We start from the raw sequence: 144,179 nt of genomic DNA, 5'->3' as shown, positions 1-144,179 counted from the left end.
AGGTCAACTGACCTCTGCAGGGTTCATGTCTCGTCCGCTGCAACTCCCGTGGCGGGTGTTACAGTATAATTCCTCCCCAGATGTGAGTCATTTGCTATCTTTTTTATATTTTGTGCTAATTTCTTTCATAATTTACTTTGCACAGATCCACAGCAATTGACTCTTAAATGCCCTCAGAGATGGGCAATAATGCTGGCCCAGCTAGTGATGCACACATGCCATGAACACATTTTAAAAAGCCCTGGGGTGGGACTCGAAGCTGGAGCTTCAGAGGCAGGGAGGCTACCAACTGCTCCATAAGACCTCCTTTCAGCCTTTATTGCCTATCCCTAATTGCTCTTGAGAAAGTGATGGTGAGTCACCTTTTTGAACCATTGTAGCCCAAGTGCTGTTAGGAAGGGATTCCAGCATTTTGACATTGTAACACTGAACAAGCAGTGATATATTTCTAGTGGTGTTTCCATACATCTGTTACTCTTGTTTTAGATGATAGAGGTCATGGCGTTAGAAGGTGCTGTTGAAGGAGGCTTGGCAAATTTCTGCAGTGCAACTTGTTGATGATATAAACACCTGCTGCTGTACACCAATGGTGTAACGAGTGAATTCTAACAGACAGAAGGGAGATTAATTTAAACAGTTCTGACTTCTCCTCTAATTACCTATCCGTAAACAGAAAGGTCCTTTTGATTTCTGATTTCCTACTTTATAAGTGGTGGTATATTTTCCCCAATCCTTCAGAATGCAGTGCTCCAAAATTCTATGAATAATCCCACAGCAAACTCAAAATAAGGTAAAATAAGAGGGTTTATTTATTTCGTACACACAAAAGCTGGGAAAGGGGTTTCACAATGTTGGTCTATCCCTTTTGCACTCAGACAATAAAAGGGATGAGGGAAGGAAAGGGAGACAAGGCAAGACCACAATAAAAATATGAGTTATGGTTTTATGTGAGTCCAGATTCCAGAATCAAAGTGTAATGGTGTATTCCTTCAGAGGGTAGTTGGCTGACTTTTACCGGATGATCATCTTTCCAGAAGTGAGGACTTTCATCATGGCAGAAAGCGCATAGAGTTAAATTAATCTCAAGGGCCAAGTTCTAATCCCAAACCAAAAGAGAAAATGCTGGAAAACCTCAGCAGGTCTGGCAGCATCTGTAAAGAGAGAAAAAAGCTAACATTTCAAGTCCAGATGAACCTTTTGTCCAAGTTCTAATGTTCCAGTAGTTCACAGTGTGGATGAGGGCGAGGTAATTGTATACCTGTGAGACGGTAAATGGTAAACAGAGACAGACTGCTGCCTATAATCCTGTTTCTCTTCTGAGGTCAAAAGGGTGACTGAAGATAATATCCAACAGCGTATTAATTAAAGGAGTTCAAACAACTCCATTCTCAGTCATGTGACGGGTTGACTAATGAGGCCCTTGGTTGAAACCCATTGTTTTTGGAACAGGTAACAGTTGGACAATCAAACACTGCATTGGAGATTAGGAGTCAGAAACAGCTGCCCTTGTCCATAGTTGGGTAGGGCAGACAGCTCATCTACTAATTTATTATGTTCGCTTGCCTGGAGTAATTATATGATGTAAGGAGTGTTATAATCCAGGGTGTTTGAGGTATTAAGCCTTTGTTCGCTTTCAAAATGCTCAGATACTTCCAGGAGCCAGCATGTGACCAGCCACAGCTATTTTATCAGCTCAACAATTGTCCATTTTGAAAAACAGAGAAATAAACTAATCTTATAAGGTAGCCAGGCTGACGGTGGTATATATATATTTTTTTCTTCCTGTTTCCTCTCCAGGACAGAATGTTTAGGGTGGAGTTATGGTGGGCTGCTTTGTCCTGGATGGTATTGAACTTCTTGAGTGATTTTGAAGCTACGCTCATCCAGGGTACTGGCAACTGTACGGTACAAATATGTTACTTGCTCCCCAAGATCTGGCTATGTTCTGAGCTGTTAATTCTCCAAGAGTATAAAAGACATATTTAGTGGAGATCACCTGATTTTCCATTTATGATTTTCCATCCATTTAAATTAGTGGATGAGTAATTGGGTATCCTCCAACACCAATGTGCAGTCTTCCCTGTCCAATTTTCCCACATGCAGTACATCTAATCTGCTATTTATCAGCTGGTGCAAAAATGTGAAATCTGCCCTGATTATCTGATGTATATTAGCTAGTTCAGTATAGAATCATTTAGCTGAGTTAGGTTGGAAGGGAGATTTCTTATTAACTGCATAATAAGTTTCATGTGAGTCAATTGGGACTTACCACAGTATATTCCTGTATTTCAATAAACCATTAAACCTATTGTTTTCAATGAGCCCTAATGCCCAACTACATGGTAATTGTATATTCAAAGAACTCCCACCATAGTTTCCCATTGTTCTACACTATAGCACTTGGCCCCTCATTTAGGTTTTACAACAAAAACCCCAATATTTTAATCTTCCTCTTGCTTTTTCACCATAATGACTTCTGATTACACATTGGTTTCATCCAGATAAATTGTAACCTGTCATGAACAAGGATGAAGATATATATATATATATATTGGGCTGAATAATATGCTCCTAAATCAGGAGTGTACTCCATCCCACCGCTGTATTATCGGGTGTGATGACTTCCAGTTACATTGCTGGCATTATTACACCAGTTTCAAATAATACGGTAAGCAATTGGGCTTAAAAAATGCGCGTCTATCCATGTTATCCAAATTTTATGTAAATAGGTATTTAAGGTCATTAACGACACAATTGACTGCAATAATATGTTGTGTCAGCAATACTACCTTTGCAGAGTCTATTTGACACCATGTGGGGTTTCCTTCTTTATGACGAAGTTTGTTAGTGTGGGTTTAAAATGTTCAGCTGAGCCCTCATCTTAGTAATTCAGAGTTCTGTAACTGCTGGAAGTGCTTCATTCAAGGAGCAGAATTTTATTCACAAGCATGCAATAATTTCTCACATTCACAGGAATAAGCCGTTCACCCATATGTCCCTCTTGGTGACTACTGTGGAGTTTTTTTGACATGTTTTTACGTGCTGTAGTGCAGTGCTCCCCTCTCACTTGCTACTGCACTGGGCAGAGGCAGCTGATCAGCCACCTCTTTCCCCCGAGTGGCTTTTGCGGGTATCCTCTGTGCAGCTGTTTCTTTGAGCAGCCCACCATGTTAGAATACTCCTGCTGAGAGTCAAGAGGATCTTCTGTCGCACTGCCTGTGCATGAGAACTTTGTTATTGGTGAATGGACGGAGGAGATGCGGCCACCATCAGAAGTGCCCTGAGAGGTTTTCCAGGTGGCAGCAGCTGCTGCTTATTCTCCTACCACTAGGCCCTTTGGTCAACAGTGCCAACTGGTGAGATGCCAGGCACTCGGTCTGTGCCCATGCTCCCAGTCCCCCTATCAGCTTGGCTATAAGCCCCTGAGCTCAGAATGAAGGAGATGGTTTGCAGGTTGGATCGCATCCCAATGATTGGTTTGCACCCCCCCCAGGACAGTCACTAGTCTGTCCTTGGAGGAAACTTGATACTCCGAAAAGTGGGTAATCACAGTGCACATGGTCTGGATGTACGCCTCCACAGTCTTGGTCAGAGTGCACAACTCTCCTGATGTATCTGACAAATCTCGACACATCTGGGGGTCCTTGTGCATGAATTGCAAAAACTCAGTTTGTAGGTGCAGCAGGTGATCAAGAAGGCAAATGGAATGTTGGCCTTTATCGCGAAGGGGATGGAGTATAAAAGCAGGGAGGTCTTGCTGCAATTGTACAAGGTACTGGTGAGGCCGCAACTAGAGTAGTGTGTGCAATTTTGGTCCCCTTATTTGCGGAAGGATATATTGGCCTTGGAGGGAGTACAGAGAAGGTTCACCAGGTTGATACCGGAGATGAGGGGGTTAGCTTATGAGGAGAGATTGAGTAGATTGGGCCTGTACTCGTTGGAGTTTAGAAGGCTGAGGGGAGATCTTATAGAGACATATAAGATAATGACGGGGCTAGACAGGGTAGAGGCAGAGAGATTCTTTCCACTTAGAAAGGAAACAAGAACTAGAGGACACAGCCTCAAAATAAGGGGGAGTCAGTTTAGAACAGAGTTGAGGAGGAACTTCTTCTCTCAGAGGGTAGTGAATCTCTGGAATTCTCTGCCCATTGAAGCAGTGGAGGCTACCTCGTTAAATATGTTTAAGTCACAGGTAGATAGATTTCTGATCAATAAGGGAATTAAGGGTTATGGGGAGCGGGCGGGTAAGTGGAACTAAACCACTATCAGATCAGCCATGATCTTATTGAATGGCGGGGCAGGCTCAAGGGGCTAGATGGCCTACTCCTGCTCCTATTTCTTATGTTCTTATGTTCTTGCATCAGACATCCAACATTTGCTGAGTTACGGATGACTCAAGAGGTTCATGATCCAATTTGGAATCAATCTCTGGATTACTCCAGACATTCCTCCGACTGCCTCCGGCCTGTTCCATCATTCTCCCCGGCAGTATCATACACAAATGTGAAGTGCCCTCACCAGACTGTGCATACCCCTGTTCCAATACACAAATCCCTGCCAGGTATCAGTATCTACAATGGTACTTGGGACAGAGAAAGGAGGTGACATTGTATCTTCTGAGGGGTCTTCCTCTTCCTCGGAGGGGGGGCCACGGAAGAGGCTTCAGCTGCGACAGAGACTTAAGTAAAGTGATTAGTTGATACCACAGAACTTGCCACATCAACACAAAGTCACTAAGCTCTGCAATATTATTTACTCATGTCCAACATGAGGGATGAGACTATGCAGGCACTATACTCACTGACACCAACATGTAAAGCTTCTAATTATGAAGCTCCAGGTGGTTTCAATGTCGGAATTTTATTAGCGAGTTTCATTGCATCATGCCAAACTTTCATCAACCTCCCACTTGCCCTCTACCTTTTTCTATCCATTTGTGTCCTTTGCCATGTCCCCAGTGTGGTGAACCATAGATGGTTACCACTATGGGTACTTGTACATATGTTACTCTTGTTACTGTTGGGGTTAGGATTTGGGTGTTCCACCTGTTATTATTGTTTATGTGGTACACTCCGTTCGGCTTCGCCTTCTTACAGGAGTATAAAAGTCACTGCTACTTCCTAGTAGTCTTTCGTCTGGGATAATATTGTTAAGTAGTGTGCTCCTATTTGTCATGAAAGCCTTTATTCCCGGGTACGTCCTAGCCTCCCGTGTGAGTCAAACGCGCATCAATTTTATTCACGACAAATACTGAAAATTTTGTTTGAACAAAATGGAGCAGATGCTAAAGCCCGATCGGCTAACCTTGGATCCGCGTGCCGCTGGGGCGTCGAACACTTTCCACATTGGTTGAAGTGCTTCGAGGATTACGTTGAGACCTCGGCAGCAGTCTAGTCCGACGCCGACAGATTGCGGGACCTCCACGCCAGGGTGAGCGACACTGTGTATGCAACAATTCGCGATTCCCAAAATTATAAAGATGCTATCGACTTGCTCAAGAGGCTGTATAACAAACAGCCGAACAAAATTCATGCTCGTCACCTATTAGCCACGCGACAGCGGCAGCCCGGCGAAACTACGGACAGTACCTGTGCGAACTTCAACAGTTAGCCAGAGCCTGCAACTGCAAGGCGGTGTCGGCTACTCAATACACCAACGACCTCATTCCGGACCCGTTTGTGGCGGGAATCGGCTCATCCTATATCCGCCTGCGGGTGCTAGAGCAGGGTAACCTGGACCTGGCTAAGACGGTAGAATTGGCCGACGCAATGGAAACGGCCTCCAGAAGTCTCGAAGCCTACCCCACCGACCACGTGGGAACAGCGTGGCAAGCACAGCCACCGCCTCAACTGTACTTGGCAGTTCCTCGGAACTGCGCGATCATGCTCCCAACTTCAGACCTGACGGCTGCGGCAGCTACTGGAGGCCCACGGTGCTATTTCTGCAGATTGGCGAAGCATCCTCGCCAAAGATGTCCGGCCAGGGCGGTGTTTTGCTCCGCCTGTGGAAAGAAAGGGCACTATGCAAAGGTGTGCCGAGCGAAGACCCCTTCTAGGCCCAGCAGTGCTGCGTGTGACTCCCCAGGATTCATCTCCTCAACTCCGGCCTCGTCGATGTCTTCAGCCACGTGCGATCCACGGGCGCCGCCATTTCCGATGACGACGACGCTAGCCACGTGCGACCTGCGGGTGCCGCCGTTTTCAACATCCTCGACCGTGTGCGATTCATGGGCGCAGCCACTTTGGTCGACACTGGCCGCAGGGGACCAGCAGGGGTCCTCGTCATCGGCTATCTCAACTGCCTGCAGTTACGCTCGGGATCCAACAGTGGCATCAATCATCCTGGACCAGGCCAAGCCTCACAGACTCGACAAGTCCATGATGGACATAGAGGTAAACGGGCGCCTGGCGTGTTGCCTGTTTGACAGCGGGAGCACGGAGAGCTTCATCCATCCGGATATAGTAAAACGGTGCGCTCTCCGTGTGCAAACTGTCAGGCTGACAATCTCCATGGCGTCGAGGTCCCGATCTGTCCTCCTTCTTGGGAGCTGTGTGGTAACCCTAACGGTGCGGGGCACAGTCTACGAGAACTTCAGGCTCCTCGTGCTACCGCACCTTTGCGCTCCGGTACTCCTGGGGCTAGACTTTATGGTCCACCTGAGGAGTGTGGCCCTGCAGTACGATGGGCCACTCCTTCCACTTTCACTGGGAGAACAGCAGCCTCCAAATTGTCCAGCGCGCTCCACATGCTGCCTCTCAACACTCAAAATTACCCCGCCTTCCCTATTCAAAAATCTCGTGCCAGGCTGCAAGCCCATCGCGACTAAAAGCAGGCGTTACAGCGCTGAGGATCGGATCTTTATTAGATCTGAGGTTCAGCGGCTCCTCAGAGAAGGGGTCATTCAACCTAGCACTAGCCCATGGAGAGCACAAGTCGTGGTGGTCAAAACTGGAGACAAGCCCCGGATGGTCATAGACTATAGTCAGACCATTAATAGGTATACGCAGCTGGACGCGTATCCTCTCCCACACATATCTGACATGGTCAACCAGATTGCGCAGTACCGGGTGTTCTCCACCATCGACTTGAAGTCAGCCTACCACCAGCTCCCCATTCGCCCAGAGGACCGCAAATACACGGCCTTTGAGGTGGATGGTCGTCTCTACCACTTTTTAAGAGTCCCTTTCGGCGTCACTAATGGGGTCTCGGTCTTCCAGCGTGAGATGGACCGAATGGTGGACCAAAACGGGCTACGGGCTGCCTTCCCGCACCTGGACAACTTCACTATCTGCGGCCATGACCAGCAGGACCACGACGCCAACCTCCAGAGGTTTTTACGCACTGCGACTCTCCTGAACCTGACCTATAACAAGGAGAAGTGCGTATTCAGCAAGCACCGCCTAGCAATCCTCGGATACGTGGTGGAAAACGGGGTCATCGGCTCCGATCCAGACCGTATGCGTCCCCTCCTTGAACTTCCCCTACCCACTAGCATCAAAGCACTGAGACGATGCTTAGGCTTCTTCTCGAACTATGCACAGTGGGTCCCCAATTACGCGGACAAAGCCCGTCCGCTCATAAAATCTACCTCTTTTCCCCTGACAGCAGAGGCTCGCCTCGCCTTTGCAGGGATAAAAGCCGACATCGCGAAAGCCACAATGCACGCTGTCGATGAGTCCATCCCCTTTCAGGTGGAGAGTGATGCATCTGATTTTGCCCTGGCCGCCACACTTAACCAGGCGGGCAGGCCCGTCGCCTTTTTCTCTCGCACGCTCCAAGGCCCTGAAATTCGGCACTCCTCTGTGGAGAAAGAGGCTCAGGCCATTGTGGAGGCCGTACGGCATTGGCGCCATTATTTGGCTGGCAAACGGTTTACCCTCCTCACGGACCAAAGGTCCGTGGCCTTTATGTTCAACAACACGTTAAAGGGCAAAATTAAGAATGATAAAATCTTGAGGTGGAGAATCGAACTCTCCACCTACAACTATGATATCATGTACCGTCCGGGGAAGCTCAATGAGCCCTCTGATGCCCTGTCGCGTGGAACATGTGCCAGTGTGCAGGAGGACCGGTTACAGGCCCTCCACAATGATCTCTGCCATCTGGGGATCACTCGGCTCTTCCATTTTGTAAAGGCTCGGAATCTGCCCTATTCCATAGAGGATGTCAGGTCGATAACTCGATGCTGCCAGGTTTGTGCAGAGTGCAAGCCGCACTTCTACTGGCCTGACAGGGCATACCTCATTAAGGCCACTCGCCCTTTTGAACGACTGAGTGTCGACTTCAAGGGGCCCCTCCCTTCGACGGATCGGAACGTGTATTTCCTCAACGTTGTTGACGAATACTCCCGATTCCCCTTTGCCATCCCCTGTTCTGACATGTCCTCTGCCACGGTCATCAAAGTCCTGCGGAGTCTTTTTACCCTGTTCGGCTACCCCAGTTATATCCACAGTGATAGGGGTTCGTCGTTTATGAGCGACGACTTGAGGCAATACCTGCTCTCTAAGGGAATTGCCTCAAGTAGGACTACAAGTTACAACCCATGGGGTAACGGACAGGTCGAGAGAGAAAACGCTACAGTCTGGAAGGCTGTTTTACTGGCGGTACGGTCTAGGGGTCTTCCAGTCACCCGTTGGCAAGAGGTACTTCCTGATGCGCTCCATTCGATCCGGTCCCTCCTGTCTACGGCAACCAACGCTACCCCACATGAGCGGATGTTTGTCTTCCCTAGGAAGTCTTCCTCTGGGACCTCACTGCCGTCTTGGTTGACGTACTCAGGACCTGTCCTCCTGCGGCGGCATGTTAGGACCCGCAAGTCCGACCCTTTGGTTGAACAGGTCCATCTCCTCCACGCCAACCCTCAATATGCCTATGTGGCATATCCTGACGGGCGAGAGGACATGGTCTCTATCAGAGATCTGGCGCCTGCAGGGGACATGGAAACCCCCGTCACTCCCGCACCCCTGGTTAGGATTCCTTTGCCCATTCTCTCCCCTCCTGACACGGCGCGGGCAGCATCGGGACCTCAACTTAATCCTCTTACTCCCGTGTGCAGCTTGCCTGAGTCCAGGGGATTGTCGCCATCTCGAGGTCGGCAGTCGGGAGAGGAACTGGAGGAGTCAGTGGACACCACCTCGGAGAGAGGGTCATCACCACGGTCACCAGAACCGGCACTGGAGCCAGTGCTGCGGAGGTCACAGAGACGGTGCGGACCCCCGAAACGGCTGAACTTGTGAACATGTGGACAGTTCGTATTGTCTCCTTACCCCACCGGCCTTTGTTTTTAAAGGAGGGGTGAATGTGGTGAACCATAGATGGTTACCACTATGGGTACTTGTACATATGTTACTCTTGTTACTGTTGGGGTTAGGGTTTAGGTGTTCCACCTGTTATTATTGTTTATGTGGTACACTCCGTTCGGCTCCGCCTTCTTACAGGAGTATAAAGGTCACTGCTACTTCCTAGTAGTCTTTAGTCTGGGATAATATTGTTAAGTAGTGTGCTCCTATTTGTCGTGAATAAAAGCCTTTATTCCTGGGTACGTCCTAGCCTCCCGTGTGAATCAATCGCGCATCACCCAGACTCAAGGCGTGGCACGGTGGCACAATGTTTAGCACTGCTGCCTCACAGTGCCAGGGACCCGGGTTCAATTCAGGCCTTGGGTGACTGTCTGTGTGGAGTTTGCACATTCTCTCCCTGTCTGCATGGGTTTTCCCCGGGTGCTCTGGTTTCCTCCCACAGTCCAAAGATGTGCAGGTTAGGTGGATTGGCCATGCTGAACTGCCCATTAATGTCCCAAGATGTGTAGGGTAGGAGGATTAGCAGGGTAAATAGGTGGGGTTACAGGGATAGGGCCTGGGTGGGATGCTCTGTCAGAGAGTTGGTGCAAACCCGATGAGCCGATTGGCCTCCTTCTGCACTGTAGGAATTCTATACCTTCCTCCAATCTCTCCTCTGCTAATAATCCTGGACAACTCTGTGTCAGTGAACATCAACACCTCCTTTTCAAATGGAGTCAGGACCACAAGGTTCAGCACAGCCTCACCTGTTTGGCTTCGCTCTTAGGCATAGTGGGCTCACTTCTCCTGAAAAGATGTGTAAGATTGCACTCACTAGCACCGTCAGATTATTCAATGCCACCAACGCATTATTGACAAAGTGCCTAGATGCTATGCCTTGCCTGCACATTCTGCCAACCCCCCACCCACCAACTGGACCAAAGCTGTAAGAACACACTGACTTTGGCACTGACAGCAATGTTACTTCATATTGCCTTGGAGCTCCAGCCAAACTCATTTTCCTCCTGCTTTCCCAATGGCACCCCGTAGCACACTGGCAAAAGATTGCACATACCGAGGACTTACTCACCCTGGCTGCCCTCATGAGGTTATTGAGCCGCTTCTGGCATCCAGACCAGCTTCTCCTCATTCACCCCAGTGTATTATTCAGCCCATCACCTCTATCTATTGATTCATCTAGCTAGCCAGAGTTTTGCAACTGTGCATATGAGCAGCTGAGGAAAAATACCTGTGGCAAAAAATTGCTCCAGTCAAAAATCACTATCTGTGTAAAAAGAAATTTGCATTTTTTAATAGAAATGTCCATTCACCGTTGAAAGGCTATCAGTGAGTCCTAAATGCTAATTGTTGCCAGTTGCTCTGGTAATACTGTGTACGGATGAAAAAAACAAATAATGAGAAAGACCGGCAATCACTAAAAAAATACAAATTTAGAGAAGTTATTTATAAGTAACTCTATTTGCCAACAAAAAGTTACAATAAATAAATGACAACTACCACAAAGCAAAATTAATTTCTCAAACAAAATCAAGGTTAGGTTTTCTGTACAGTGTGCCCTTTCTGTAAATCTTAACATCTTGTCATTTGTTGAATGATTCTATTTCCATCATGCTATTTCTATCAGACTATTAGCTTGCCTTACTTCTAACTGAGTCCTTCACATTAGTCTCCACAATAGTTGACACTGTTGCCTCCTTGCCTCGGAGATCTGCTAGCTGTGTTTATAGCCAGCTGGTACTGTAGTGATCAGCCTCTTTTACAACCTACAGGCAATTTGTGTTCAAAGAAACTTATATTTGAAAAAAAATGTTTTCTAACAAATTATTTATTTTTCTACAGGGCCACTGTCTGATCCCAAATCAATGGAGTCAGCTCCAGCTTACACTATTCTCCACTCATCCCCAACAAATTAGGAAGTTTGTAAGATGATTCTGTTTTGGAATGGTATCTTTATCTGAAAGTAAAATGCAGGGGATCATTTTATGAAGTCTGTTTGACAACAGGCCGAGGACAGTTATAGATCAAAGGGAGGTCCAGGTTGTGTTATGGGTGATGGTGTAAGTTGTTCACTTTTGAAAACAGTGGCAGCAGTCTCTGAATTCACAATGGGAAGTCCCAGAAAGGTGGTGAAATGTATAGGTTGCAAACTGTAAACTGTCCATTTACATCTAAGGTGAAAGAGAGTTGGAGTCAAGATTAGCTAATCAACATTTTTACTGAGATGCAAGTGTTTCATGTTGCCATGGGGACAAGTGCAGAGGAAGGCATTTTTGAGATCAGGTTACAGGCTTCCCTTCAAATCAATTAACATCACAGGCAGACAACAGCTTTGCAAACTACCGCAGCCAAATGTGGGAGCAAGACGGTCTCTCGTCAAAGAGACATATCTGGAAGCCATGCAAGGATCCTGGGAAATTTGTCCTGGCATTGTCAGAGGAGAAGAATCATCAGGACAGAATTTAGGAAACTCTCTGAAAAGTAAGGGGACTGCCTGTGGACGGTGACTTGTAGTCACTACTTTGCAAAGCAGGGAAATGCGAACCTGCTGGAAACTGGGAGCAATGGTAGACTGTTTGCTACAAGAACTGTAATTCCATGGAGAGTGCAATATGTGATAAATATAAAAGGAGAATGTTCCTTTCTGTAGTTTAAAGTATAAATTTCCTGCAAAACCAATAGGGTTTAGTCAATTTCAGTCATTTGTTACAGTAAAAGGTTAAAATTGAAGTCTTGTGTCATTCTTTCAGTTATTAACAGGAAGTTTGAACTTTTTTTAATTAAAGTTATCGGTCTCTATGGAAATCGTAATGGGGAGGGGAAATCTAAAATTTTGCTTTGACCCCTTTAGACAATCAAAATTAAATCAAGGATATTACTGTAACATTGATTACTGTCATATGGTACCTATATTTTGTACAAGGTGAACTTTACCCTAACTAGGAACAAGACCTACTCTCACCTAAAGAAATTCAATGAATTGTCATTTAACTGGCAGTTTGTTTTATAGGTTCACTATTCTCTGGGAAAAAAGCACCTCCTAACATCCAACTAGTTCCAGCCTTACAAAACTTGAAATTGTTACCTCTGGTCCTTGCTTAAGTTTACATAGCTTTCCACCACTGAGGTATTCCTTTTGTATTTTCTTGCACTATTTTTCCCTCTATTCACTGGGTGTGGGTGTTGCGAGCTGAACCAGCATTTGTGGCCCATCCCTAATGATGTGGAGATGCCGGCGTTGGACTGGGGTAAACACAGTAAGAAGTTTAACAACACCAGGTTAAAGTCCAACAGGTTTATTTGGTAGCAAAAGCCACACAAGCTTTCGAGGCTCTAAGCCCCTTCTTCAGGTGAGTGGGAATTCTGTTCACAAACAGAATTTATAAATTCTCTGATATTCGGGTAAGCGTTCTCCAAGGCGGCCTTCGCGACACAGGACAGCGCAGAGTCGCTGAGCAGAAACTGATAGCCAAGTTCCGCACACACAAGGACGGCCTCAACCGGGATATTGGGTTCATGTCACAATATTTGTAACTCCCACAGTTGCGTGGACCTGCAGAGTTTCACTGGCTGTCTTGTCTGGAGACAATACACATCTTTTTAGCCTGTCTTGATGCTCTCTCCACTCCCATTGTTTTGTTTCTTAAAGACTGGATTAGTTGTAAGTATTCGCATTCCAACCATTATTCATGTAAATTGAGTCTGTGTCTTTATAAATTCTGTTTGTGAACAGAATTCCCACTCACCTGAAGAAGGGGCTTAGAGCCTCGAAAGCTTGTGTGGCTTTTGCTACCAAATAAACCTGTTGGACTTTAACCTGGTGTTGTTAAACTTCTTACCATCCCTAATTACCATTGAACTGAGTGGTTTGCTCGGCCATTTCAGAGGGTGGGGCATTCCTTGTGTCTTGTCTAAGTCTGTTGTTGACTAATTGATAGAGATTAATAGTTATTAGTTAACGACGCCCTTACCATTGCATCATGTGATTATCAGAATGTTAGACTGCTAAGTCATGGGTACCAAATTCCTAATTGCCTATCACCCATAGGTAGCTATTTTTTTATTGAAGTTCAGCTAACTTTGTTTAGATTTGTTCTCTATCTGGTATTAGAAGGTGTGGACACTAATGCTAATAGCCTTATCCTTTTGGCTGTGGTTTATTCTTAGTAAAATTTTTGCTTTTGGCAGCAGGAGGAGATAACCTCTCCTGAAATCTCTTCATTATGCATGCCTCATTTATATAATCTGTGAATATTATAAAGATTTGTATTCATTCCGAGTCCTGTTCACTCATGTTGATGTGTACGTTTTTGCTATGTCAGTCTATGGCACCAAGAACCACATCTTGTCAATGGCAGCCTATTAAGGATGGCTGTCCATCCTCAGTGGGAGGGTTGGCCACTCAACAATCTCAACACCTAAAAGATGAAGATGCTTGATGCGCTATTCAGACACGAGGCTTGAAGCTCAGTAAATGAAAGGCTTTTATTTACTGTTAACGAAGCTACCAGAATTTATATACACTATCCCAGACTGAAGGGGTCCCGGCCAGAGCAGGGACTCTTATACCTCTCCCAGGAGGCGGAGCCCGACTGGGATGTGCCACAACACTACAGTACAAAGGTGTAACAACCCCACCCTAACCCCAACAGCAACAATAGCACAACCCAACAGTAACATATGTACATCCTTGTAGTACTGGCCAGCCCCAGGCTCAGCACTATCCAGTGGGAACCAACGATGGTTCACCACATTCACCCCTCCTTTGAGAACAAAGGCCGGCGGGGTACAAAAAAACAGAATAAAGTGTCAGCAGTCTATAAGTTCAGACGGTCAGGGGGACCGCACCGTCGTTGTGACCTCCTCAATACCGGCGGTGACACCGGAGTAGGCACTTGCGGTGGCGTTCTCCCCAGAGCGGCGTCCAGCTGTTCTTCCACGGACTCACAGGCCGGTTGACCCTGAGGTGACGGTAGTCCAGGGGATCCTGACACGCCCTGCGGTGGCGACCATCTTCTGGGCTCAGGCAAGCTGTACATGGGAGTAAAATGGTTAAGCAATGGTCCCGATGCTGCCCGCGCCGTTTCCGGGGAAGAAACAAGAGATAAAGGGTTTGTTACAGGGGGTATGGGAGTGACAGGGGTTGCTACGTCCCCTGCTGGCGCCAGGTCTCGGATCGAGACCGTGTCCTCTCGCCCGTCAGGGTATGCCACATAGGCATACTGAGGGTTGGCGTGGAGGAGATGGACCTGTTCGACCAACGGGTCGGACTTGCGGGCCCTTACATGTCGTGGCAGGAGGACGGGTCCTGAGTACGTCAACCAAGACGGTAATGAGATCCCCGAGGAAGACTTCTGAGGGAATGAGAACATCCTCTCGTGGGGAGTAGCATTGGTTGCCGTACACAGGAGGGAGCAAATAGAATGGAGCGCATCAGGAAGCACCTCTTGCCAACGGGAGACTGGAAGACCTTTTGACTTCAACGCCAGTAAGACAGCCTTCCAGACTGTAGCATTCTCGCGTTCCACCTGTCCATTACCCCTAGGGTTGTAGCTTGTGGTCCTACTAGAGGCAATCCCGTATGAGAGCAGGAATTGCATCAAGTCATCGCTCATGAACGACGAGCCCCTGTCGCTATGGATGTAGCTGGGGTACCCGAACAGGGTAAAGAGATCACGGAATGCCTTGATAACCGTGGCAGCGGATGTATCAGAGCAGGGAACAACAAAAGGGAACCGAGAGTACTCGTCAATGATATTGAGGAAGTACACATTCCGATCTGTTGAGAGAAGGGGGCCCTTAAAATCGACACTCAGTCTCTCGAAGGGACGAGTGGCCTTGACTAAATGTGCCCGGTCAGGTCGGTAAAAGTGCGGTTTGCATTCCGCGCAAACCCGACAGCTCCTTGTTACTGACCTGATGTCTTCCACCGAGTAAGGCAGGTTGCGGGCTTTTATAAAGTGGTAGAGCCGAGTGACCCCAGGATGGCACAGGTCATTATGGAGGGCGTGCAAACGGTCCTCCTGTATACTAGCGCATGTTCCACGCGAGAGGGCATCCGAGGGCTTATTGAGTTTCCCTGGACGATACATGATGTCGTAGTTATAGGTGGAGAGTTCAATTCTCCACCGCAAGATTTTGTCATTCTTGATCTTGCCCCTCTGCGTGTTGTTAAACATGAACGCCACGGACCACTAGTCCGTGATCAGGGTGAACCGTTTTCCCGCCAAGTAATGGCGCCAGTGCCTGACGGCCTCCACAATGGCCTGGGCCTCCTTTTCCACCGCTGAATGCTGAATTTCGGGGCCTTGGAGGGTGCGGGAAAAAAATGCGACGGGCCTGCCCGCCTGGTTAAGTGTGGCGGCCAGGGCAAAATCAGATGCATCGCTCTCCACCTGAAAGGGGATGGACTCGTCTACAGCGTGCATCGTGGCTTTCGCGATGTCGGCTTTCAATTTATCGAAGGCCAATCGGGCCTCTGGCGTTAAGGGAAAAGTCGTGGACTTAATGAGCGGACGGGCTTTATCCGCGTAGTTGGGAACCCACTGCGCATAATAAGAGAAGAAGCCTAAGCATCTTCTCAGTGCTTTTGCACTAGCAGGTAAGGGAAGTTCAGAAAGGGGGCGCATACGGTCTGGATCAGGGCCAATGACCCCGTTTTCCACCACGTATCCTAGGATGGCTAAACGGCACGTACGAAACACACACTTCTCCCTGTTGTAGGTCAAGTTCAGGCGAGATGCAGTCCGTAAGAAGTTCAGGAGGTTTGTGTCGTGGTCCTGCTGGTCATGGCCGCAGATGATGACATTATCCAGGTACGGGAAGGTAGCCCGCAGCCCGTTCTGGTCCACCATTCGGTCCATAGCACGCTGGAAGACCGAGACCCCATTGGTGACACCAAAGGGAACCCTGAGAAAGTGATACAAGCGACCATCTGCCTCAAAAGCCGTGTATTGTCGGTCCTCTGGGTGAATGGGGAGTTGGTGGTATGCAGACTTGAGGTCTATGGTGGAGAACACCCGGTACTGCGCAATCTGATTGACCATATCAGATATGCGCGGGAGGGGATACGCATCCAGCTGCGTATATCGGTTAATGGTCTGACTGTAGTCAATGACCATCCGGGGTTTGTTCCCGCTCTTGACCACCACGACCTGCGCCCTCCACGGACTAGCACTGGGTTGTATGATCCTTTCTTTGAGGAGCCGCTGAACCTCAGATCTAATGAAGATCCGATCCTCAGTGCTGTAACGCCTACTTTTAGTCACGATGGGCTTGCAGCCTGGCACAAGATTCTGGAACAAGGAGGGTGTGGTGATCCTCAGCGTCGAGAGGCTGCAGGCGGGGCGCGTTGGGCAATTTGGAGGCTGCTGCTGTTTTCCCACTGCCAGTGAAGGGAGTGGCCCACCGTACTGTAGGATTACACTCCTCAAGTGGACCATGAAGTTTAGTCCGAGGAGTATTGGCGCGCAAAGATACGGCAACACAAGGAGCTTGAAACGCTCGTAAACTGTGCCTTGCACCTTCAAGGTTACCACGCAACTCCCTAGCACGGCAACAGACCAGGACCTTGATGCCATAGAGATTGTCTGTTTGGCAGGTTGAATCTGGAGTCCACACCGCTTCACAGTGTCTGGGTGGATAAAGCTCTCAGTGCTCCCGCTGTCAAACAGACAATAAATCACGTGGTCATTTACCTGGATATTCATCATAGATTTGTCAAGTCTATGAGGCTTGGCCTAGTCCAGGATGATCGACGCCACCGTTGGTTCATGAGCGCCACTGCAGGCAGCTGAAGTCGATGAGGAGGACCCCTGCTGGTCGTTCGTGGTCAGTGTCGACCAACATGGCTGCCCCCATGAATCGCACGTGGGTGAGGGCGCCAAACTCAGCGACCCCTGGTCGTCATACTCCTCCGACTCCGTCGACCGTAATGGCGTCGTCCTGGTCTCGCACGTGGACGAACCCCGCGACGACTTCGACGACGAAGACCCGAGCTCTGAAGAATCGCAGGCCGCACTGCCGTTCCTGGGTTTAGATCGGCACACTTTTGAATAATGCCCTTTTTTACCGCATGCGGTGCACAACACAGCTTTAGCGGGACACTTTTGCCGGGTATGCTTCGCTCCTCCACAGAAATAGCACCGCGGGCCGCCCGGGGCTGCAGCCGTCGTCTGGCCCGAATGGGAGCACGCCATTACACAGCATTTCGAACCCGAGGGACGAGGAGGGATTAGCGACTGCTCCTGCCACGTTGTCTCCACATGGTCCTCCGGATATAAAACTAAGCTTTTGGAGGCCGACTCGAGCATCTCTGCTAACTCGATGGCCTGGGTAAGATTAAGGTTACCCTTCTCCAACAGTTTAAGTCGAATGTACGACGATCTGACCCCGGCCACAAACGCATCTCGGGCGAGGTCGTACATGCTCTGCTCAGCCGACACAGCTTTGCAGTTACAGCCCCTGGCTAGCTGTAGGAGCTCGTTCGCATATTCCTCCATCGTTTCGCCAGACTGCCGTCGTCGAGTGGCTAGGAGGTAACGAGCGTGTATCTCATTAGGTGGTTTGGTATAGCGCTTCTTTAGAAGCTTGAGGGCCTTAGGATAATTGGTGGCCGCACGGATCGCGAGGTAGACAGTGTCGCTTACCCTCGCATGGAGGACCCGGAGTCTGTCATCATCTGTGGTGACCGCTGCGGAGGCTGCTAGGTAGTCTTCGAAACACTTCAGCCAGTGGGCGAAGGTGTTAGAAGCGCCCACCGCACGTGGATCTAGCGTAAGGCGTTCCGGCTTCAGAATTTGCTCCATACTCTCTTTTTTTCGACGAGAGTTTAACGACAGTAAATAAAATTGATGCGCTATTCAGACATGAGGCTTGAAGCTCAGTAAATGAAAGGCTTTTATTTACTGTTAACGAAGCTACCAGAACTTATATACACTATCCCAGACTGAAGGGGTCCCGGCCAGAGCAGGGACTCTTATACCTCTCCCAGGAGGCGGAGCCCGACTGGGATGTGCCACAACACTACAGTACAAAGGTGTAACAACCCCACCCTAACCCCAACAGCAACAATAGCACAACCCAACAGTAACATATGTACATCCTTGTAGTACTGGCCAGCCCCAGGTTCAGCACTATCCAGTGGGAACAAACGATGGTTCACCACAATGCTATTGAAGGATGATGCCTTCCCAACCAGCTAATTGAGATCTGGGGCACAAGGGCCAAGCTGGCATGCCCCAGGGAGGCAGAGTTATTGGTGGTGGAAGGCTACTGCGGAAGTGGCCATTGCTGCTAAGATGCCTTCCAAATAGGCAGACACCAGTTGCCAGGCTTGCTGGGAGGCAACCAGGTTTCACCATGGTATAGGCCTCCAGTTCCCCCACCCCTAACACTGTTAAACTACCAATGACAGCAAGAAGAGGCTTCTCATTGGTGTCTAGGTGTGAGGTCATCTGCCACCTTCCCCACCACTAGCAAGATGGAGTACTGCTGGGAAGGTCATGGATGTGCTACCCTCACCTTTCTGCACCAGTTTACACCACCCACCGCGCCCCATGTACATCCCCCTCCCCCTATGCACATAGCAGTGCAATTGAGTCCATCGCTGGAATTCTATTGCCCCGCCTGCCACGGAATTGGAGCAGGCGAGGGATGAACAATGGAAATGTCCGTTGACCTTGGGCAGGATTTTCCGGTCTCGCTCGAGTGTAAAATCCTGTCCATTACCTGTTTCAGTATTTTTGCTGGAGGGGCTAAATATTGGTCAGCATAGCAAAAACAACTTCCCAATCTTCAGGTAATGGCATTAGATCTTTAATGTTCACTTGCTAGGGAAGTCAAAGACACAGTTTAAGATCCCTTCCCAAATACAACACTTCCTCAGTAGTCTGGAGTGTCAGCCTTGATTTTGTGATTAAATTTCTGGCATGGGAGTTGAACCCACAACTTTGTGACTCACAGGAAAGAGTGAAACCATTGAGTCACGACTGACACCATATAAAGGATTTCTAGTCTCCCAGCAACTACACAGAAACATTCTTTCCTTGGCTAGTACTTAATGATTCACAAATCCTGTATGTACCAGTTTCTTCTGTCTCACAGGAGAACTAGAAGCAATTATTTTTTGCACAAGGAGTACCAAAATCTTTAATGGCTGTGCACATGATATTACATAAAGATATTAATTCATCAAGGGTTGAGGAGCTTTCTGATTCTATATTTATTTTGTATTTTGTTTCTCTGATTGGGAAGATTACATATGTACACATACTTGCCTTCTTACAAATCACAGCAAAAATAGGTCAGCAGAGATGTCATCTGACAATAAACATTTTAATCAGACATCTGTGCACTGGGTGTTTCCAATGACTGGGACAACTGTTATTCCCTTTGCTGTGTTACTCATCTTTGAACTACTTTTAGACACAGCAGTGTTGTCAAATTTCTCTATGTTGTATCCGCAGGATTATATCAGATACATTAATAAAAAGTTTTTAAAAATAAAAATGAAATAGAAGCATTTATTGATGAGATGCTTTAGAATCAAAGGCGAGAATTTTGTGAATGATGTGTGCACACGGCGAGTGGGAGCAGAAGCAGTCACATTTTTCACTTCTGCCCGAGATCAATCAAAGAACACAATTAAGTGCTGACCACCATGACACGTGTCCGAATAGGGTTGGTGGTGATGGGCGATGGGTCCAATGGCAGCCTGCTAGGAAGTTTAGAGGCAGCTGCCAGAAACCACTGAAGATATTGGAGGAGGCAGAGGAAGGTCTGCAACATGGTGCCAGCAGCACCCGGGAGAGCACTTCAGATCACACCTCTGCCCATGTGCGTGAAGGCTGGAGAGAAGATCAGACACCCTGGGTGCACCAAAGGGTCAGGTGTGCAACAGCGTTAGGAACATCTGCATGGTTTGCAGGGGTGAAGAAGGGTGGTATGGTGCTGGAGGTGGAAGATTGAGTACTGAATGGAGCTTTGCACTCACAGGAGGAACGTAGCCATAACAACACCAAGAGATCTACCACTAGTGGTGGGGTGACAAACCTGGAAATCCTCACCACCCCTGAGCTGTGAGCCCCGGGACTCAAGTGTGAGTGAGTAATCTCCTCAGATCGGCGAGAGGCTGGTGTCTCTGAGGAATGTAAGAGCCCAGTGGGCAGACATGAGACAGGCGGAGAGTGAAAAGAATGTATGGTTGTCTCATCCCTCATAAGGACTTTAGTGAAACAATGTCAGTGATGCACCAAAGCCACTGTGATACAACTGATATCACTCACACCCGGCCACGTATCATGGACGTTGACTATGGGTGAAATGACTAATATTACTGACCAATTAATTTCCTCCCTCTGATGAGCCATCCTCCAGAGCCAGCCAGATGACACTGGAGGACTGTGCTGTGGCACACCCACTTTCTGCACCCAAACACCAGTGTAGATACCGGCACATTGATGGACAATAGTGTGTTGTCTCAATTGGTGGTGCACAGTGGTGAGGGCTTGCTCTCAGGCGGAAGGCAAGCCTTGGCAGCCCAGCTGAAGGAATGCTGAAACAAGGCCTCCCTGGTATCCCTACTTCCCAGAAGGTTCCTTATTTCAGCTTCTTCTTCCACACCATCCGCCTGCCCGGACTCTGTATCTGAGTCTTCATTGGATTCCTCCTCTGAGGCAGACACACCTGCATCAGTACCTCATTTTCAGCAGATCTATTGTCATCTCCACCACTGCCCTAGTGGAGTAATGGCAGCAATGGTATCTTTCCTCAGCTTCTGTCTTTAGGTGCCTGAGTGAAGTCATCAGTCACCTTTTCAAGGGATACCCCATGTTATCCAGTAACCACTGGTCAAGGTGAGCTAGAGCCGCAAACAGCCTTGGCACCTATGAGTGGCTCAGTATGTAGGCATTGTAGCAATTGCCAAGGTATCTTGTACAAACTTGCAGAATCTAGGTCCTGTGGTTGCACATGATTTGAACACTGATAGAGTGAAGCTCCTTCCTATTGACAAAGGCACCTGACTGGCGCCTCGATGGTCACATGGGTACAACCAATGTTACCCTGGATGTGGGGGAACCTTGTAATTGCAGCAAGTCCTCTGGCCCACTTGGTCTAGCTGGCTTGGAAAGTCCTGAAATGGATGAATGTGCTCACCTGCCGAAACAGAGCATCAGCAATCAGCTTGACATGGCTATGCACAGCTGACTGGGAGACTCCACAAAGATCACTGACCAACCCTGGAAAGATCCAGAGGCATAAAGGTTAAGAGTGACAGTGACCTTGAATGCCATGGACATTGGGTGTCCACTCACACAATTGGAGGCTATCTCTGGCCCAATCATCTGACAAATGGACGTCCCTGTGGCACTGGACATCTGTCATGTCCAGGTAGTTGGATCACTGCCTGTACACCCTTGGGTTGTGGCATCTTCAGCAGGCTGTCCCCCTTGCCCTCCCTGCTGGCCCTGAACACTCTGTACTTGCAGTTCTCCTCTGAGGTGACACTGCAACCATCTGGCTTCCTCACTCTTTGGCCGCTGTCTTCCTTAGAGGAAGTGCTCCCAGCTGAATAGACAAGACCCACCAGCAGAGATGCAAATGGAGCTAACTCATGCACTGAGGGTGCCAAAGGGTTGTAAATCTCAGAGAGATATCACAAGACTGAAATGTCCTAAAAACTCCAGGCAAAATGCACAAACCTCAAAAGAAAGCAATGAAAATGTTCACAATGCCCTAGTCTAAGCCCACATCAAACTCAATAACTCCTACCAACTAGTCTGCCTTTGCTCCTACCCCTTTTATCCCACCCTTGGATGACAATGGCAAAAACAGTTTGTCCGCCTGCCCATGTTGCTTGTGTAATGACCTAGAAATGGCACGGGTAATGTCAAATCCAGGTCAATGGAATTTTAGTCCTCTCGATTAACTTCTTAATTGTCAGTGGCCATGCATCTGATTCGCACTCATGCCCACCGACAGAAATATCGTGTGAGTGCGAGCAAATATTATGAAGCATAATATTCAAAAGAAGAGCCAATGGTTGCTTAATATTTACCATTTCTTGATCAATAAGGGGATCAAGGGTTGCAGGAAGAACAGGAGAATGAGGATGAGAATCATATCAGCATGAATGAATGGTGGTGCAGACCTGATGGTCAAATGGCCTAATTCTACTCCAATGTCTTATGGTCGTATATAAACACAATTGGTCTGATAAGTATATGTTGGTGTTTATGCCCCATGAGTTCCTTGCACCTTTCATTAAACCTCATCCTTTTCCTTAATTACATGCATACTTGTTTAGCTTCCCTTCAAATGCATATTTGTTTAGCTTCCCTTTCTCAGAATGCAAATTGAACATTGCCACACTCTTAGCATTGCTCATTGTCGACCCTATTTTGGTCTCAAGCATATTTTTCTGTCAAACTTGAAAAATAGCTCAATCTGGATCTAAATGACAAAATCCAATCCGCTCCAGTATTTCTTTTTTGAAAATAGTATCAAAGAGATTCTTGCTGTGGCACATTCTCTGATTTCATTAAATTCCTGACCAGTTCCCTCTCTCCTTGTTGCCCCACCATCACTTTCACACACATGACAGATATAGTGCAAGGTGGCTTCTGGGGAATTTGAATTCAGTTCATTAAATAAATCTAGAATCAGAATCTCATCGAACTATTGGATTATCATTATAAAATCTGGTTCACTTATACACTTTAGAGAAAGAAGTCAGCTATCCTTACCCCACCTGACCTATATGTGGCTCCAGACAAACAGCAAAGTGGTTGACAATTACCTGTCCTCTGAAAAGGCCAAGCAAGACGCTCAGTTGTACCAAATGACTACAACAAAGCTTAATAAAAATAAAACTAGACAGAGTACTAGCATCGATTTAGATACAGGAAATGATAGCGCATACCCTGCCCAGTTAACCCTACAAAATCCTCTGCATTAATTTCTGAGGATTTGTGTCAAAATTGGGCACACTATCCCACAGGCTAGTCAAACAACCTGACACAGGTATGATTCTGTGACGATGGCTTCCAGCCAACATCGCAGATTCCTCCATCACCATCCCTAGGAATGTCCTGTCCCATTTGCAGGACAGATCCAGCAGAGGTGGCAGCACAGTGGTAAACAGTCAGGATGAAATGGCCCTGAAAGTCTGAACATGGACTCCAGATCCCATGAGGTGTTATGGCATTAGGTCAAAAATGGACCAGGAAATCTCCTGATGATTACCATATCCACCCTGCCTCAGCTGATGAATCACTACTCCTCCGTGTTGAACACCATTTGGAGAAAGTTTAAGGTCCCCGATGATTACAACATCCAGTTTGTCTGTGCAAAAGATAAGGCTGAAATATTTTCAAGCATCTTTAGTCATTAGCGTCAAAAGGTGATCCATCTCAGTCTCCTCTTGAGGTCCCCACAAGAAGTTAGTCTTCAGCCAATTCAAATCACTCCATGTGATATCAAGAATCAGCTAAACACATTGGATGCAGCAAAGGTTGTGACCCCTGACAAAATCCTGACTACAGTACAGACTTTTTATTGGCTGAAGTCATATCTAGCCTAAAGAATGCTGGAGATCATTCAAATTAGCCCCAGTGGTTAGCACTGGTGCCTCACAGCACCAGGGACCTGGGTTTGATTCCCGGCTTGGGTCACTCGGTGTGGAGTTTGCACATTCTCCCTGTGTCTGACAAGTATCTTCCTCTGAGTGCTCCAGTTTCCTCCCACAGTCCAAAGATGCGTGGGTCAGGTGGATTGATCATGCTAAATTGCCTTAATGTCAGGCAGACTAGCTAGAGTAAATGCATGGGATTATGGATAAGGGCCTGGGTGGGATTGTGATCGGTGCAGACTTGATGGGCCGAATGGCCTTCTTCTGCACTGTAGGATTGCATGTATGTATTTATGACATCCCCACAGGAGTTCTTCAGAGCAATGTCCTAGTCCAAACATTTTCATCTGTTTCCCAAAGGTCAGAATTGAAGATGCTTGTTCATTATCATAGAGTATTCAGTTCCATTCACAATTAACACAGAGCCAGTGACTGTCTCCACCAAGGGAGAATCCAACCACTTCCCCTTAACATAGAAAGGATACAGGAACAGACATAGGCCTTTTAGCCCTTTGAATCTGTTCTGCCATTCAGTTAGATTATGGCTGACCTTTATCCTAACTCCATATACCTTCATTTACCCCATATCCCTCTGATCTTTTTGGCTAATAAAAATCTATCAGTTTTTAAATTAACAAATGATCCAGCATCAATTGTCGTTTGTGGAACAGAGTTCCAAAATTCTACCATCCCTTACATGAAGATAAGTTCCTAATTTCACTCCTGAAATCTAGCTCTAATTTTTAAACAATGCCTCCAGTTCTATAATCAGCAACTAGTGGAAATCTTTGATTCTATCCTATCAGTTCCTCTTAATAGCTCAAAAACTTCAACACCTGCAACCTTCAATATTCGAAGGAATACACTTTTAGTTTGTGCAAGCTATGCTTGTAGCTTAACCCTTGGAGTCCAAGTATCTGGTAAATCTGTTTCGTACCTACTCCGAGCCCTAGGTATCCTTTCTAAGATATGTTCTCAGAACTGCTCACAATGCTCCAGGTGTGTTGAAACAGACTTTATATAGCTGAAGCCTGACTTATATTCCCTTGTATTCTATTCCGCTAACTCTGAAGGTCTGCAATTCATTAGCCTTTTGATTAATTTCTTTCCTTTTTTTGACATTTTAATACTCTGTGTGCGTGAACCCCAAGTCTCTTTGGACCTTCACTATTTCTATCTTTTCATCATTGTTGAGTATTTATAGTGATTTCTTACCAGCAGCACTGAAGCTGTTTTAAGATAAGCTTTAAGATAATACATGCATGATGACATCAGAGGTGACATCATCGACCATTTGCGTGGGTAACTGCGCAGATTAAGATCATAACCTGTAGTGAACACATTGCCTTATTAAAGCTCTTAGTTTGTTGAATTTCCGTGGCCTCCAAGCCTCTCCTGCAAACACCACAATGGTTTAGAAAGTAAACCCTTTTATCCTTTCTAGGTCCAGAGTAGATAATTTCACATTAGCAGATAGTGAAATCCATTTATCACAGTTTGGGCCTCTCAATTAATCTATCAATATTTCTTTATAATTTTATCCTTCCTGGATGAGTACATGGAGCTTAATAGGATGGAGGGTTATAGGTAGGTCTAGAAGGTAGGGATGTGTTCGGCACAACTTGTGGGCCGAAGGGCCTGTTTGTGCTGTAGTTTTTCTATGTTTCTATGTTTCTATCTGCACTGCTTACAGAATTGTCTATCTTTGTGTCACCAGCAAATTTAGATCTGAAGTCTTCTACCCCATCATCTAAGTTGTTAAGAATACAGTGAACAGTTGAGGCCACAACACAGATCCTTGTCTTTTTAAGTCACAAAGAGTATAATTTATTAACCTGTACATTACTATAATCAGAACTACTTTAAACTGAATGTGCTACACATTATTGGCCAACCAGTTAAAAAATTTACAGTTGAATTTAAAATCTTCACATTTCCACAATGTGTGGATATTTGATGATCAACAGTTTTAAGATGACCGAGTACACTCACTATCTGTCCTGTGTGTAAAGATTCATGATGATGTGTCATAACTTGGTCAAGTTTCCAAAATGGTGACCCATTTTGCAGCCACTAAATCCAAAGTTCTTCCCATCTCCTTGGCTGCGACTGTAATGGCGGTGGAGATAGCTCCTCTCCGCTAGTTACATTGTGCCAATTAGAGTACCTTCCCACTATCCTGACTCTCCGTCTCCTTCTGCCCGGTCAATTTCCTAACCAGGTTATTGACATTCAATTACTGTTCCATCAACTCCTGAGAGTCCCTCTTGACCAAAAGCTTAATTATACCAGCTAGTTAAGAATCTGGATGCTCCACTGTAAGTGACTTACCTCCTGACTCCCAAAGCATGTCCACCATCTAGAAGGTACAACTTAAGAGTGTAATTGAATACTATCCACTTGTTTGGATAAGTGCAGCTCCAATAACGCTTGAGAAGCTCAACGCCATCTAAGGCAATGCATCTTGTTTGATTGACACCCTATCCTTCACCTTAAACATTCTCTCCCTCCACCGTTGGCAAGCAGCGGCTGCGTTGTGCACCATCAATAAGATACACCACAGCAATTTGCTAAGGTTCCTTCAACAAAAGGTCATAATGCACAAACTCTGCCACATCAAAAGACAATTGCAGGAGGTGCCTGAGAACATTTCACCCTGAAAGTGACCTTTCAAGTTACACACCATCCTGATCTGGAAACGTATCACTATTCCTTCATCACTGTTGTGTGAAAGTCCTGAATTTCCCTTCCTAACATCACTGTGGGAGTATTTTCGCTACAAGGACAGCAGCAGTTGAACAAGGCACCACACTAGTACTTTCTCAAGGGTAATTAGGGATGAACAGTAAATGTTGATCTTGCCAATGACGCGCATAACCCATGATCGAATAAAAAGTATTGCGCTATTATTCATGACTTTAGATCAATAAGTAAAACATTCTATTTTTCTTCAAACTTCTATCATTTGTTGTAAATAATATTGTGTCAGTCTGAAAAATGAACACTGTTTCTATCCACAGATGTTGCCTGATCTGTTGAGTTTTCCAGCTTTTTTTGTTCTTATTTTTGTTCTCTTATGTCCTACTTCTCATTTTCTTTGAGTAGGATTTGTACCTGGTTGACTCATTTGGTAACACTCTAAATTCTGAATCAAAAACTTGTATATTCAAGCCAATACTGCAGGACTTAAGTGCATAATCTAAATTAATACTTCAGCGAAGTCCTGAAAGAGTGCTACATTGTTGGAAGTGCAGTCCTTTGGTTGAGATATTAAATTGAAGCATTTTGGTCTTACTGTTCCATTGGTTCAAGTTAGATAGAAACATAGAAAATAGGAGCAGGAGTAGACCATTCGACCCTTTGAGCCTGCTCCACCATTCATTATGATCATAGTTGATCATCCAACTCAATAGCTTGTTCCCACTTTCCCCCATGTCCTTTGATCCACTTAGCTCCAAAAGCTATATCTAACTTCTTTTTGAAAACATACAATGTTTTGGCCTCAACTGCTTTCTCTGGTTGCGAATTTCACAGGCTCACCACACTCTGGGAGAAGAAATTTCTCCTTGTCTCAGTCCTAAATGGTCTACCCCTGTATCCTTAGACTATGACCCCTGGTTCTGGCACCCCCACCATTGGGAACACCTTTCCTGCATCTACCCTGACTAGTCCTGTTAGAATTTTATAGGTTTCTATGAGATCGCCCTCTCATTTTTCTGAACTCCAGCAGATATAATCCTAACCGACTCAATCTCTCCTCATCCATCCCAGGGGTGAGACTGTTAAACCTTCGCTGCACTCCCTCCAGAGCAAGAACACCCTTCTTCAGATAAGTTGACATTAATAATGCAATCAGGATCCTTCTATTAAAAAAAAAGTACAGCAAGTTCTCCAGTTCTTGTTTCCTGAACCAACATTACCCAAAGCAGAGTTGCTGGCCATTCATTGCATTGTTTTGCTTGTGGGATCTTGTTGTGCATAAATTGAGTTTTGCTTACATAACAACAGCAACTAAACAGCAAAAAGTACTCATTTTATGTGACATTCAGTATAAAGTTAGACAAATTGAAATTTTCTTTTTTTCTATTTATCTGTGTATATGTTTCTAATTTTAATTGAAAATGCCAATAAGGACATTTTCTTAGATGTTAATTGAAAGTTTTACAAACCATTAAGATTGTTTAAAAACATGCTTAAATCTTAGCTTGCTTCTTACATATTAATTCTTTCATCTATTAGAAAATAATATGTTTGTCTAGAGGTAACATAACAACAGTTACAATGAGCCCTTATGCATACATGAATTACAGAGGACACTAACGTTAACAAGCATCTTTTCATAATTAGTATTACAAACAATATTTCACCATGACAAAAATAGAACTATTCCAGATTTTGTTAGCATAATTTTATCCCTAATTAGCTCTTTTCAGTCTTCGCAGGGAAGCTCAGGAAGATGCGTGCACATAGGATGTGCAAAGATGAGTGTAGTCGGATGCTCCTCAGTAGTTAAGTGAGGAGTTGTTCTGGAATTGTAAAGAAAGGGACACAGTTCATAGAAAACCTACAGTGCAGAAGGAGGCCATTCGGCCCATTGAGTCTGCACCGACCACAATCCCTCCCAGGCCCTACCCCACATATTTGCCTGCTAATCCCTCTAACCTACGCATCTCAGGACTCTAAGGGGCAATTTTTAACCTGGCCAATCAACCTAACCCGCACATCTTTGGACTGTGGGAGGAAACCAGAGCACCCGGAGAAAACCCACGCAGACACGAGGAGAATGTGCAAACTCCACACAGACAGTGACCCGAGCCAGGAATCGAACCCAGGACCCTGGAGCTGTGAAGCAGCAGTGCTAACCACTGTGCTACCGTGCCGCAGTTCTTGCTTCTATGACGTACTTTCAGCTGTTGCTATAGGTATCAAGTTTTTAAAGCCTTGCAAGAATCTCTCAACCTCTCCACTTGGCCAATGGGTCAGTTTTGGATGTATGAAATCTAGATAGTTTGCAAATTTACTGAATTTATCATTGTTGAATGGGGGTCCATTGTCACTTCTCATCATTTGAGGGATTCCAAATCAGGCAAAAATCTGGTCAAGCTTTGGGTTGACAGCTTTTTTTGAAGTTGATGTAACTATTTCCTTGACTGGATATCTGCTGTAGTCAACAGTGGGCAAATCTGTAAAATCAACACTAATCTCGATGCATGGTCCTGGAAGTAGTTCAGACATAATGAGATAGTGTAAAGAACTTTGGTGAGGCCTAAGCTGGAGTGCTGTGTGCAGTTCTGGTCACCACATTATCAGAAGGATGTGATTGCACTGGAGGAGGGGCAGAAGAGATTCACCACGATGCTGCCTGGGATGGAAAATTTAAGTTATGAAGAGAGGTTGTGTAAGTTTGGGTTGTTTACATTGGGGCAGAGAGGACTGAGGGGCGACCTGATCGAGGTGTAGAGATTATGAGAGACATGGACAGAGTGGATAAGGAGCAGCTGTTCCCCAGAGTTGAAGGGTCAGTCACGAGGGGACATAGGTTCAAGGTGAGGGGCAGGAGGTTTAGGGGGGATGTGAGGAAAAACATTTTTACCCAGAGGGTGGTGACAGTCTGGAATGCGCTACCTGGGAGGGTGGTAGAGGCGGGTTGCCTCACACCCTTTAATAAGTATCTGGGTAAACACTTGGCACGTCAATACATTCAGGGCTATGGGCCAAGTGCTGGCAAATGGGATTAGGTGGGAGTTTCTAATGTGTCGGTACAGACTCAATGGGCCTAAGGGCCTCTTCTGCACTGTATGGTTCTATGATTCATATGATTCTATGAGAAGATCACAGAGATTTGACATTGTGGTTGCATGACATGACAAGCACTGTTTAATGTTGTGCTCTACCATATGGTCAATTCCTGGGAATTGTACCCTTTCCCTAAGGAGTTGTTTATTTTTGACAACTCCCTGATTGACAGCACATTCCCTCAGTGATTGTGGGATGAAAATGTAGTTGCTGCGTATCGTGAGAACAGATGTGGTCTAACAGCAAGCTCATTTCAAAAATTGTGAAGACAGTGTCATGTGTGAGCAATTTCATTTTTAGACGCTCTCTTGATGACGTTTTCCAGTTTTGTGACTCCATAGCAATCATATAGAGTTGTAATGCCTCATCTTGTTTTGTTGCCATTTTGATGTCAAGTTAGATTTAGCAACTTTAGCACTGCATTTAGGCTTTAGTAGTTAAGATGGAGTTTGGCATCCTTTTCCTCATTACAAAAAGAACTGACAATTAAAAATGGATGTCACAAAAGATAGCCTGCTGAGATGAGTTTGCCTGGCTGGTACTTAACCTGGAATTTGTACTTTTGTGGTTTGAGTATATAATGCTCTATTTGAGTAGGTGGTTTCCTTGTGGATTGTTGTACGATCTTACAAATTGTTTATGATCAGTTTTTACTTCAAACTCATTTCCAAACAAGTAGAGATGAACTGTAAGAAGCCCCATGTAATTGAGAGTGCTTTTCTTTCTCTTTGCAAATAACATTGCTCCACTGGTGTTATCAATCAGATCTCCATCACAACAATTGATATGTTCTTTGTCTTGTCTTTTTGCATGAGAACCGTGCCTAAGCCAACTGGGCTTACATCCACAACTACCCGGGCGATTTTCTCAGGGTCAAAATAGACATTTATGCAACTTGCTGAAAACCAGTGTTTGATCTGGTGTACACCCTGTTTGTGTGATGTAGTCCACTCCCAACTGGTAGTCTCTTTTGTTAGATCATGTTGGGAGACAGAAGCAAAATGAAGTCAGGAATGAAATGACTAGAGAATGTGGTGAGTCCTGGCAGACTCTGGTCTTTCTGTACAGTTAGAGGATCCACAGCATTTGCAATGGCATCAACTTTATGGATCAGTTGATACTCCTTCATCACTAAACACATGACCAAAGAATTTGATTCTGCTTTCATTGAACAAGCACTTGTCTTTGTTAATGGTGAGGTTACATTCTCTAAGATGTTGTAAGCATTCATGCATGTGTGCCTTGATCTCACTTTCAATGTGACTGTATTCATCATTGATGTTCAGTGTGCCTTCAAGTCCTTGGAGCACAAACTGAATCATGTGCTGAAATAGCTCAGTTGCATTTTCACTTCAAAGTTGAGCCTCTTACATCGAAAAAGTCTGATGTGAATGGAGAATACACTATGGTTTGGGAGGACATCATTTATGCGGCTGTATAGTAGACAATTTAATAGGACCCATGTAAGGATCTTTCCTACAATTGAGAGATGACTTATTCCTCATAGTTGCCACATACATTTTTGGATCCTTTCCACTTCCAAATGTTGAATGTGTTGGCATCCTTGATATCCTGTGGAACTTTTTCCTGATCCCAGATAGGTATTTAACAATCTCTGTTATTACATTTCAAATCTCTGTCAGAATGTTATCTGGGTGTGGAGATGCCGTTAGAATGTTATCTGGGCCATGGGTTTTTTGTCTTGTTTGTTTGATTTGATTGTTTTTATCACCTCGTCAGTGGAAAGTGGAGGAGATGGTTTATCTTTTTCAGGCAACTGTTTGATTTGGTGCAGTGAACCTACTGATATGTGGAAGTCTCCATTGAGGAGCTCAGCAACATGCTCAGGCTACAGCTGTCTTGTGACTGGTTATTTACTTCCATTAGCTGTTAGGATAGGAGCAAATATTGTGTTGCATGGTCCATATACAGACTTCAACATATTTTAAAACCATGGATCATGTTTTCAACTACATATTGTAAGGCATCAGCTTTTGCATTCTATCAGGCAAAGGGGCAGCATGGTGGCACGGTGGTTAGCACTTACAGCGCCAGGGACCTGGGTTCAATTCCAGCTTCAGGTTACTGTCTGTGCGGAGTTTGCACATTCTCCCCGTGGCTGCGTGGGTTTCCTCTGGGTGCTCCGGTTTCCTCCCACAGTCCAAAGATGTGTGGGTTAGGTTGATTGGTCATAGTAAATTGCCCCTTGGTGTCAGGGGGACTAGCTGGGTAAGTAAGTGAGGTTATGGGGATAGGGTCTGGATAGAATTGTGGTCTGTGCAGACTTGATGGGCCAAATGGCCTCCTTCTGCACTGTAATGATTCTATGATTTTGAATTTCTCTTAAAGCACATTGGAGATTGTGTTGAGCATTTTTACAGACCTCGCTGACTCTGGAACTACTGGAAGGCTTGCATATGCAACTGTTTCTGTTTGAGAAGATAATAGATGTTTTCATTATTCTCATCAAACTAGGCTTGGTGCTTGTACCTGCATTATCCCAGGATATCTACTGAAGTCTTGTAGATCTGACTACAGAGCTGTTTCCATTCATCTTCTATGTCACTTGGGGGAGGAAGATCAATTACAGAGTGGTGTCAAGTTGTGTAGCTATGGTGACAGTAGGGTTTTTGAGAAGGTTGACATTTAGTTTTAGCCATGCCTAGCAAGCTGATTTGTAACAGCCTTGACTAGAATGCAGCCCAAGGGCTGAATGTAGCTCTTGAAGCCCCTCTAAGCAGCCCCTGGAGCCAGTTCAAAAAGCTGGTCAAACAGGTAGGTTTGAATTGAAGAATCCTCATGAAGCTGCTCCTCCAATCACAGACTGTTTCTTTCATTAGTGAGCCTATCAGCAGGAAATGTGGAAGATAAATAATCTGTGATTGGAGGAGCAGCGAACACCAGCAGCATTGGGTTCTGTGGAGCCAAGGGCTGGGCAGCTGAGGGCAAAGGAACCAAGGAGCAGAGTCAGTAGCAAGGCTAAGAAGTGGGGCCTAGGAGTCCAGAGCATCGCCCAGACTTCTGGAGCCAGTCCCGGGCTTTGGAAGCAGGGGTTGCAGAGTGGGGCCCATGCATGCCAGAACAGAGCTTGAGGCAACAGGACCAGGGCCCACTAGCCATCTGAGGGAGTGAATGAATGGAGAGCATGTGAAAGAGACTGTTTGAGAGAGTGTGTGTGTGTGAAAAAGAGTGCGTGCGAATGGGGGAGAGAGAGTGTGTGAGAGTGGGGAGAGAGAGAGTGTGTGTGGGGGTGGAGGGGAGAAGAGTGTGAGGGGGAGTGAGAGTCGTGAGGGGGAATGAGAGTGCATGGGGAGGTGTGAGAGTGCATGATGGGGGTGAAAGTGTGTTGGGGGGGCAGTGAGAGTGCTTGAGGGGGTGAGAGTGTATGAGAGGATGAAAATGCGTGAGGGGTTGGGGTAAGAGAGTGCAGGGCAGAATGTGTCCACAAGTCTGGCTCACTCTCAGTATCAGGGTTCTCCCTCACCCTCACCTATACACACCATCATCCACTCTCACAGCGGATGAGAGTGGTTGAGTACCACCCTGAAGCTGGGAGTGGGCCTGACACACACACTCTCACCCTATTGCACTCTAATATTTATCTTTATTTATTACATGGGCGGCACGGTAGCACAGTGGTTAGCACTGCTGCTTCACAGCTCCAGGGTCCTGGGTTCGATTCCCGGCTCGGGTCACTGTCTGTGTGGAGTTTGCACATTCTCCTCGTGTCTGCGTGGGTTTCCTCCGGGTGCTCCGGTTTCCTCCCACAGTCTAAAGATGTGCAGGTTAGGTTGATTGGCCGGGTTAAAAATTGCCCCTTAGAGTCCTGAGATGCGTAGGTTAGAGGGATTAGTGGGTAAAATATGTGGGGGTAGGGCCTGGGTGGGATTGTGGTCGGTGTAGACTCGATGGGCCGAATGGCCTCCTTCTGCACTGTAGGGTTTCTATGATTTTTCTAGCTCAGCAAGTTCCTTTCATATCTCAGTTCTTTATTTAAAATTCATCTTTAATGTTGTGCCAAACTTTATCTTTCTGAAATTTGCTCATAGGCCTCCTGGAGTAAGAAACATTTTGAACGGTGGCTCTCAATGTGAAAAGGTTGGACAAGGCTGATTTCTAATGTTTGGCTGGATCTTTAGACTTGGCTTGGTGCAGATCAGTTTGTGTCTGTCCAGCAATCAGCTGCTCCCTGTAGGGCATGAGTTATCTTGGTGTCAACATTTACATTCTCTCTGACAAGAGCATTTATTGTGTATTCCCTTGCCTTGTTTGTCATCCCCAATGCATTACCTCACACTTCTCGGGATTGAGCTCCAGGTCATTTTTTTGTTCACCTGGCCAGTTGCTGATAGCTTCCCGTCCGTAACTTATAGCTTTCTTCCTCTGGACAACTACACAGGCAATTTTGGTATCATCTGAAAACTTCTTAACCATGACTCATACATTTAAGACTAAGTTATTGCTATATATCACAAACAGCATGGAACTGAGTACTGAACCATGCTGAATGCCACTGGACAGCCTTTGCTTCCTGCAACTGAAACAATTGGTTCCAGCTTGCCCCTTTCCCTTTGATCCCCATGAGCTTTTAATCTTCTGACCAGTCTGCCATGTGGGACCTTGTCAAAAGCTTTGATAAAATCCAGGTAGACTATATCAAATGCGCCGCACTCATCAATTCTCATTGTTATCTCCTCAAAAATGCCTTCTTTTTTCCCTTTCACCTCTGGGATGTGCATTTTGATGTTTATTTATCTGTTAATGAGGCAATTTAAATACAATTTGCTGCATTCTCTTATTTATTTTCAATTAGAGTTAAATCAGAGACCTGTGAAAAGAAAGGACTTGTATTTATAGAGCACCTTTCATGTCCATTAGACGCCTCAAAGTTCTTTCTAGTCAATGAAATACATTTTGAAGCATTGTCAGTGTCGTAGGAAAAGCAGCAGCTAATTTGCACTCAGCAAATTCAACAGCTTCAATGTGACAGTGACCATAATCTGTTTCTGGTGATGTTGGTTGAGGGCTAAATATTGGCAAAAACACTAGGGATAAGACCGCCGCTGTTCTTCAAAATAGTATCTCGGGATTTCTTACATCCATCTGAGCAGGCAGATAGCGCCATGTCTTTCACCTGAAAAACAGCACCTCCAATAGTGTAATGGTCTTTCAGTACTGCACTCGAATGTCAGTCTTGATTGTCATGCTCAAGCCCTGAAGTGTGACTTCAACCAGAACCATGTGATTCGGTAGTGAGTGTACTACCAGCTGTGCCATGGCCAACATTCCACCTTAGGAACACTTTTGAAGACATTTGTTACTTGATACTGTGTCTTGAGGGAGATCTTCTGGCAGCATTCCTGCCTCTGAGCCAGAAACTCTGGGTTCAAGTCCCAATCCAGGACTTAGTGCTCATGGAAGGTGCTTCATAAGGTGGTCAAACAGGTTGTATATCAACCTTTGAATCCTTCCACCAGATGCCAATGGCAGGTGGTAAGGGCCTGAGAGATTCCTGGTCAGCTACATGTTAGAAAGGAAATTGAAACCTCTACCATCACGCTTCATAGCTCTTTACTGGATGGCCTGCGAGGAGCGGATTTGTGATAACTGCATGGGGTTTGATCCCTGCTCCAGCCAGGGTGGATTCAGGACCTACCTCCCTGTTCTATTCTATGGGCCAGACCTGCCTTCGGGCAGAGAACTGAAGAAGAGGAAGAGTGCATCTTAATTGTGTACATAACAAAACAATGACTATCGGGAGATATATTGTCCTTTGAAGTGCTACAGTGCAGATTCACTGTTACCAGGGGTTAAATTATTTGATTTGATTTATTATTGTTATTCCCACATGTATTAATATAGTGAAAAGTATTGTTTGTTGCATGATATACAAAGCATACTGTACATAGAGAAGGAAAGGAGAGGGTGCAGAATGTTGTGTTATAGTAGTAGCTAGGGTGTAGAGAAAGATCAACTTAATATAAGGTAGGTCCATTCAAAAGTCTGATGACAGCAAGGAAGAAGCTGTTCTTGAGTCGGTTGGTACGTGTCCTCAAACTTTTGTATCTTTTTCCTGACAGAAGAAGATGGAAGAGAGAATGTCCGGGGTGTGTGGGGTCCTTGATTATGTTGGCTGCTTTTCCGAGGCAGTAGGGAGTGTAGACGGAGTCAATGGATGGGAGGCTGGTTTGCGTGATGGCCAGGGCTTTGTTCATGACTCTTTGTAGTTTATTGCGGTCTTGGGCAGAGCAGGAGCCATGCTGTACAAACCAATATCTGATTGTACCACTCATTTTGCTCACCAGTCTTTGTCAATTTAAGCTAACAACTGTACCAAGATTTTACACCAACCTGTACTTTGACTTCATACAAAGCACTGTACACAGCAGTCTCTGCACCTATACCCAGATCCTGCACATGCTAAAAGCAAATTACTGCGAATGCTGGAATCTGAAACAAACAGAAAATGCTGGAACATCTCAGCAGGTCTGACAGTATCTGTGGAGCGAGAACAGAGCTAACGTTTTGAGTCTGGATGATTCTACATCAAAGCTGGATTCTCTGATGAAGAGTCATTCAGACTTGAAACGTTGTCTCTATTCTCTCTCCACAGATACTGTCAGACCTGCTGAGATTTGCTAGCATTTTCTGTGTCTTGGTTGTGTATATGCAGGTCAGTGCCTTTGCACCCTCCATATATATCCATCTCTATCAAATTTTAACTTTGTATCAATCAGTCTATGTTACTATATCTTGGTTTCATATAGTCCTCCCTCTGTCCCTGTTACTTCTTCTCATCTGTGTGTGTCTTTCAATTACTTACCTCTGTAGGACTTGCTTAAAGTCCTTCCGGTGTTGCATCGCGACAAATCTCTCTGTCTAGCGACAGTTCAGAGGGTGACCAAATAGAGGAATTAAAAAATATTAAGGGAGTCAATAGGATAAATACAAAGAGACATTACTCTGGTGGGAACATCCAGAAGGAAGACACCATCGTAAAATTAGAGCATGACCATTTAGGAGTGAAATCAGGCCATGTGTTTCCACACAGTGGCAGTGGAAATCTGGAACTCTCCCCCAAAAGGCTGAAGTTGCTGGCTAATTTGATATTTAAGACTGACAGCAACAGTTATTGTTAGGCAAGGGTGTCAAGGGATATGAAACAAAGGTGGAGTTCATAGGAACTGCAATCATCTGTGCAGCAGGCCAGCATCACACTATAAAAATGACAGGTATTTTACTCAGAATATCAGATTCAAACCTTTCCTTCTCTTGTTAGTTGATTTCCATTTCAACATTCTGCCCTATTGTGCTATAGCTAAGGCTGTGTCTATGTAGTATTCATAGTCTCAGTCTGGTTACTCTGGAATTGATTTTCAGTCAGCCTGATTTATATTATCTGTCTGGAATCACATCTTGCAGCCAGGAGAGACCTACTTCCAGCTGAGAAAATTTGAACGTTTTGAAGAATGTGGGCTTTATGATAATATTATTTTTTTAAAACTCTGCTAATGGTTGAAAAGTGCACAGGCTTCTCAGTACATTGTCATCAAACTCCATGGTATGTCAAGCCCAAGGTGGGCTTCACACGGTTGGATTTTGTCAACTTCTGTGAATTTAAATCTCTGAGGAGCGACACAAAAGTGCCAGTGTGCATATATCCTATGATTCTCTTTAGATATCTTAAGCATGTTATTGTATAACTTTGCATTTTAAGATTAAGAGCACTACACAGAAATTAAGACCCATTTATTCGGTTTGGCATGTTAGGCCGTTTTAGCAGTCAGCTTCATTTGATCCCAGAACAATTATAATTAAAGTCTAATCTGTCTATTTATAGTTCTCTCTCCAATGTATAAGACACATAAAACAATAACTGGGATGATAGATATTATTTTTGTGAAATTAGTAGTGACCTAGTTAGGATCATTTGCAGTTATATTTTGACTATTCTTCGCATTTCTGGCAATTGTCATGCATTCCTTGCTGATTTTGTATACATTAAAAGCCACGATTTATTTAGCAGGCTAAGGCCAGACTGCCTCAGATCCATATCATACCCGAAGTGCCTTTTCTCTCCACAGATACTCCCTGACCCGCTGAGCGTTTCCAGCATTTTCTGCCTTTAAATATATCCTAGCTTTTACAATTAGGTCAACAACACACAAGGGAGGTGCCATAGAAAAGCCAGTGGCAGATCTATCGAATCAGATCCTTCTAATTCAAATCTCACGGAAATGTTCAGGAATCGGCACAAATTGCACAAATTTCACCGTAAGACTTACCTCGTCATTCTAATGTAAAACCTGTGACGATTATTGTAATATCAACCAAAAAGTTATTTCAGTACCGAATGTGTCTGCATGTCAGCGTTTACGGTAAGCAAATAGTTCTTTGAACTATTCAAATGTTATCAATGCATTCATGCAAGTAGTCACTTTGCGGATTAAATCTATCACTGTGGTATTGTTAAACCACAAGGGGAAGCGCTGTAAATCCAAGAGAATCGTTACCAGAGAAATGCGGCAGTGAACAACACGCTAGTTCATTCATTTACCATCTATAGTGACAAATGCGGCTTAGATATACCTTTAAAGCAACTGACAGCGCCAAAAGGTTAATCATCGTTTTTTGAGCATGCGTTAGTTTAGCCTTCCCCTCCCTTCATGCATAATAACCTTTTAAAGAATAAGACGGTCATCGTTCCTTCTTTAAACAGACACCTTTAGAAATGCCCAAGACTGACAAAAGAAAGCAACACATTTTGGTCATCTAATTCCCTCCTGTTTGATTGCTTTATAAGAGGAATTTTGACAGCGGGAGTGTCTCAGGGCAATATTTAGTCTACACTAAACCCTTGGGAGTGTTTTAATGTTACTGCTGTTCCACCTACACTGGAAAACCTGCACAATTTAATTGGTGCTTTTAACAGGTTACGTCTCTTGCTCCGTCAACATTATAAGGAATGGGGCGACATGTTGCAAACAAAATTAGAACAAAACAAATGTCCCACGTAACATAAGTTTCTGGTGGTTTGCAAAAAAAGATACATTCATGCCCAAGTTAACTAAGTGGGAAAAGGTATAAGTATTTTGAATCTAAATTTTCGAGGGAAAATCAGTAATATATACTTGAGGGGGGAGGAGATACATTTTTTAAGCAGCTGTTGGCAAAACAAAACTTATTCAAGAACAACAGATAGCATGAAAAGTGAAGGCGGGGAACCAGTACACTCCCGTCTTCATAAATTCTTGGGTGGGCGTTTTAATGGTTTGTTATTTCTCGTTAATCCGGGAAACTGCAAAGCCAATGTGAACTCCGTGTCTCTGGGGGCCCTTGTGAGTTGGGGAGCTCTGTGCCTCTGAGAAGTCCCCAGTATACTGGGGAGCTCTGTGTCCCGGGCGCGGAGCTCCATATCGGGGGGGGGGGGGGGGGGGGCTGTAAGTTGGGGGTTCTGTGTCCTGAGCGCGGAGCTCCGTGCCCGTGGGGGCCCCCTGTGAGTTGGGGAGCTCTGTGTCCCGAGCGCGGAGCTCCGTGTGGCAGGCGCGCGTGCGCGGGGGGCCGGGCTGGGCTGGAGAGCGGGGAGGAGGGAGGAGGAAGCGGTAATGGCGATGGTCCGGAGTTAGAGTCGGAGCCGGAACGGCCCTGGCACGGGGAGTGCGGGCTGACTCCCAGTCAGGAGACCTATTGACGGCGCTGCGGGGAGTGGTAAGGTTAGAGGGGGGTTTTTTTTGGCCTCTTAAAAAGTTGTTGGAAGATACTTTTTTTTCTGAAGCGGTGACGGGAGTTGGGCTTCTGGACAAAGTAAAGTTTGGGGGTAAACCGGGTGCAGCCCCGGCCCGGACCACCCCCCCAGGGGGGGGGGGGGGGGGAGAGCGGCGGTTGAGGCACAGCCCCATCGCTGGGCTGGGCGGGGAGGCGCTGTCTCGTGTCGGGACAGGGCGCCGTTGAGTTTTGGGAATGTGTACGCGGATTGGGGCCGCCCTGCCCTCCACTCCCCAGGCTTGTTATTAATCCTTCCCGGCTTTTCCCCTCCTGCAGATGGAGAGTTCCGAGCCCCTGAAGTAAGCGCCCAGGCTCCAGCCATCGGAGCGCCTTCTCGTCCCCAAGTGGTCTCTTCAAGCTTTTTGTCGTGTGTGTGGCGAAGGAGCCGATGCTCACCTCCGGGGGACGGGCAGACAAACTTTGCCAACCATTCCCATCTGATCACCGCCGCCTAAGAACATTTGATTTAACATGATGAAAGCCGAAGGGAAAGGTGAGAGGACGTTCCGGAGCGCTTCGCCCCATCGGAATGCTTACAAGGCGGATTTCCAGGCTCTGAGGTGCACTTTCGATGGCAGCAAGCAGGAGAACATATCTAAAATGGGTGCCCAAAAAGCCAACAGAGAATCCGGGCACAGGGAAGACATGCGAGGGAGGCATTTCGGTAACCGCGTACATAAAATAAAAAGCATGTTGCTCCAAATGGGAAACACGCCAGATGAAATTAATGAAACTAGCAAGTCTGATTTGAATCCAGTCTCTCAACAAAAACCATCGAGTGGAGTTGTCTATAACAATGCCCATAAGTCGTATCAAAAAACACCCAGTTCGGATAAAACAAGCAGTGAAGATGGGGATTTGGACAAAACGAGCATGGCTGAAAAATTCTCAGAAACGAGAAAACTTTTTGAGCGTCAAATTGATGAAAAGATTTCGGACAAAACCCCTCATAAAAACGAGAACAAAGTTTCAACATGTAGTGTTTCATCCGAGAGTAGAAGGAGCGGCTCATCTTCTTCAGAAAGTGGAGGAAGAAAAGTTAAGAGCGACTCCACTCCCACTGCTCTGTCCAACAGCGATTTGAGAGATCGAAGTAATCTGAAAGCCGGCAGTGATGCAAAACAAAACCAGCCTCGCTCGTCTCTAAATGCTGGCCCAATTTCTAGACGATTAGAAAGCTTCCTAGCGGATAGTGACAGCGATGAAACAAACAAAGACAACACAACAAAGACCCCTGCAGCTGAGTATCGGATTTCTGGAGGGCACCAAATGCCGCCCAGCACCACATTTATTAGTAGGAGCACGTCCCCTGCAGGAGATGATGAGAAATCGTCTTGTTCGATTTCAATGCATATACCTACACAGAAAAGTGAAGATCAGAAAGAAGCAGAAATACAGATGTGTGGCAACAATTTCAGGACACGTGAAAGTCACCTTTTGGAAGCAGACAAATGTCAAAAAGGTTTCTCTGAACCACCTTCCTCTCATAAAACGGTTCCTGTAAACAGCAGTACCTCCAGCAGTGAACTAGACAGCCATGTTCCAGATGTGGGTGCCAACAAAATAGGAGTAGTTCGGGCAGAGTTGGTGGAAGTTCAGAATGAATCTTCAGAGAGTGAAAATGAATTGGATGAAGTTTTTGTTGAGGGGGAGGTAGAGGAGTCAGTGGAACCACTTGCTCCGAGCATTAACCATGAGACAGGGCAGACTCGTAAAACTTTCAACAACAAAGAACATGATCAGACATTTGAAGGGATAATGACCAAATCTGATGACAGTGTAGGAGAGGAGGAAGATGAGGATGTTGAGAACATTGAAGACGAAGATGGAGTTAGTGGAAAGTTGTTTTTGGGCTCAGAGGTTTGTGGGATAGAGAATGCTGCATTTGTAGATGATAAAGATACTGAGGAATCTTTCCAAGAAGAAAACGAAAGCAAGTGTGATGATGAATACTTTACTGATGACTATACCCTTGATGATGATTATGAGGAAATATCTGGACTTTCTGAGGAAGAAGAGCCAAATTTACGCAGAAAGGTTCATTTTTCGATGGCTCCAATCAAGGTAAGTAATTTGATTTTCTTCAGTTAAAAATACTGAAAGAGGAGGGGAATCTGAATAATATTTGCAGGGATTTTAAAAAAACATTTTTTTTTCATTCCGGATTCACTGACTAGATAGAGATTAGTTTGGAAATAAGTAACTTCTGTCCTAATTCCAATTTAAATTGAAAACCTGTTACTGCAAGAAATCGCTCAAGAGCTTAGTGTATAGAAATTTTCTGGTGTCTGAATAAAAGGATTAGAGGTCTGCTTTTGGTGCCAGATCTGACATGTAGTTGCACTATATACATGATTCAGGGAGCAACCTGAACTCCACTGGTTTCGTGTTTTCATTTCTCACATCCTGACATTTCTGAGCTTTCCATTTTATTATATATAATTGTGTGCTTTTGACTTGCATTCACTTACAACTAAACTGAAATCGGTCAATTCTATTTTTACCTGGTTGTCAGCAGATTGGGTTTGATATCAATCCCAGAAATGAAATAGTAGAAGGCTGCACCATTCAGTTTCTTGAGATAGTCCGATTTTGTCCTGGGAGGACAGTCTTCCATTAGCAACATAAAATAGACAAGAACCTTTAAAAAAAGGGTCTGAAAATGTAATTTAAAAACATCTATTCCTGTATCTGATTAAAACATTTTCTGTTTTTGCCCTCTAACCTGCTCGGCTTGCAAACTAACTTTATCATGACTTCCCATGTAAAGTGCCACTTAAAACTAATTAGTATGAAATAAATTTGTTCGGTTCTAGGCATTCTGTATAATTAACTCTATGTTAAAGGTTGTTGCTGTTGTACGTCTGCAGGAATTGCCTCTATTGCCCACTTCACAGGCCGCCTGTCTCGTGAGATGATTTATAGCCTGGTACATTAAGCATTGCCTAGTGTGGCCGCCGCAGGGGCTGGGGTGTATTATCGACCCTGATAATCACCTTTTGGTTTGACGTTTTAAGTTTCCTTTCGACTTTGTTTTTGGTTCGGGCTGTTCCCCCCTTCCTTTTGGGGAGTTGCCCCTTTTAATTTGTCCCTAAGTTAATTTGAGTTCGTTTACTTGATTGGTATCAAAAGAAATGCCTAGTGTGGCTCAGGAGGCCTCACTCTGGCATGGCAATCTCTGCCACACTTGCTGCAGATGAATGCAGTGGACCAAAAAGATGCAGGATTTGCTGGTTTCTGTTTTCTCGGCTGGCAGAACTTTCTGTTTCTTCTCGGCTTGTTTAATGTCCCACGCAAAGTCAACCTCCAGAAGCCCTGGCCTTTGGCGACTGGTTTCCAGTTGTCTGTGTTGATGTCTGCCATCTACATATCTTGCTTGCAGGTATTTTTGTAATGGAGGTATGGGCATCCTGCAGGTCATGATTCAATGTACAGCTGCTATTTGGGGTATGACTGTCATTCATCAGATGAAAATAGCCAAGCCCTCTCACATCTTGTTGATGTAATGAGTATATGCTGACAGAATTAGCGTACTCCATGGCCCCTCAGCTGGTGACCATTTCCTGCAAAGAGATGTCTGAGACAGTGACGGTGGAAATAATGTAGTCTTTTCTCCTGTCCAGCATATGATGTCCAGATCTGACAACTGTAGAGGAGAACACTGAAGGACACAAGCTTAGAAAACTCGCATTTTGTTTTTCATCAGGTTGCTGTTGTTTCACACTACTTACTCAGCTTGGATGCAACAGTTGAGACTTTTACAATGTCCATGTTGATTTCAACATCAAGTGACATTTGTCAATTAAGATTGTGAAGCTGAGATATGTGAAGCTATCAACAGCCTCCAGTGTCACCAACACTGGCAATGTCCTGAACCATGACATTTGTCTTCCTGATACTAATGGTCAAACCAAGCGCTCTACAGGCATGAATGAATGAGTCTGTCCATTTTCTGCTGAAGATGTTCCTTGGGATGGAACACGGCAGAGAGCAATTCTCTCTAATAGCAGATATAATATGCTCTCAGTTGATCTGCAGAAATTGTTTGCTTGCATACCAAAAATGACAGAAAGCTGTTTAGCCTTGCCTGCCTCAGATCCAAGGCAAACAAAACTCTAAGAGCTTTAACAACACCAGGTTACTCTTACTGTGCAACTGTTACCGTGTTTACCCCAGTCCAACGCCGGCATCTCCACATCATGACTACCAAACAAAACTCTGCCATGTCTCTTGGTTAAGTGCTCATCATTGTGGTTGATATGATTTTGAGACCATTCAACCACCAGGATTATATATGGTTTCCTACCATCAAACTACCAGTTGATGGTAATAAGATTTGTGAATTTTATAGATCAATTTTGAAATTTGTCAACTAAGCTGTCATTGTTTCTGTGAAACCTTTTTCAGCATTTTTTTAATCAACTGGTTGTGATCTGACATCTAAATAACTTAGCAGCATATTTTCTGATCAAATATTAATGTATTTTAAAAAACAGTTTACTTATCAAAAAATCTATTTTCAAAGTGCCACAAAAGTGGGTTAAGGGTGAAAGGAGAAAAGTTTAAAGGGAATATTAGGGGGGGCTTCTTCACGCAGAGAGTGGTGGGAGTGTGGAATGAGCTGCCGGATAAAGTGGTAAATGCAGGGTCACTTTTAACATTTAAGAAAAACTTGGACGGGTTCATGGATGAGAGGGGTGTGGAGGGATATGGTCCAAGTGCAGGTCTAGGCATAAAATGGTTCGGCACAGACAAGAAAGGCCAAAAGGCCTGTTTCTGAGCTGTAATTTTCTATGGTTCTAAAACAGACCAAAATCCAGTTGTGACCATCATTCATGTTTTTCCTTCAACATCTCACATTCTTAGAGGAATAAAAATCTAAGTAGTTCACCCTTCCCAGGCACATCTGACTGCACATTTTAGAGAGGTTGTTAGATAAATGGAAAATAATTCTTGTACAAATTGATATTGCAGCACGTCATGTACTGTAGGTTGAATAGTCTACATTTGACACATTATTGTGATGTTCAAATTATTTCTAAATTTTGCTGTCAAATGTTTAATTTTATGTTCTTTGTAGGGTTCAGTAATTACATCCATTTCTGACAGGGTTAATATAAAAATGTGTATGAATATATCCTGGAAATATTAATACTTTATTTTCTAACATTCTAATGTATTCTGTAATTTTACCACTTAAATAATTCTAGTGACCCCATTTAGGAGAGATTACTCTTAAAATCTAAAAGTCCTTGAAGGAAAACAATTGAAAAGTCCTCAATTTAAAATTTAGCTCCAAAGCTCCCATAAAACTGTGCAGCTATTTGAAAATATTTTCCTACATTTGACATATGTCACAAATGGAGTGAGGGCAACAATCATTATGGCATTTAAGGTTCATTCACTGGTTGATTTTGAGACCAAAATGATAGTTGGTGATGAAAACTGTTGGTAGTTGCACAAATGATTAGATGGGATTTAACCCTCAAATTTTTGTTAGGTAATATTTATGATCCTTTAAGACGTTAGCATTTTTGAGTAATGCAAAAACTTTTTTGACTGCAAAGTAAAATTCAGAGATTGAAAAATTGTGTTTCTCCCAAGTATTTTGCGGAGCTAACTCAATGAGAGGCTCACTCTCTGCATGTATGTACAGATGACATTGGAGAAGGACCACCAACAGGATTCACCTCTGACCAATAGGCACTTCAGGATGTGAACTGTATTATTGATCATGACAATGAGATTCTGATATAGCTTTAATTTGAACTGTGTTAGTTTGAGTGAATCATAAGGGTGTTTTAATTAGTAAAGCCCTCCTCAGATTGAGGGATACTTGGATGCTGACATCTGTTGTGATGATTGAGCTACTCAATGCCACCTTTTTCAGTTCTATCTCAAATGTCTAGATGTAATTTTGTTCTCATAATGCTTGAGGGTTTTCAGTCAAATCACATTTTGAGCATTTGTAGTTTGCAGAAATTCCCAGAATTCATTTGTAGTTTTGACTCTAAACAAAGTGTATCCCCTCACCCTGCAAATATCTTTTTACTTTTCTCAATTACTTGAAAAGAAATCCATTGAATTCTTGATGTCTTATTTCAAACCATATCATATGGAAAAATATCTGCTCCATTTTATTTGGAACTGTTCACTTAGGCAATACTTGTAATTAAGTGAGATGATTAGGAGCAATGACTTCTTTGATAGTGAAACAAATTTCTATATTTAGAATATTTTTCTCCATCAAAAGATTTAAATGCTGAAATAATTTTCTTTGAATTATTTTTGGGCTCAGAGAGATTAATGCATAACCCCTTTCTTGGAACTCTTGCTGTTCTACCCTCTCAACAGTTCATAAACAGAGTGCTTCTTAGTCCTAGACTTCAGGATTTTACTCCCAGTGCTACCAATTTCCAGGACCCTTCTCTCCAATCTTAGAACTTTTACCTCAACACTTTTCAATTAGTGTTCCCAGCGTGTGCTCTCCTCATGTTTATGCATTGCAAAGTTAAATAATTACCTATTTCACAAAACCTAGTTAAACCTATCAATAACATTGACTTTTGTGTCATCATACAATGAGTTCACAATAAAAATCTGGGCCTGGAATTGACCTTTTTGCCAAAGCTCTAACTATGTTAGATGATAATGCTGTAGTTTAAATATGTGCTCAGTTTCCCAAGATATGTCAGTAGAATTTAGTTAGTTCCCCTTGTTAGAAAATTTATTTTTGGCTTCAGCAATTTTTGTTTTGTTGTGTTTGAGTTGTTGAAAGGCTAATGGACAAATTTGTGAAGTTTATGAAGTATATATTTTTAAATAGATTGTATGAGACAGGAAGAAGGAAATCTCTTATTTGATTATCAACTGAATTGGTTATATTCAAATTATTTACTTTTCAATTAAAAGTCAAATTGTGTCTTCACCATTATAGCTCATGTTTTTGAAAATTATTTGTTTTTTTTCCTTCGTTCTTGGGGTATGCATGAGTGTTGCTGGCAAGGCCAGCCTTTGTTGTTCATCCCTAATTGAAAATATAGCATCCTAATATACATGCATAACTACTGTAGCCCATGTAATGTATGTACATCCAGAGTGCTATTAGGAAAGGATTCCAGGATTTTGACCCAGCAATAGTGAAGGGATGACAATATATTTCAGAGGGAAGCTTGCACATGATGCTGTTCCCAATCAGCTACTGCCCCATGCCCTTCTAAGTGGTAGATGTCACATGTTTAGATGTTGCTGTCAAAGGAATCTTGGCAAGTTGCTGCACTGCATTTTGTAGGTACAAACTGTATAATGAATTTGAATAGGTTTCCAAATAACTTTTAAGCCAAACTTTCTTTCAGAAAGGATTGCTGCTTAGCTGGCATCTTGCTGAAAATATAGCATCCTAATATGCATGCAGTTTAAATGTGTAAATAAGCAGCAAATTTGGGGAATTAAGAAATATGCCTTGAGTTGTGAATCTCCAGAAGTTGTTGGCCGACTTGAGCCACTCTGTTTGCTTTTCACAAACGACACCTTGCCCTTATCCCAGAAAGTTCTTAAAAACAATGGGGAGGCTAACACAATTGCCCATTAAATGTGCCACAGAAATTCAGGTCTGACAGTTAGAGCACAAGTACCCTTTTAACAACATGGCAGTTGTTAATGACAGCTAATGCATCCTTCTGACTCAGAATTTAAACAATTCGAACAAACTGGGCAGCATAGTGATTAGCATTGCTGCCTCCCAGCGCCAGGGACCCAGGTTCAATTCCGGTCTCGGGTCACTGCCTGAGTGGAGTTTGCACATTCTTCCCGTGTCTGCATGGTTTCCTCCGGGTGTTCCGGTTCCCTCCCACAGTCCAAAGATGTGCAGGTTAGGTTGATTGGCCATGGTAAATTGACTCCAGTGTCAGGGGATTAGCAGGGTAAATATATGGGGTTATGGGGATAGGGCCTGGGTGGAATTGTGGTCGGTGCAGACTCAAGGGCCGAATGGCCTCCTTCTGCACTGTAGGGATTCTGTGATCTAAATGTTTCGTTCTCATTCCTGCATGTAAATAACTTTAAAAGAGACTTTAAAAATGTCATTGTTAATTTTTATTTTTTTTCCTTTCTGTCTCTCTATTTTAATCCAATTGTTTCATTCTTTATCTCATTTTCTGTACCTGATTTGACTCTAGTTTGTCCTCTTTTGTTGTTCTGTTCTTTCTCCATTCTTAAATTTCATTAGTGGAGGAGATACTCTGGTACTGTTGCTCACTTAAGGTCCCAGATTCCCTGTTGCCCCTACTGCATCATATCAGCTCACATTTCCAGCAAATTATGGCACAAAACATTTTTGAGCTGAAGGGTGTAGGGAAAAATGCCTCAGCCAAAGGTGTGCACCATGAGATGCCTCTTTCCAAAGCCAAACCTTTTCTCGCCTATCAATTTTTTCTCAGCAGAGTTCCATATTAAAACTGCCTCTGGAAAACAGGCTGTGAATAGCTTCAATAAAACCGAAAATGCTTGAAATACTCACTCATTAGATTTGCTCGCGTCTTTGGAGAGAGAAACCGAGTTAACATTTCGAGTGATCTTTTATCAGATTATTGATCGTCAGATTATTGACCATAAGACTAAATTAACACCTGCAAAACAGAACACAAGCTAATGTAATTTCTCAGTCACAACGCCACTAGAAATTCCCACCAAGCTGAGTGACGACTTTGTAAAATGTTAAAATTGCTTCTCATTAGAAGCAGCTTAAAAGTGTATGACCTAAAACTTTAGAAAATATCTAGCATAAAGCTCCTAAACTGTGCAGATTCTCCTGACTGTTGTAAGCTTACTGATGAAATCCCATATGGTTGCTGCTATGATTGTCAAAACCTTGAGGAGCTTTGGATCTATATAGAGCGGCCTGAAGCTAAATGTCAAAATTGTCTTCATGGCTGAGCCATAGCTGCAGTTACATTCTGTCTTTTCTTAACCCCATTGTTAAGGAAAATATGTATGTTGCTATTCCATTGTTAGGTCTGTCTGCAATGTTTAGTGTCTATAAGTTGAAAGGATGGATGTGTCTTTGCTCCTGCATCAGCTGTTAGGAGGGGTGCAAACAATATGGAAGATGGTTCCAAATGCAAGGGAACACAAGTTTATGAAAGAGCAAAAGGGGGATTAGGTGGCACTTGGTTTTACTCAAACAGTAATAATAAACTTCAAGCCTTTGAAACAAATAATATAAATTTATTCAATAAAGTGCCTTTGAAAAGAGAGGAGGGGTAGAGATAAGCCATGGCTTTTTGAACTGGGTCACTTGGTGAATTTTCCCTATTCCCTATTTTTCCCTTGCCTTTCTCCTGTAGAAAAGGCACCTGCATTTTCCCCAGCTGGTGTGAGCGTTTCATCTACCACACTCACAACGGACTGTAAGTTGCAGCATTTAAGTCAAGCCCATTTTACCAGTCCCAAAAATCATGTTTTTGCACAGACTTGGTAATTAAGTTGACACTCTTTCCCTTTTTCAGCCATGACTTGCTGTGCTTATATTAGTAGTCAGCCTTAATTTTTCATCCCACAACTAGAGTCATAGAAGTTTGCAGCATGGAAACAGGCCCTTCAGTCCAACTTGTCCATGCCACCCAGTTTTTACCACTGAGCTAGCCCCAATTGCCTGCATTTGGCCCATATCCCCCTAAACCCATCTTATGCTTGTAACTTTCTAAATGCTTTTTAAAAAACAAAATTGCACCCACCTCTTCTACTACCTCTGGCAGCTCGTCCCAGATACTCACCACCCTCTGTGTGAAAAAATTGTCCCTCTGGATCCTTTTGTATCTCTTCCCTCTCACCTTAAACCTATGCCCTCTAGTTTTAGACTCCCACACCTTTGGGAAAAGATATTGACTATCTAGCTGATCTATGCCCCTCATTATTTTATAGACCTCTATAAGATCAGCCCTAAGCCTCCTACGCTCCAGGAAAGAAAAGTCCCAGCCTCTCCTTATAATTCAAACCATCAAGTCCCGGTAGCAACCTAGTAAATCTTTTTTACACTCTTTCTAGTTTAATAGTTTCCTTTGTATAATAGGGTGACCAGAACTGTACACAGTATTCCAAGTGTGGCCTTACCAATGTCTTGTACAGCTTCAACAAGACGTCCCAGCTCCTGTATTCAATGCTCTGACCAATGACACAAAGCATGCCGAATGCCTTCTTCACCACCCTGTCCACCTGTGATTCCACTTTCAAGGAGCTATAAACCTGTATCTCTAGATCTTTGTTTTATAACTCTCCCCAATGCCCTACCATTAACTGAGTAAGTCCTGTCCTGGATCAATCTACCAAAATGTATTACCTCACATTTATCTAAATTAAACTCCATCTGCCATTCATCGGCCCGCTGGCCCAATTGATCAAGATCCTGTTGCAATCCTAGATAACCTTCTTCATTGTCCAATATGCCACCAATCTTGGTGTTATCTGCAAACTGATTCACAGTGGTACTACCCTGCATAACCAATGGAGCAAAATTAAATCGTATGGTAATTTTCAAATGTAAAAACCGTGCTGAAAATCAAGATCCCTGAAGGAGCTTTTGTGCATGTACATGATAAGAATTGGATGGATAAAGATGGAGTGAAGTAATAGATTGATAATGTGTGGAAAAGGCAACCTGCTAGCCAATGTAAAAATTGTGGCTTATTACTGTTCAGCTCCCATAAATATAGCTAGTGAGATCAAGAGGCGCCTGTGAAGAAATAACATCTAAATTGCAGTTATACCAGGGCTCTAAGTCTGTGGTTCTATCTTTGGTTGCGTGCCCCAACATGCCATTTAAGATCAAGTTGGAGCTGAATGGACTAGGTAGATGGTTGATGGAGAAAAAAAGCTTCACAAAGATGGAAATGTGTGTGCTGGCCAGAGTGATGTTTTGTTTAGTTTCGTCATCAAATCATGGGCTGCTATTAGTGCACAAAGTGTCATCAGATCATTCAAGAAATTGAGAATATTCAGTTCAATGAATGGAAAGGAGGAAGATTTATTGAGGATGGAATGATTATGAAACTGAAAGTGCCACACCTGATCTAGAGTGGGATCCTTATGATGATCATAGTCAACCAAGGTGACTCAATGAATTTGAACTCTTTGCATTGGATGCTGAAGCCAATGAATTTGACAAATTTTAAAATGTTTAATTGGAGTTAAAGGTATCTTTTGTAGAATTGATTAATTGAATAATTTAATTGATTTGGTATGAATTGTTTTTTTTACATTTCAAAATGGTGACCACCCATACCCATCCCAGCGGCTCACATTTAAACCTAGCTTACTAGTTGATCCCCATTTTTGTAAGGATTTTTGGAGTCTTCAAAGTTTGTCTTATGTACTGTGATCTACAATAGCAAGATGCAATATCAATTGTGATGTCCTGCTGAATTAGTTTTGTCTTGAATACATACATGCTGTTGAGGACTGGGAAATTTGAATGGTTACAGATGTTTCAAATTAGTTTTTTTTCCATCACAAATTGCTTTATGATTTTAAATCTTTTCCAGTCACATCATGGCAGTACTGTTGAAAGTCAGTTGCTTCAGTAGTGAAGCATGCCTGAAGGTTTACTGTTAAACTTGGCCATTGTCAGTTAATGACAATTTGAGAAATAAAATAAAATTTGTACCTCCAGTTGTAAAAAAAAAAGGAATAGCACCTGTTTTTTGAGATATTTCGTCGGCTAAATAGCTTTTCATGCATTTTAGGATATATCAGTTTTTAGAAGATAACGGGTAAAGAATAGAATCATAGAATAAGAAAGAGACATTTGACCTGTGATGCCTATGCTAGCTCTTTCAAAGAGCTGTCCAAGTAATTTGATTCTTCTGAGCTATCCAGATAGTCCTGCAAATATGAGCATCGTCTATATTTGTTTTTTGATTATATCAAAAGTGAACTTCTGCGGTATTTAGCCAAACAAGTATTTGGCTCCCTGCCCTGTCTTGCCAAACCTTTCCCTCCAAATAATCTGTCCTTCATGGACACCTTACTATCTCATGTGATCCTAAATGACTGACCACTCCCTAATATCCCTTACAACCCCATGTCCTTTTACATCTGTCCCTGAAATAAATACTTCCTCCTTGTTGCTTGTGGCTACACTTTCAAACTCTCTTTGGCCCAGCATTTGGCACCCATTTGACACAACAACTCTTACAGCTGTTGTTTTACTCAACTAATCCCTCACCTTATCAACACTTATGTTCTAATAAATCTTGTTTCCCATTATGGTCTTTCCACTCACATCCCCTCCCCATGGCTTCCAACTTTTCTCACAAGTCCAAGGGGTATGAGATTTCAATGCATCTTGTGCATAAATCGGCTTAATCATCTGCTATCAGATCAAAAAGTTTAGTGGGCCTCATTCTACTCTGGCAAAATTGCCCTCTATTCTGAATTAAAAATAAAAGAACAAATCAACAAATCCATTCTTTTGTTCTCTCTAGACTTTACTATTTCAATTCAATGTTCCCTCCAAGCTGCGCAACAACCTGGAAGTTCCCACGCCAGCTGAACACAAGTCGGTCTCTTTCAGATACACGTATGCACAGCCATTCATTTTTTAAAGGTCCTGTGCACTTAAATGAATAGGCTGCACACAAAAAAGGTATTTAGAGGGTAATGTTCGACTGACCTCATTTTGCTCTCCCCAGAAAGATCAGTCTTGCTATACACTCACTGAATGAACAAGATAGTTGCAAATTTTAAACTTGTTTTAACTCCCTTGCTTCAGCCCTTCTTCCCTCCGTAATCTCTGTCAGCTCTTTGTTTAACTGGAGTGAGAGTGGGGGAGAGAGTCTTAGCAGGAGTGCTGAGAGTAAGCTAAGAAGTGATTTAATTATTCATTTATTCATTTAAGGGTATTCCTAGTATATTTCGCGGGCTTTTTTCAGGGTTTTGAATTGAGGAAGTGAGGTCAGCTGAAGGGGATTCTGGGAGGTTGAGTCTTAGTATAAAAGGCAGTTACCTGGGGGGTTCGATCTCTTTGTTTAACTGGAGTGAGAGTGGGGGAGAGAGTCTTAGCAGGAGTGCTGAGAGTAAGCTAAGAAGTGATTTAATTATTCATTTATTCATTTAAGGGTATTCCTAGTATATTTCGCGGGCTTTTTTCAGGGTTTTGAATTGAGGAAGTGAGGTCAGCTGAAGGGGATTCTGGGAGGTTGAGTCTTAGTATAAAAGGCAGTTACTTGGGGGGTTCGTCGGGAGCATAAAAAGCCGTCTGCACTATACAGCGGGCAGCGTCGGGAGCGGGCAGTGGAGTGAGTGGGGAGCAGAGTGTGCATTATAAGGGCTTTGGCTCACAGGGCTTGGGCTAAAAGGGCAAGGCAAGGCTAGTTATTTTTTACCCAACCCTATAAAGGATAAGGGCAGGTATGACTGATCGGCCAGTTCAGTGCTTCCGATGTGGGATGTGGGAGTTTCTGCAAACACCGAGCTTCCCAGAGGTTCACATATGTGCCAGGTGCGTGGAACTGCAGCTCTTGAGAGACCGTGTTAGGGAACTGGAGCTGCAGATCGCTGACCTTAGCCTAATCAGGGAAAATGGGAGAAAAATTGACAGCAGTTATAGGCAACTAGTTACACCGGGGCATCGAGAGAATGACACGTGGGTCACAGTTAGGAGGAGTAAAGGGCAGAAGGGTAAAGTACAAGGGAGGTCTCCAGAGGTGTCTCAAAATAGGAAGGGCTTGGTGACAGGTGTGAGAGGGGAGGGGAGTGGACAGTTAGAAGAAGGGTCACCTGTGGTTGTCCCACTCCAAAACAGGTACATTGTTTTAGATAGTGTGGAGGAGTGTGCCTCTCCAGTGGTAAGACACAGTGACCAGGTCACTGGCACACAGTCAGGCTCTGTGGCCCGGAAAGGGAAGAGAGGGGTTAGGAGAGCGATAGTGGTGGGGGATGCGTCAGTTAGAGGGACAGACAGGCGATTCTGTGGGGGCGAACGGGACTCCAGGATGGTAGTCTGCCTACCTGGTGCTGGGGTCACGGATGTCTCCGAGCGGATAGGAGGCATTTTAAAAGGGGAAGATAAAGAAACGGATGTCATTATACACATTGGTGGAAATGACGTAGATAGGAAGAGTAGGGGGGTCCTAAGGGAGCAATTCAGGGAGTTGGGAAATAGGTTAAAAAGTAGGGTCACTAGGGTGGCCATCTCTGGGCTGCTCCCAATGCCTCGTGCCAGTGAGGATAAGAATAGGGAGTTGGTTCAAATGAATGCCTGGCTAAAGGACTGGTCCAGGAGGGAGGGCTTTATTTTCATAGACCAATGGGAGGTTTTCAGGAGAGGATGGCACCTGTACAAGAGGGAGGGGTCACAACTAAGTTGGAAGGGCACAAATATCCTGGCTGGGAGCTTTGCTAATGCAGTTCGGGGGGGTTTAAACTAGTGTGGCAGGGGGGTGGGGATCAAACTATTAGGTCTATAAGTGTGGTGGCTGGGGACGAGCTTGGGGCTGGGACAAGGCTGGCAAAGAAGAAGAGCACTCTGGGGGAGGACGACCTCACTGAGCCTGGGGGTCTGGAGTGCTTATACTTCAATGCAAGGAGCGTAGCAGGTAAAACAGACGAACTTGGGGCCTTAATGCGCACGAGGAATTTGGATGTGGTTGCGGTGACGGAGACTTGGTTGAAAGAGGGACAGGACTGGCAGCTGAATATTCCAGGGTACAAGTGTTTTAGGCGAGACAGAGGAGGGGCCAAAAGAGGTGGGGGAGTAGCGGTATTGGTTGGAGAGCATATTACAGCGGTGCAGAGGGAGGACAATTCGGAGGAGTCGTGTAGCGAGTCACTCTGGGTGGAGCTTAGAAACAGGAAAGGCGCAGTCACTATGTTGGGGGTGTACTACAGGCCCCCCAACAGCCCAAGGGAAGTGGAAGAATGGATATGTCAGGAGATACTGGATAGGTGCAGGAAATATAGGGTTGTTGTAGTGGGAGACTTCAATTTCCCTGGTATAGACTGGAAATCGCTGAGGGCAGGGACTCTGGATGGTGAGGCATTTGTAAAATGTGTACAGGAGGGTTCGTTGGAACAATATGTGGACAGCCCAACTAGAGAGGGGGCTATACTGGACCTGGTGCTGGGGAATGAACCCGGTCAGGTCTTCAAAGTTTTGGTCGGGGAACATGTGGCAAATAGTGACCACAATTCTGTTAGCTTTAGGATAGTGATGGAAAAGGATGAGTGGTGTCCCAAGGGTAAGGTGTTGGATTGGGGGAAGGCTAACTTTATTGGGATCAGGCAGAAATTGGCAGCTCTTGATTGGGAGAGGCTGTTTGAGGGTAAATCCACATCTGGTATGTGGCAGTCTTTTAAGGAACGGTTGTTAGGGCTACAGGACAAGCATGTGCCTGTAAAAAAGAAGGATAGGAAGGGTAGGATTAGAGAACCGTGGATAACCAGGGAAATTGAGGGACTGGTCAAAAGGAAAAGAGAGGCGTATGTTAGGTCCAAGCAGCTAAAAACGGAGGGAGCTCTGGAGGAGTATAATGAAAGTAGGAAAATACTCAAACGGGGAATTAGAAGAGCAAAAAGGGGTCACGAAATGTTCTTGGCAGACAGGATTAAGGAGAATCCCAAGGCATTTTATTCATACGTTAGGAACAAAAGGGTTGTAAGGGAAAAAATCGGACCTCTCAGGGACAAAAGTGGGGACTTGTGCTTGGAGCCCAAAGAGGTAGGGGAGATCCTAAATGAATACTTTGCGTCGGTATTCACTAAGGAGAGGGATGTGTTGACTGGGAGTGTCTCGGAGGGGAGTGTTGAACCGTTGGAGAAAATCTCCATTACAAAGGAGGAAGTGTTAGGTTTGTTAGAGAATATAAAGACTGACAAATCCCCAGGGCCTGATGGAATCTATCCAAGGCTGCTCAGGGAGACGAGAGGTGAAATAGTTGGGCCTCTGACGCAAATCTTTGTCTCGTCACTGGACACAGGTGAGGTCCCAGAGGATTGGAGGATAGCCAATGTGGTCCCGTTATTTAAGAAGGGTAGGAAGGATAACCCGGGTAATTATAGGCCGGTGAGCTTGACGTCCGTGGTGGGGAAGTTGTTGGAGAAGATTCTTAAAGATAGGATGTATGCGCATTTAGAAAGGAATAAACTCATTAACGATAGTCAACATGGTTTTGTGAGAGGGAGGTCATGCCTCACGAACCTGGTGGTGTTTTTTGAAGAAGTGACCAAAATGGTTGACGAAGGAAGGGCCGTGGATGTTGTCTATATGGACTTTAGTAAAGCGTTTGACAAAGTCCCTCATGGTAGGCTAGTGAAAAAGGTTGGATCCCATGGGATAAAGGGGGAGGTGGCTAGATGGGTGGAGAACTGGCTTGGTCATAGAAGACAGAGGGTGGTAGTGGAAGGGTCTTTTTCCGGCTGGAGGCCTGTGACTAGTGGTGTACCGCAGGGCTCTGTATTGGGACCTCTGCTGTTTGTGATTTATATAAATGATCTGGAAGAAGGAGTAACTGGGGTGATCAGTAAGTTTGCGGACGACACAAAACTGGCAGGACTTGCAGATAGTGAGGAACATTGTCAGAGGCTACAGAAGGATATAGATAGGCTGGAAATTTGGGCAAGGAAATGGCAGATGGAGTTCAATCCTGATAAATGCGAAGTGATGCATTTTGGTGGGAATAATGTAGGGAGGAGCTACACGATAAATGGAAGAACCATAAAGGGTGTAGAGACGCAGAGGGACCTGGGTGTGCAAGTCCACAGATCTTTGAAGGTGACGTCACAGGTGGAGAAGGTGGTGAAGAAGGCATATGGCATGCTTGCCTTTATAGGACGGGGCATAGAGTATAAAAGTTGGGGTCTGATGTTGCAGATGTATAGAACGTTGGTTTGGCCGCATTTGGAATACTGCGTCCAGTTCTGGTCGCCACACTACCAGAAGGACGTGGAGGCTTTGGAGAGAGTACAGAGGAGGTTTACCAGGATGTTGCCTGGTATGGAGGGGCTTGGTTATGAGGAGAGAATGGGGAAACTGGGGTTGTTCTCCTTGGAAAGACGGAGGATGAGGGGAGACTTAATAGAGGTGTATAAAATTATGAAAGGCATAGATAGGGTGAACGGTGGGAAGCTTTTCCCCGGGTCGGTGGTGACGTTCACGAGGGGTCATAGGTTCAAGGTGAAGGGGGGGAGGTTTAACACAGATATCAGAAGGACATATTTCACACAGAGGGTCGTGGGGGCCTGGAATGGGTTGCCGGGCAAGGTGGTGGAGGCGGACACACTGGGAACGTTTAAGACTTATCTAGACAGCTATATGAACGGAGTGGGAATGGAGGGATACAAAAGAGTGATCTAGTTTGGACCAGGGAGCGGCGCGGGCTAATTGTTCCTGGTTTCTCGTTTCAAGGCTTCATTCTACGATCATCTTGCTGGTGCCAGTACAGAGTGAGACTGCGGATAGTTGGGAACCTGTCTCGGGGGCAGGGGATTCATATGGTGTTCGTGGAAGTGGAAATGACTAGGGTTGGGAAGCATTTTCCGATCGGGGCCATTGTGATCTCCTGGACTCGTTTCGATCGCCTCAGGGGGTCGGAGAGGAATTTCCCAGATTTTGTTTTCCCCATATTGGCCCTGGGGTTTTTCACTCTGGGTTTTCGCCTCTCCCTGGAGATCACATGGTCTGGAATGGGGGGGTGGGGGTAAGTTAATAGGTTGTAATGAACAAAGCATCGTAGCTGTGAGGGACAGCTCGGTGGATAGGATATTGGTATGTAGATAGGCTGGAAAATTGGGCGGGGATCCTGGATTCAGGATTCAATCCTGGACCGGGGAGCGGCGCGGGCTTGGAGGGCCGAAGGGCCTGTTCCTGTGCTGTATTGTTCTTTGTTCTTTGTTCTTTGTTTGTGATATAATCCCTCACCCCAAGTTCCCTGCTTCTCTGATTCTGCCACCTTCCCGGAATTAGTTGGCTGCACCATTGGTCCTTCACTTTTTTAAAGTTAGAATCTTATCATTTTTCAACTCTGATTTCGTACTCCATTCTTGTGTTGCCCTTTTAACATATTTAGCTGTTGTTCTGTGTTTTTATTGTGATGTCCTTCTCTACATTTTTTTGTCTTGTGAATGCGGCTTGTGTATTTTAGAGAAGTAAACTGTGGTGAGTCTAAATTAGTGTAATTTGCTCAGTATAAAAGCTGGAACAAAGCAGAACCACAAGGTATGCTATCCTGAATGATCTTTGCTTATCAGTGTTCCTAATATAATGGCAAGCAGCAGGCTGCTGTTTGAGTTTTCTTGAGTGTGACAATTTTTCTAATGTTTTTGGAAAGAATACTTCAAAAGAATTTCCCTCCTTTAAAATGCAAAGAGCTGGAGGTGAGGTGTTGAGCAGGAGTGCAGTAGCCCCAGACTTGATGGTGGCATTGGATGCTGCAAGAAAAATTGGGCAATAGATGAATCACCATGTAGGGGGGCGCATAGACTAAAACTGATGTAGGCTGGCCACTATGAGACAAAAGATAATGTTTAGCCCTATGCATAATAGAAACAACTATAAATCAAGTCCATGGTTCGGTGTATAAATTATTTTCAGTTTCTCGGGGTTTGCCATTTGCATTTCTTGAATATTATTTTCAACTGTAATGGGCCTACATTTCATGTACAAGGCACAGTTATCCTTCTGAACTTCAGTCTGAATGAAGCTTGGCTTTCCATTGTAAATAGTACTTGCACCTACTGCACTTTGGATATAAAAGGCCATTGTTCAAATTAAGTCTCCATGGTAACTTTCTTAAGAATGCTGAAAGGACTTTATATCTGGGCCACACAAGCTGTAAAAAGCAAATCATTGGAAATGCTTGATTAGAGTGCGTACTATTACAGTAATTTCCCATATACTTTATACAGATGTACATCACAATGCATCCAATGCACGTTGGAAGAAGTTTAAATTTTGTTTATTATGTCTAATTAAATGAAGCTTGCAGATCATCACGCATTTATTTTTTTACTGTAAAAATGTTATCAATTGTTTAACAAAATTTAGGAAAATACTTGAGACCTAGTTATGAAAGGAAGTATTACCTTTTAATATACTAACAGATGATCAATTTAATAGTTTTAATTAATGGATATGAATTTTGCGTAAGATTTATCTTTTATGCATGAGAAAAGGATTGCTCACAGAAATTTCATTTTGAATCATTCAGCAGTTTGCTGTAAAACGTGATCAGTCATTTTCCAATCATTAATACTGGTTCATAAATTAAAATTTCCGATTTAATATATAAGGTCGGGAATCACACACCAAAAGGAACTTTGCTATAATCATATCATCTGTGGGTCATAGGTTTATATTTATCTTAAGTTGGACTGCGGAGGGTGGGGAGAGGTGTGGTGTGCTGAGAGACCGCAAATTAAAGGAGAAAATGTCAAAAATGAAAAGCATGTTGTTCAGCATATCTAGGCCTAGATGTTTCTGTTGATGGCGAAGGAACAGACTTGCTAACAGCTAACCTTGCTAACAGCTGCCCACAAAGTTTTGATGAGCATTAGAGCATACACGTCCTGTCATTGGGTGTCTGTTTCAGCACAGTGTCATCTCCAGGAGATGTGTGACATTTGGAAATAGGGCAATAAACAAGTCTCTTTAGCTGATCAGTTTGAAGAGTCCTCACTTGAGACATGTAGAATGCAAGCCAGGAGGAAGTATAAATTACATTTATATTGAGCACAGTGGTTAGCATTGCTACCTCACAGTGCCAGGGACCCGGGTTTGATTCCCAGCTTGGGTCACTGTGCGGAGTCCGCACGTTCTCCCCGTGTCTGCGTGATTTTCCTCCAGCTGCTCTGGTTTCCTCCAACAGCCTGAAAGGTGTACTGATTAGGTGCATTGGCCGTGCTAAATTCTCCCTCAATGTGCCTGAACAGATGCTGGAGAGTGTGCAACTAGGGGATTTTCACAGTAACTTTATTGCAGTGTTAAAAGTAAGCCTACTTGTGACACTAATAAATGAACTTTAACTTAAACTTATTAAGACTTCGGATTCGTGAAGGGCAAGTCGTGCCTCACAAATTTGATTGAATTTTTTGAGGAGGTAACTAAGTGTGTTAATGAAGGTAGGGCAGTTGATGTCATATACATGGATTTTAGTAAGGCATTTGATAAGGTCCCCCATGGTTGGCTTATGATGAAAGTCAGGAGGTGTGGGTTAGAGGGAAAGTTGGCAGATTGGATAGGTAACTGGCTATCTGATCGAAGAGAGAGGGTGGTGGTGGATGGAAGATTTTCGGACTGGAGGCAGGTTGCTAGCGGAGTGCCATAGCGATCAGTGCTTGGTCCTCTGCTCTTTGTGATTTTTATTAATGACCTAGAGGAGGGGGCTGAAGGGTGGATCAGTAAATTTGCTGATGACACCAAGATTGGTGGAGTAGTGGATGAGGTGGAGGGCTGTTGTAGGCTGCAAAGAGACATAGATAGGATGCAAAGCTGGGCTGAAAAATAGCAAATGGAGTTTAACCCTGATAAATGTGAGGTGATTCATTTTGGTAGGACTAATTTAAATGTGGATTACAGGGTCAAAGGTAGGGTTCTGAAGACTGTGGAGGAACAGAGAGATCTTGGGGTTCATATCCACAGATCTCTAAAGGTTGCCACTCAAGTGGATAGAGCTGTGAAGAAGGCCTAGAGTGTGTTAGCTTTTATTAACAGGGGGTTGGAGTTTAAGAGCCGTGGGGTTATGCTGCAACTGTACAGGACCTTGGTGAGACCACATTTGGAATATTGTGTGCAGTTCTGGTCACCTCACTATAAGAAGGATGTGGAAGCGCTGGAAAGAGTGCAGAGGATATTTACCAGGATGCTGCCTGGTTTGGAGGGTAGGTCTTATGAGGAAAGGTTGAGGGAGCTAGGGCTGTTCTAGAACATAGAACAGTACAGCACAGAACAAGCCCTTCGGCCCACGATGTTGTGCCGAGCTTTATCTGAAACCAAGATCAAGCTATCCCACTCCCTATCATCCTGGTGTGCTCCATGTGCCTATCCAATAACCGCTTAAATGTTCCTAAAGTGTCTGACTCCACTATCACTGCAGGCAGTCCATTCCACACCCCAGCCACTCTCTGCGTAAAGAACCTACCTCTGATATCCTTCCTATATCTCCCACCATGAACCCTATAGTTATGCCCCCTTGTGATAGCTCCATCCACCCGAGGAAATAGTCTTTGAATGTTCACTCTATCCCCTTCATCATTTTATAAACCTCTATTAAGTCTCCCCTCAACCACCTCCGCTCCAGAGAGAACAGCCCTAGCTCCCTCAACCTTTCCTCGTAAGACCTACCCTCCAAACCAGGCAGCATCCTGGTAAATCTCCTCTGCACTCTTTCCAGCGCTTCCACATCCTTCTTATAGTGAGGTGACCAGAACTGCGCACAATATTCCAAATGTGGTCTCACCAAGGTCCTGTACAGTTGCAGCATAACCCCACGGCTCTTAAACTCCAACCCCCTGTTAATAAAAGCTAACACACTATAGGCCTTCTTCACAGCTCTATCCACTTGACTGGCAACCTTTAGAGATCTGTGGATATGAACCCCAAGATCTCTCTGTTCCTCCACAGTCTTCAGAACCCTACCTTTGACCCTGTAATCCACATTTAAATTAGTCCTACCAAAATGATTCACCTCACATTTATCAGGGTTAAACTCCATTTGCCATTTTTCAGCCCAGCTTTGCATCCTATCTATGTCTCTTTGCAGCCTACAACAGCCCTCCACCTCATCCACTACTCCACCAATCTTGGTGTCATCAGCAAATTTACTGATCCACCCTTCAGCCCCCTCCTCTAGGTCATTAATAAAAATCACAAAGAGCAGAGGACCAAGCACTGATCGCTATGGCAATCCGCTAGCAACCTGCCTCCAGTCCGAAAATCTTCCATCCACCACCACCCTCTGTCTTCGATCAGATAGCCAGTTACCTATCCAATTGGCCAACTTTCCCTCTATCCCACACCTCCTTACTTTCATCATAAGCCGACCATGGGGGACCTTATCAAACACCTTACTAAAATCCATGTATATGACATCAACTGCCCTACTTTTATCAACACACTTAGTTACCTCCTCAAAAAATTCAACCAAATTTGTGAGGCACGACTTGCCCTTCACGAATCCATGCTGACTATCCCGGATTAATCCGCATCTTTCTAAATGGTCGTAAATCCCATCCCTAAGGACGTTTTCCATCAATTTACCAACCACCGAAGTAAGACTAACCGGTCTATACTTACCAGGGTCATTTCTATTCCCTTAAACAGTTCTCTCTGGAGCGGAGGAGGCTGAGGGGAGACTTAATAGAGGTTTATAAAATGATGAAGGGGATAGATAGAGTGAACGTTCAAAGACTATTTCCTCGGGTGGATGGAGCTATTACAAGGGGGCATAACTATAGGGTTCATGGTGGGAGATATAGGAAGGATATCAGAGGTAGGTTCTTTACGCAGAGAGTAGTTGGGGTGTGGAATGGACTGCCTGCAGTGATAGTGGAGTCAGACACTTTAGGAACATTTAAGCGGTTATTGGATAGGCACATGGAGCACACCAGCATGATAGGGAGTGGGATAGCTTGATCTTGGTTTCAGATAAAGCTCGGCACAACATCGTGGGCTGAAGGGCCTGTTCTGTGCTGTACTGTTCTTTGTTCTAAGACTTCTTGTCTTAGAGCCAACGTTGAGATCTCTCAGGGCAATTCCCTTCCGACTGTGTACCACTGTTCCACCACCTTTGCTGGGTCGATCCTACCGGTGGGATTGGACATACCCAGGAATGGTGAGGGTGGTGTCTGGGGCATTATCTGTAAGATATGATTCCATGAGTATGATTACCTTAGGCTGATGCTTTACCGGTCAGTAAGACAGCCCTTCCAATTTTAGCTCAAGTTCCCAGATGTTAGTAAGGAGGACTTTGCAGTGTTGATAGGGCTGAGTTTGCTGTTGTCATTTCTGGTGCCTAGGTTGATGCTGGGTGGTCTGTCCAGTTTCATTCCTTTTTGTTTCCTTTGTTTGAATGCAACTGAGTGGCTTGCTAGGGCATTTAAGAGTCAACCAAATTGCTGTGGGTCTGGAGTCACATGTAGGCCAGGTAAGGACAGCAAGTTTCCTTCCTGAAAGGACATTAGTGAACTAGTTGGATTTTATGACAAATCAAGGATGGTTTCATGGTCATCATTAGACTTTTAATTACTGGTCAAGCAACAATATCACTGCGCCTTTTCCCCCACTCCTTGATGTACAAAATGTGCTGGTGAAAGATTATTACTTTGCTTTAAATTATGCTATAATGCAGCACTGTAGGAAATTTAGAAACTGGGAAAGAGCATTTGATCCAATACGTTGACTTCTGTCTTCATCCCACAAGTCATTTTTTTCTTATTTTCTTAATTTGAAGTTGTTTAGTTCACTTCTGTTTTTGGGTTCTGAATTCTGCTTCACTACGTTATTTATGTTGCCTACTTCCAACTAGTGGATTATTTTAGTACTAATGATTTCAAATTATTAGTTGTAGATGGATTTGTAAGTTATGGCACTTAATTCTGAATCTACCATAAATATGAAAACTTTGAGATGCTTTTTGATCCCTTCCATAATTTGGGAGGGAAAAAATGGTTGGATCACCAAGGTCTAAATCAATGTGCCAAAAGTGTACAGATTTGCTAGGAACTTGTAAGTAGCTGGCCTGATTAATTTTACTTCTGGAATGGTGGAGTGAAACTTTCAATCCATTTGGATTCAAACAGTTCAATGGTGTAAAGTGCACTTTATTAGATTGTTCCTCTAATTTTTCCTATTTTCTACTTCGCACTAAATTTAGTTATACTTCAGATGAGTATCAATTGTGAGTTCAGAATCTTGCATAACTGGTGACACACAAAAGGGACATTATTGAGGGCAACAACTCGGCTAATGTTCTGGGGACTCGGGTTCAAATCCTGCCACGGTAGATGGTGGAATTTGATATCAGTTTTAAAAAAAAAAAGTCTGGAATTTATGAACCTGATGACCATGAAATTATTGTCGATTGTTGGAAAAACCCATCTGGTTTACTAATGTTCTTTATGGAAGGAAATCTGCTATCCTTAACCTGGTTTGGCCTACATGTGACTCCAGAGCCACAGCAATGTGGTTGACTCTCAACTGCCCTCGGGCAACTAGGTCTGGGCAATAAATGCTGGCCAGCCAGCGGCGCCCATGTCCCACGAATGAATAAAACAAATCTTGAATGGTAAAATGCACAAGAAGCATTCTGATACTTGTAGATTGTGAACTACAGGCAGCTCTCGATATACAAGTTAAAGTTATTTATTAGTCACAAGTAGGCTTACATTCACATTGTAATGAAGTTACTGTAAAAATATACCGTACCATTTGCTGCTTAAAACCCAAGGTTGGGACTTCACCGGTGCTTCTTGCAATTTGTTTCGTGGTCTGCCACTGAATTCTTTAAGTCCATGTATTCAGACCAGTGTAAGGTGTTGGCAGGTTTTATGGAATAGGAACTTCTTTACCAAACATACATGATAGAGAAACCGCTCTGTCACTGAATGCTTTCATGGCTCTATCCCAGAGAGAGAGAGAGCATTTTCTTTGCAACTGTGGATACTAGTTAGTACATATAATGCCCATTACCCTAACGCCTGATTGTTCCCTGGCTCCTGTAAGTGAAAATACACCCCACTTGTATAATTATAAAAGCAGCTATGACTACTTGTTAATCTCCTGACCATTAAAGAGCTGTTTGGAAGATGTAACTGGCACACTGATAGATTTAAAAGTTAGAAAAGTGAATTTTATAACTTAATATCTGCCAATTTATAATTTGCAGTTATTTTTAGCCCAAATTGAATTACCACTAATTTGAATTAACCATTGTAAATAATACAAAAAGTGGGAACTTAGAGCTCAAAAATCAAAGTTTGAACTAAACTGCAAATTAATAGGAGTATTCTCAAGATGGCTGCTAGTCATCAGATTAGAGATTGATGCTTTATCTGGTTTCCTAGCACTTGAATTCCGTTCAAAGCTTCAGTAAAAATTGGGCCTGGATCTTGGCTATTGGATCTGAGGCAGCTAAAATATTTTCTTTCATATAGTAGGTACATATATCGGAGAGTGCTGTCTTTCTGATGAGACACTAAACCAATGTCGTATCTGCCTGTTCAGGCGGATGCAAAAGCACTATTTTGAAGAAGAGCAGGTGAGTCATCCCTGGTGTGATGGCCAATATTCATCCCTCAATCAATGTCACAAAAAAAGGTTATTATCACATTGTTAGTTGCATTCATAAAATGTTGGTGGAATACAGATATTAGTTTGTGATACTAACACAACCAAAGCAGAGGCATAAACAATTTATACCCCATCCTTTAATTTTCTTTGCTTTTCTTCCTTGTTCGAGCCTATAACCCATGATCTGGTTCACATTGTGAATTCCATAAATTACTGAATTTCACTAGTTTGTGTTTTCTGCCAGTAATTCTTTTTTTAAAGTTTCCTCTGAGCATTTGCTACCTACTTAGTGGATAATCTGTTCCAAAAATTTCCTTTCAAGAAAGGGGAAACCACATTCCAAATGCCTCAAGCCATAGTGGCTGATTTCCAAATTTTATAATGAGCACAATAGTTTGACTAATGAGGAAATCCTCACCGCTCCAATTATTCAAATAATGAATTATGCAGCATGTTAAAATCCATATGTATGAGTGTTGCAAGTCTGTTTTTGAATTATTTTAAAATCAGGAGTTGTTTACATTTATTGTGGTAGGAATCACATAAAACACACTCGGCCTGGGGTATGTTTGATGTATCAGAGTTCTGTCTCTTTCAGCATTTCATGCATAGAAAAATAAAATTCCTTCTCTTCCATTTGCTCTTGCTCCATAATATCCACGTAGCCATCATGTAATTGCACTGCGTTATAGATGCTTTATATTTGAGATCATGCAGCATTCTTCCATTAATCCCTGCAAAGTACAGTCATTGTTGGCTTAGTAACATCAAAAGAAAGACTAAAATTGTTAAATGTGTTGTATAAATAAGATAAGCTGAGAGATAACTGCCCAGATTTATCTGGTGTGTTGTAATGCATTGAGTTCTGTCATGCATCTTTTATAAATAGACCCAAAATCGAATACAAACCGTGTGGTCCTAAGAACTTTTCTTTCTGTTTACTGTAGTCAAATATGCATTGAATATTTTATCCCTACTAATGAACCTCATTCGTTTAGGATATTCTAAAGTTGTCATGGTATGCTTCAAAATTTGTCTTGGCTTTTAACAAAAGGCAATGAAAATGGCAAATGGAGAAAGTGAGGTATTTTACCCTCTAGTGGAAGTGTTCTATTTTTCTTCAAAGTACAATCATCTAGCTTAACTGTCATTGAGAGGGTGGTTGGTCAGGTTCTGCACCTTAACTCGGGTCAGTTGTGAGGAAACATGCAACATCAATCTGGCAAGGCGATATCTGATTTTTCTCTTTTTCTATCGGACAATACAATGGCGTCCACCTTGCATGACAGGAACAGAATGGTTTAAGATTTAATCTGTATTTCCCCATTTGATGTGTCCCTGCGTGTTGACATTCAATCCCACTGACAAGATTGCGTTTAATTAAAATGCACTTAGAGTGGCTATGTAATGTAGTAATTCTGATGCCACCCTATTTATAACTATGCAGTATCTCTTGGGAGGAGTATAGAATGTTGTCTTTAAACATATAAAAGTTAAATCTTTTAACAGTGAAGTAGGAGTAGGCCATACAGCATCTCTAGTCTGCTCTGCCATTCAGTACAATCATGGCGTGCCTTTAATCTCAAATCCACTTTGCTTCCAATTTGCATTTTCCTTTATTCCTCTAGAGACCAAAAATCGATCTGGCTCAGCCTTGAATGTACTCAATGACTGAGCAGCCATAGTCCTCTGGGTTAGTACATTTCAAAGGTTCACAACTCTCTGCATGAAATAATTCTTCATCACTGCAGTTTTATGTGATCAATCCTTTATCTTGAGAATATGTTCCTAATTCTAGACTTTTCAGCTAAGGTAAACAATTTTTCAGCATCTAGTTACGCCCCCTCAGAATCTTGAACTTCAATGAGATCACATCTCATCTTAGACTAGAGAGTATAGACCCATTCTACTCAACCCTTCATCACAGGACAGCCTTTTATTCTCAGGCATCAATCCAGTGAACCCTTGCAGCATCACCTCAAAGGCAAGTATTTCCTTCTCTAGATACAGAACCCAAACTGTACACAGTACTCCAGGAGTGGTCTCACCAAAATCCTATACAATTGCAGCAAGACTTCTTTGCACTTACACTGCAGAAGGCACAGTGGCTAGAACCGCTGCCTCACAATGCCAGGAACCCGGGCTCAATTCCAACCTTGGGTCACTGTCTGTGTCAAGTTTGCACATTCTCCCTGTGTCTGCGTGGGTTTCCTCTGGGTGCTCCGGTTTCCTCCCACAGTCCAAAGATGTGAGGATTAGTTTGATTGGCCATGCTAAATTGCCCCTTAGCATCAGAGGGACTAGCAGGGTAAATAGGTGGGGTCACCGGGATAGGTGGGTGGGATTGTTGTCGGAGCAGTCTCGATGGGCCTAAGAGCCTCTTTCTGCACTGGAGGGATTCTATGATTCTAACCCCAGTGCAATGAAGACCTAATATAGCATTTGCTTTCCTAATTACTTACCCTATCAACATGTTGACTTTGTTTCTTGTGCAAGTGTCCACAAATATCTCTGAACGTTAACATTTAGAAATGTCTCACCATTAAAAAAATATTCCGCTTTCCTATATTTCCCTACTGAACATTATCCCAGTATAAATTCTTCTACCACTCCCAATGTCCTCCCATTTGTTCTGTATCCCCGAGCTTTGTCTGCTCTCGCCAAATGCATTACCTCACATTTCTCTGGATTGAATTCCAGCTGCCACTTCTCTGCCCACTCAAGCAAACCATTGCCATAATTCTGGAGACTACAGCTAACCTTTTCACTATCAACTACACGGCAAATTTCCCAATCATGCCACACACATCTAAGTCCAATTCATTAATGTATACAACAAACAGCAAAGACCCCAACACTGAGCCCTGTGAAATGTCATTGGAAACTGTTATCCATTTGCAAAAACATCCATCAACCATTACCCTTTGTTTACTGTTGCTGAGCCAATTTTGGATCCAACTTGCCAAGTTCCCCTGTGTATCCCATGGGCTTTTACTTTTCTGACTACCATGTGAAACCTTGTCAAATGCCTTACTAAAATCCATGTGGACAACTTTTACTGCATTACCCTCATCAATCCTCCTTGTTACTTCCTCAAAAATGTGATTAAGTTCGTAAGACACGACTTTCCCCAATCAAAACCATGCTGACTATCTCTGATTAATTTGTTCTTTCTAAATGACAAATTTATCCTGCCTCTCAGAATTGATTCTAATCATTTGCCCACCACCAAAGACTGCCTGACTGGCCTATAATTATTTGCCCTATCCCTTGCGGCACGGTAGCGCAGTGGTTAGCACTGCTGCTTCACAGCTCCAGGGTCCCGGGTTCGATTCCCGGCTCGGGTCACTGTCTGTGTGGAGTTTGCACGTTCTCCTCGTGTCTGCGTGGGTTTCCTCCGGGTGCTCCGGTTTCCTCCCACAGTCCAAAGATGTGTGGGTTAGGTTGATTGGCCAGGTTAAAAAAATTGCCCCGTAGAATCCTAAAATGCGTAGGTTAGAGGGATTAGCGGGTAAATATGTGGGGGTAGGGCCTGGGTGGGATTGTGGTCGGTGCAGACTCGATGGGCCGAATGGCCTCCTTCTGCACTGTAGGGATTCTATGATTCTTGCAAGCTTTTTAAATAATTCTACAACGTTCACAGACCTCCAATCCACTGGGATCTCTCCTGTCTTGAGTGACGTTTGCAAATTGTTCCTCAGAACATTGCTATTTCCCCCCTGGCTTCCTTTAACAGTTTGGGATGCAATCCATCTGGCCCTGGTTATTTAACCACCTTCAAGGATGTCAGTCCCTTCAGTACTTCCTCTCTCTCAATGCTTATTGCATCTAATATTTCACACTGGAATATCTGCATCATATCTCTCCTTAATGAAGACAGAGACAAAGTACCCATTGAAAACCCTGCTCATATCTTCAGCGTCCTTCCTGTTCTTGGTGTGCAGGTAGATATCTTCAGCATTAGTGCACAAGTTACCATGTTCATCTCTGGTCGGCCCTCCCCTTTCCTTAGCTATCCTCTTGATTTTAATGTACTGATTAAACATCTTTGAGTTTCCCTTGATTCTACCTGCCAATATTCTTTCATATCCTCTCTTTGCTTTCCTGATTTCACTTTTTATAGTAAGAAGTTTAACAACACCAGGTTAAAGTCCAACAGGTTTATTTGGTAGCAAAAGCCACACAAGCTTTCGGAGCTGCAAGCCCCTTCTTCAGGTGAGTGGGAATTCTGTTCACAAACAGAGCATATAAAGACACAAACTCAATTTACATGAATAATGGTTGGAATGCGAATACTTACAACTAATCAAGTCTTTAAGAAACAAAACAACATGAGTGGAGAGAGCATCAAGACAGGCTAAAAAGATGTGTATTGTCTCCAGACAAGACAGCCAGTGAAACTCTGTGGGGGTTACAGATAGTGGGACATGAACCCAATATCCCGGTTGAGGCCGTCCTCGTGTGTGCGGAACTTGGCTATCAGTTTCTGCTCAGCGACTCTGCGCCGTCGTGTGTCGCGAAGGCCGCCTTGGAGAACGCTTACCCGAATATCAGAGGCCGAATGCCCGTGACCGCTGAAGTGCTCCCCAACAGGAAGAGAACAGTCTTGCCTGGTGATTGTCGAGTGGTGTTCATTCATCCGTTGTCGCAGCGTCTGCATAGTTTCCCCAATGTACCATGCCTCGGGACATCCTTTCTTGCAGCGTATCAGGTAGACAACGTTGGCCGAGTTGCAAGAGTATGTACCGTGTACCTGGTGGATGGTGTTCTCACGTGAGATGATGGCATCTGTGTCGATGATCCGGCACGTCTTGCAGAGGTTGCTGTGGCAGTGTTGTGTGGTGTCATGGTCACTGTTCTCCTGAAGGCTGGGTAGTTTGCTGCGGACAATGGTCTGTTTGAGGTTGTGCGGTTGTTTGAAGGCAAGAAGTGGGGGTGTGGGGATGGTCTTGGCGAGATGTTCGTCTTCATCAATGACATGTTGAAGGCTCCGGAGGAGATGCCGTAGGTTCTCCGCTCCGGGGAAGTACTGGACAACGAAGGGTACTCTGTCCACTGTGTCCCGTGTTTGTCTTCTGAGGAGGTCGGTGCGGTTTTTCGCTGTGGCGCGTTGGAACTATTGATCAATGAGTCGAGCGCCATATCCTGTTCTTATGAGGGCATCTTTCAGCGTCTGGAGGTGTCTGTTGCGATCCTCCTCATCCGAGCAGATCCTGTGTATACGGAGGGCTTGTCCGTAGGGGATGGCTTCTTTAACGTGTTTAGGGTGGAAGCTGGAGAAGTGGAGCATCGTGAGGTTATCCGTGGGCTTGCGGTACAGTGAGGTGCTAAGGTGACCGCCCTTAATGGAGATGCGTGTGTCCAAGAATGCAACCGATTCCGGAGAGTAGTCTATGGTGAGTCTGATGGTGGGATGGAACTTGTTGATGTCATCATAGAGTTGTTTCAGTGATTGTTCACCATGAGTCCAAAGGAAGAAAATGTCATCGATGTATCTAGTGTGTGGCATCGGTTGAAGGTCCCGTGCTGTGAAGAAGTCTTGTTCGAACCTGTGCATGAAGATGTTGGCATATTGAGGTGCGAATTTGGTCCCCATGGCTGTTCCGTGTGTCTGGATGAAGAACTGGTTGTTGAAGGTGAAGATATTGTGGTCCAGGATGAAGCGGATGAGATGTAAAATTGCATCTGGAAACTGGCAGTTGTTGGCGCTGAGCACTGAGGCCGTTGCAGCAATGCCATCGTCATGGGGGATGCTGGTGTAGAGTGCCGAGACATCCATTGTGACGAGGAGCGCTCCTGGTTCAACTGCTCCATGTGTGCCGAGTTTCTGTAGGAAGTCCGTCGTGTCGCGACAAAAGCTGGGGGTTCTTTGTACAATGGGTTTCAGGATGCCCTCGACATAGCCGGAGAGGTTCTCGCACAGGGTCCCATTGCCTGATACGATGGGACGGCCGGGTGTGTTTGCCTTGTGTATCTTCGGGAGACAGTAGAGACCTCCAACGCGGGGAGTACGTGGGATGAGTGCACGGAGGGTGTTCTGAAGGTCCGGATCAAAGGTCTTGATCAGAGTGTTGAGTTGACGGGTGTGTTCTTTGGTCGGATCTGCAGGTAACTGTCTGTAGTGTTCCTCGTTGTTTAGTTGTCGGTACACTTCTTTGCAGTAATCCGTTCTGTTCAGTATGACGATGGCCCCTCCTTTGTCTGCTGGTTTGATGACAATGTTGCGGTTGGTCTTGAGAGCGTGGATGGCGTTACGTTGTGCTTGGGTGATGTTCGGGGCTGTCTTGTGAGTGCGGCTGATGAATTTGGTGTTGATGCACCTCCTGACGGCTTGGGCATACATGTCAAGTCGAGGGCAGCGGCCTTCTGGAGGAGTCCAATTCGACTCTTTCCTCTTCGGATGCACTGCGGATCTCTCTGTCGGCTGTTCTGGTTCATTGGCTGTCCCATTGTGTTCGTTGTTGGCCTCTTGGGGTTTGTGGAAGAACTCCCTCAGCCTCATTCGCCTGATGAATTCCTCTGTGTCTGCTGCGAGACTGATGGGGTCTATTTTGGTGGTGGGGCAAAAATTAAGCCCTCGGCTGAGAACTTCGATTTCATCTGGTTGAAGTGTGTAGTCGGACAAGTTGACAATGGACTTCCCTGCAGTGGTACTGTTTTCTACTGTGGTACCGGGGGAGGCTTGGTTGCTGCTGGTGGTGATGCCGAGTTTCTCAAGTTTCCTGTTCTTGGTGTGCATGTAGATGGTGTAGTTCCTTTATCTCGTCTGCTTGGCAGAGTTTATATGCTCTGTGAACAGAATTCCCACTCACCTGAAGAAGGGGCTTGCAGCTCCGAAAGCTTGTGTGGCTTTTGCTACCAAATAAACCTGTTGGACTTTAACCTGGTGTTGTTAAACTTCTTGCTGTGATTACCCCAGTCCAACGCCGGCATCTCCACTTCATTTTTTATTACACCCCTGTATTTTCTATACTATAGACTGTTGAGCGTATTAGTTTTTTGTGACTGTATAAGCTTTCTTTTTCTGCTTTATCTTACTCTGTATGCTTCTAGATATGCTGTGGAGATGCCGGCGTTGGACTGGGGTAAACACAGTAAGAAGTTTAACAACACCAGGTTAAAGTGCTACCAAATAAACCTGTTGGACTTTAACCTGGTGTTGTTAAACTTCTTACTGTGCTTCTAGATAACCAGGGGACTCTAGATTTGGCAGTACTGTCTTTTTCCTTTGTGTGGACATGTCTACAATGTGCCTGTAGAATCTCACTTTTGAATGTCTCCCACTGGTTTGTTACTGATTTTCTTTCAAATAGCTGTAACCAGTTTACTTTCAATGGATTGTCTCAAATTTGTTCTCCTCTCTCCCCCCCCCCTCCCCCCCCCCATTAGAACTTTTACTCCTTGTTTTATCTTTATCATTTTCGATAAATATGTTGCATATAACTGGTATTATGGTCACTATCTCCAAAAAGTTCACCCACTGCTACTTCATCCACTTGCCCAACTTCATTTTCTAAGGCTAAATCTAGAATTCACTCCTGCTAATTAGACTTGTTTAATGTTGGCTAAAAAAGGTTATCTTGAATCAGTTCAAGAATTTTGTGCCTCTGTGCCTACTGTTTGTATCTCAGTTGACATCAGGGTAGTTGAAGTCCCCAAATATTATTTCCCCATTGTTTTGTGCTCAGAAATGTGCCTACATTTTTGTTCTTCTATCTTCCTCTCACTATTTGGGGGTCTATAGTACACTCCTAATAATATGGCTGTCCCCTTTTTATTTCTGAGCTCATCCTGTATAGCCGAATTTGATTAATTTAATATATCGTTCGTCCCTCACAGCTGTAATTATTTGACCAATAATGCTACACCCCCATCTTTTTAGCCCCATCACTATCCTGCCTGAAATCCTATATCCAGGGCTTTGAACTTCTGTTTCTTTTATAGCAATGATATCATGCCGCCATTTGTCTATCTCTATCCTCAGCTCATCAACTTTGTTTGCTGTACTCCTTGCACTTAAATAAATATCTTTTAACACTACCAAATATTTGTGCTGCAAATCTTTAACCGTTGCTTCCTCTGCCTTTCAGAGTCGCTTGCTAATTTTCTGTCTCCTGCTCCCTGCTCTGAATTTATCCTATCCAAATCTGCCCTTGATTTCCCACCCCTTGCCACTGTAGGTTAAACCCTCCCCAATAACATGAGCAAATCTCCCTGCAAGGAGATTATTGTGGTCCTATTGAGGCGTAGAATGTATGGCTTGTGGAGATCCCACCTTCCCCAGAACTTGTCCTAAAGCGCCAGAAATCTGAAGCTCTCCCTCTTGCAACATCTCTTCATCCACACATTCATCAGGTGTATTCTCCTATTTCCATACTCACTAGCATGTGGCCTATGAAGTAATCTGGAGATTACTACCCTTGAAGTCCTCCTTGCTAATTTCTTTCCTAACTACCTGAACTCAGCCTGCAGGACCTCATCCCTTTTTCTACCTATATCGGTGGGACCATGGTGAGCCATGACCTCTGGCTGTGCACCCTTACCCTCCAGAATGCTCTGCTGCCATTCGGTGATACCCATGACCCTTGCATCAAGGAGGCAACATACCACCCTGGAATCAATCCTGAGCCATAGAATCCCTTCAGTGCAGAAGGAGACCATAAATGCACTGACTTTGCAAGGCATCTTACCCAGGCGCAACCTTGCCCCCTGATCCCTGTGACTCCATGCTTTTACCATGGCCAATCCCCCTAACCTACATATCTTTGGACATTAACAGGTAATTTAGCATAGCCAATCCACCTAACCTGCACATCCTTAGTCTGTGGGAGCCACAGAAGCACCTGTTTGCTTCCTAAATATAGAATCCCCTAACGCTATTACTCTCCTCTCCTCCTCCCTTCTATGAGCTTCTGGTCATGACAGTTGATACCTTCTCCAGTAGCTCTCTCTCCCTTTCACTGGTACTCAGAACTGAGTACCTGTTAGAATGTCCTTGGGGGTCTGCTTCACACTGTTTCTTGTCTGAGGGCCACCCAATTTCTTCTGAAATGTGTTATCCACATAGGACTCATCCTCACAAATGCACATCAGTGACAACAGCTGCTCTTCCAGTTTCAAGATACAACACTCAAATTTTTCAATTTGGTGGCACTTTCTACACTGTAGTTGTGTTGGATGTGGGGAGCATCCTGGAGTCCTGAGATGGTACAGGATGCACACTTGACTGGCATAAGCATCATGTCATGTCTCAAATGATTTATTTACTGCAACAAAGTAGGAATTGAAGTAAACATAATAAAATGTTAATTAAGTCTCACTCTGTCCTCATGCCAGTCATTTGTTAAATCCTGACTCTCTCGGGAACTCTCGCTCTGTCCTCGCTCCAATTATTTTTTTATATCCCTGATACTTGCTGGGATTCTCGCTCTGTCCTTGGACTCTTTTTTTTGTCAAAGCCCGGATTCTCGCTGAAATACTTGCTCTGTCCTTGAGCTGATTATTTTTATAATCCTTGACTCTGGAATTCTTGCTCTGTCCTCATGTTTTTTTTTCCCAGAGCCCGATTTTCACTAGAATTCTCACTCTGTCCTCGTGCTTGTTGATTTCAAATCCCCGATACCACTTAATACTTTTCCTCTATTGATATTAATACTTGTAAGTTCCTTACCTGCCTCTTGGGCCCCGACTAATTTTGGTATGCTTTATATGATGTCTTCTGTGAAGACAAAGGAAAAATCATTTAATGATTCTGCTGTTTCAATACTCCCCTTCATAATTTCTCCTGGTTCAACCTCTAAGATACCAACGTTTACTTATTTGACTGAATTCCTCCTTGCACACGTGTAGAAACTCTTACAATCTGTGCTCACATTTTTTGTTCATTTATTCATTTTTTGTTCTCCATTACCTTTTGGTCAGCCTTTGCTGATTTCCTCAAATATGTCCTAGGCCCAACCATTTTCAGCTGCTTCATCAATGACCTTCCTTCCATCATAAGGTGAAATGGGGATGTTTGTTGATGATTGCACAATAGGGGTCAGCACCATTTGTGACTCCTCAGATGCTGAATAAGTCCAGGTCCGGCTTGACAAGTAACATTTGTTGGAGATGGTCTTTGCCTGGCACTTGTGTGACACGAGAGAATCTAACCACCTCCCCATGACATTCATTGGCATTACCATTGCTGAATCCTTCAATATCAACATCCTGGGGGTTATCATTGACAAGAAACTCAACTGGATGAGCTGTGATACAAGAGCAGTCATGATGTGGAGATGCCGGCGTCGGACTGGGGTAAACACAGTAAGAGTTTTAACAACACCAGGTTAAAGTCCAACAGGTTTATTTGGTAGCAAATGCCATTAGCTTTCGGAGCCCTGCTCCTTCGTTAGATGGAGTGGATATCTGCTCTCAAACAGGGCATACAGAGACACAAAATCAAGTTACAGAATACTGATTAGAATGCGAATCTTTACAGCTAATCAAGTCTTAAAGATACAGACAATGTCTGTATCTTTAAGACCTGGTTGGCTGTAAAGATTCGCATTCTAATCAGTATTCTGTAACTTGATTGTGTGTCTCTGTATGCCTTGTTTGTGAGCGGATATCCACTCCATCTGACGAAGGAGCAGGGCTCCGAAAGCTAATGGCATTTGCTACCAAATAAACCTGTTGGACTTTAACCCGGTGTTGTTAAAACTCATACAAGAGCAGGTCAGAGACCAGGAATCATGCAGCGAGTAACTCACTGCCTGACTCCCTTAAGCCTGTCCAACCTCTACAAGGCACAAATCAGAAGTGTGATGGAATATTCTCCATTTGCCTGGATGAGCGCAGCTTCAACAACACTCAAGAAGCTCAACACTATCTAGGACAAAATAACCCACCTGATTGGCGACCTGTTCACAAACATTCACTCCCTCAACTACTGATGCACAGTAATAGCAGTGTCTGCCTTCTACAAGATGCACTGCAGGAACACCTTGTACAGCACCTTCCAAACCCACACTGCCACCATCTAGAAGAACAAGGGAAGCAGACAAGTGGGAACACCACCACTTGGAAGTTCCCCTCCAAGTCACTCATCCTTATTTGAAAATACATTGCTGTTCCTTCACTGTCACTGGGTCAAAATCCTGGAACTCCCTCACTCACAGCAGTGTGGTGTACCTGCACCACATGGACTGCAGTAGTTCAAGAAGGCAGTTCACCACCACCTTCTCGAGAACAATTAGGAATGGGCAGTATATGCTGGCCTAGCCAGTTAAATCCAAATCTCGCAAATAAATAAAATATAATGTTTAAACTCTGAATCCTCTTCTTTGAAACAAATACTACTTCTGACTTCTTTAGAATATGGATAGATCCAGTAAGAAGTCTCACAACACCAGGTTAAAGTCCAACAGGTTTATTTGGTAGCACGAACTTTCGGAGCTCTGCCCCTTCATCAGGTGAGTGGAGAGTTGGGTTCACAAACAGGGCATATGTGGATCAATTACAAGATAATGGTTGGAATGCGAGTCTTAACAGGTAGTCAAGTTTTTACAGGTGCAGACAATGTGAGTGGAGAGAGGGTTAAGCACAGGTTAAAGAGGTGTGAATTGTCTCCAGCCAGGACAGTTGTAAGATTTTGCAAGCCTAGGCAAGTCGTGGGAGGTTACAGGTAGTGTGACATGACCCAAGATCCCGGTTGAGGCCGTCGTCGTGTGCGGAACTTGAATAGCCACCCTCTCACGTTGTCTATATCTCAGCCTCCAACTTGCTGAATCTGCGCCAAAGCTCCTCAAACTGCAAACACTTGCTGCGGATGTGGTTGCCTTGGATCACGCTGGCATCCATAAGTTCCCACATAGTGCAGCTGCAACGCATCACCTGCTCTGCCATCCTTATTGTGTTAATTATTTTCGTAATCTCAGTAATTATCACATAGTAAATTATCCTATCACTAAGGCCAATCATAATATGATAATTTCGCATCAAGTTTTAGGGGGACATATTTAATTCTGAAACAAGAGTCTGAAATTTAAATAAAGTCAATTACAGAGGTATGAGGAGAAGTTGGCCAAGATTCACTGTCAAATAAATTAAAGGCGGGTAATGGGATTGAAAAGGCAGATGTAAAGGAGCCTCCGCCATTGTGCTTGTCCAACAGGTTCAAGGTTCTTGTACCTTGTGTGGACTAGAGCAGAAGTTGCAAAGTGGATGACCATGGCACAGGAAATCATTTAAGAGGCGGAGTAAATAGGAATGTTACGGAAGTAGGGGGCAGAGGATCGGGGGGTGGACATAGTTCTCTGCAACCTTGAGTGATAGTCCAGAAAACTGTGTTGTCTGTCTGGTGACAAGGTTCAGGATATCTGCCTAAGACTAGAAAGGAATTTGCAGTGGGAGAGGGAAGACTCAATTGTTGTGGTCCACGTGGGTATCAGTGACACAGATAGGACCAAGAATAAGGTTATCAGATATGCTAGTAGTCATTTGGCAGTCCAGAACTTGAGTATTGTTGATTTAAAAGAAACATGCTGTCAAAGCTTTTCATTTTGCATTCAAGGCAGTTAGTAAAAAGTGCAAGTTATACTGCATGAGAAGAGAGTGCTGATTGGTTGACAAGTGGACACTGAAGTTAGGTATTCCTCTGGGGAATGCAACAGGGAACAATTAACGGCCAAGCTTTTATTTAAATTCAAACCATGCAGGTCAACTCAGATTTGCCAAGGCATTACCGTGGGGAATGAACCAGAGAATGGCTGTCTCCCAAGCTTTTATTTTAGTTGAATAACGTGCAGTGTCTGGACATGTGCCTTCTGTCTGCAAAGGCAGGTCTCTGTGTGAATATGTGTAGCTTCTAGCATGCTTTAATAAACCACATTGCAAACCTGACAGCTTTAACTTTGTTTTCAGTGTAATCCTTAGACAATTGGGATTGTTTAGCAAGTGTTACCAATTGCGGAAGCATATCTAATGTTGGACACTGTTCTGAGTTTTGCAAGCACTGGCTAGTTGGATATGATCTGTACTTTGCCTGTTCTGAAGAATGTGCTATTTGAAATAATCTGCCAGTCTTTGGGAACTATGGCTTACATGCTTGGCACTAAAATTCATATACCACGTGCTCATTTCTGAGATCAGCAGAATGTCCTTTTGCCTTGATGGCAGCATCCTATTGGTGGAGAATGCCATTCGTATTGCTGCTGTTCAGTAACACTTTTCAGAGCAGAATGTTGTAGCATTAGGCCCAGTCATGAATTTGCACGATATACAGCAAGCGATAATCTGATCATGTGGACTGGGATGGACAAGCTGAGAGGGTCACACGACACCAGGTTATAGTCCAACAAGTTTATTTGAAATCACAAGCTTTCAGAGCGCTGTTCCTTCGTCACTTCACCTGACAAAGGAGCAGCACTCCAAAAGCTTGTGATTTCAAATGACCGTTAATCTGATCAGGGTAGCCATCATCCCGCAAGATGGCTATGATGCGCCCTATTTCAGCACCAGTACTAGGGAAAGTGGGAGCTGTACTGTTGGGACCATCTTCACCTGAACCATGCTGGGCTCGAGTTCTGCTGAGCTGTATGACTAGGGCAATAGGAAACCAAGGAACTTAGGACTTGGGAGTAGGAATAGGCCATTCAGCCCTTTGAACCTGTTCTGCCATTCAATAAGATCATTTCAGATCTGGTTGTGGTCTCAATTTCACTTTGTCATCTGCCCCCCTATAACCCTTGAATCCCTTGTCTATCAAAAATCTGTCTGCCTCTGCCTTGATTAAATTCAATGACCCAGTCTTTACTGCTTTTTCATAGAATCATAGAATCCTACAGTGAAGAAGGAGGCCATTTGGCCCATCGATGCTGCACTGACCATAATCCCAATTTTGGAAGAGAGAATTCCACATACCACCATTTGAGAGGAAAATAATTCTCATCGTTGGCTTAAATGGTAGACATCTAATTATTAAACCATGCCCCCTGGTTCGAGTTTCTCCCACAAGTGAAAGCACCCTCCCAGTATCTATCTAATCAAGTCTCCTCGGGATCTTGTATGTTTCAATAAGATCACCTCTCATTCTTCTGAACTCTAAAGGGTACAGGCCCAACTTGTTCAATCTTTTATCATAAGATAAGCCTCTCATCCTAAGAATGAATTGAATGAACCTTCTCTGAACTTCCTCTAACACTATGGGTGGGATTTTCCTGCCATGTTCGCCCCAAGACTGGAAAATTCCCACCCAAGGTCAACAGACCTTTGTATGGTCTGTGTCCTGCCCACTACGATTCCCGTGGCGGGTGGGATGGGAAAATCCCGCCCTATATCTTTTTTCAAATAAGGGGACCAAAACTGTACACAGTATTCCAGATGTGGTCTCAGCCAGGCCTAGTACAGTTGCAGTAAAACTTCCCTACTTTTATATTCTCCCTTGCAATAAATGGGAGAGTGGGCTTTAAACTAAATAGTGGGAAGGGATCATGAGACAAAATATGATAAATCAAAAGGAAACAATGAGATTAATAGAGGAGGGTAGCGATTTGTGTAATGATAATCAGAGTGTGAAAGGAAGGGACAGAGAATGAACATTTAAGAATGCACCAGCATACAAGGCCAGTGAATGAAAAATGGTAAAAAGGCAGTCTTAAAGGCTCTGCATCTGAATGCTTTCAGCATTCATAACTAAATGGATGACGTATTAGCACAGATAGAAATAAATATGTTTGACCTGATAGAGATAATGTTACAGAGACAGGAGTGCAAGGTGACCAGGACTGAGACCTTAATTTTTAAGTGTATTTGACATTTCACAAAGACTGGAAGCTGGGAAAAGATGGTGGAGTAGCTCTGTTAATTAAGGATGTCATTAGGCCAGTACTGAGAGATGACCTTGGTTTGAAAGAACAAGATGTGGCATCAGTTTGGAATAGATAAGAAATAAGTTACAGAATAGGATAGAATATACAGGAATAAAACTATTAGACCTAAAGGCTGGTACATCCCCAGGACAAGATGACTTGCAACCCATGTCCTATAATAAGTGACTGCAGAGATAGTAGAGGCATTGATTATAAACGTCCAAAATTCCTTTGATTCTGGAAGAGTTTCAGCAGATTGGAAAGTAGCAAATGCAACACCTTTATTCAAGAAAGGGGGAAGACAGAGCAGGAATACATAAGCTAGCTAGCCTAACATCTTTTAGAGAGAATTGCTAGTTTCCATTATTAAAGAGGTTATAACAGGGAATTTTAAAAATCATAATGAGATCAGACAGAGTCAACATGAAGTGTAAAAGGGAAATCAAATTTAACTAATTTACTATAGTTCTTTGAGGAAGTAACAGGCAAGGTGGATAAAGGGAAACCTGTAGATGTGGTGTATTTAGATTTCCAAAAGGCATCTGTAAGGTGATTCAGCAGGTTACTATACAAGATAAGAGCACATGGTGTAAGGCTAACTTATCAGCATGGATAAAGGATTGGTTAGCCAGCAGGAATCAGTAGTGATAAATGCTTCTTTTTGAGTTGGCAAGCTGTAACTAGTGCAGTGCAACAAAGATCAGTGCTGGGGCCTATACTATTTTGAATCTATATCATTGACTTGCATAAGGGACTGCATGTATGATAACTAAATTTGACACCAAGGTAGTTAGGACAATACTTTCTCAAGAGGAAGGAAGTGTTTACAAAGGGAAATAAATAGGTTAAGTAAGTGGCAAAAATCCATCACGCAAACCAGCCCCTGACATGCTACACTTCCCCCTGCCTTGGAAAAGCAGCAAGCATAATCAAGGACCCCACACACTCCAGACAGACTCTTTTCCACCTTCTGTTGAGAAAAAGATACAAAAATCTGAGGTCATGTACCAACCGACTCAAAAAGAGCTTCTTCCCTGCTGCCATCAGACTTTTGAATGGACCTACTTCATATTAAGTTGATCTTTCGCTACACCCTAGCTATGACTGTAACACTACATTCTGCACTCTCTCCTTTCCTTCTCTATGAACGTATGCTTTGTCTGTATAGTGCACAGACAATACTTTTCACTGTATGCTAATACATGGACAAATCAAATCAAAATTTGGGAGATGGAGTATACTGTGGGAAAATGTGAACTTGTCCCCTTTGATAAGAAGACTAGGGAAACAGTATACTATTTAAATAGGGAGGAATTGCAGAACCTGGTGGCACAGAGCGATCTGAGCGTCCTAGTGCATCATTCACAAAGTTGATATGTCTATACAGCAGTGTTTAGAAAGGCAAATTGCATGCTGGTGTTATTTCAAGGGGAATAGAATCTAAAAATAGGGAAATTTTACTGCAGCTAGAGTACTGTGTACAGTTGTGGTTGTCTTATTTGAAAGCTGTTCACTCGACTCATTCTAGGGATGAAGGGCTCATCCCATGAAGAAAGATTGAACAGGTTGGGCCTATACCCATTGGAGTTTAGAAGAGTGAGGGGTAATCTTGTTAAAACATACAAGATTCTGAGAAGACTTGATAGGGTGGATTTATGATGCCTAATAGGATGGTGGTCACAGATTCAATAGTAGCTTTCAAAAGGAAGTTGGACAAATAATTGAAGGAGAAAAAGTTGCAAGGAAAAAGTGGAACTAATCGGATTGCTCTTTGAGAGTGCCAAGGCAGACTCTGAAATGATAGCCTCCTTTATGTGCTATGCTATTTTACGATTAATAAAGCTTAAAGATGTCACACAATGTTTTTTCATTACAATGAATTAAATATATATTGATAGAAGACCATGACAAGAGTGCGTAGTTAATTCTAGCCCCACTACTCCACAGGTTATAACAACAGTGTAAGCAGCAAATGATAGACTGGGCTAAGTGTTACAAGTCAAGTTGGATGCTTCAAGGTGTTTTATGGCTAGGGTGAGCATGAGAGGTTTCGCTTCAGGTGTGACTCAGCTGACCCACGAGAAGCTTTTAATCAAAACAAAATTTAATTAAGAATATTGTTGACGTGTATAGTAAGACAATTAGCTAGAACTTTTAACAATTACAAACAAGAAACACAACAACCACGATAATGTATAACTCTCAAGGAATATGTCTAATGTGTTCCAACCAAAGCCAACATCCAATACTCAAAACCCTCCAAATAAGCACAATACAGCATGGGTTAATGCCCACTTGTTATAGGAATCCAGCCTCCTGGGTTGAACGATGAAAATCCCCTGTGAAGAAACTCAGAAGAGGTTGTAGTCTAATCTGTTTCCCAAAACACAGCTTCTTTAAGGCAGGCTGGCATTAAGCCTCTCCTTCAGCTAACTGATAGTTTCAGAACCAAACAAAGAGAAGAACAGAGAGAGACTGCTTCTTAACTTGCTGCTAAAACTGCTTCCAACACCACTCTACAAAACGAAATTGAAATCCCAAAGGGAAAAAACCCTATCGCCTGACTGCCACAAACGAAACTGAAAGCCTTAACACCTGACTGCCACAGTTTAGCTCCACCCCCAATGACATCGCTGATTTTTAAAAAAACCTTTCTTAAAGATACACTGACATGACATAAGCAATCTCGCAACCAAAGGATCAGATCTAAGCTCTGATCTCACCAAGACTCCTTAGACAGCATCTTCCAAACTTTCAACCACTATCAACTAGAAGGACAAGGGCAACAGTTATTTGGAAACACCACCACCTGTAAGTTTGCCACCAAGCCACTCACTATCCTGACTTCGAGCTATATAACCATTCTTTCACTTGAACATTTTCAGCAGAATTATTGTGTTAATTATGGCAATAGAAATTCATCGGTATGGCAATTTGCAAATTTGTATCTTGGCTTTTTTGGCAGACGGGAAAGTTCTCTGGTTTCATTCCAGTTTTTGTTGAGTTCGAGCAGCACTAGAGGCATGACTTTATCATCCCTGATTAAGGATGGTGAAAGTGAGCAGCAATCCCCTTTTGATTTACTATCCAAAGACCTTGCCTTTTGTGAAAGCCTAGTGAGGAAAAGATTGTATTGCGGTGCTCCCTGAGGTTGAATAGTTAATTTAACTACCGTGTGAAAAATGGTCAGTTGAGTGGCGTATAAACACAAATGTGGATTCCCAGCATATTTTGGGGAAATATTCCTGATAGTATAATGAAATATTTTTGTGCATGTACTCTTCCACTAACAAACTATTTGCCATCTAACAAAATGAAAGTACTACTGGCTAAGAGATACTGACGAGTTCAAGAAATATTGAAACCCAATATTTTTGGCAACTATTTAAAGGAGCCAAGACCGTTGGCAACATAAATATGGTAATGACTAATGCATAATGACTAATGGTAAAAGGCACAAGTAGGTGCAAACGCAAGTGTAAAATTTGTCCACCCTGCATTTTGTTGCAGAAATAATAACAGCACTCATCATTATTGAGGAGTAAATCGGATAGCAACTTCTGGCATTTACACATGCTGTTAATTGTGGAAATCAGGAAGCTCTGTGAGTTCCCCTGCTTCTCCAGAAGTTTTATTACACAGGTATCTATCTCACTGAGAAACTGCATTCAGATATATACAATGGGCAGCACAGTGGTTAGCACTGCTGCCTCACAGCTCCAGGGACCCGGTTTCAATTCTGGCTTTGGGTGACTGCCTGTGTGGAGTTTGTACATTCTCCCCATATCTGCATAGGTTTCCTCTGGTTGCTCCGGTTTCCTCCCACAATCCAAAGGTGTGCAGGTTAGGTGGATTGGCCATGCTAAATTGTCCATTAGTGTCAGGGGTATCAGCAGGTAAATAAATGCAAGGGGTTAATGGGGATAGGACATGAGTGGGATTTTGTCGGTGCAGACTCAATGAGCTAAATGGCTTTCTTCTGTACTGTAGGGATTCTATGATTCCAATGGCCTGATGTTGTGTCACTCAGCTACCATGTACCCGCTAAACTTACCAAAGTAAGATAGGGCTTATCCATTTAAATATAAGTGAATTTTTTAATGGCTTGATGAATCTTAATTAATGCTAAGCAAATTTTGGCATAGAAAATATACCTGTACAAGCATAGAACCCTACTCTTATAGGTTTTAATTATTTTTTAACCAGTTAAAATAATATTTTCTTTCCATTTTTTTCTTTCTCATTGTTTTCTTGGCAGTGAATTAGTTACTTTAACTGATGATTTCTGGTTTCAACTCTGCATGTCTAAGTAATGATTCTTTATTCTGGTTAAGGGGAGATGCCATTGCTTGCCCTGTTTACACATTTTTATGTTAATATTCCCTCAATGGAATACCCCCTAGCCCCCAAATGCCTCTTGATCCCTAAAACTCTGAGTGTGCTATGTTCCTCCAACTGTGGCCCCTTGTGCATTTTCCACACCTTTCACTCCACCATGGACGATTGTGTCGGTCATCTCAGCCTTAATCTCTGAAATTTTCTCCCCTCAACATCTCCGCATCTCTCTTTCAGACTTTTCTTAAAATTCATCCGTTTTAGCTTTGGCTTCCCATCAAATATCTTTGCATGACTCAATGCCAATCTTCTCTGATTATGCTCTTTTGACGTACCTTGAAAACTATTCCTACATCAAGGTGCGATATCAGTATAAGCTATTCCTTACCCTAACATCTAGAAGACAGCGAAGAAGTGTGTTCTCAACTGCAAAAGATAACATCTTGCCTCTTGACTATCGTGCTATGATAGATTACTAATTGAATTGCTAATCTCTCCTTTCCCCACCCTGCTGGGTCACCTTCGTCTAAATTATACAGTTGGCGGTGAATGAGCAGCACTAACTGCCCATCAATGAACTTATAATTGTCCGTAGACCTCTGTGGTTCAAGAAGGCAGCTCGCCACCACCTTCTCGAGGACAATTAGGGATGGGCAATAAATGTTGGCCTAGCCAGTGACGCTCACATCTTGTTCAATTAATTTTTTAAAATGTTAATATTAAAGGATCAATAAAGTCACACGTGGGTTATTGGAGTCACTGTGGTTATTAAGAAAAGATTGTATATTTTGGCAACGTAAAAATTACATGAAGGGCAATATAGATGGTTTAAGAAAAGCCTGAAAATAATAAGCCGGTAAGGCAGTGTTTCCGAAGAGAGGGAGGTAAGCTTACTTAACATGTCAGATTATTGAACACATCTTGTGAAAGATGATTCCAGGTTTTGCTAAATCTGTTGGAAGCCAGAAAAAGGCATAAATAAACTGATAATAGCTCATTTTCAGTACTTTTCTAGTAACATACAAATAATAATGCAAATCATAAAGTTGAGTTGGAAGAAAATAATGTATTTGTATAACACTACCTATTGTCAGTATCTCCCAAAGTTCTACACTACATTAAATTACTTAAGTGCAGTCCCTGCTGTATGGTAAACACAGCAATCAAATTGTACCAGCATAGTCACACAAGCAGCAAATTAGATCAGTGACTAGTTAATTGCTTTTTGATGGTGTCACTTTGGGGAATATTGGCTAGAAAATCGGGTGATCGCCTTACTCTTTGTATAGTGGCATGGAATGTTTTGCAGGTAGGGGAATCTAAAACTAGAGGGCATATGTTTAAAGTGAGAGATGCAAAAGAGTCCAGAGGGGCAATTTTTTCACACACAGGGTGGTGAGTGTCTGGAATGAGCTGCCAGATGTAGTAGTCGAAGCGGGTACAATTTTGACTTTTAAAAAGCGTTTTGACAGTTACATGGGCAAGATTGGTATAGAGGGATGTGGGCAATTGGGACTAGCTTAATGGTAAATCTGGGCGGTATGGACTAGTTGGGCCAAAGGGCCAGTTTCCACGCTGTAAACCTCTATGACTCTCTCCACCAAAATAAGCTGGTGGTGCCTTGGTTGGACAGACTGCACTATTGAGAATAGAGTACTCCCTTGATACTGCATCGAAGCATATTATGTATGTAATAGATTATGTATGTAAGTCCTTGATTTGGTTTTGAACCTCACTTTCTGAATGAGCCAAGTTGACACTTTTTTAAGGTTGAAACGGGCAAGGAGAGAAAATAGCTTTTAGTGCCTTGTTGTACTGCATACCTCTATAACATATTGGCGGTTATTATAAAGAAAACAACCAATTGTGAAGTAGTATCAAAGCTTTTTTGGTCAATAGCATAATCCTGGTAATTGTAAAGCTGCTTAGTGTAATTACAATAAGAAAGCATTGGAAGGGATCCAAAATTAGTTAATTTGATGTGAAATGACCCCATGGAACACACTTGCAATGTCACTCCATTTTATCTTTTTCAGGTTTATAGTACCTACTCAAATGATGACTATGATAGGCGTAATGAGGAAGTTGACCCTGTGGCAGCATCAGCAGAATATGAGTTGGAGAAGAGAGTGGAAAAAATGGATGTTTTTCCAGTTGAAATTGAGAAAGGTGGGTATTTAGAGCTGTTATTGGTTGATGTGTTTCTGTATCTGGATGAAGTTTCAATTTTTATTGTTTAAAAGAAATGTACTTTGTGTAGAAAATATTTCTTGTCAGTCTGTAATCTAACTATGTCAATTAATAGTTGCAATTGAAAGGATATTTAAGTAATTTTCTATACCTTTATTAGATACTATCTAACTAAAGTGAGAGCGTGCTTATTTTCTCACTCATTCAACTTTTACCTTCTTAGACAATGTGCCACAAGCTTGTGGAGAAAGCAACCCGTTGCACAAAGTTGGGAAGGTGTTCTGTTAGGTGATGTGTAGATTTATTTAAAGGTGTAGGTTATATTCTATTTAAAGAATGAGGATGCCTTCAGTTTTGATTGAGAATTTAAAAAATCTTTGTTTCATTATTTTCTCTACAATAGTAATTTCTGAGGAGAAAGAAAATGCATATAAAATATACTGCCTACTAGTAGGGAGCTAGATTTGAATAGCTTTTATGTGGCCAGTCCTATATTAAATGTTTCAAATCTTCAATCAAAATTTTCAGGCTCAGTACCATAAATCAAGTGATCTTTAAATATTAAGCACAGTGCCTCTCCTGTTAATAGCTTTCTATCTACACAATACACCCTGTTCCTTATCTAACCAAAAATGTGTGCCAACTCGCATCACAATCTTGCTTTATAACCTTAAAAAATGATGGAACAACTTTCATTTCTTTCTTTCTCGAATTAGCTTTTTAACCTATCTGTCTTCCCACATTTGTCCTCATCCTCAGAATTTTTCTTAAAATCTATTTAAAGATAAAATCATTTCAATTACGAGAGAGGATGTTATGAGAAGTAAGCAGGTGCTAGAGACTTTTGACTGATTTTAAGAAATAGAAAAGGATTTAAGACTGTATATAGGACCTCTGATAGTATCTGTGAAACAGTAGTTGCTACAAACTCTGAGATTAGGCAAGCATGCAGCAAACACTTGAATGGAAAGTATTTTAACTTTGATCTTGATTGTGAAGCAGACTAGCAATTATCAGAAATGTAGTGAATCTTTTGAATGAGTGTGGGATAGTTTTCTGCAACAATATGCCTCACCTAGAACCAACAGGCAGCGTGCCATCTTAGATTTAGTAATGAGACAGATGTATTTAACAGCCTAATGGTGCATAGACGTTAATCTAATATTGGTAATCTGATTTAGTTCACCACAGTATTTAAAATGTTAAGACCCTGGCCAGAGATTCCGAAGTGTTTTGTGCAGTTAGCCTAGGCCCTAATGTTTTTGGCATGGGAGAGCATCACTGCAGCTATGGTCTAAGAAACCCACTAGGAAGCTTTTATCAAACAAAGTTTATTTAAGATCACAGTTAGAATATAATAAAAAGAATTAGCATAATTTTTACCAATTACAAGACTCTAACATGACAGAGTATAACTCTTAATAGCGAGCTATCTCTGTTGTTCCAATTTAAAACAATATCCCACAGACGTACAACCTTATTCAGAATTAGTTAGTGCAAATGCAAGTATGCTCCCATGATGCTGGATTTCCAGCTTTATAACACCTATGCACAGAAATCCAAGCCAGCATTTTTCAGAGAAGGATATGTCCTCAAAACAGCAAAACCTCAGGCAGGTAAACCCAGTCTCTGGCAGCTTCCAGTCTCTAGACTTCAGAAAGGAGAAAAGAGAGAGACTGCTCTCTCTTAACTCAAAAGCAGCATCTAAAACAGCAACATTGAGGCAGCAAAACCTCCAACTCCAGAGAGGGGGAAAACGCTGCTGTCCCTCTCTGCTCCAAGCAGCTTCTGAAAAACAAAACTAAAACTGGACTTCTCTGTGAAAACATAGTTGTCCCAAGCCATATGACCTGACTTGTCAATCACTCTCAATCAAGCTCTACTCTGCCAACCCAGGGGAACATTGAAACAACAGAACACTGAAATAGTTCAGATTAAAACCAACATGATGTCAGTAACACTGCTTCAATAACAGTGAAGAACACTGGTTGCAGACAACACAGCTCTGACAAAATCCCAGGGACTGCTAAAACACCTTGCAAAGAAACATGATTAAAATATATTTCTTAAAGGCAGAGTATTGTCACAGAAAGGAAGGAATGTGGAACAGCTGCTCACATTCTAAATTTAGGTAAGGCTGATTTTAATGGGATGAGATACTCTGTCTACAGTCTGTTACAAAGAGGAAGTGCTGGAAAATCTCAGCAGGTCTGACAGCATTTGTTGAGAGAGAATAGAGCCAACGTTTTGCGTTGAGATGACCCTTCGTCAGAGCAGATATCAGTTAATGACTGAAGAATAGTTTAAACATAAATTTAATGTGGTACAGAATTGGTTTAATCTGCTTAGGGGCAAGAAGAGATGGACGGATTTTTAATTATTAATGGTTTAAAGGCCTATGGTGAACGGGCAGGAAAGTGAAGTTGAGGCCGAGATGAGACTAGCCATAATTGTATTTAATGCTGGAGTAGGTTTGAGGGACTGAATTGCTTATTCCTGCTCCTAGTTCTTATGAGAATACCTTAACTAAAATCTACGGGATAAGGGACAATGATGGGCATATGGGCTCAGGTCCAAGATCAGTCATGATATCAACTGAATGATAAAACAGGCTTAAGAATCTAAATAACTTGCCCTGATTTCTTTGATATTGGCTTAAGCACCAATACCTAACACATTCCCCACTGCATCCTGATTTCTGACTGTCACCCACCCTTTTTGAAGCACATTCACTACTTTAAAGAGGCTAAGTAAATGGGTGTTGCATTGATTTACAACAAATGAATGCTGTTCATAAAATTACCTGAATATTAGGTGAAGGTGGTCTTGGAATAAGCATTATTGGAATGGGCGTTGGAGCAGATCAAGGACTTGAAAAGCTGGGGATTTTTGTGAAGACTATCACTGAAGGTGGAGCAGCCTATAGAGACAAACGGTAAGATGTCAGCCAATTAATTTCACTATTATATGTGGTTTCTGCATTTGAATTTATAAGAACATAAAGGCCATAGATGTTGTACCATCAATGAAACAATATTAGTAAATTAAGAATAAATCATGTCCGTTTTTTACAATTGATGCAAAAGTTCAGTTTTTATAACGTTATACCTTTTGACTGACTTACTCTTCTGTTTTCTAGTTTTTTCATAAACGATTATCCTGTTTATCTTAAATTTGCATATTATTTTTGAAGATGAGACTAGTAAATTTGTATATCCCTGTATAAACTTGCATAAAAGGTAACTACTTTAGAGAAGTTGATATATGGAAGAGTAAAAATCATGCAGCAATTGTTAAATTTATTCCAGCCTCATTTAAATGTTGCAAATCTGTCATTGTAATATTTTTTTTTCTTTCCAACAGAAGTTTAATTAAAGCTAAAAAGGGATTCTCATTTTAATCATCCCTTGCAAAAGAATTCTAAATGTATATACTGTTTTTGCTGTGTTGTATTAGAAACATAGAACAGTACAGCACAGAACAGGCCCTTCGGCCCACAATGTTGTGCCGAGCTTTATCTGAAACCAAGATCAAGATATCCCACTCCCTATCATCCTGGTGTGCTCCATGTGCCTATCCAATAACCGCTTAAATGTTCCTAAAGTGTCTGACTCCACTATCACTGCAGGCAGTCCATTCCACACCCCAACCACGCTCTGCGTAAAGAACCTACCTCTGATATCCTTCCTGTATCTCCCACCACGAACCCTATAGTTATGCCCCCTTGTAATAGCTCCATCCACCCGAGGAAATAGTCTTTGAACGTTCACTCTATCTATCCCCTTCATCATTTTATAAACCTCTATTAAGTCTCCCCTCAGCCTCCTCCGTTCCAGAGAGAACAGCCCTAGCTCCCTCAACCTTTCCTCATAAGACCTACCCTCCAAACCAGGCAGCATCCTGGTAAATCTCCTCTGCACTCTTTCCAGCGCTTCCACATCCTTCTTATAGTGAGGTGACCAGAACTGCACACAATATTCCAAATGTGGTCTCACCAAGGTCCTGTACAGTTGCAGCATAACCCCACGGCTCTTAAACTCCAACCCCCTGTTAATAAAAGTTAACACACTATAGGCCTTCTTCACAGCTCTATCCACTTGAGTGGCAACCTTTAGAGATCTGTGGATATGGACCCCAAGATCTCTCTGTTCCTCCACAGTCTTCAGAACTCTACCTTTGACCCTGTAATCCACATTTAAATTAGTCCTACCAAAATGAATCACCTCACATTTATCAGGGTTAAACTCCATTTGCCATTTTTCAGCCCAGCTTTGCATCCTATCTATATCTCTTTGCAGCCTACATCAGCCCTCTACCTCATCCACTACTCCACCAATCTTGGTGTCATCAGCAAATTTGCTGATCCACCCTTCAGTCCCCTCCTCTAAGTCATTAATAAAAATCACAAAGAGCAGAGGACCAAGCACTGATCCCTGTGGCACTCCGCTAGCAACCTGCCTCCAGTCTGAAAATTTTCCATCCACCACCACCCTCTGTCTTCGATCAGATAGCCAGTTACCTATCCAATTGGCCAACTTTCCCTCTATCCCACACCTCCTCACTTTCATCATAAGCCGACCATGGGGGACCTTATCAAACGCCTTACTAAAATCCATGTATATGACATCAACTGCCCTACTTTCATCAACACACTTAGTTACCTCCTCAAAAAATTCAATCAAATTTGTGAGGCACGACTTGCCCTTCACGAATCCGTGCTGACTATCCCGGATTAATCCGCATCTTTCTAAATGGTCGTAAATCCCATCCCCAAGGACCTTTTCCATCAATTTACCAACCACCGAAGTAAGACTAACCGGTCTATAATTACCAGGGTCATTTCTATTCCCTTTCTTAAACAGAGGAACAACATTCGCCACTCTCCAGTCCTCTGGCACCATCCCCATGGACAGTGAGGACCCAAAGATCAAAGCCAAAGGCTCTGCAATCTCATCCTTTGCCTCCCAAAGAATCCTAGGATATATTTCATCAGGCCCAGGGGACTTATCGACCTTCAGTTTATTCAAAACTGCCAATACATCCTCCCTCCGAACATCTATTTCCTCCAGCCTATTAGCCTGTAACACCTTCTCTTCCTCAAAAACATGGCCCCTCTCCTTGGTGAACACTGAAGAAAAGTATTCATTCATCACCTCGCCTATCTCTACTGACTCCATACACAAGTTCCCACTACTGTCCTTGACTGGCCCTAACCTCACCCTGGTCATTCTTTTATTCCTCACATAAGAGTAAAAGGTCTTGGGGTTTTCCTTGATCCGACCCGCCAAGGACTTCTCATGTCCCCTTCTAGCTCTCCTAAGCCCCTTTTTCAGCTCATTCCTTGCTAACTTGTAACCCTCAATCGAGCCATCTGAACCTTGTTTCCTCATCCTTACATAAGCTTCCCTCTTCCTTTTCACAAGACATTCCACCTCTTTTGTGAACCATGGTTCCCTCACTCGGCCATTTCCTCCCTGCCTGACAGGGACATACCTATCAAGGACACACAGTATTTGTTCCTTGAAAAAGTTCCACTTTTCATTAGTGCCTTTCCGTGACAGTTTCTGTTCCCATCTTATGCCTCCTAATTCTTGCCTAATCGCACCATAATTACCTCTCCCCCAATTGTAAACCTTACCCTGCCGTACGGCCCTATCCCTCTCCATTGCAATAACAAAAGACACCGAATTGTGGTCACTATCTCCAAAGTGCTCTCCCACAACCAAATCTAACACTTGGCCCGGTTCATTTCCCAGTACCAAATCCAATGTGGCCTCACCTCTTGTCGGCCTATCCACATATTGTGTCAGGAAACCCTCCTGCACACACCGCACAAAAACTGCCCCGTCCGAACTATTTGACCTACAAAGATTCCAATCAATATTTGGAAAGTTAAAGTCCCCCATGACAACTACCCTGTGACCCCCACACATATCCATAATCTGCTTAGCAATTTCTTCCTCCACATCTCTATTACTATTTGGGGGCCTATAGTAAACTCCTAACAACGTGACCGCTCCTTTCCTATTTCTAACTTCAGCCCATATTACCTCAGTGTTGCTGGATTGTATTGCTGGAGCACATTCCATTATCTTTCATTGATGCTTCTTAATTATAATTGACATTAAAATGTGATCCTTTTAATGTATCCACATCAATTTCCACATTACAGATGTCATTTACTACCTTCCATTTTGTTTGGGATATTTTCATAATTCTTAACATTTTATAATTTTCTTGTTGCAACTCAGATTGGAGTGTGATGCACTTTAATACAGCAATGTAATCTGAGTGTCTAAAACTGCAGGATCAATTTTCAAAGAGATGATAAGTGAAAACTCATACAATTTGAGAAGCTTAAAATATTTGAGGAAACCTGCCTCATTTTGGAGAATCATACTGGCATGGTATCAGTGTCTGTAGCTTACTCATTAGAGCTGCTTGAAATTTACATGTAAGTTGAAATATAATGTGTCATAGAACATAAGTATATGTGTTCTTGTTTTATTGCAGAATCCAAGTAAATGATCAGATAGTTGAAGTAGATGGTGTTAGTTTGGTTGGTGTCACACAAATCTTTGCAGCTACTGTATTGAAGAACACTAAAGGTATGGTTAGGTAAGTGGTAATAATTGAAATTTAGCAATAACATCATTTGTACACCATTGATGACTTTTCATTTATAGATTTAACATGGATATGTTTGTATGTTACAAGTGCCTGGATAAATTTGGAGAGTGGACATCACTCAGTATTTTCATGTCAATACCATTTAATCTTCCTTTATCTGTTTAATTGCCTTTTCGTTACATTATTGCATTTGTTTTCTCCCACTAAAAGCAACGGTCATAATAAGTTGTTCCAGTTTTATCTTATTTTAGCCAAACCTTACAAGTGACTTCAGAATGCTAGAGGCCAATAAATAAAACCTAAATAGCAAAAAATAGTAACTGGACTTCCTTTCATTAGACATTGCATTTCCTTCTTTCAAAAATAGACTTATTGTGGGCAATGCAATTACATCAATATGTACTACAGTCTTGTTCGTCCTTTGTGGTGAAGATGACCCTGTTCACCATTTAGGGTATTTGTTAGGGTTCCAGTAGGTAACTGTTAAGGTTGATCTGCACTTGGAAGGTTCTGTTGCAGGAGTTGTCTAACTGCAAATGCCACATCAGTGGGTCCTCAACCTTTTCTGAAACACCCTAAATCTCTGACAGCAGACCGAGATGTTGCACTAAGCAGTTTGGAAAGATTCTGGCAAAGGTTTTGCCATGGAGAAGAGTGAATTCCTTTGTAAATGTCACAAGATTGGTCAGTTTCTTTCCATTTTAGCTGGTAGACAATGGAGGCATCATTGTATTCTTGTGGGATGGTTCCTTGCTCCGACATAGATGAAAATAGTTCAGTGATTATCTTGATTTGCACCTGCACCTTGTATACCTTAGCTAGGATAGCATCAGCTCCTGGAGCTTTGCCACTAGACAGGTATTTGATTACATTAGTCATTTCTAAAAGCTGGGGCAGGTCATCGAGAGAGCAATGGATGGTGACTTAGGCAACCTTTTGATTGCTTCTCTGATTGGTGAACGCCATTTGAGGATGTAGTTAAGAATCACAGGATCCCTCCAATGCAGAAAAAGGCCACTGGCCCATCGAGTCTGCATCGATTCTCCGAAAGAGCATTTCACCCAGGCCCTCCCTCTGCCCTATCCCGTAACCTTGCAAATTTATCTTGGCCAGTCCACCTAACCTGCGCATCTATGGATGGTGGGAGGAAACTGGAGCAACTTGAGGATACCCATGCAGACACGGAGAGAACATACAAACTCCCCACAGTGGGGCAGCAGTACTAACCACTCTGCCACCATGCCTACCCTTTTGTGGATTTGTTTTGAGCAGTAGTGACTCATCAACACCGAGGACTGGTGATGAACTGGAAGACTGGAGTCCGCTGACAGAATTCAGAGCATTGTAGAACTCTTCGATCTTTGTAATCTGAGTATAACTGAAATTTGTCTGCTTCCGATTCGGCCTAGTGCCTTGCATCTCTGAGCTTGCAACAGACAGTTGTGCAGATGTTTTAGTAGGCATCATGCGTAAAATGGGCTGCTCAGTAGCTCAGGCCTGCTGAGTTTCACTGCTGCTTCCAGTGAAAAGTGCCTGATGGCTGAGCCAACTGTATGCAAGTTTGCAGCTACAGCACCCAGTAAATCCACACCTACTGTTACGTTGCTCACCAATCTCCACAGGACTTGTGACAAGTAGATGATGGATGACATAATAGGTAGATGATGAATATAACTTCCATATGAATTTGATTATAGTGCGGGTGAGCTAATTATATTATTATTTGATTATAATATAATTAGCTAATTTGATTATAGTAAGTTGTAGGCTAACAATTGCTTGGTAACATAGATGAGAACTGGATGAAGCTGAGGACCAAGACAGGATGAGCCACTCCAAAGAGTCAGAGGTGCTTCTCCTCCTTTACACTCTACAGACTAATATGCTGTGCTATAGAGTGGTTAAATATTATGTGTGATCTTATTTATAATGGTAACAACACAGAAGAGGATCATTAGGCCCATTGTCTCAATGTCCGGTTCCCTGTAAGACCCAATTTAGCAAGTCCCTCTACCATTGCTCTGCAGTTTTGTTTTCCCTTCGGGTCTATATTTGATGACCCTTTGAAAGCTATGATTGAATCTTTTTAGGCACTGTATTCCAGAAGTTCTGTTCGCTGAAGAAAGAAGTTTTTTCCTTTCATCACCTTTAGCTCTTTTGTCAATCAGTTGAAATCTGTATCTTCTGATTTTTGACCTTTCTGCTAAAAGGGAACAATTTCCCTGTACCTACTCTGTCTAGACCCCTCATGAATTTGAACAACTTCATCAAATCTGTCCTCAATTTCCTCTTAGGAGAACAACCCCAGTCTCTCCACATAGCTGAAGTCCCTCAACCCAGAACCATTCTCATAAATCTTTTCAATATCGTCTTTAAAACCTCCATGTTCTTCCTAAAGTAAGGTGCCCAAAATTAGGGTCACAACCCCAGTTGAGACAATGTTGTATAACGGTTCATCATAATCTTCTTGCTTTTGTACTGCTCAGGATTCCAAGTGCTTTTAAACCACTTTCTCAGCTTGTTCTGCCACCATCAATGATTTATGCACATATATCGCTGAGTTTCTCTGTTCCTGCATCCCCTTCAGAATTACATCCATTAGCTCATTCTTTCTACCAAAAAGACTTTGCACTTCTCTGTTTAAATTTCATCTGCTATGTGTCAGTCCATCCCACCAGCCTGTATATGTCCTCTTGAAGTCTAATGCCATCCTCCTCGCTGTTCACTGTACTACAAGTGTTTTTGTCATCTGAGGTTTTAAATTCCCTGTACAACCAAGCCTGAGTCATTAATATACATCAAGAAAAGCAGTAGTCCTATTACTGACCCCTGGGGCACCCCACTATATACCTTGCTTCAGTCTGAAAAACAACTGTTTATCACTATTCTCTTTTTCCTGTCACTCAGCCAATTTTGTATCCATGCTGCCACTGCCCTTTTACTCTGTGAACTTCAACTTTGCTGACGAGCCTGTTTTGTGGCACTTTATCAAACATCTTTTAGAAATTCAAAGGCAGCTTATCAATCACGTTACCCTTGTGGACCTCGTCTCTTTACCTCAAAAAAAAGTAAATCATGTCAATTAAACATGATTTGCATTTAACAAATCCGTGCTGGCTTTCCTTAATTAATGCACACTTATCCAAGTGACTATTAATTGTTTCTTAAAGCTTCCTACTACTGAGGCTAAACTAAACTAGACTGTAACCTTTGTAATTCCCAAGTCTTCTGGAGCCACTTTGATATCTAAAGAGGATTACATCTATTCTTAATGTATCATGGAGGAGAAAAGCAAATCTGTTACAAAATATGTGAAAAATCAAAGATATAAGCAATGAACTGTGAAAATGTTTATATAGATTCCGAATTGGTCGAGAAAAACCTGGAGAACAGAGTGAGGTTGCCCGACTGATCAGTGAAACATTAGAACAGGAAAGATGCCAGGAGGCACTCTTGGAACAGCAGTGTACTCGATATAGTACAAGTGATAATGAGCAGGTTAGATGATTCACCTTCTTATCTGTGTGCATGTGAAACTGAGTTTGATCTCCTTGCTGCTGTTTGCTCAATGTTATTTAACCAGAGCTATTAGTATGAACTTAAACCACAGAATAATTTTGTCTTGAAGATTTTAGCCAGGATGAAACTCCCATGCAAACAGTTAACTGTGCTTGCTTGAATCTGTGTTCATGCTAATGGAATATTGTCATTGAAAGTAATAGCATGCAGAAAGCTAATACATATACATTTATTACTGTTAAATATTTAAGGAAGATAAACAAGAGTACTTTTATTGAAAAGTCAACATTTAACATGACCATTTACCTAGTGAATAGTCGTCATTTGAGGTTGCTTGGCATTTTAACCATTTATCACTTTGATTTTTTAGTCTGAAGAGTTTCCCGAAGATGAAATAAACACTACAAACGACGTTGGAGCTGGAGGGACAGTTGAAGCTTCTCAGCTACCTAAAAATGAAAATCTAGATTTAACGTCAGACATGGATTCACCACTTGCTCTTAAGCTGAAAGAGGTAAGGATATTGCATTTAGTCTTTCACGTTTTCCACTATGAAACATTAGGGATCAGATCTTCCACATCATTATGCTGCCACTACTTGATGATTCATCGAAATGATGTAAATACAATATTCGCATTTACTATGGACACTTTGATTTTGTTTTCTGAGGAGATGGACTATATCTATTTGTTATGCCTATTTCACAAAAACATGATTAATTCGTACATTGAATTATTCTTTGTGTCTTTTAGCAACTTTATTAAAGATTTCACTTTAAGGCCTCCGCCTGTCTCAAAAACGTAAGCTTGAAGTTTATGGGAGCGATTCTCCCATCCCACCGCGTTGCTTTTGTTGTGCAGTGGGCTGAGAGACTGGAGTGGAGACTGTTTCGTGGGCTTCCCGCTGGGTGCCACGGCCTCCGCGAGTCTCTGAGCGCCAAATTTCCGACGCTGCCAGAAATCGGTGAGGAACTGCATAATGTATGCAGATTCTAATTTAAATCACATTAACGGGTCCGGGACTGAAATCTCCAGACCTGCTAGCTTCTTCATCCCCGCCAGGAGTGGTTTACTCTTGCAGGGTTAGTATAACTCCCCACTTGCGGGGAGCTGGTGACCCAACCCCATTGGAGTGAAGGGGAGGCCATCGAGATCCTCCAGAGGATTGAGGTCAGGCACAGGTGCAGTGCTCACTGGGCATTGCTACATTTGCAGTGCCAGCCTGGCCCCTGGCACTGCCTGAGGGGCAAAGTGCCAGTGCTCAGGGGCACCTTGGCACTGCTGAACGGCATAGGGCAATGCCAAGGGAGTGGGGCCTAATGGGGAGCAGGGCCTCTGGGGAACGATCGGTGGGGGTTTCTGCTGCCATTCTGCATTTTGGCTGAATGACAGAGGGAGGGAGGGAGCCACCGATTGGGGCTGACCATCGGGGTGGGGATATGGGCGGGGGTGAGGGAAGGAATTGGGAGATCGAGGCTGTGGGGGACAGTGGTTGAGGCTGGCCTGGGTATGTTCGGGGGCCAGCGATCGGGCCATGGGGGGGTTGGAGGGCCAGTCCAAACTATAAATCATGCCCTTTACTATTTCATTCCTGTTATAAATTCCCGAGTCGATAATTAATTTTATCTCATGCGCATGCGCCAATCTCTACTGTGACAGATTGACACATGCACAGTGGCTCACTCAACGCTATGCTGCCGGCCTCTCCAGTGGGAATTGACCCCGCCGACTGATTTTTGGACTGATTTATGTTAGTGCACTCTGCAGTGCAGAGAGTATGGGAGATTCATCTTGAAACACCTGCTGGAAAAACCAGCGGGATTTACACCAGTTTTTACACGAATTCGACACTTGGAATTTTTTGGGAGAATTGCCCCTCTTGTCTGCAGCTGAGTTCAATTTCAGTTGTGTAGTCTGAATGAGTGAACCATACCTAAGTTATGAAGATGTTTTTTGCACCCGTCATTAGTTGTACTGAGGTATTTGTTTCCCTTGCCTTCCAATAGTTTCTAATCAAGTATTTCAAAATTATTTGAAAAATTGAAAGAAAAAAACCCAAAAACTTTACTAACGTAATGTTTAAATGGAATGTTATTTTGAAAAACATCACAAATGTACTTATCAATATGTGTTTTAGTTTGTGATTAAATTTTAGAAAGCGAAGGAGAAAGATTAATTATGTAGAGACTGATAGACAAGGTTAACAGCAGAAAGCAGGTCTTATAATGCTAGTTCTATTTTAAAAAATTGAAACCATGTTCTACTAAGCTAGAATAGCCAATGGCTTATACCTCAGACTCTAATTTTTATAACGCATGTGAGAGAATGTGAATGTTAGAAAGGCAGTTTCTCAGTCTAATTTTTTTTTTAAGAGAAAAACAATTGAATTTTGAAAGCAAACAAACCTCGAAGGAAACAAAGCAGGGGAGTGGGCAATTTGGCTGAGGCAGATGGGCCCTTGGAGGTAGCAAGTGGGATTGGGAATGAAATATGTGTGAGGTGAATTACAGCTGAAAAGAAATTGTGATTCAAAGGGTGAGGGGTCAAGATGCGATTGGTGATGGGGTAGGAAGGAGATTAGGGCACAATGGGAGTGAAAGGGAATACAGCTATCTGGGGAGAGCTGCGATGGGTCACATTTTCCCTGCAATCTTTGCTTCAAATGTAGTTTACAGCCATTGATGGCTCCTTTATCTGCCATGGCACCCACCACCTCCCATCTGAAAGGAAAGAATAATAAGTCAAATAGAAACAAATAGACCAAGTGAGAGAAATAGACAGAAGTCAAAGTGGAGAGATAAGATAAGAACTGCAAAACAAAGGCAAGTAAGAGAGTGACCATATTCACTGACTTATAATTTGCAATGCTGTTAAGCATTGTTATATTTAAACATCAGAGTGTCAAAAAGCAGCAATCTTTAAAAATCAGATAAATTGTATTAAAACTTTGCATTTACATGCATTTCCTGTTGTCACATTTTTGTGTTCATTTATTCCATTTATAACAAAATTGACTGTTCAAATTGTTATTACAGCTTCCCACCAGTAATGACAATATTGTCTATTTTTCATCGAGCTGCTCAGCATTTACTCTAGAGAACATCCTGTGCTTGAACTAACTCTGATTTACTGTTTGCTAAATTGCAATACAGGGTGTTAGCGGCATGAAAATAGCATATAGAGGAGCTGACTTACCCATCCATCCTAATTTTGTGTGTACCTGATCCAGGTGACTGGAGCCCTCATCTAAAACTTGTACGTGCTAACTAGGGTCAGATGACTCAGGCTCTCCAGGTGCTACTTTCGCACCTGCCCAGATGGTACTACCATTTGTTGCTTTGGTCCACAAATCAGGGATGGGTACAATTAGGAGGCAACTTTTCCAGTGACGCCTAAAGGGCTGCTCAGCTGCTTTTTAAAACTGTAAAAAGTTTGGACAGATATTTTGCTAGCTTTACACAATTTCTAAGTGTTTGTAGACACTGCAGAAAATACTGAATTGTTTTAGAGGCTTCTGGCAATGGACTTAGTTTTTTGTGCAGCCTAACAACCCGTTGAATGCTTTGGCTGAGCAATTTTTGAACTGTTATGTAAGTACCACCTGTACTAAATTTATTGGTCTAGAGTCTGTCAATGACCTCCATGCAAATGATGTTAGTTATTAAATTTGGTTGTGAAATCTATCATGATGGGTAGAAAACTAAAGTTTTCTCTCGTGAATGCTTCCGTGAAGTAATTGCTTATTATTTTGAATTGATTCTCAGTTATGACCGTTGCAATCTTAAGGTACTTTCCAATGATCCATTGATAAACATTTTGTTATAATAATGGAATAATATGTTGCCTTCAGCTTCTTCACTTCTACTTATTTTTAGTTTATTTTTTGTATTTGAGTAAATTTTTGAAAAGATTTTTTTAAAGTTCCTTCATTCTCAGTGGTTTTCGTTCCCTTTCTCCCGACTGGCTGTAGATTTTCAAACGGGAGTAGTTTGGACTCTAGTTAATTCCTCTCCTGTTTCTGGAATTTTATGTAATTGTTGGTTTATCATGCTATTTAAGTTCTTATTATGATTAAGTGTGCACTACAGCAGTAACTATTTTTATGTAGCTAACACAGATTCAAATGTTAGAATATAAACATTTTTTTCCTGAGTGTTATTTTATTTCTGGACATCCCTTCACTGGAATAAAAACACTGGTTTGGGCTATTCTAATCAATAGTAGTGTTAGGGACCAGATCGGAAACTCCAAGGTCTATTATGGAGTTAGCCCAGACCCAAACCTTTTGTGATTTTGGCATTTGTGACCATACGTGTTTTGCTCCAGGTGTGATTCTATTGACCCACTAGGAAGCTTTTATTAAAACAAATTTTATTTAACAATACAGTTGCAATACAACAAAAAGAATTTAGTATGTATTTTACCAGTTGAAATACTTAAACATGACAAGGTATAATTCTTAACTGCTAGCAATTTCTATAGTCCCAATTTAAGCAATATCCCCACAGACATAATTCCCTCTTCAGAATCAATCAGCACAAACATACAGGCTGACATGGGTGCTAGACTTTCAGCCTTTTAACACTTCTGGAAAGAGATGCAGAAAGAGATTGGCATGTCTTCTGACTCCCGTACAGCAGCGTCCAAAAAAAGGTCTATCTTTGAATTGAATACACATCTCTTTAACCTGTGCTTAATGCTCCCTCCACTCACATTGTCTGTATCTTTAAGACCTGGTTGGCTGTAGAGATTCGCATTCTAATCAGTATTCTGTAACTTGATTTTGTGTCTCTGTATGCCCTGTTTGAGAGCAGATATCCACTCCATCTGACAAAGGGGCAGCGCTCCGAAAGCTAATGGCATTTGCTACCAAATAAACCTGTTGGACTTTAACCTGGTGTTGTTAAAACTCTTACTATCTTTGAACAGCAAAAGCTCAGAGGAAGAGACCTATTTTCTGGCAGGTACCAGGCACCAGTATCCAGAGAGAGACAGAAAGTTACTTCTCTCTAAAGATCCCAAGCAGCAACTGTGCTTGTTTCTCTGTGTGAGCCTAGCCCCACTCGGCCACATGTTTGTCCCTGTCCATCAACCTAATCAAACCCCAGGGAAAACACTAAAATAACAGATCTGCAATAGCCCAGATTAAAACAAACACTCCAGCAATTAGGATCAATTATGCTTTGCAGTGGCAACGTGTGGGCTGTCGGTTTTCGATAAAGTGGCACCGGGTAAATAGGACTGACTTCTAACAAATACATCTGCACAAGAAACACGACAAATACATTTCTTAAAGGCACAGTATCGTCACAATGGGCTATTACAGGAGGTGAGGGGGATAGAATCATAATGATATCCAGAATATAAAAAGCACTTCAAAACTGCATGAAGTTCTTATTCCATATTTCTCTCAAAAATTAGTTTTAAAATCCTATTTTTCAAGAGTTGGGTTCTATCATAATCCCTTACGTTTGGCTTTTCACTATGACGTTTCAAATGACATTGTGGCCTGTGGTTGCAATGATGATAACTGTCAATGTTTGCCAACATCCAGCTGTCATCTGTTGTGCCAAGCATTTGTGAAGCAGACTGCAACTTCTTGCATCTCTACACTTCTTAATCTTGGAAGTCCAGATGCTACTGTCAGTGATTCCCTGCTCTTTCTCAGGGTGCACTGTCAAACACCCTGCAAATGACAATCTTTAGAACTTACTGAACTAGCCAGAGCTACAACATTTATGCTGTAATATGCCCAAATAGTTGCACTTTGAGGTGTGATTCGATCTTTAACAGTGTGCTAAGTAGTAACTATTGCTGAGCAACCTTTCTGATGCTGGAAGGCTATTTATTTTATTTGTGGAATATCAGTTTTAATTTTGGTAATTCCATAGTTTAATACAGTAAGACTTTCAAAGTTTTGTTTTTAATATTTCAATTTTCTAATGTCTATGCTCTAATCTTTATTTTTCTGATTGAAAAATGTATAAAAATTAGAAATAATCATTTATTTCCTGATTTATTGTCTAATAACTCTTCAATGTGATTTTCTGTTTACCCTGCATGATGGTATCATTTTGATGGACACCCTGGGACCTTCTCGTTTTGGCACCAAATTCAAATTTACATGGGAAAGGTGAAATCCACACCAGAGATTTTTGAACAGCTTTCTATGAGATCAGTGGGAAGTGTTGTCATTACAGCACTGAATGCAAAATTTAGTCCATTGTATGCAGCAGGATCACGGGATTTGCAACAAGCACTGTGTTTTTAAAAAAAAATTGGGGAGCAAGAAACCTTTCATTCCATTAACTAGGGCATTTCATTGCACTAATCCATCTGCTTTGATAAGAAGAAGAGAGATTTACGTTTACACTTTTAAAAAAGCTTTTGCCAGATTGGTACCAACTTCATAAATGCAGTTTTAGTAAACAGGTTTATTGCAATTTTATATTTCATGTGTTGGATTTAAAAATAAAATGTACCTTTACTAACTTATAACAACACCGTAGCAAAAGTTTATTCGAAGTCATTCCATTTTAGTTTAAGGACTCACTTGAGTAAAAGGGTTTAAAGAAGCAACGTGGATGCCAAATTGGCTAAGTGACAGGAAACTGAGAATAGTTGCTAATGGATGTTTTTTGGATCGCAGGAAGGTTTGTATTGGAGCTCCCCCCCAGGGATCTGTATTGGCATCCTTTTGCTTCCTGACATATATTTATTACCTAGATCTTTGTGGATGATACAAAACTTGGGAGCACTGATCTGTGAGGAGGATAGTGTAGAACTTCAGTCGGACGTAGACAAGTTGGTGCAAACAAGTGGTAGATGATGCTCAATGTGGAGAAATGGGAAGTGATTTATTTTGGTAGGAAGAATATAGAGAGACAATATAAAATAAAGGATTCAACGCTGAAAGGGGTGGAGCAGAGGGACCTGGGTATTTAAGACTTGATTACCTGTAAAGACTTGCATTCCAATCATTATTTTGTAAATTGAGTTTGTGTCTTTATATGCCCTGTTTGTGAATAGAACTCCCACTCACCTCACGAAGGGGCAGCGCTCCGAAAGCTAGTGGCTTTTGCTACCAAATAAACCTGGTGGACTTTAACCTGGTGTTATGAGACTTCTTACTATATTTGTCCATACATCAGTGAAGGTCGCAGGACAGGTTGAGAGTACAGTTAGTAAAGCAGATAGTCGCCGTGGCTTTATTAATAAGGGCATACAGTACAATAACAAAGAGTTTATGCTGCACAGGATGCTAGTTTGACCTGTGCTGAGTGTTGCATTCAGTTCTGGGAGCTCACCTCAGGGAAGATTGGAAGGAGTGCAGAAAATGGTTCCAGGGATGAGGAACTTCAATTATGAAGATAGATTGGAGAATTTGATACTGTTTTCCTTGGAGGAGAGAAGGTTGAAAGGAGATTTGATAGAGGTCTTCAAAATCATGAGGGGTCTGGGCAGAGTGGATAGGTAGCAACTATTCCCACGTGTGAAAAGATTGAGAATGAGAGGGTGCAAACTTAAATCAATTTTTAAAAAAAGCAAAAGCGACATTAAAAACTTTTTCATGCAGCTAGTGGTTGGGGTCCGGAATGCACTGCCTATGTGTGTGGTAAGGCAGGTTCAATGGAGGCATTCAAAGAGGAATTAAACTGTTATCTGTGAATGAAGAATGTGCAGGATTATAAGGAGAGGTGGGGAATGGCATTAGGTGAATTACTCATTTGGAGAGCCAGTACGTCAGGCCAAATGACCATCTCCGGCACTCTAACAATTCTGTGATTCTGAGCACATGTAATATAACAAATAAGGGAATTGTACTATGTAAACTTAAATTTTCCAACTACATAGACTGGCAGATCATTGTCTTGATGCTACTTGAAGATATCCTTGAATTTGTCATGTGCTAATTGATCACAAACTGGTTTTTACTAAAAAGAGGTCCAACTAGACAATTGAGTTAGCAAATCTGCTTCAACCAGTCATCCTTCTGTATAGTTATAGAGCATTTCATAGTGTCTGTTATATGGTAGGAATCCTTAGTCCATACCTGTACATCAGCTTCAATGTACTAATGCAGATCTTTACAGCATCAATCTAATAGTGTTTTCAATTTGTATATTTTCCTTCAGCTTCAAACTCAGAACACTATAAGTGCGGCAGAAATCAGTGAAGTGACAGAAAGGGTATGTAGAATTTTCTACTCAGTTTATTAAAAAGAAATGCCACTTTTTTGAAAACTACGGATATATATATATATATATATGGATAGTTTTAATACTTGGGTGTTCTTCATTTACAATAGCTGAAAGTTGCTGAAGCAGAGAAGATTAAATGGGAAACTACAAAGAAGCAGCTTCAACAAAGTATTGAAGAGAATAAGGAGAAAATGCAAAAGGTGGAAAGATACTGGTTAGAAGCCCAAAATCTTTGCAAAATGGTAAATGAGCACTTGAAAGAGACCCAGTCTCAGTATGATGTTTTGGAGAAGAAATATAACAAGGCTAAGAAACTAATAAAGGAATACCAACAAAAGTAAGTTTTTATGGTGATACTTGGTAGCTGTTTTATTAAATACATTGTAGAATAGCATTATACTTGGGTTTATTGTGCTTTGCATTTAAAGCCAAACCCCCTCTCCATTGGTATTTCACCACTGAGATAACAAAAAGAAAACATCGTTTACATTGTGCTTTTCACAACCTTGGGACACACCAAAGGGTTTTACAGCCAATTAAAGTACTTTTGCAGTGTAGTCACTGTCCTTTCACGAACAACAATATGATAATGACCAAATAATCTCGTTTTGTGATCTTGACTGGGGAATAAATATTGCCAGGACGCTGGGGTTAAGACTTCTGCTCTTCCTTAAAACAGTGCCTTTGGATATTTTAATGTCCCTCTCAGAGAGCAGACAGGGTTAGGGTTTAGCCAAAGGATGGCATCTCTGACAATGCTTTGTTCCCTCATTACTGAACTGGAGTGACAACCCTAGTTTTCTGTGCTCAATCTGGACTGGGACTTGAACCCACAATCTTCTGACTAAGAGGTCGGAATGTTACCAACTGAGCTATAGTTGGCACACGTACTAGGAATTGATTTGTAAGTACCATTTAAAGAATTTTAGAGCAGTCCTAAAACCCAAGTTCCAGAGTATCCAAAGAACATTTATATCAGGTGATCAAGTGTTAACATTCTAATAGAGAGTGAAAAATATAAAAAGAAAATGCACAGAAGGTTGATAGCAGTGAAATGTACCTAGGTAGAAAAGTTGATACGGATCAGACACTTAGTAAAAGCAATGCATTATGTATTGATTCTGACATTTAAAATGATAATCACTTTGAGTAGGATTGAGGATCATCGACATATGTGCAGTCACATATTAAATGCTTTGTGGGATATGGTTGTTGAGCAGTTGGACGTGTAGAAATCTTATGCCAAGAAAGTAAATGATGTAAAATGTAAATAAATATTCTTTGCGTTTGCAATTTTTATTTTTAGGGGCTAAGGAAACAAATCCTTGTGCAATAAATACTGTGTGCAACAAAAGGACCAAAGCCAATGAAGTATTTTTGTGCTGGTTGTAAAATTAGTACCGTGATAAAATAATCTCAGAATTTACTTTTTGTTTTAGAGAGATTGAATTTATTAAGAAAGAAGAGGATCAAAGGAAGGTTCTGGAAGATCAAGAAAAAGAACATGCTAAACAGCTGAAAGAATTACATGATCAGGTTAAAATTGCAATTAAAATTCAGTTGCTTTTTATAAACAGAGTGCATTGGTATATGAAATAAATAATAGCTGAGCATAAACTAATGTATTCTCCAGATACTTGAACTGAAAAATGAACTGCATTCCACTAGACAGATACCTCCAACACACAGCAACATTGAGCTGCAAAAAGCAGAACTGGTGTTTGAGAGTCAAGAGCAGTTTGAAGATATTTACAGTAAAGAGGAAGATGACGCAAGCCAAAGTAAGTCATAATACATTAAAACGGTAAAGATCTTTTGTAGAGTTGCTTTACTTTTATGAGTAGCAACTCCACAGACCACTAGAATGAGATATTTTTATTGTGCTAAAATTGCATTAAGGACAGCCATATTTTAACCCTTTATATGACATATCTCCGTGTGACTCCCTGTATTCCAATTATGTAATGAACTCTTCCATTGTGCAGTGTCAGCTCATTTCATCCAAAGATACCTCAAAACTTAAATTAACTGTACTGTACCTTTTGCAGAACGTAAAAGAATAGCTGATTAGGGGAGTAGAGTGTGTAGATTGAGATAGAAGAATGCCCTGCAAGGTGCATTATGTTTCTGTCTTCTGCATATCACATTCTCCATGTTTTGCTAAAGATTGTAAAACGTAGGGCATGAAGGACAGAGATACTTGTAATATTGTAGACTAGGAACCTAGAATAGTTACAACACCGAAGCAGGTCATTCAGACAATCATATATCTCTGCTGGCTATCAGCAAGAGCAAGTCACCCAGTACCATTTGCTTGGCTCCATGTAAATGAGCACCACCAATCAGGACAGATTTGCCAAATTTTGTGCCTTCCATGGATGATGATGGGAATTAATGTTTAATAAAAATATGTATGATTCAGATAATTCAGCATTCGATAGGAGCAAGAGTAAACCATAGGGCCCCACAATGCTGTTCAAGAAAGGAGGGAGAGAGAAAATGGAACTACAGGCCAGTTAGCCTCACAGCAGTCATTGGGAAAATGTTGGAATCTGTTATTAAGCAAGTAAGTCTTAACAATGCACTTAGAAAGTCATTGTATGGTCAAAGAGCAAGGTCGATAAAGGAGAACCAGTGGATCCAATATATTTGGATTTCCAAGGCATTCAGTAAGGTATCACTCAAAAGGTTAATGCACAAGATAAGAGCTCAAGGAGTTGAGGTGATATATTAGCATTGAGTACTGCTGAAAAAAGACATTTTGTCAAATCTTCTCGTCTTGCTGTATAAGACATACAGTATAAAGTTGTTGTTTCCCCTGACATTGGTATTCTTGCAGTCATCATGATGAGTGCAATAAAAAAGGCTTTTCAGCATCAAGTTCTGTACTACCAAGCAACAATTTGTATTAGCATTGATAGAAGATTGGTTAATCGACAGCAAGTAAAGAGTAGGGATAAAAGAAGCATTGGCAAACTATAATTAGTGGAGTGCTGCAATGATTAATGATGGGCCCAGCTATTTACAATCTATATTAATGACTTAGATGAAGAGGCCAAGAATAATGTATCTAAGTTTCCTAATGATGCAAAGATAAGTAGGAATAGAACAAACAAAGAACAATACAGCACAGGAACAGGCCCTTCGGCCCTCCAAGCCCGCGCCGCTCCCCGGTCCAGGATTGAATCCTGAATCCAGGATCCCCGCCCAATTTTCCAGCCTATCTACATCCTAATATCCTATCCACCGAGCTGTCCCTCACAGCTACGATGCTTTGTTCATCACAACCTATTAACTCACCCCCACCCCCCCATTCCAGACCATGTGATCTCCAGGGAGAGGCGAAAACCCCAGGGCCAATATGGGGGGAAAAAAAATCTGGGAAATTCCTCTCCGACCCCCTGAGGCGATCGAAACAAGTCCAGGAGATCACACTGGCCCTGATCAGAAAATGCTTCCCAACCCTATTCATTTCCACTTCTGCTTTACGAACACCATCTGAATTCCCTGCCCCCGAGACAGGTTCCCAACTATCCGCAGTCTCGCTCTGTACTGGCACCAGCAAGATGATCATAGAATGAAGCCTTGAAATGAGAAACAAAGAACAATTAGCCCGCGCCGCTCCCTGGTCCAAACTAGACCACTCTTTTGTATCCCTCCATTCCCACTCCGTTCATATAACTGTCTAGATAAGTCTTAAACATTCCCAGTGTGTCCGCCTCCACCACCTTGCCCGGCAACACATTCCAGGCCCCCACGACCCTCTGTGTAAAATATGTCCTTCTGATATCTGTGTTAAACCTCCCCCCGCTTCACCTTGAACCTATGACCCCTCGTGAACGTCACCACCGACCCGGGGAAAAGCTTCCCACCGTTCACCCTATCTATGCCTTTCATAATTTTATACACCTCTATTAAGTCTCCCCTCATCCTCCGTCTTTCCAAGGAGAACAACCCCAGTTTCCCCAATCTCTCCTCATAACCAAGCCCCTCCATACCAGGCAACATCCTGGTAAACCTCCTCTGTACTCTCTCCAAAGCCTCCACGTCCTTCTGGTAGTGTGGCGACCAGAACTGGACGCAGTATTCCAAATGCGGCCGAACCAACGTTCTATACATCTGCAACATCAGACCCCAACTTTTATACTCTATGCCCCGTCCTATAAAGGCAAGCATGCCATATGCCTTCTTCACCACCTTCTCCACCTGTGACGTCACCTTCAATGTAAGCTGTAAAGACACAAAGATGCTGTAAAGTGATAGAGACATGTTAAATCAAGATAGCAGTTGGAGTATGACGTAGGAAATGTGAGGATATTCACTTTTGTAGTGAGAATAGAAAAATAAAATATTTTTAAAAAGATGTGTAATTTTCAAATGTTTATGTTCAAAGGGACTTGGATGTACTTGTACAAGGAGCACCAAGTTAGCATACAGGTACAGCAAGTATTAAGAATGCAAATGGCATGTTGGTCTTGACTGCAAGAACAAGGAAGTCTTTCTACAAATGTACAGGGTTTTGCTGAGAGCACAGATAAATTACTGTGTGCATTTTGGTCTCTATGTCTAAGGAAGGATATACTTGTCTTGGAAACAGCACAGCAGATGTTCATTAGATTGGCTCCTGGGTTGAGAGGGTTGTCCTGTGATGAGATGTATAAATTGGGCCTCGACTCTGTGGATTTTAGGAGAATGGGAGGTGATCTCATGTGACATTGAAGATTCAGGGTAAACTGAGAGTTTGTTTCCCCTGGCTGAGGAATCTAGGACGTGAGGGCAGAGTCTCAGATAAAGGCTCAATCATTTAGAACTGAAATGAGGAGACATTTTTTCATCAGTGGGTGTGAATTCTTGAATTCTCTATCCTAGAGGGTTGCGGATGTTCCATTATTGAAAATGTTTAAGGGTGAGATGGACAGGTATTTGGTCACTCAGGGAATTGAGGGGTATGGGAAGTGGGTAGGAAAATGGTGTTGAGAAAGAAGATCAGCCATAATCTTCTTAAACTCCACTTTCTTGCCCATTCTCCATAACCTTAACTTAACTTCCTGAGAGACCAAATCTGTCTATCTCAGCCTTAAATATACGCCATGATAGAACATCCACAACCTTATCAAAAGACTTTTAGAAAACTGTTCTCTCATGGAGTATATTTAAGGCTGAGATAGACAGATTTAGTGTCTCGGGAAGTTAAGGATATCCACCATTTCCCTTTATCTACAACACGTGACCTCTTCAATGGACGCCATTAAATTGTTCAAACTTGATTTCCCTTTCAAAAAACCATGTGGACTGTGCCTGATTGCCTTGAATTTTTCTAAGTGTCCTGCTGTAACATCTTTAATAATAGTTTCTAACATTTTCCCTATGACAGATGTTAAGCAAATTGGCTTGTAGTTTCCTGCTTTCGGACTCTCCCTCTCTTTTTGATTAATGGGTTACAATTGCTATTTTTCAATCTAATTGGACCTTCCCCAAATCTTGGGAATTTTTGAAAATTAAAACCAGCACATCAACTAACTCATTAGCCATTTCTTTTAAAACCCTCAGATGATGTCCATCAGGACCCGGGGAGCCTGCAGCTCCAACAGTTTGCTCAGTACCACTTCCCTGGTGTTTGTAACTTTCTTGAGTTTCTCCCTCCCTTCCATTTCCTGGTTTACAGCTATTTCTGGAATGTTGCTTTTATCCTCTACAGCAAATTCCAATGCAAAATACCTATTCAGTTCTACTGCCATCTCCTTTCTTTTCATTATTAATTTCCCAGACAGACTGACATTCACTTTGTCAACTCTTCTTATTTAAATTCCATAGGTGCTCTTACTATCCAGCTTTATATTTCTAGCCAGCTTTCTCTTATGCTCAAACTTTTTCACCCATTATTCTTTTTGCCATTCTTTACTGTTCTTTATATTATGTGCAATCTTCTGATCTGTATCTTTGTGCAATTATATGTTTCACCATCCACTAGTAATAGATTTGACCAAATAGTTGAAAGAGGAGATTGTTTGGTTTACAAGCGTGTGCGCGTGTGCGTGTGTGTGCGCGCGTGCGTGCGTGTGTGTACGCATGTGTGGGTGTTGGAAACATCCTGCAATGCACTCCGATAATAAACCAAAATTTCATGAAGATCCTGGGATTGAGGAAAACAAAAGAGGGGCACTCATAGTTGAACCAGCAATGGTGCAGCTGATAGTTTCTATGAAGCTCAATACCCTTAAAATTTCTGGTGACCATCCAGCTTCAGCGAGAGTTGAGATAGTGGCCATTATCTTAAACCTTTTATTTCTCTGAGATTGGAGATGGAATAAAATTTGTTTAAAACTCTCTCTTCTGATCAGATGAACTCCCCTGCTTGTCACAAATGCCAGAAAATGTAATCTCACCTGCAGTTGCATTTTGGACATCAGCTTTAAGTGGCTGCAAAGTTGAGGGATTCTGCAAAAAGTCTTTGACTAGGCATTAGAGGTCTTAGCCACAGCTTCTTCAGTTACCTGCTGACAAATTGTGTGCGAGATGTACATTTCTTGTCCAAAGCATTAACGCTCTTGTAGGGTCAGCAACGGTTCAGTTGATAGCACACTTCACTCGAAGTCAGAAAAGTTGTGGGTTCAAGTCCCACTCGAGCACAAGAATCTAGGCTGACATTGTGGTGTAGCACTGAAGGAATGTTGCATTGTCAGTGTTGTCTTCCAAAAGAGACAATAAACCAGGACCATGTTAGCTCTCAGGCGGACATACGAGACCTCGTGGCATTGTTCTGAAGAGCAGAGGAGTTATCCATCCTGGCTGATATTTATCCCAGTCAGCATCACTAAAAGCAGATGATCAGGTTATTACATTCTTGTTTGGGGATCTTGCTATGTGCAAATTGCAACAGTTGCTAGACTTTGAAAAGATTTCATTAGCTGTAAAGCACTTTGGGCATCCTGGGGTCATGAAACGCACTGTTATAAATGTAAGTCTTTCTTGAGAATCCAGCTTCTTGGACTTGCGACTTTGGCGTGAAAGTAGTTTCCTTTAGTGCTGAGAAGAACACACTGATGCTCCAGAATGTTAACGATCCTTGTATATAATGTGCAATGTCTGCAAAATGTCTTTATTTCTACGCATCCACAGAAAAGTGTGAAGAAGTACATTTCTAAATTCATTATTTTTAAATTGTATGCTTTTTGTTGACTGCTTGTTGAGGACAACCTGATGATGAGGATTTGTATTCAATAAACAAGCAGTGGTACTGGGGATGGGATACCTTTCTTAACTTTTGGCATCAAGGGTTTGCATCTGTTATTCCTAATCAAGCACAACAATGCCAGATGCAGGTTAATCTGCCACAACAATATGTTTAACAATTCTCACTTGTGTCCGGTATGACAGTGAAATTTTGTGGTGTTTTCTGTCATGGAGAGGTGCTTAATTGAGACTTAATTTGGCAAAGAACCCTTTGAGCTGGCAGGAAATGGTTCTTTTTATGTCTTCAGTTTGAATAATCTCCAGAATAAGAACTCATGAATTAATAGAAAATGTGGTAACGTCTTGTTCCCATCCACTCCAAATGACTTTTTTTGTAACTAAATGTTTTAATCAGTAGTGCTTCTAGTCCTTAAATATGTAACCGTTAAAATATATTTTTCTCTTTTTTTGCGAAGCTTCCAAAGCTGTAATGGAATGGGAATGTAGCAACACTTACAAAGCCTGTGGTAAGTTGTGCACTAAGGTAAATTGTTAAACAATTTGAAAGAATTTTCATAAAATAGTTGGGTGGGATTCTTCCAAAAAAATTCTAAGTGCCAAATTTGTGTAAAAACTGGAGTAAATCCCGCTGGCTTTTTCAGCAGGATTTTCAAAATTAATCTCCCACACTCTGTGAATCACAGAGAGCCTTAGCGTGAATCCTGCTTTAAAAAAACTGGGCGGGGCCTATTCCCGTCACAGATGTCGGCAGCATAGCGCTGAGCGGGTCACTGCATGGACCCCTCTCACCCCGATGGCCTCCCTCCCTCTGTCACTGATCTCAGTGCAGAGTGGGAGCAGGACCCCACTACCCCCACTGATCTCCCTCCCCCCCATGGCCCTGCTCCCTTGGCACTGCCTGATGCCCAGTGGCCAGTGCCAAGGTGCCCCTTGGGCATTGCCATTTTGCCCCTTGGGCAGTGATGGGGCAGGCTGGCACTGCCAAGGGAGCACCCACCCCTTACCCTTTTGGGGGGCCTCCATGGCCTCCCTTCTCTCCAGCGGGGTCAGGCTGCCAGCTGCCTGCTAGTGGGGAGCTGTTGTAAACCCCGCTGGAGCAAGACGATCCTGGCCGGGGGCGCGGAGATGTGAGCCGGGCCCGCTAGTTGCATGTAAATGATCATTTGCATAATTTATTCAGCTCTGCATCGATTTCTGGCACAGAGCTGATGGCGCCGGAAATCCGGTGGGTGAGACACGCCGTGGCTAAACGGTCTCCACTTAAGTTTCCCAGCTGCTGTGCTGCTAGAACAGTGCAGTGGACTGGGAGAATCGCCCTTGTTACGTCTGAGAGCAAAGAACCAAAGTTAAATAAAAAATTGTATGCTTGCATGATAAAGTAAGCTTAAATTGTCTGATGGGCATTTGGTTCAATATGTTTAACCACTGATCAGACCCCCTCAGCTGTACCATGGTGTACTAAAGTTTTCCTTTTGACCTTCCCCAGCAAAATAATTATTTTTACACCCCTAAGGCATTCTCACAATCTTGTACATGGCTTAGCAACACTCAGTTCTCCCATTGGTGGCCTTTGATTGAGCTAGCAGCATCAGATGCCTGCCTCTGGGAAGATCACTGAGCCGACCTTGTTACTGGCAAGTGCGGCCTTGGGACCTGCATTCCGTCCCGACGTCAAGGCCTTGAAGCTGACGGTGAAACCCTGCCTGGGAAGTCCGGGCAATCATGCAGAAACAAAAGCAGGTGAGGCAGATGGCAGAGTGAGCAGGAGGGTCAGTAGGACTTGGGTGAGGAGAGTCCAAGAGGGAGCAGGGACAAATGGGCATCGATATTTGTCCAAGTGAAGAAGAGTTTTGGGGTTGCAGGAATAGATGAGAGTTTACATGTTTGAGTGGAACTTCCACCTTTTCTGTGGGTCTGTATGAGGGTGTGTTTGCATGTGTGTTGGTGGTGATGGAGACTAGAGTACCATAATGCTTCACATATATTCTATTTTGAACTACAATGATTACTGTTAATGAAGGACAAGTTAGTTTGATTATGTTGATTGAGAGTATATACTGGAAGAAAACCCCATTTCTCCAAATGTTGCTGGGGGATTTTCACATTGAACCACTGGAGGAAGCAGATTAAGGTCTCTTTTTATTGTCACTTTCAGAAGTTTATATCTTTACCAATGTAGAATTCTTGTACTTCACTGGAGTTTTGATTATATGCGCAGGTTCGGAAGTAAGGATTGAAACCAAAAGCCAGATTTGAATGCAAGAGTGCTTCTATCTAGTTATATTGAGAAGAAGAACTAGATTGTTTTTCCCCCTTAGGTTTAACTGTAAAATGTCCTGTCTGAAAATTAGGTATTTTACCAACTTCTAAAGTTGCAAATGCATTTGTAAACTATTTTGACATTTCAGATTTTGATGAGGCTGTTCCAGAAACCAAGCGATTAGACACAAGTTCACACAAAGCAAAAGCTCAGCTTGCTTTAAAAGTTAAAAGACAGCCTCCATCTCGGTTCAAACTAAAGGAATCTTTTGGAGCAGGGGATGATTATGAAAATATACAGGTAATGACAATGTAAATTGATATATCTTTGGCAGTTCATTTCTAACGCAGTTACTTTAATCATTTTTTGCACTGAATTAATTAATTAGAATTAAACAATGTACATAATTTAACTTGAGAATTTAGTACAGGCTGTGTGCGTATCCTTTATCCATAAATCCGAAAACTGCACTTTTTTTTAACCTCGCTGACTTTTTTTGCAGAGGAAGTCTGTAACCCAAACTGACATGAACTCAAACTGACACGAACCTCGCCAACCTCTACTTATTAATCAGTGGTACCTTTTGCTTTTCTAGCCATTTTATTTACTTTAGCTAGTCCAGGCTTCGGCCATTGTAATGCAAGTGTGCCTACGCCTATATGTGGTTTCCGAAAAACAAAATTACCTGAAATCCAAAATGCACTGGCTCTGAGGGTTTTGGATAAAGGATACTCAACTGTACTCAGACATTTTACAACCTTGAAGTTTGCCACACAGCAAAAGACTTCTGTACCGGAGAGTTCTTCGCTATGACAGTTCATAACAATTCCCGGAGCCTTGTTCTTGCCCCATTAGAAACATAGAAAACTACAGCACAAAACAGGCCCTTCGGCCCCACAAGTTGTGCCGAACATATCCCTACCTTTTAGGCCTACCTATAACCCTCCATCCTATTAAGTCCCATGTACTCATCCAGGAGTCTCTTAAAAGACCCTATTGAGTTTGCCTCCACCACCACTGACGGCAGCTGATTCCACTCGCCCACCACCCTCTGTGTGAAAAACTTCCCCCTAACGTTTCCCCTGTACTTACCCCCCAGCACCTTAAACCTGTGTCCTCTTGTAGCAGCATTGTTTTGTATTTTTCTCTGGTTCAAACATCAACCAGTTTTGCTGTCAGAAATGAGATGGTTTCTGCCTGTGCCACTCACTGTGACAAGGTATTACATATTCCAATAATACTGTGTCAAAAAAATTTTTCTAACTTCTCCATTTCTTCTTGAAGAATTTTTAAGTTGATGCTGTCATCATTGCTTCTACAAACAGAGAAAATGGTCCTTCTCTATTCACTTAATGAAAATTCTTCATAACTTTAAAACCTTCATTAAGTCTTATCAGCATTCTCTGCTATGCTGAAAATATTCTAGTGCCTAAAAACCTCTCCTTACAACTATATTTTCTCATCCCTAGTATCATCCTGGTGAATCAAAGTCCATCCTATATTTGACACTAAAACTGGACACTTGGTCATAGTTTAGACATTTCTTTGTCAATGCATGATTATTACTTTGTTGTTGTACTCTATGCCCCTATTTCTAAATCTGATTTTGGTTTTGTCTGAAGCCCTCTGTATCGCTTTGGTTATTCGATATGTTTGGAACGTTGGTATTTCTCAGCTGAGAAGTTATTGTGATATCGGGCCTTTGGATGCCAATGTGAGTCCATTGCAGAGCAGATTGTGTTTTCAAACACCAATGTGTAAGATGGTATCAGACCACTGGATATCGTGTTATTACTCCAGTTCACAGCAGCTATTGCTTCACGTTCAATAGCATCCACTTTTCAAATTAATAGCTTCAAAATGTTGTAGAAGAGGAAATTACTGTTTTGTATCAGCCCGCCAAGTACCTCAATAAAATTCTACTCTTGATTTCTGGAGAGAATGATTTGCTTTTCCTTGGGTTGCTTGACCTCCCTTTTGAAATGGTTACTTGGAGAAATTGAATTTGACCAACAATTGGTAAATCTTCCATGACTCATTTACTTAAAATTAAAGGGGTTAGTTTTTAAACTCAAATTTGTATATATCAGCTAACCAGTTAATATTTTTCCTTATCAGAATAATGAGGAAAATTATGAGGAGAATGAAGAAGTTCAGCAAGTAGAAGCTTCATGTGTCCTGAGTAGCTTGGATTCTTTGCAAACTGTTGAAGATATGCCTGTCCCTGTACCTGAGGCATCAATGAAAGATGAGGCATCAATGAAAGATGAAGCATTCGATGAAAAGCACGATGTGGAGAGCATAACCAGTTTGCATGATCAAAGCTCATCTACATCCCCTTGCTCCTCTCCAGTTCACAAGATAGATGAGAGTAGTACACGTTCAAAACATTCTCTTTCAAGAGTCATGGCACCTTCAAGTTCTCCCACATCATTTCTTACAAAGATAAGGAAAAGAGAAACAAAAGGCAAAGGAAAAGAGACCAATGGTAAACCAGTGTAATGCTCTCTGACCACTGTTTATAACTGAAATATCCATGTAATGACTTCATTGACTGCTTTTATGAGCATGCCCTGTAATTCTGAGAGAAAGTTGTGCAGTAATTGAAATGAATTGCTATTCAGTTGCGCTTCCTAAATTGTGAATAATATATATAGATTATCTATGTGATCAAATTGGATCCTACAACTGTCTCTCATTTAAGATATTCATTTTAGACTGTCCATTGTTCATCTTCTATTTAAGGTTTTGTTCCCTATGGTTCCAATCAAAATACTATTTTTTTAATCCAAGAGAAAATATGTCATGGACAGTAATACTTTTGGTTTGAACTTTGGTGAGAGTGAAGAAGGACGAGGGAGGAAAGATGAGTGAGAATCTTCCACTTTTAAGAATATCCAATACTGTGAAGATTATCCATGCTGGATTAATTTTAACTCTGAAATCTTTACTTTAAACAATCTTTGTTTTTGACTTGAAACAAAATTCCATTGATGTTTGTTTTGTCACATTTTTTGGTGAATGTAAAATTTGAATATATCCTGCTTTGGAAGATCAGAAGGGTTGCAAGATATGTTCTGCACCGCTTTTTATCTCAGTATTGATTTTTGATCTTATTCTTGGTAAAATTAGGCAAGTTCCTTTTGAACATGCATTGTTATGTTATCTCTGGACTTCTACTTTCAAAACCATAGCCATGTCAAGCTGCAGACTATCTTACATGAAGACACAAGAGTTAATATTTGTACATTTACCAAATATTGGATTTGCACCCAAAATAGGCCAAAGTAGGAAAGGTTGATATGCAACAATGTTATCTGTTCATTAGATTGTACTCTTGTTTCTGAATCAAAATGTTGGAGGTATGTTCCACTCGGGAAATGTAGGCCACATGGCAGTGCAGCATGGAGGGAGCACCGCACTGTCGGAGGAATCCTACACTGACAAAGATGCTTTCTTTCAAATGAGAGGTTGTACTGAGGCTCCACCTGCTCCCTCAGGTGGATTGCTGATCCCATGCACTATTTTGAAAAAAGCAGGGAGCTCTCCCTGGTGTTTTGCCTAATATTTATCACAGTCAATATTAATAAATCTGATTTTCTGATTGTTGTAACTTTGTATTTAAGACCTTAATGTGCACAAACCAACTGTTATGTTTCTTGCAGCGCAGCAATGACTACACATCTAGTAGTACTTCTAGTTGGCTGTAAAGTGCATTGGGATGTTTTGAGACTATGAAGGATAGTTACTGACACTACTTCAGGGTCAGTGAAGGGACATAATCCATACTTCTGAGATCCAGTGATACTTATTGGAAAGCACGTAGATGGTAGAAATGTTCGACCATGTTGCTCTGCACGACTCAGTAACCGGTCAGCTTTCATTGTCTGGGTTCATCCGCTAGCTGCTTGGTTGTGTATAGGGGGGTGATTGGTGCCAGTGAAATTACTATCCAGCATGCATGATCAACTTCAAGAGAAAGCAAAAATTACACAATTGTGCATGCAATGAACTGTATTGGTCTATGCACCGGATCCCAATCAGTTCTGTTTTGTTGGTGCGAGATGAAAAGTGTAGAGAGGCATCTCCTGTGGTTGTCCCACAATCTAATCTGGTTGGCATGTTTGTTTTATTGATCACTAATTGTATTAACTGCACTTATAATTTTTGGCATGTAAATCCGGATATATTTTGAAGCATCGTGTCAAGTTGTACATATTTTTGATTGCCATACACCACTATGTCTTTGCACTTACATAATTATAGATAATTTATAGTTTTGTTTTTAAAAGTTGGGGAAAAAAGGTCTAATTATTTTGTTTTGACAGAAGACAAAAAAAATGAAGAAGAATCATCCTATGGGAATGAAAATACATCGGGAAAACTTAAAAGAAGATTTCCTGATTTTGGGTATGATCTCCATTTCTTTTGTATGTGTTTGTCATTGTAATCGTTTAATAATGGATACTATTAATATTACATTTCTGTCACATGATATTTTAAACACAGTTGGGAGTGTTGAATCAAAAACAGAAAATGCCAAAAGCAAATAGAGCCAATGTTTCTGACGAAGGGTCATCCAGACTTGGAACGTTGGCTCTATTCTCTCTCCATAGATGCTGTGAGACCTGCAGAGATTTTCCAGCATTTTCTGTTTTTGTTTCAGATTCAGCATCCTCAGTATGTTGCTTTTGTGTATAGGAGTGTTGAGTCGTGTGCGTGTGTGTGTGTGTTGCGTGCGTGTGTGCTCTGCAGTCTGATTTTGTTTCTTTTTTGTTGAAGTCTGGCTTCCAATATTAAATGAATACACTGCATACTGATAGCTTGGTATTAGACCTTAACCTAGATATCTTGGCGGTAATTTTGAGCCTGCGCTCTGTCCACGGGAATGGCGGCATGCGTTCAAAATCTGGAGAGACTTGGAAAGCATGATTCACGATGGCGAGTTTCTGCGCTCTGATCGTCCAGCCCCCTCAGTGGCGGAGTAGCATGAAACACGCTGCAGGACCTCAGGAAGCTAATTTTAATACATTAACATGTCATTAGCGAGCACTCTCTCAGGGACGACCCCCACCCCCTCCAGATATTCAGTGGGTACCGGCGTGATGTCACATCAGCGCAATTTACAACAGGCTCACTTGAATGTGAACCTGTCATGAAGGTGTCTCTGGGGGCGTAAAGGTGAGGATAGCCCCCTGGGGTAAAGGGACGTGGCCTGGCAATGCTCTCTGGCATTGCCCGTTGGCACAATGCCAATGCCAACTTGGCAGTGCTAATCTGTGCCAAGGCATGGGCCCCAAGGGGTTTCATTCAGATTTAGTTGTGGGCTGGGAGTGGACAGAAGAGCAGGGAATGCCAACGATGGCCATTGCGGAAGGGGGGGAGGGTGGCTCTGGCTTCAACTGTGAAGTGGGTGGGGAGGTGAAGTGCTAACTCAGATTTATTCCTGTTATGATCGATGGCGTCTAATCTGTTTGCCAGTGTTGAGGCCCTGTCCCCTTGATTTTTTTTTTTAGACACTGTGAAACACGCCCCCTTAATTGTCTTTGGCAGAGTGTTATAAGATCTAGAGAGAAAACCGGCACGTTTCTCTGGAGAGAACCATACTGGTTTTCTCGCCTAAAACAGCACTCTATCATTTATTGGTAAGATTCCCCCACCACCCCCCTCCCGTCTTAAAAATTTGATCAAAACTTGCTGAACTGTCAGAGGTATTACAGTTTTGAAAAATATGACAATGGCGAGTAACCTGGGCCACTTTCATGGAATAGTATTGCCAGAGGCTACTACTCAGTGAGTGAGCAGTATGTTGTCAGTTGGTTAATTAGGATTATGGAGGCTACCGTGTGTGTGCTGGCTCGCTGGCATTGACTGCTCAGTCTGACTTACCTCAGCAGCAAAATTTTGGACCCACTTTTTCTCCTGTAATTCAAAATAAACAAATAGCAATATTAAAGCATCTTCTATTAGGATATAGTTTTAGACACAGAATAAAAAACAAGACAACATGGTGGGGGGGGGGAACAATTTAAACATTTAGAACATAATTTGGGTTTATTATTAGTAGGCTATATATACTGATTAGCAGCACATTTCTAACGGCATAACTTTGTTCTCCTTTCTTTCCCCCACCCCTTTTTACAAAAAAGTGGATTAAGAAAATCTGGTGGAAAAGGCAAGAAATTAGATAAAGAAGATCGTAGAACTTCTCTTGATAGCAGGTATTCTGCTACAATTATACAATAGTCATCTTTAACTGCCTCATATATTCAGATTTTAAATGTTCAAATATTTGGCAAAACTGTCACCTGCTGGTTGTCTAAATCATTATCAGTGGAGTTTGCATGCATTTTGCATTTATAAAATTAATGTTTTTGGTAAGGTTGAACATTGCATGTAGTTCTCTTATATCGTTCAGTTCATATGACTAACATAAAGAATGATCTCTATGCATTTTTTGTTTGTGTATGACAGAGGATCTAAGGAAATGCTTGAGAGCTCCGGTGGTAACCTTTCTGCTGCAGATTCAGTCACATCCATACCAACCTGCATGCCTTTTTCTTGGTTTGGGGATAGTCGTAAGGAAGCTGCCTCTTCCAACAGTAGCCTTCACTCACCTTCCAGTTCACATGACATTTGTGAACAGGACAAGGAGATGCCAAGGAAAAAAGTGAGTTGAGAATAATTGCTCCTTGTTCCCTTCTTACAATTAAAGTGCTTTCATGATCAGGTAATCTTTTGATGTAGATTTGTTTTTGAATAATTAACAGATATTGGTGCTGATGTCTTTACAACTGGTTTCATTGCTGTTTTGTACCACTGGAAAGAATATTTAGGGGATTGAAAGACACTAGTTACGTGTCTTCACTTCCTTTGCAGAAAAAGTTCATATACATACATATGGTGCTAGCTGTACTCCTATATAATAGGTTATTGGCAAAACTTTCCAGTTTTGAGTAACACAAAGTAAGTGTGCAGGAAACAGTGCTGTTCCTATCTTTACATTATTTTTTTCAGATTTCACCGTATGTTTGTCTTTTAAATAAAAGCTATATTTAAAAAGATCCAACTTTTTTCTTTTCTCAAATCCCTCTGTGGCCTCACCCATCTCTATCTTTGTACTCTCATCCAGCCCACAACCCCCGAGGTATCTGATCTCCTCTGGCTGCTTCTGGGAGCTTGAGCATCCCTGAATTCTTACCGATCCACCACTGTTGCCAGTGCCCCCTGTTGCCTAGGACCAAAGCTCCTTCATGGCTGAGGAACTTCAATACTAAGATGGTTTGCTTTTGAGTTGCCCAAATCCAAGGTCTGAACAATAAACACTGCATGTTTCTCTTCTATAGAGAATAATGTGTGACAGAGATTACATGAAAATAATCTGAGACATTCTGGCAATGTAAATAGCAAGATTTTTGAAATCCTTTGTTAATATTGTCTTCAGTGATTAAAAGTTCAAGTGTGGCTTACTACATATGAGTGTTTCAGTCCTGTTTACTACCTAAAGTTTATTTATTAGTCCACAAGTGCCGTACCTGACCTCCTCTACCTGTAGTTAAGAAAGTTCTCCATTATGTAACCAAAAGACAGTAAACTGGTAGAGCGTTACATTTCCAGGGATGAGCATGCTTCTCTACAACAAAATAATGAGTAATGTTTTGGCCAAGAGTACATTATTACTTTATCTAGCCATCTCTACCAAATCACCTACCAGTTTCTTTACCAAGATTCTGGAACTAATGGTTCTATACCTACTTTCCTTTTGTAAATGATGTGGCCCTTTTTCAAAATCTGCCATTGCTTATTGTTATATTAATCACACAAATGATCAGTTGCACTTGTTTTATTGCCTTACTAAAAAGAGTGTGTCTAATTTTGTATTTTCTTTTACACTCCTAACTTAAAGCTATGTTCTCTAGTCCTGACACCCACTCCCTATTAGAAAAAGCTACCTGGATCCAAATCCTTGATCAAGTGTTCCCTTGTTGCTCTTTTGTCTAGAGAATAAAATTTCAGGGCAAACTAATTCTTCGCCCCTGTAATCTTTTCCTGGACTTATTCCAGTCATGCTACATCCTCTTTCTTTAATGGAAACTAAAACAAAAACTGAACATCTGTTGAAATGTAGTGCGCCAAGACCAAATACAACGTCAAAATCACCTCCTTAGGTTTGTGCCACATCTTCAAGCTATACATCCAAACATATTACTTCTTGTCCACCACCTATGAACACTAGACCAAATTGTATGTAATTTACAAAAAAAAATCATCATTAGTTAACCTCTAAACTTTGGCACTTTAAATGATGGATACAAATTAACAGCAATGGCTCAGCAGTGACCTGTAGCAGCGATCCAGTGGCCCAGCGCCTCTACCACATAACACCAGCCTTGGTTTTCTTTTAGCCATGCATCAATTAGTCTAATTCTTTACCCCAATCATCTATGCTTGCAAATCTCATGAATTAGTCTATTGTTCAATCTGGGTCAATCTTGAGGAGGCTCAATGGAGTGGAAGTAGAAAATCTCATGGTTAAGTGCTGACCACTTGTTGGAAAGTAGTGTGCTTGGAGGATGCTGTCTTCTGAGAGGTGACAAAAATTGCATCACTTTTCCCCTTGTTACTATTACAGGCCAGAATACACACAGAAGATTAAAGTCAGTTATTGCTAGTTATTTTTAAATATATGCAAGTTCACATTCACATATCAGGGCAAGGAAGAGATTTACATAATTTGGGAGGACCTTTCCATACATGGTTTGATCATATTATACCTGATGAGGATCCATTGAGCAGGTAATTCAAAGTACATATCAATAAACCAAATAATCTCATTCAATTTTAAACTTCCACAGTGCTTGATATGCTGGACTAGTGGTTTAGATTAACATCTGCGCCTGGGTGGAGATGTTGCTTGGACCTGTGTGAAGGAAAAGGTCAGCGATTCTTTGTAGTGCCTGTGATTAAACAGATTGGTGGCCAGAGGCTTCTAATTGTTGATTTATATTTGGCTGCATTCGCTAATTGAATCAGTTTTAAGCCAATAGATTAAAATACATCACTGGTTCTACAATAGCATTTCTCCACATTAAAAATTATGAGCAACTGTGTTTCAAGGATCAATTTTATTTTGCAAGATCCCAGAAAAATGTATTTTATGGTTTGGGCATTTCAAAAAGAATAAACATTGTAACTATTGTAAATGTTTGTACTAAATGTTCATGTACTGTTTGTTAAATACATTTGTTACTTTTAGCACGAACTTCTGTCTGCTAGAATGTATATTTCATCTGTTGAAGTTGAGCAATTTGTGTAGTAATATCTATTCCAGTAAGCCTGAATGCAGAATCAAGCATTCACAGTTTGATTCATGGGTCTTACTAAATTTACATAGACATCAAGGAGATTTAAGTGCTCTCTGGTTTGTATTGAATGTAAGGTCGCATTTACATTGGACCCAAGTGGAGTATCTAGGATAAAAATCCAATAATGTAAAACAAGAAGCTCCAATTTATTCTGGGCTCCACTTGTGTGCATGTAATAGGAGAACTATGTCTAACTTTTAAAGCATTTTTCAGGTCCAATAGGGAGACTAAATCAATATTCAGAGGTTTCATTCTCAGTCTCCAAAATGGGACATAATGCAGTTAGTCCCAGCTTTCTAGCTTGGTATATGTAATTGGCAAGGTTTACTTGAGGAAGAAAAATATTATGACAACGTATTGAAAGAGACTGTCTTTTTTGCTTTGATTCCAATGACTAATGTTTCCTTTGATTAGCAATTCTTGTAAATTAGGGATGTTCAAACTAAATAAGCTTACACAGAGCATCACTTCTGTTCCTGATCTTAATTCCTTGGCACCACTGTCAGTTGCTGCCATCTGTTGTTCCTAGTGACTGCAAACGCTGGGCAAAAATGTATTCCAATATCATAGATCCTCTCCCACAGTGTAAAACAGTGGTCAATTGTTTGGAGTAACTGGAGATTAAATACAATGGCAAAAATGGGATGAGCTTGTAGACGCAAAGGGTAAGAAATTGGTTGTGTGAAATTGGAAAAAGGTACAAGCTTGAAGTGGGTAGGAAGCTGACCAAGGGTGAGGGTAGAAGAGTACAGATTGAAATTGAAGGTGATGGCTGAAAAACAGTACTAGTGTGAAATTGGAAAGTGAAGAATGCCAAGATAGCAGTAGCAACTGGGGCAAGATTGCCATCTTGAACGTTGGGAGTTGGATGGCAAAAAGAGGAGTAGCGATGCAAAGTGGAGCAACGCAGAACCTCAAACTGGGGAGAGGGAGGAAAAGTGCCATTATATCAGCGTTTTTTTTAAGTGCAAGAAATGGAAGCTCTCCCTGGCTATTGGTGCTAATCTAATATGCATAGCTTTCTGTATGCAACCTGAGAGTTTGAGTAGCCCACAGAGGAGAAACATTTTGGGTACTACTAAAAATCAAAATGAGCTGCTGTATATAGTACTGTCTTTGAATGAGGAACAGACTTTTTAGTTACGTAGCAATGTATAATTTGCCATCTATTCAAGAATAGTTTTGAGATTACATAACCAGTATCAGATGTACAATTTGTACTAAATTATAAACAGCTGCTTTGAAACTAAATTTAAGCCTGACTCAGTAGCACTGGAATAATTAATTTATACAACTAAGTTAAGGACTTTATATTGGAAAATTAAACCCAGTACTGTTATAACATTTTTGCAATATAAACATATTTTTCTTGATTTAAAAAAAAATTATTCAAGTGAGGGATGTTGAAAGCATTGGAACGTGTTTCTATTTCAACTGGTGTTAGCATTTAATAGTTCCAGAATCAAGTACCCTCTTCTCTGCTCCAACCTGATGAGAACAATGTTTTGGTCAGTTTTATCCATTTTCAATTCCTAAGTTCACAACCAATAAAACCAGGCTCTAAATTTGTGACATTAATTATAGTCTTCCCTCACCGAGTGACGATCCTTCCACCACTGTCAGTACAGTAAAATAGTAATCATGGGATGTAGGATAGGGGCTGGGTGATCCAGAAATATTAGAGATAAAAAGAATGGCAGCAAGCTTGGAGGGCAAAAAAAAATACAAGTTAAAATCATAGCATAGCAAGCTGATTTCTAAAAAGATTCAGTATGTGCAAGGTTGAGCAGGTTTTGGTCTTTACCCATTTGACTTTGTGAAAGTGGGTTGATCTTATTAAAACATATACAATTCTGAGGGGACTTTTTGTTCAAGTTTATTTATCAGTGTCGCAAGTAGGTTTACACTAACACTGCAATGAAGTTACTGTGAAAATCCTCTAGTCGCCACACTCCGGCGACTGTTCGGGTACACTGAGGGAGAATTTAGCATGGCCAATGCACCTAACCAGCACGTCTTTTGGACTGTAGGAGGAAACCGGAGCACCCAGAGGAAACCCACGCAGACATGGGGAGAACGTGCAGACTCCGCACAGACAGTGACCCAAGCCGGGAATTGAACCTGAGTCCCTGGCGCTGTGATGCAGCAGTGCTAGCCACTGTGCCAGTGAATCTAGAATGAGAGAACATTATTTGAAAATAAGAGATCTCCGATTTAAGATGAATATGAGGAATTTCTCCCCTGGGGAAGAGAATTCCAAAAACCCTCAGAGCAATGGAAGCTGGGTCGTTGGATATATTCAAGGCTGAATTGGACAGATTTTTGAATGGCAAGGAAATCAAGAGTTATGGTGGCAGGCAGGAAAGTGGAGCCACAATCAGACCATATTGAATAATGGAGCAAATTCAAGAGGCCAAATAGCCTGCTCGTCCTCTTTTTTATTTTCTGAGTTCATCCAACTAGTTTACTGGGCAGCATGGTTAAAATAAAGTATAGGCAACGAGAGCAATTTCAGTTTGCAGAAGTTGAAGATGCTGCATAGAATTTAACTGAAAAGTACATATTTTGCATTGAACAATAAAGTAGAAGTAGAAGAATAAAGTAATGGTTTGAGCAAGCATTAATACAATTTAGCTGTTGCATTGTCCCTTAATTGAAATTGTAGATGCATTTTATCTTGCGTAAGTTTGTATCAATTGATCCAGTACAGTTGAAGTAACAAGGTTCAAATGGAGGACATCATGGTCATTTGCATGATTTCTTGCTGCTGAGACATGAGTCTTGGTCTAATTGAAGAACCATATGAGATGGCTATTAAGGAGGCTAATTCAATTATGACTTTATGGGCAGAAGATTTTTACAGGCAAGTGGAAGAGCTTTTGTGCATGCGGTAATTAAATCCCCTAAAAGTGATGTTGGATTGTGGCCCTGGCATCATCCCCTTCCCCCACTCTTCTGGGTTTCCACCCAGGTAGATCTCCGGGATCTCCCAAGGCTGCTCAGGGAGATGAGAGATGAAATCGCTGGGCTTCTGACGCAAATCTTTGTCTCATCACTGGACACAGGTGAGGTCCCAGAGGATTGGAGGATAGCTAATGTGGTCCTGCTATTTAAGACGGGTAGGAAGGATAACCCGGGAAATTATAGGCCGGTGAGCTTGACGTCCGTGGTAGGGAAGTTGTTGGAGAGGATTCTTAGAGATAGGATGTATGCGCATTTAGAAAGGAATAAACTCATTAACGATAGTCAACGTGGTTTTGTGAGAGGGAGGTCATGCCTCACTAACCTGGTGGAGTTTTTTGAAGAAGTGACTAGAATGGTTGATGGGGGAAGAGCCGTGGATGTCGTCTATATGGACTTTAGTAAAGCTTTTGACAAAGTCCCTCATGGTAGGTTGGTGCAAAAGGTTGGATCTCATGGGATAAAGGGGGAGGTGGCTAGATGGGTGGAGAACTGGCTTGGTCACAGAAGACAGAGGGTGGTAGTGGAAGGGTCTTTTTCTGGCTGGATGCCTGTGACTAGTGGTGTTCCGCAGGGCTCTGTATTGGGACCTCTGCTGTTTGTGATTTATATAAACGATCTGGAAGAAGGTGTGACTGGGGTGATCAGTAAGTTTGCGGACGACACGAAAATGGCTGGACTTGCAGATAGTGAGGAACAGTGTCAGAAGGATATAGATAGGCTGGAAATTTGGGCAAAGAAATGGCAGATGGAGTTCAATCCAGATAAATGTGAAGTGATGCATTTTGGTAGAACTAACATAGGGAGGAGCTATGCGATAAATGGCAGAACCATAAAGGGTGTAGATACGCAGAGGGACCTGGGTGTGCAAGTCCACAGATCCTTGAAGGTGACGTCACAGGTGGAGAAGGTAGTGAATAAGGCATATGGCATGCTTGCCTTTATAGGACGGGGCATAGAGTATAAAAGTTGGGGTCTGATGTTGCAGTTGTATAGAACATTGGTTCGGCCGCATTTGGAATGCTGCGCCCAGTTCTGGTCGCCACACTACCAGAAGGACGTGGAGGCTTTGGAGAGAGTACAGAGGAGGTTTACCAGGATGTTGCCTGGTATGGAGGGGCTTGGTTATGAGGAGAGATTGGGGAAACTGGGGTTGTTCTCCTTGGAAAGACGGAGGATGAGGGGAGACTTAATAGAGGTGTATAAAATTATGAAAGGCATAGATAGGGTGAACGGTGGGAAGCTTTTTCCCAGATCGGTGGTGACATTCACGAGGGGGCGGGGGGGAGGTTTAACATGGATATCAGAAGCACGTATTTTACACAGAGGGTGGTGGGGGCCTGGAATGCGCTGCCGGGCAAGGTGGTGGAGGCGGACACACTGGGAACGTTTAAGACTTATCTAGATAGCCACATGAATGGAGTGGGAATGGAGGGATACAAAAGAATGGTCTAGTTTGGACCAGGGAGCGGCGTGGGCTTGGAGGGCTGAAGGGCCTGTTCCTGTGCTATTTTGTTCTTTGTTCAAGGTGAGCACGAGAGCCAATGTGCAATTGTTGGGTAAGGTATTTAAATACTCAACTAGGGCGGTCATTCTGTTCGGTTTTAACCAAGGATTCTGGATTTAACACCGACCAGACTGATTTCTTGAATTGTCAGCATCTCGCCACGGTCACTGAGATGAGTACACAGTGAGGAGTGCTTCTTTAGAAAAACATACAGATTGGGTAGCCTTTGACCAGTGAAATTGAAGAGCTACAGTCATGGCCAGATGGGAGGTTGCTGCTGATTCTCCGAGTGCTTTGACAGGTGATTGCCAAATTCAAGGAAGGCACTTCATCTGACTTGCATTTCACTTACTTTCAGCTGCACTTCCCTGCTGTCAGCCCTCTCCAGGGTACGGGAGCATTTTCTGCATCTCTACCTTGCACATTCGCTGAAGAACAAGAGGAGCAACAGGAGCAATACCAGCACCAACTTTAGCTGCCTTCTCTTCAGCCCTGTGCCACTTCAACAGGCAGTGGAACTGGTCATTGATCCAGCCCCAAGGATGTGAGGTTCCCACCGTACATACAGTTTACATGGAAGGAAAGAAAATGGAGAGATATAACTATTAGTAATGATTTGGATTAATAGGACCAAGGGAGAACTTTAAGGAGCGTGCCTGTGAGATCCAGGTGCTAGAGGGTAGTAGGAGGAAGGTAGGTGTGCGTGAGTGTGTGTTGGCTGTAGATGTGAGGTGCCTAGTGAAAGAAGAGTGAGCGCAGCTGCATAGTGTGTTCTGAGGAGTGCTGTGTCAGAGAATGCTGGAGATGTCAGTGTGAAACTTGTTACCTTAATGTTATGCATCACGTTAACTGGCCTCCTGAGATCCTAGATCTTCTTGGTGCACTGTCTCTTAGCTGGAGATACTTCTGCTGCTGACTACTTCAGCTATTTCCATTCAAACCTGTATGCTTGGAGAGGGCATACCACTATGGATCTATCCTTGTTGCTCATCAACATGCTGCTCTTTAGCAACATTATCCAAAAACTCATCAGGTTCCACATATATGCAGCTTTACCTCGCCACCGTCATTCCTGGCTCTTCCATTATCTCTAAATTGCCAGGCTGCTTATCCAACATTCTGAATGAGGAGACATTTCCTACAGTTGATTAAATTGAAGTCATTTTTTTGGTCCCTACCACAAACTGCTCCCTTGCCATGAACTCCAGTGAAATGCCTGATGGCTGTCTTAGGCTGAATTGAGTTGCAAACTCATGTCACATTTGACCCCGCGATGAGCATTCAACCACACATGCGCCTCTATGATCATCAGTTTCCACCTTCATAATATTTTATGACTCCATCCCTGCCTCAGCTCTTCTGTTAAAATCCGTAACCTCTTGCATTTGTTACCTTCACATCTGACTATTGTAGCGCCCCCTGACAGGCTCCCACATTCTATCTTAAGTAAATTTGAGAATGTATAATTATGGAAGTAGAGAGGGCTTTAAACTAAATGGGGGAGAGGGGGGTGGGAATGAGGGATCAAGCTTGGGTAAGTGTAGCTAATCAAGGGGTGGAGTCAGTGCAAGAAAACAAAATAGTAATATGGGAAATGAGGGGTAAGAGTAAGAAGGGACAGAGGAAAAACCTAAGAATGTACCAATAGTCAAGCCTAGATGTCACAAAGATAACAAAGAGAAAACCAAATGCTCTGTATCTGAATGTTTGTAGCATTCATAATGTAAATGAATTGATAGCGCAGATTGAAATAAATATGATCTGATAGCCATTATGGAGATGTGGCTACAGGGTGACAAGGATTGGGTCTGGAATATTGAGGGATATATGAAATTCAAGAAGAATAGGAAGCTAGATCAAGATGGCGGGGTAGCACGAATGGCACTGGTGCAATAGTTAGAAGTGAATGTAGAATCCATTTGAATGGAGGTGAGGAATATCAGGGGAAATAATTCACTAGTGGGAATGGTCTACAGTCCCCCTAACTAACCACATTGTAGGACAAAGCTGACGAGAAGAAATACTGGGTGCTTGTGATAAAGGGATGGCAGTAATCCTGGATGATTTTAATCTACAGATAATTTGTTAAAATTGGATTCACAATACTAGCCTGGATGAGGAGTTCATAGAATGTTTTCAGGATCGTTTCTTGGAGCAGCATGTTGAGAGCAGGTTATATTAGACTTGATATTGTGTGACACGACAGGATTAATTAATGACCTCAAAGTAAAGATACCGCTAGGTAGCAGCGACCACAATATGATTGAATTTTACATCCAGTTTGAAAGGGAGAAGAGTTAGTCTTGAGACTAGTATTTTAAACTTAAATAAGGACAACTATGTAGGCTTGAAAGCTGAGCTAGCTGAAGTGAACTGGGATAGTAGGCTAGAGGATAGATCAATAAAGAAGCAGTGGCAGACATTTAAGGGAATATTTCAAAATACTTAAGAATAAATATATTTCTACTATAAAGAAAAATTCTAAAGGGAGGGCCCACGATCCGTGGTTAACTAAAGAAGTTAAGGAAAACATCAACTTTAAGGAAAAACATAATTCTGCATTGGTGAGCGGCAGATCAGATGATTGATCAGAATAGAAAGAACGGCAGAGGATGACTAAAAGGTTAATCGGGGGAAAGAAATCAGAGTAGATTCTGGAAGGGTTCCATCAAACTAGAAAATAAAAATTATAACTTCTCTACTCGGGAAGGAAGGGAGGCAGAAAATGGGATACTTATAGGCCAGTTAGCTTGATGTCTTGTTGTGGGGAGGGTGTTAGAATCGATCATTAAGGAGGCCCTAGATGGGCACTTAAAAAAACTTAAGGTTACCGGGAAGAGTCAACATGGTTTTGTGAAAAGGAAATCATATATAACCAATTTATTGACATTTTCTGAAGGAGTAACGTGCTGTGATTAAAGGAGAGCCTGTAGACATACAGTATTTGGATTTCCAGAGGGCATTTGATAAGGTGCCACATCAAAGGCTTTTGCAGAAAATAAAAGCTCATGGTGTTGGGCGAAACACATTAGCTCGGCTAGAAGGTTGATTGGTTGGCAGAAAGCAAAGTATGCGTAAATGTTTTTTTGATCGGCAGGATATGATGAGTGGAGTCCTGCAGGGGTCTGTACTGGGGCCTCAACTTCTAACAATTTATATCAGTGACTTGGGTGAGGGGATGATAGCTAAATTTGCAGATCAAATGAAAATAGGTAGGAAAGTAAGTTATCAAAAGGGCATAAGGAGATTGCAGATGGTTATAGTTTGAGCGAGTGGAAAAAAATCTGGCAGATGGAGTATATTGCGAGAAAATGTGAAGTTAGTTTTGGCAGGCGGACTATGAAAACAAAGTATTACTGCAGAATTCCAAGGTACAGAGGGATCTCAGTGTTCTAGTGCATAAGTCACAAAAAGTTAGTATGCAGGTACAGCACGTAATTAAGAAGACTAATGGAATGTTCTTTATTGTGTAAGGAATTGAACATAAAAGCAAGACTGTTATGCTTCAGTTATGCAAAGCATTGGTGAGACCACATCTTGACTACTGTATACTGTTTTGATCATATTTAAGGAAGGTTGTAAATGCATTGGAGGTGGCTCTGAGGAGGTATACTAGATTGGTACCTGGAATGAATGGGTTATTTTATGAGGATAGGTTGGAAAGACTTGTTTCCACTGGAGTTTAGAAGAGTGAGGGGTGACTTAATTGAAATATACAAAATCCTGAACGGTCTCAACAAGGTGGACATGGAAAGGGTATTCCCTCTTGAGGGTGAGTCCAGAACTAGGGGGCACTGTTTTAAAATTCAGGTTCATCCTTTCAGGATAGATGTGAGGAGAATTTTTCTCTCTTGGAGGATTGTGTGACTTTGGAACTCTTTGCCTCAGAAGGTAGTGGAGACAGCATTATTAATTATTTTTAAGGCCAAGGTAGATAGATTTTTGTTAGGCAAGGGAATCAAAGATTATCATGGGTAAATGGGAATGTGGAATTTGAAACTCAAGCAGATCAGTCATGATTGTATTGAATGGTGAAGAAGGCTGAATGGCTCTTATTTCATATTCCTATCTATAAATTTCCTGCTGCTCTCCAAGTCTCCTAGATAATCTGCACTCTTCTAAAGCTGGCCTCTTGATCTTAAACAGTTCCCCATTGGTGGCCATGTCTTCAGCTGTCTCGGATCTGATTCCCTCCCTAAATAAATCTCTCAACTCTTTTTGCTTTGCTGCTTTAAGACAACACCTTAAAACCTACTCCTAATCTAGCATTTGGCCAACTACCCAATTATCTCCTGATGCAGCTGATGGCGTATTTTGTTTTACAATGCTGCTGTGAAATGCCGTGTTGTATGAAAGGTGCTGTAGAAATACAAATGATTGTTGTAAATAATTCTATTTGACTGAAGAAAATTAGATAGTCCTTCTAGTGCCTTGTGAACATTCTTCAACTAACACTTCCTTAGCTTGTCATATCATTGTTTTTACTGACATCTTGCTGTGTATAAAAATGCCTGCCACATTTGTCTGCATAAATTGATGTACTTCAGAGTAATTAATTGAAATGTCAAATATGTTGAATTATTTAGATGTGATAAGGCACTACCTAATTAGAGACTTATTTCTCCCGGTGTAGCTGGCAGTATTGGATTGCAAGTGCTTTGGCATTTGCTGTTTCTGAACCAAATATGAAAGTTTTCAGCATCCCGGCACCAGTGCCAATAATATGTTGATAGATTCCTATTTCTTTGGTATGTTACACCAATGAGAGAGCGGTAGATAAATTGTTTAGTACTTTACACCAGTGTGTACTTTTAAACATATTTTATTTTTCATTTGAAGTAATACAGTAATGTATGATGGCAAATAGTATCATGTATAGTCTTAACTATAAAAAATATTGTAATTTGTATTCATATATGTTTTGTAACAATTTTTCTTATTGGTTGAAGTATTGATATAAGAGAACGTAGATGGCAAACTATCTGGTTCTGAATGCTCATAATGAAAAGTATTCCATTCCTCAGTATTGACATAGCTTAATTTATAATTACCCAACCCTTTAAGGGAGGAACTTAAAATCTTAATTGTGCCTCATTTACAGGATAAACAGTCTATATACTGTACCCATGACTTTTTTTACTTTGTCAAAACAGGTTCTTGATGATCAAGCAACAACAGGGAAACAGAACCAATGGCAAAATCGAGCTGTTTCTGAGTGGACAACCCAACAAGTTTGTCATTGGCTGATGGGAATGAACTTGGAGCAATACACTACAGAATTTATTTCTAAAAACGTTGATGGGGAACAACTAATGCAACTAGATAGCAGTGGACTTAAGGTACAATATTACAAGTTGTTCCACAATGCCTGCGAAATTTTGTTAGATTGATTAAAGATAAATTGTGTTGCAGATCTACTTGATGTACATCAAATATTATATTAGAGGAAGTATGAAGTCTGGTTGTATGGACCAGGATGCTCAATCGAACCCTTGCATCATCAAGACAGGAAGTAAAAATGGCTGGTTATTCCTACTGATATCTTTTCATTGTTTGTATAAAAAATGCCTGTGTATGGACATCAATTGGCTTAGCAGTGATGCTGCAAAATCAGATAGGCTCCCATATAAAATGTGTTCTCTTGAATAAGATTCTTGCTATGTTTGGAAGTATACCTCTGCATACCTCTCTGTCTTCAGGAAAAAAAGATATGTAAGCAGCATCTTCATTTGCTTTGGTCAGCTACATATCTGGTATTTGGAAATTCACCATCCTAGTTTTAAAGTATTCAAAATATACCGTAAAGCAACTCTTATCATAGAAATCATAGAAACCCTACAGTACAGAAAAAGGCCATTCGGCCCATCGAGTCTGCACCGACCACAATCCCACCCAGGCCCTACCCCATATCCCTACATATTTTACCCCACTAATCCCTCTAATCTACGCATCCCAGGACACTAAGGGGCAATTTTAGCATAGCCAATCAACCTAACCCGCACATCTTTGGACTGTGGGAGGAAACCGGAGCACCCGGAGGAAACCCACCCGGAGGAAACCCTCTTGCTGTTGCAAAGTAGCAACAGGTTGCTGCAGCCTGCCAATAACATGAAGAGCCAGAAGAATGTGGAGTTTATTTAGCATGAGAATGTTCACCGTTGAGATGCAGTTGATGTTAGCAGAATTTAGTTATTGAGACTTTGTATTGTTAGGCTAACCCTCTGGAACAGTGAACCTCTGTGTTAGTCTGTACTGCACAGAATATGATAATCAACTGTTCAAGATGTTAATTGTGTAGACAGATGTAGGTGTTTTGCTGAGACAGCAGAGGGAGACAGGACTCAGGAACTCCTAAGATACCCAAGAGATTGATAATGTTAAGTATGAAGTGATGGGCAGTGATAGTGACATAGTAGAGTTTGTCCTTTTAAGAGCACTATTGAACAAGAGACATCTGTGGAGATGATATACAGGTAAACTTAGTACATTCGATAATTGGGGCTTCAGACAGCCTTTTTTTCTGGTCATTTTTTCTGTAATGTTATATTGTGTCGTTGCTCTTGGGGGGGTGAAGGATGTCATGGTATCAGTGGGAAATACTCTGAAAGCTGGAAGAGGAGCAAAAAGCCCCTGTGTTGGATTGATGACATAGGTTTAATTGGAGATAATTAATGTGTTATAAAAATGTGAAATGTATCTAAAATTATACTGGTTACCAATGAACCAAAAAGAAACAAATTTTTAATTTACATCTGGGAATGTGAGGTTTAAATTCCATTCATTCAGGAAAAATAAACTAATCTGAGCTAACACAGGCAACTTAAAACTACCACAGATCTATCCATGGTTGTACAATCACCATGATGTTTACACCTCAAGTCCCTTATACAGTATGGATATAGCAAGTTACAATGGAAAAGTTGACACAAAAAGGCGGCAAAAGAAACCAAATGGCACTGACACTTAGTCCATGCAGATGTTCAAGTTTGTAATTATAGTTGGGAGGGAGATGATGTGAGAGAGATCTGATCTAGCTTTGTACAGGATTGGGGACTTAATATTCCTAGCTACATTTTGAAGAGAAGTCGTGGGTGGGAGTTTGCGGGGTAATGAAGGTGGCTGCATAAAGAATTTTAGCATGGTGCTAAAATATAAAAATGATGTAGGGGGTTGCATTAAAAGAGAATTCATAAAAATAGAATTCCGAATTAGATGCACAATGAAGACTAACAACTAATAAAAGAAAAATTGGAAATAGCAAACACAAAATGGTTAGGTCCAATGTAAAAATAAATGGATAATGAAAAATCATAGTGTGCTGAGCTAGAAAAAGATGAAGTTAAATCAGATAAAGGATCTGTTCAAATTAACTAAGCAAGAAATTTAACAAACTGTTAATGGATCAATGGGAATTTGTTAACTATGAGATTGATTGAATGCAAGATAAACTTGAAAGGATGTTTCAAATAACAGAATTTTGTTGCTAGAGAGATTAAAGTTAACCTCCAAGTTTAAAGGGTGTTTGGTAAAATTAGTGCTAACAATGAAGATAATCATGAATAAAGGGAGTGAAGCATGTGAAAGAGATTTCTAATAGCCAGTGTTAAAGGAGATGTAATGAAATATTTTGTATCATTATTTACAAATGATGATGTAACCTAATAAATTGTTCACGATAACTGGAAAGGATACTGTTTCTTAACAAATTAATAGAACCGAATAAACCTCAGGATCCTGTTAGTGGTTGTTGAAAGATGACAGAAAATAACAGAAATTGTCTAGAATTTTCAAATCCCCAAAAATGCAAATTGTACTATTGGATTAGAGAGTTGCCAATCTAATACTTTGTAAAACAATGACGAGGAGGCTAAACTGGGTAACTGTAAACCTGTTAGTCTAACATCAGTGTGGACAAACTTTCAGGATTTATAGTTTAGGATGAAGTTAGAAAGCATTTAGAAATCCATGGGTTAACCAAGGACCGTCATCATAGTTGACAAGTTGCATGGTTCCTTAGGAAGAAATCATTGGATAAATAACAAGAATGTAGTAGATCTAAAATGTATGGATTTTAGAAGGTATCTTAGAAGAATATTGTCAGAAAAAATCAGGAGTGTGATCTTAAAGTAATTATAGTTGAATGCATAGAAAATTAGCTGATAGGAAATTGTTCGGGTTGCTTGGACTGGCAAAAGAGTAGAGCTAATATTTTTCAGAGATCAGAACATTTTTGTGGTTTTTATAGAAGATTTTGGTATGGAGAATACAATTTCAAAATTTGGAAAACAGCTTTAAAAGAATTTAGGAAAGCATGGATAAGATTTATGACAATGTTGCCAGGAATTGGGAATTCTAGCTCTGAGGAAAGATTGGATAGACTGGAATTTTCTTTGGAGTAGAGTAGGGTGAGGGCAAGTTTAATTGAGGTGTAGAAAATATGAAGGGTCAAGATAGAGTCAATGAGAACTATTTCCATTAGCAGAGAGGTCAGTAACTCGGGACATAGATTTAAAGTAATTGGCAGAATTTCTTTCCACCCAAAGGTTAGTGGGGGTCTGAAGACACTGCCTAAAAGGGTGGTAGAGGCAATACCTTTCACCATTTCTTTAAATGTGCTGGGCTATGCAGTTGCAGTGCTGTAATGTATAAAGCTATGGACCTAAAACTGGAAAATGGGATTAGGATGAACACAGGCATTATAGACCAAATAACGGCCTCTTGTGCCGTAAATTTTATAGGTTCTTGTATTAGCAAATGGCAGAATAATGTACAAGCAAAATAATGTATTTAGGGAAGAAACACAATAATTTTTAGTGTAGAGTTAATAGAACATATTGTAGACCCCAATGAACAGACACCCCTGGGGGTTCTTCTGTAATTTCCTGAAAGTACAAATTTAGTAAATAAAGCTACAAAATAGGACCAATAGTACTTTTGATTTAAACAGGGGAAAGTAAAGAAATAAGTTCGAATATATGTTTTGACCACGCTCGACGATCTGGGAGTAAATTGGGCCCATTTTGAAAAGTTTTCTCCCCCAGCTCCTTTCCTGCATGAGGCACAAATCTTCCATAAACCAACACAATTGGACAGCATTTTGAAATGGCATTTTTCTCAGACAATTTTTGATCTAGAAAGTATTCCCTGATATATTTAGGAGTGGTAACTTGGTGAAGTTTGATTAGTACAGCAGAAATGGTTTTATCTCAAAAAGAAATTTTGGTTGCAATGTTACTCAATTGTGAGTAACCTGATTTTTAAATTGTTGAAAATTTATTTTTGGGGGGGAAAATAAGTACGAAACTATTTCTTATTATGCTCGAGTACACTAGTCAGTTTCCTGATAAATGTAGAAAAAATGACATTCGGAACTTTTTGAAATGTGACTATTGATATTTTGTGTTCAAAAGATCCAACTTAATTTTTACAACCTTCAACTGAGCACAATCAGCCAAACCTCCCAATGGTGATGAATTCATCCTGAGGAAGTGACCAGTTTTATGGGCAGACTTGTTTGTGCAGTGTTACTAAAGCAAGCGCAAAACATGATGGAAATTTTATTTGCACCAAACACAATGGGGTGGATTTTCCAGCCACGCTCGCTCCAAAAGTGGAAAATCCCACCCATGGCCAATGGACCTTTGCATGGTCCACCCCCAACCTGCTACAATTCCTGTGGTGGACAGGATGGGAAGATTCCCCCAATGAGTTTAAAACTCTTGATTCTTTTATGCTGGTTATGCTGATTTTGGCTGAATTGCAACAAAAAAATACAATTGATCAGAAACTCCTGGTCATAATCAGTGTAAAGTATTGATGTGTTAAAAGTACTAACAATTTGAGCTCCCAATTATATAAAAGGCATCAAAAGTCATAGAGCATTCAGTGATCACAGGAATGGAAAAGTATAGCAATGAATATTGAAATACTGAGATTATTTTCATGGCAGCGAGTGAGCCTAAGGATATTTTTTATTAATTGTAATTTCTTAAAGTTATGAATAGTTTTGATGGGGTGACTTGAGAAAGACTTTCTTCTGTTTGGAAAGTCAGGTTATTAATGCAAAACTGTCATAGAATGAGGAGAGTGGTTAGAAGAAAAGGGCGGCACGGTAGCTCAGTGGTTAGCACTGCTGCTTCACAGCTCCAGGGACCTGGGTTCGATTCCCGGCTTGGGCCACTGTCTGTGTGGAGTTTGCACATTCTCCTCGTGTCTGTGTGGGTTTCCTCCGGGTGCTCCGGTTTCCTCCCACAGTCCAAAGATGTGTGAGTTAGGTTGATTGGCCATGCTAAAATTGCCCTTAGTGTCCTGAGATGCGTAGGTTCGAGGGATTAGTGGGTAAATATGTAGGGATATGGGGGTAGGGCCTGGGTGGGATTGTGGTCGGTGCAGACTCGATGGGCCAAGTGGCCTCTTTCTGTACTGTAGGGATTCTATGATGATGATATGATGAAATCTCTTTACATAGAGGATCATTGGAGCATGAGTTGCCAAGGAGTAATTGAGGCAGACACTATTGTGTGTCTCAAGAAAAAAACTGGATAAATATTTGAAGTGGAGGAAGAAGCTGTGGAATAAAAACAGAAAATGCTAAAAAAGAGACATGCAGACTCACAAAACATGAACTCTGTTCCTCTCTCCACTGATGCTGTCAGACCCGAGTTTTTCCAGCATTTTCTGTTTTTATTTCAGATTTCTAATGTCTGCAGTATTTTACTTTTATTGATAAGTTCTGGAATTATTTTTCAAGTGCCCTAGCAAAGAGCAGGCACAGAGACATGGCATCCTTCTCTATTGTAAACCTCTGCTTCTAGGTACCATGTTGAAGGCCTTTTTCACCCTCTCTTTGCAGTAACCTGAATAACATCGCCGACATAATAAAACATCCAGCATTGCTAAATAAACTGAGGCTGAAAAATGGAAGGCGAATAATTGGGGTGTGAATTGAAGGCAGGATGTTGATGCGGGCATTGAAGAGGAAAGACTGCCAGGCAGAAAGAGACTTAATGAGTGTTCTGTATAAAGCTGCTCAAGTTTTAGCTGAAAGTAGAATTGAGGGAGAGGAAAAGAATGGCAGAACTGGGAGTAAACTGTCTATATTAGAACAGGTTGCTCTATGTAGACCTAAGACCATAGAAAGATGAGGACGAGGATTTTGTAATGATGCTTAAATAGATAGGAAGCCCATGAATGCAGGTTAGCACAGCTCAATTATACTTTATGAAGAGTATAACTCAGAAAATTAACATAGAGTACATTTTATTGAGTTAAACTTTACAAAGGTATGTATAAGCATTTCAGCAGCAGTAAGGATGAAGTGGCCCAGAGACGGAGTGTTGCTGAGGTGCATAATGCCAGCCTTGATGTTTGCAAGGTTATGGGGTTTCAGTTCAGATTCTAGCAAGGCATATTGTAAACTGTCAGACTTAATCGGAGGGAGTTGCTAGTGAGAATACTTTGGTTGCTAAGGTGTGGAGTTCTGGACAGGAGTTGAATAGGTAAGAACTATTGGTCTTGCCAATGTTGAATTGGGGGAAGTTATTGCTTAAGCAGAACTTCATGTCAACAAAATCTAATGGTGGTTGAGTTGAGAAGGGTAGCAGATCAGTAAAACTGGATTATGTCAGCATATTTGTGAAAGCTATTGACATGTCTAAAACTGATGTCAACAAGAGACGACAGCATGTAGACTTGTGAATGAGAGAGATTCTGTATAGAGTCTTGGTGCACCTGTTGTTTCTTTAATGAAATGTTGAAATGTCATTATTGGAGATGTGCTAATTATGTGGTGAAAGCAGAAATCAAATTAAGTTAGAGCAAGTGCGCTGGGTTAAGGGGATAGGGCAGGGGGGAGGGTCTGGGTGGGATCCTCTTTTGGAGGGTCAGTGTGGACTCGATGGGCCAAACAGTCTCTTTCTGCGCTATAGGAATTCTATGGTTTAGTGCCTTGGAGGTGATCCACTGTTGGCGAATTGGTGGAACGGTCCTGCCTCGGGATACCAGATACTAGTTTGTTTTTTTCTTACCTCAGCTTCAGAGACCGGATATTATCTGCCATCAAGTTCCCTTTGTCAACAGTTATGGAAGTTCAGCCCAGTCATGCTTTGTAGATCAATGCATGGTTTGAACACATAGATATAATTAACTAATGCAACTTAATCGTTGTCTTTTGTAAGAAGTGCATCCTGCACTTTCTGAAGGTAACTTATTTACAATAACTAGCTACTGATTTATCACTATTTGAAAAGATAAAGAACCTAAAGGATATTTTTATGACTTAGTTATTGTAATAATTGTGAGGCTCTACAATTACTTGACGGGTGAAAGTAATTGAATTATTTATTTGAAGCAAACAATATACAAAGGAGGACAATGAAGACCTCCATACTCTTCAACTCCCAAGGGTCAACTGTCAGTTCAGTCGCCGATTTCCAACTGCTGCCCTTTAACCACCACAACACTAGCTTGGACCCATGCTCCACTTCCGCAGAACACGAGTTTGAACTCGCATTCAACCGCCCCTCCGTGCTTTCCACCCCACTCTGCACTTGCGTTCAACCGCTATGTATCACGCTCTGCTGTGCTACCACAGTTACACAACATGTTTTCATATAAAGGGAATGTGCATAAGTATGACTTCTTAAAAAATCATAATTCATCATAAAGTAGAAACTAATTAGGACACAGATGTGACCTCAGATTTTACTGAAATTGTTGATAAATATGTTGATAATTATTGATAAATGTTTAACATGAAATTCCAATTTTCCAAGATGGAACATTTAATAAGTGTATAATATTTCGTCCATGGTCAGGTCTCTGCATTCCATTTTAATAAACATATAAATAGAAGTTGAGTTCTCTTTCAGCAACAACCTAATTGTGAACAAACTCTCCATTGAAAAGGTTCATTATTTTTCAATGAATTAGAGTATTTTTGAAGTGCAGCCTTATTCTCCTCTGAATCTCCACCCTTTCTTCAGAGCCTCAGTAACTTCCCATTTGTGTGGTCTGAGTTGGTAGCAGAATTGTAAAGAAGGATTTCATTTCTTGACCATGTTGGTTGACATTGTAAGAGACTAGTATGGTTCTGTATGTCACACCCAACTAATTTATACTCCATATTGCGGAATGTGTTACTTATTTCCTCCCCACCCCTAGGGTGAAAGCATATCAGTCAGATAAATAAATGTAATGCTGCAGATCACATCATAGAGTGTTGAGCATGTCATATCCTGCAAGTTTCATTTCCTTGTTCTCCCTCAACCTCCCACCACTACCACCACAGATAAAGTTTGATTTCCTACTGATAGTCCAACCAATAAGTTCATTGCTATGGTGCCCACCCCTGCTGAGTGAGTTTAGTAGGTTGTTTCCCAGGCCCACGCTCTCTGCTGATTGTGGTTGCCTGCCCAAGCATTATTCTTGTTACGAACAGAACCAGGAATTGTAGTTTGCCGATTTTAAGAAGACAGGCAAGTGGAAACAAAATAGTCAGTTTGCAGTGGTTTATTATACTTCTGTTTTCCCCACAACAATGCTAAGAAAATGTTCTGACTCAGCCACATTCCTGTTTGAGCCCTACCCCTGGCTGAAAAAGCTTACCAGCCTGCTTAACTCTGTGTTTTAGCAGCCAAAATGAAATGTGTTCTGATAGAGAGGTGATGACTTGTGAATTGCTTCAGATTGCTGCCTCAGTAGGATGAATTTTAAACTATTGTGCATTATAGATATTGATTCAAGTAAAATGGCAGTTTCCCTTTCCTGAAAGATGTTGCATCACAAGTAAATAGCAGCAGTTGATGTATACACCTGAAATATTTTTCATTCAGCAGCAGAGTATACTCGCCTTGCTTTTCTGTATGGAAAACCTTCTCTTCTTACTTGCACCACCAACCCTGTCAGCTTTAAAAGTCGAATATTCAATTGTCGAGGCTGTAATAAGACGCACAGATTTTGCATGCAGTCAGCTTTAAGTGTTACGATGAGATTACAATTTAGGTTTGCTTTGATTTTTCAGGCTTTGGGAGTTGCCAGTCAAAATGATCGTGCCACCATAAAGAAAAAGCTTAAAGAAATTAAGAAAGCACAAGAGAAACTAGAAAAACAAAAAGAGAAGATTCAAAAGAAAGAAAAGGATCAACAGAGGAAAGTTGGTAAACAGGCCACCTCTGTCGAAACAATCTGTTAAATGGGACTAAAAGTGTGATTGAGATCACTTTAGACAGTTGTGCTATCAGTGTTATAGTATATTATATACTTCACAAAATAAGTGATTCAGATATACAAAAAAGCTCAAATGTAAGTTAGTTTGACATTTTTACTAGATAAATTTATGGTACATTTTCATGTTTGGAGTAGATAAATTTCTGTATATATTGTTAATACATTTTTGTAGGTTTGTAATTCTATGCAGTTTTAATTAGCTCTGGCCTTACAATGGTAATAAATGAAATTAATATTTTAATAAAACCTAGAATATCATTCTAATTTCATAAAATATCTTGATAAAGGATATTGAAAAGTATATTGAATTTCTGAATGTGATGGGAGCTTAATTGCAAGAAAAAATACACTACACAGTCACTTATGTACAGAGCTTTAGAGAATATAGTACAACAATGAAACACTTAATATTATGCCTGTGGGATAAATGGCTTCAGGGTTCAATGTGCATTTCACAAAAGGTGATAGATTTTTGTACTTACAATGAAAACTGTACAATATTGCATTTTTATAATTCTGTACCTTATAAATCCATTGCATGTAAGGGCTGAAACTTTTTTCTTTAATCCTCTCCATCGAGTTAATATGAGTGATTTAATTTTTATCCAAAGAAAAATGGGTGACTGGGGAGTGATTACAAGAAAATACATTGAGAGCTCTAATGTTGTAGACCACAAAGGCTTAAGCTTCGAGAGGGCTGTTATCCTTTGAATCCAGGAGAAGATTACTTTAATTACCATCTCTCCCATTGACAAATTTTTGTAATGTCTAAGGCTGTATTACTTTTTTGGTTCTTTGCTTTCAGTTTCTACATTTCCCGATCTTTATCGCCCAAACATTGAAAACCTCTCAACTTGTGCTATTATTACCTGATGATTTTTTGTATATGTCATTAGATTTTTTTGTGTACCTTTTACAGTTGCACATCAAGAAGTAAGCTAGTATACTGTGTCGTAGTTTTACTCATTTCCTCTCCAATATACCATCAAAAGATAAGTCACAATGCGTGATAACTTACTTGCATCCCTCTGCTGCCTATTTGATTAGCTTTCCCTCTCTTTTCCTCTCAAATTTCTAGTTTTTACATATGTTTTTTTTCTCATGGTCTCTATGTCTCAACAGCATTCTGATCTCTTCTGTATTCAGCTAGCAAAACACTCGTTGATCTAATTAAAAGCTGGTGTCCTGAAGCTGCCCGGGTTGCCTTGACAGGCATCCCACATTTTTTTAATGATTCCTGCAAACTAAAATATTTGTTACATTATTGTGTTTCTTTTCCAATTTCTCTAAATAAAAATATTAATAAACATTATCTGGGAAGTGAGTATGCAAATAAGCATGCAAATTATTTTTGTAAAGTTTAGAAAGCGTTGAATTTCCACCTGGAAAATGTGCCATTCGTTGTTTCTAATGACATTCACTTGAATTTAAATTTCTGAACTAAACACTGGAAGCAAAGAGCCATTGAGTAGTATTGTTTAAAATCAAGTTTGACATGCTGCATGAAAGCATTTTTTTGCCAGTGGGTCTTATTGCCAATGACTGGATTCAGGAAGCTGCTTTCAGTAGTATGATAGAATTACTGCAAAAATGTAATTTTGTATTACGAAACCTGTATTTGTATTCTTCTGAAAAGTTTGGTTTTCCCCTATTGTTGCTTAAAAAACGTGACAAAAAGGAAAGAAAAATGGTTCATTCTTATTTGTTTATCCATTGAATAAAATTGAATAATCATCCATAAAAAAGGATTTGAGGATGCTGTTCCTTTAAGATTCTTATCCTTAACAGTCATGTGCTTGGCTGCCTTCTCTTTTCCTTCCCAATTACTGCATACAAATCTTTGCACTGCAGTTATGTCACGAATTCTACTATTGCACAACAGAATAAGAATCAATTTATCAGCTATTTTTTCATAATTCATCATGTTGATATCTAGTAGATTTTTACTCTTTCATATACTGTTTTAAAATAGACTTGTTTCAGTTTTTGGAATGTGTTTTGTTTCACTAATCTCCATGGAAGCATATTAGTACAGCACTTTTCGAAAAAAATCTGATTTGACTTTTCTAATGCTAAGAAGTTATAAAGAGGGGAATAGTTCTCACTGGCTATCTTTTGTATGCAGAGTATCATCCAAATAAGGACTTGTAGGACACTGTCCCGTTGTAAAACTTTTCAAC

At 42.0% G+C, this 144,179-nt stretch overlaps 1 protein-coding gene across 3 annotated transcripts; it reads left to right on the top strand.

Moving 5' to 3' along the window:
* The first annotated feature begins 39,147 nt into the window (after positions 1–39,147).
* Positions 39,148–143,788, top strand: ppp1r9ala (protein phosphatase 1 regulatory subunit 9A-like A). Of its 3 annotated transcripts, none has more exons than XM_078228398.1 (19): positions 39,148–39,429; positions 39,763–41,550; positions 85,983–86,115; positions 88,951–89,071; positions 92,650–92,754; positions 96,126–96,264; positions 96,656–96,799; positions 104,421–104,474; positions 104,594–104,823; positions 105,926–106,022; positions 106,120–106,267; positions 112,136–112,186; positions 114,089–114,240; positions 116,059–116,428; positions 118,272–118,350; positions 120,090–120,161; positions 120,415–120,610; positions 132,927–133,112; positions 141,794–143,788. In XM_078228398.1, the coding sequence occupies exons 2-19, from the start codon at positions 39,958–39,960 to the stop codon at positions 141,962–141,964; spliced, it is 4,041 nt and encodes a 1,346-aa protein (XP_078084524.1). In that variant the 5' UTR covers positions 39,148–39,429; positions 39,763–39,957; the 3' UTR covers positions 141,965–143,788. The 3 variants fall into 3 exon arrangements, with proteins under 3 accessions (XP_078084524.1, XP_078084522.1, XP_078084523.1); XM_078228396.1 differs by having other exon boundaries at positions 118,269–118,350; XM_078228397.1 differs by having other exon boundaries at positions 39,285–39,434; positions 118,269–118,350.
* The last annotated feature ends 391 nt before the right edge of the window (positions 143,789–144,179 follow it).

This window comes from Mustelus asterias, chromosome 14, assembly GCF_964213995.1.
Source record: "Mustelus asterias chromosome 14, sMusAst1.hap1.1, whole genome shotgun sequence".
NCBI classification, from domain to species: domain Eukaryota; kingdom Metazoa; phylum Chordata; class Chondrichthyes; order Carcharhiniformes; family Triakidae; genus Mustelus; species Mustelus asterias.
The sequence above is the reverse complement of the archived record's forward strand: the minus strand, read 5'-3'. Positions and strand labels throughout refer to the sequence as shown.

Excerpts from the sequence above, each read along its gene's own strand:
- ppp1r9ala (XM_078228396.1), top strand. The coding sequence starts at position 39,958 with ATGATGAAAGCCGAAGGGAAAGGTGAGAGGACGTTCCGGAGCGCTTCG. Across the intron at positions 41,551-85,982 it reads TTTCGATGGCTCCAATCAAG|GTTTATAGTACCTACTCAAA; the intron begins GTAAGTAATTTG and ends TATCTTTTTCAG. Across the intron at positions 116,429-118,268 it reads CAAAGGAAAAGAGACCAATG|AAGACAAAAAAAATGAAGAA; the intron begins GTAAACCAGTGT and ends TTGTTTTGACAG.